The following is a 130256-nucleotide window of genomic DNA, read 5'->3' on the forward strand; positions in this document are numbered from 1 at the left end:
GTCGACCTATCTGTCTTTGGCTTTAACCAAAGGAGGATAAGATGAACAGCTTTATTAGTGTTATATTTACGGACCAGTTCCACAAGGAAACAAAGGTGAAAAGGTCCCTAATAACTTCACTCTGTTCTTACATTAATGGTTGACAGTTTGTTTATTCTCTGAGTGAATTGTGTATTGGTCTTTTTCTGTATAGTATAGTAAGATAAAAACGGAGGCGTTTCATTTCGCAATTTAAGGAACACAAATAGTGTATATCGTGTCGTGTGCACATGCAGGTAAGAGACAATTGACGCATGAAACGGATTTTTGTCCCAGGTTTTCAAAGTATGGACCAAAAAGTCTGTAGGTTTTCAAAGTATGGACCAAAAAGTCTGTAGGCTCATATTTAAAGTAAAAACCCCGAAAAAGTATTTTATTATTACTGTCATTTTGAAAATGGAGTCCGATTGATCTTTGTATATTATTAATGCTAATTGTTGGCTGCTTTTCCAAAAGTAAAAAAAAATGCCTAAAACTAATGTGTTTATTGGGCTTCATTAAAGGAAATAAATTGAATGAATGACAACAACGACAGCTATTCACATATATACGATTATCCCATTAAGTAATAATGAATACCTAAATAAGTCAAATAAATACACAAGAGTAACCCGTGGCTTATACTTCAAGGTCTACAACGAGAATAAAAGATCCAGCAGTGTGAATATGTGCAGCTCGCCTTTCTTAAAAGTCTTTATGGCATATACAACAGGGTCCAAAGTCCATGAAAGTTTTGCTGATAAGGGGAGCCAATAAAAGCAGCAGTGCAGCAGTGTAAACACATGTCTACCTCGGCCCAGAGAGGGCCTTATTCAGTGGATTTACATAAGGCTCCCATCAGCCGGCCCACTCATTACCACGTTTTATATCCCCCTGCACTCAGAAAGCATCATGACAAAGTAGCTCCATCCTCCCCTTCAACAGGGAAGTGAAGCAGCTTCTCTGAGCAGGTGTCAGCAGCCGCAAACTCCCCACACCACTGGAGCAGAGAGGAAGACAGGAACTTTACTTTTGCTTTTTTAATTTTTTATTATATCCTTCTGTTTCCTCCCTTTTCCCCTCTGCTGCAACGCGCAAACAGCAGACTTATGTTGAGTTTTTAATGTTCTCAAACATGGTATCCAAGCTGACATCTCTGCAGCAGGAGCTCCTCAGCGCCTTGCTGGACTCTGGAGTTACCAAAGATGTTCTGATCCAGGCCCTGGATGATATGGACCCCAGTCCGCCTGGCTTTGGAGTAAAACTGGAGAACCTGCCCATGTCCCCCGCTCCGCCTCAGAGTGGCAAGATGAACGGGGTGGACGTCGATTCGAAGCCCGTCTTCCACACGCTCACCAACGGCCACAACAAGGGCAAGATGTCCGGGGACGAGGGCTCCGAGGACGGGGACGACTACGACACCCCGCCGATACTGAAGGAGCTCCAGTCGCTCAACACGGAGGAGGCCGCCGAACAGAGGGCGGAGGTGGATCGCATGTTGGCGTAAGTTCCCTGTTTGTCTGACGCGTAGGAACTAGTTTAAATCTATTTGAATCGCAGTGATAAAGTGGAAATAAGCACTACTCACATCAAATGCTCTATTTCTTGCGTTTTTAAGGTTAGACAATTAAGCACAAAACGTAACCTATCTTTACAAAATGCATTTCCCTTCTTTGTTTACAATTTAAAAAAAATAACCTGCCGCGGCTCTGTTTTCACAATCTGGTTAGTAATTATCCACACGGATTACAATTTCTTTACCTTTGGAAAATATCAGCTGAATTTAGATCTATTTATTATTAACTATATTAGCTACTCCTACTCCACAAAAAATATCGCAATCGGCGACATGAAGAGAAAGTGAATCGAAAACAACAACTTCTGGCTGAGAATTTAGATAGGCAATATTAATAAATATGATAATACATTCTAAATAATACTAATACAATCAATTTAAGTATATAGTTATTACTTAAAATTAAATTTAAAAAAAATATATTTTTTCAGTAAACACATCGTGCAAAAAGAAACCCCGTCTTAATTGGGCCTCATGCTTCTAATCCCTTTAATCCACTCAGACCACTTGATTCACTGTAAAACTAATATTTGAGATCCTAACACGGACCGGAAAAATATCAAAACTAAACCACGTGTAGTTAAGTTATTATTAATTTTATTCTATAAATCATCAACTGAAAGATACACAGTGGCGTGTGATTAGAGTGAATGGCGATCTGGTTATTCATTGTCAAAAGTTATAAACTAACATCTCCCACTTAACCCACAGACTTAAATGTAGGCCTCCACATTCTCCAAAACAAACATATATGCTACAATTACCGATGTCAGCGTGTCAGGCCTGCTAATCTCGGATCCGTCTTACATCCGAGGATATTGTTGCTATACACTGCTGCAAACATTTTAATTAATAATTAATAATTCGAAGGGCTAATTCTTCAGGTAAGAGCACGTTTTAATGTTACGTATATTCATGCAATGCTCATGAATTCAAGAAAATGTCATTTCTTTGAAACTAAAAAGATTTTTGAGATTAATAGCTCTAATATTACAGCCAAGTAATAATGTTTGATTATCAATTAAAGAATATCTGAATTTAGTATGACAAATGCATTTCTGTTTTATTTAAATATAGGCTATAGGCACATACATTATGCTATATATATTATGGAGACTGATGCCAAGTATTATAATTGTTACAAATACTATTAAAAGATTGGACAAATATATTGTTCTCAACTATTTTAAGTTTTAAGTTTTGTCAAGCTGTTTTAAGATTTGTTTCACAGTTGTGGGGTTCTTTTTAATCTAATTCTATTGTTCATGACTTATTATTATTTAAATTCACACAAACCTAGACCATCTGTTTCCATGCTGAAATCATCCGTTTAGTTAACAAATACTAGGTCAAAATTTCTCAACCTGGCAAAAACCACTTGAACCTTTGAAAATATGTACAGCCTATTGAATGGGTTGCAATGACTTCCCCTTTAAACTTGAGGCCCAAAACAAAACAGTGAAGCTAAAGGAAAGGAACAAGTTCATGTGTGTTTCACCAGAGTATTTCCATATTTGTATATTTTGTATAACTAATTTTAATATCAACAAATCTAACCAAATCTTTCCACTTGCATGAATACTAATAATAATTTAATCATGTGTTTACATTAATTTAATAGCATGAAATAAACTTAGTTTCAGCCGTGTGTAAAGGTGGTTTTGCTCTCTACCACTTCCCTCTGAAAGCTGCAATTAGTTCGGTGGTGAAATGAGTGTTTTCTGCTCCTGTGTTTTATCTGAACCCAGAGAGGATCCATGGCGTGCTGCCCGCATGATCAAAGGTTACATGCAGCAGCACAACATCCCCCAACGGGAGGTTGTGGACGTCACAGGGCTGAACCAGTCTCACCTCTCCCAGCACCTCAACAAAGGCACGCCCATGAAAACACAGAAGCGAGCGGCCCTCTACACCTGGTATGTCAGGAAACAGCGGGAAATTCTCCAACGTAAGTTAATATTTGAGTTTCTCACAGCTTTGCCCCGGCCTGTAATGTGTACTTGGCAACAGCATGGCACTTTATTTGGGCTTAACATCTGCAGGAAAATCAATTTTGGGTTGGACATTTCCTCATCATGCTGGGTGACATATGCAGCACCTTCAGCCATATAGGTGCTAGCTAGATCCTAAGTTTGTCCTAATGCATCCAAAGAAGGACATATTATTTATGGACAGAAAACACCACTATTATGTACATAACTGACCTCTCCTTTTACAAATATGTATTTTCCTTTTGAATTGTGTTTTATTGAATGTTCCTCTTCTTGTTTTGCAGAGTTCAACCAGGCAGTGCAAGGCTCTATGGGCAACATGACAGACAAAGGCAATCAGGATCCAGTGTTTTTTTTCCCAGAATTTAACCCGTCTGGTCAGGGCATGGGTCAGCCAGGTGAAGAGATCGGCAGCGAACCCTCCTGCAAGAAAATGAGACGTAACCGTTTCAAATGGGGGCCTGCATCCCAGCAGATCCTGTACCAGGCCTATGAACGCCAGAAGAACCCCAGCAAGGAGGAGAGGGAAGCTTTGGTAGAAGAGTGCAACAGGTAGATAAAGATGACACCTTGCTCGACCTTCTTTGAAAAATGTCACTCAAACAAAACCAACACCAATTTTTCACCCTGTTCATCTGTTTCCTGCAGAGCCGAATGTCTTCAAAGAGGCGTCTCCCCCTCCAAAGCTCAGGGCCTCGGCTCTAATCTGGTCACTGAAGTGCGAGTATATAACTGGTTTGCCAACCGGCGTAAAGAGGAAGCCTTCAGACAGAAGTTGGCCATGGACGCCATTACCATACCGCCCCACAGCATGAACCCTCTGCTGTCCCACAGCTCGCCACATCATCCCCATACCAGCATTTCACCTCCAAGTAAGATCCCAAGTGGCAACACTTTTCATGAGGTTCAGCATCACAGAGAGCAGACAGGATGTGTCATGATGACAGATTTTTCTTCAAACGAGTACTCCATCCATTTAAGGTTGGACTCCTATAACACCGTCAGACAGAAAAATCTCAAAATCTATACAGCAACACGAGGTATCGCTTTTTTTTTTTATTGCACACATTCTTTACCTTTGTCAAAACCTGGCAGATTCATCGCTGATGTAGAAAAGTGTCACGTGACCACACGCTGCATTGCATTTACGGTGTTTACGTCAACGTTTTGGCTAATAAGGCCATGATTTAGTTTTCTTCGGCGTGAAACTACTAAGCACAGTTGATGTGATCAGAGAGGCAGAGAAAGAGGGGACAAGTGATCAATGAGCGTGAGTGAGTGAGCTGAGCAAATGCCATTGTTATTCTGATCTTTGAAAACACACTGAGAACAATCCACATTGTACCTGCAATCTCCACTCCAAAGTCAGCATGGAGAAGCATGACACAAAGGGCAGCAACCCTGTGACAGGCCAGGGTCAGGCCAGGGTCAGGGAGGGGGGACAGACACATCCAGGTTACCTCGACATAACGCCGTCATTTCCACATTTCCTCCTCCCATGCGGGTTGCTAATGACTCCACTCAGAGAGTCTCCAAAACAAGGAAAGGCTGTGTGTTATTGCTGTGACCATTTCACCCTGACCTGATGTTTGCATTCGCAGTAATTCGTATTGACTGAGTCTACCTGGTGTATACAACATAAAAACAAAGCTGATAGGCCTCGCAGGGCATTATCCTCCGTGCCATCACTCACCCTCCATAAAACTGTGATTTGAGAGTCTCACTCAGAGCCTATTGTGTTCCTCTCGTGTTCGAACACGAGTACGCTTTGAAGGGAAAACAAACTGTTTGTCCTGGCTTGCTCTTTTACCTTTGGTGATTGTCTGTTTGCTAGAGTTTTTTTAGGGGTTTTGTTGTTGCTCAGAACACCTGACCAGGCATTGACCTCAGGTTGCCAAGCCAGAGGGTCAGCGATAAGGTTGCAGGGAAGGGTCGGAGCATGGTGGAAAACAGTTTGCTCTCCACACAAGAAAAAGCCCTCAGCTGGCTGCTTACAAGATGTCCTGCTGGCATCCTGCCGACAGCATCAGCTGTTTTTCAGTGTCAGCCTCTGGTCTGACAATAATATCCCAGCAGGACGTCTCATTGCGTTGCTAGGGCACGGCCTGTATTATGCATGCTTAATGGACAATTAAAATCCTTTGCTACTACATCTCCCAGGCCTTTGATAAGGGGCTCCTCTGACTTCTACTCTCTATACTCTGCCTCAGCAGGAGGTCCCATTGTCTGTGGTGTATTAGAAGACTGCAGTGACTGTAACCTAGGTTCATTTATCTCTGCTGGGCCTTGAGGAGGACTGATTTTAAAGCCTCCCCCCTCATCTTTATGGGCATTGGCATAGTTGCTGAGGCTAGGCAGACTTGGAGCAGCAGGAGCTGTCCACTGGGGTATAGGCCCTTTTCTGGCCAGACAGGACTGATGACCCCTTCTTCGCCTACAGAGAAACATAGCCCCCCCCCCCTTCTAAACTGTCGCCACACCTTCAGTCATACGAGAGGGGTCATCGCTGGGTCGGATCAAAGAAACTGCTCTTACTTTGGGAGTTTTTATTGATTCTGTTTCAGTTCATTGATCCGTCGGTCCCAACTGGATAGACAGTCAAACAGTGTGACATGCAGTTTTGGTTGTGACCTTTTTTACTTTCAAAAATGAAACTGATCTCAGGCAGTACATCGTTTGTCAGAAGGCGTAGGTGTATATTTACAGATTGGTCATCCGCTAATACTGTTTAATTCCTCTCATTTATGGCATTTTACTTTGAAGCATTGCCTTCTAACAAGCTAGTTAACGTCATAACTATGCAGACTAAATCATAATATACAACTGTATATTTTATAATAATAGATTTCCACATGAATTTAATAATTTATTTGATCAGAATTATGCATTTAACATAATAAAATAATCTAAAGAAAAGGTTGTTTGCAGTAGTGGAAAGTAACTAAGTACATTTATTCTCATACTTATTCCATTGTATGTTAACTTTTACTCCTTTACATTTTAAAGGTTAATAATGTACTTTCAACATCACTGAATTTATTTAACAGCTGAGACAAGATTTTATCTAAACAAACCAGAATAATCTCACAAAATACCGCTCATTGTTAAGGATTAAATGTTTTCTTATAAAAATATCATCACGCTTTTTTGATTGACAAGTACCTTTACCGTTAATACTTTAAGTACATTTTGCCAATAGTTATGTATTTTTACTTGCATAGGATTCTGAATGCAGGAGTTTAACTTCATTTTTAGATGAGTACTTCTTGCAGCACTGATCATTTGGCAGCTGAAGTCACCATAAAGTGGAATCTTTGCTGAGCTGTATCATTCTGCCCGTTACAAAACTCGCAGACTCAGAAGTTCCCGATCAGACACAGCGGTGGGGGGGATTATCCGTGGGTTGTGTTGCTTTCCGTCACCTCAGGCAAGCTCGAAACAAGACACACTCACACAGAGAATAAGGGCCTAGCTCTGCACTTTCCACTGCTCTGTGACTCCCAGAGAGCCACAAAGAAAAGACTGGATACGTCCTGCAGAGACCCAGGAGGTCTGTCATATGCAGCGGCACGACAATGAGCACTGCCTGGGGTTGGGGAGGCAGGCTTTGATATAACATGGGTCACACAGGGAGCTAGAGCCTTTAAAACCTGCTGAAGATCCTTGCTGCCACTCCCCCTCTGAAGTTCTCGCCCTCCCCCTGCTCTCGAAAAAGACGCCTTAGTTTTTCATGGATTGCCCGTCTTACCAGAGCAAATCTTTAGTTTTTCAGAAACTCTAAGTAATAATATCTTAAAGTCTGTCTCTAAAAGAAACCTAGAGTTCCTTTGTTCCGATCATGGAAGTCGTCCTTACTTACTCCGAGGCTCTGTGCAGCTGGATTACTGCCGAATCCAAAGAAACTAAACTGGCCTGAATAGCATCCTTTTCTGTGTCTGACACTTTAGGAGGTCGTCCAGCACCAAGATAACTGCCTTTTTATGAGTCCTCCTCTATTGTGTGGCAATGGGGGTCATGAGTCCAATGGAGTGCTTTATTGTTCTGTGGCAGTGTTTACAAGGCACGTGGAGAGTTGTGGGGTTGCTAGTAGGTTGCAGTAGACAATATGCAGTCTGTGGTCTGAACAAAATGGAGGACAGGTACTTTAGTAGATGAAATATGGCACTGGGGCTTCAAACATTGCGGTATTGGTATTTTAAGTGTCTGTAGTCAAAGGAATAGTTCAACCGTATGGGAAATATACCTGGTAGAGAGATGACTGTCAGCATGTATGCGCAAAAATGTCAAAGTATTGCTTTAAATGTGCGGAATCTTATGCAAGATTATTACAATAACTTCTGTGAGATATTATGCATTGCTATTCGGGAATCTATACGCATCCAACAACACAAAGAGAGATATTTGTGTTCCCTAAGCAAACTGTCAGATCTGCAAACACATCCTGCAGCAACAAGAAAACAGTGCCCCCCTCATTGGTCACATTTAGTGCCAGTGCCTCTCCCTCCCTTTTATCTCAAAATGGCTGTATATCAATGCATCCTTACATGTCTGACCGAGGTTGACAGGGCGTTCAACCTGTCACACCTGGGTCAGGGACGAAGGGCTCGGGGAAGAAGTGAGATCTGAGGGCAAACACAGTCTGTCTCTGCACTGTCACAAAGAGAGGGACGCTCTCTGTGTCTGCGTGAGGCTGAGACCACAGGATAAGAATGTGTTTGACATTGCTTGTAATTGTGTAATGTTTACTCTGTTGGTATCAGAGGGGGCCTACATCGGCAAACAGGCATTTGATTGTCGGTTGTGGTTGGGTGAGGCATTCCTTTGGGCCTCCAGTGAGGGACAACAAGAAGTCTAGACACAGGATTAAGGGATGGCACGAGAAGAAGAATTTCATTTAATTGAAACCGCACTGTAATTAGAATTTGTATTTTTTTGTTTAATTTGCCACTTTATCCATCTTTACGACATATAAGAGGGAAATGTAATTTTTTCGAATAGTTTCTATTTGTTTTCTTTAAAAATACAAACAAGAAAACTTATAAAATACTAAACCAAAGAAAACCATACAAAATACACATTTGAGATCATTTTATTTAGGCTGAAAAAAGTACTGAGATTATAGAAAGTTATGTTGCAGAACTTTTTTTTGCTTTCATCTTCCCCTCACAATTCTCTTTTGACCTTTTGGAGGGACTGCGACCCCTGGGTTGGGAATCACTGAACTAAACTAACAAACATATATATGTATATAAAGTAGTTGAAACACCTCGAGCAGCTACAACAGTAAAATACTGCTTGCACGTTGATGCATCAGTATTACCAACCTGACAATGTAATATATAATAATATAACATGCACAGAGGCCATTCATCTGCAGAATGAGTACTTTCAATTCTACTTTCACACATTTTGTGGAAAACACTTAAAATACCTTATTTATTCAATTGTTTGCAGGACCTACATTATCGAATTGGTACTTTTTGCTTAAGTAAAGGATCTGAGTACTTCTGGTGAAACTTCACACTGACGCAATTAAGAACACCATTGGTAGCATTTGTGTGCTGATCAGAGGGTCTGATGGCTGTTCTGTTGTGAGCGAGTGAACGCGGTGAATGGCCTTGGCTGAGCGACACAGATAGCAGCGGACGGGTCACTGTGTTTGTTTGCTCTGGCCTCCCCTGTCTGCGTCACAGAGTCGCTAGATTGGACAGCAGAGCTTCTCTACACTTCTGTCTCTCTGCCCTACATAACTGTTATAGTTGTAGGACACAGCAGCTGTCATAACTGTCGGACGCAACAAGTGAAACTCATTTTCTGTCTCTGTGTCTATCTCAGTGCGTTACAGCCAAGGCCCCGGTGAGGTCACCTCCTCCACAACCATCAGCCACCACAGTAACAACGCGATGGTGACCAGCCAGTCGGTGCTCCAGCAGGTGTCTCCGGGAGGATTGGACCACAGCCACAGTCTGCTGTCACCTGACGGCAAGATGGTGAGTGAACACACCTGGGCCCTCATGGCCTCAGATTAGATAAGGCCCAGGCCTACGTTTAGCATAAACGTACAAAGTAGGTTCCTGAACCTCCTCTCCCATGGAGCCACGGGCAAGAGCCAACAATTGGCACATTGTGCTGCTCTGTTTGAAAGGTGGAGCCGGGGTGGCAGGCCATGGCTGGACTAGCACACAGCCTTCATCAGACCACAGTGTACAGGCATCAGCCAATAAACCTGACAAAGAAACATTATGTTCTTATTGATTAAATGCCTCGCAAAGAGAAGCCACAGGTGGAGCCCTGCTTGTTCTTCTAGAGAAATGACGCCAACAGAAATGATGCTTTTTTTTTTGTTTGTGTCTACTTTAGAGTTTCTCCCTTCTGCCCTAGTCCAATATTTGATTAGTGACAAGGAGACCTGTGCATTGACCCACAGCGTTTCAGTCGTGGTGCAACAACACTTTTTATATAAGATGTGTGATTTACCGTAAAAATACAATGTTTTTCTTCGGACCAAAATTGGATTTCCGTGCAACCCGAAATTCCACCGTTTGAACTACTCATCTTGTTCAGGGTCACATAAAATATAATGTCATGTAACTGAAGTTGAATAACTTCCCTGTCACATCAGAATACTTCTGTCTTTTGGACGACATTAGGTGAAATGACCACAGCAGGTCAGAGCTGACAGTTTTTTATCTGCAGATGTGTGTTTGGCCGATCTGTCGTTTTTTGGGCAGCTGGCAGTAGTCAAATAGTCGCAGCCCCACCGAGTGGGAGGATCCAGATAGCCAGTACTGTAATGCATATATTTTGTTTTTCGCAAATGTTCACGTAATCATTCACATGATTCAACACACAGGATACAGCACTGTCAATGTGCTACACAAACTCATGCACAGTCTTCTGCTGACATTTTTTGTATGATTCTTTTTCTTCTTGACCTTTTGTTTCTTATCAGTATTTGCTTGTGTGCTGTGTGTGAGTGGAGTTACACAAGTACAGTGTTATACAAAAGATTCTGCACTAAGTCAACATTTTTGTCTGTTGTTTGTTTAGCCGCCAGCATCTGTTTCACTTTGAAAATACATTTATGTGAATTTAAATAGCAGACACTCAGAACTTTAAGTGGGGTAATTCGTTATAAAACATTATACAGCAATACATCAGAACTCTAATTGTATTGATTTCCTTCATCTTTCCCTAGATTTCAGGTTCAGGTGGAGGACTTCCTCCAGTCAGCACACTGACCAACATCCACAGTTCCCATCACAGCCACCAGCAGACACAGAACCTCATCATGCCCCTATCTGGAGTCATGGCCATAGCACAGAGTAAGTCCTACATCAAGAAGTGAACGTCTTTGAATTGATTTCATCATGGCATGATGTGACGGAGGTTCCTCTGTGTCCCACTAGGTTTAAACACATCGCAATCTCAGACGGTGCCAGTGATCAACAGCGTGGCGGGCAGCCTAGCGGCGCTGCAGCCGGTGCAGTTTTCCCAGCAGCTCCACAGCCCGCACCAGCAGAGCCTGATGCAGCATTCCCCCAGTCACATGAGTCAGCAGCCGTTCATGGCTACTGTCACACACTCGCACAGTCAGTAACACTCATTTATACTCCCACCCTCTTTGGTTGCAAGACTCTTTTGTATATCAGTTATATCACTGGTGTAAAACCTTTGTGTGGCTTTAGAAGCTACTGTCTACTCTACCTGTGAGCAGTTTAACAACTTTTTAAAAATTGGTTTCATTTCAATAACTCTCGAGGCCTAAAGACGTTTTTCATTCTCTCCTATCCTTGTTGGGGACCCCTAAAGGGGTGTGTAAAATAAAGCCCAAAAGAATAAATACATTATTACTTATTATTTATTTATGATTAGATCATACTTAATATGTTCCTTTGGTATCTGCAGTTGCTTTAAACCTGATATCAACCTTGAAACACTATACTTTTTAAAAACAAAATCCATGTGCAAGTGTGTATATCTTAGTATTTGTCTGACTTTCCTTCACAGTGTATCCTCACAAGCAAGAGCCACCACAATATTCCCACCCGTCACGTTTCCCCTCGGCCATGGTCGTCACAGACGGCAACAGCCTCAGCACCCTCAGCTCCATGTCATCGAACAAGACGGTCAGTTGAGCTCACAGGCCGCAGTTAGATGCATGCGCTCACCTCTGCCTGCCTGCTACCTTGGGGTTTAGATTGAAGAAGTGAAAATCTGCCATCGGTGCCGCGTATCTGCATGAGAATCAGTCGTAATTTGTGAAACGTTTTTTGCAGTTTTTGTTATAATTCTTACATTTTGCAACATATATAATTATTCTTTCATAAGATCTTTTTAAAAGTACTGCAACACTTGATTAGCTCACACATCACCTATTGATGCACGTGAATCACCCTCACCCGGTTCTGAGTGAGAGAAACAACACAATCGAAAAGCACACACAGAAGTGTGTGTGTGTGTGTGTGTGTGCTATGATTGTGTATTGACCATTTTTAATTCCTGTCACATTAGGACGTTCCTGTAAACAAGATGGTGCAACTCGGGGGTCTCTCCTGGGTAAATACAATCTAATCAGTTCAATCAGTTACTTTCATGAGTAAAATGACCAACATAGCAAGCAGATTGAATACTTTAAGTACTGCTTGTGTTACTGTTGGAGCTGTTGCTGATGATCAAATGCCTTCAAACTAAAAGACGAGGTAGATATATGGAACGTATACTCCTCAGAATTCCTATTTCCTCTTATACAGACGTCTAATCAATCACCTGCTCCCTCAGCCGGAACACCTCTTGATTAATGCTGCCTCCTTTCACTTTCATCTCCCTGCCGAGGGTTACCTCTGTGATCAGGAAATGAACCCCGCTGTTAATCAAAGTTCTCAAGCCTGGTGTGCTGCTACTTTCCTCCATGCTACAGTGAGGCTGGAGATGAGATGGGGGTGGTGGGGTAATTACACCTCTTCCTCTTTCGTACTTCTCCCTGCTCTCAGTGATCGCTCTAGCCTGAAATGTTGTCCATGGTGCTTTCACACGCTCAATTTCCCACGCTGAGGCAGAGCACTCGTACCGCCGCGCTACTGACCGACAGATGGGATGATGGGATGATAGCTCAGAGCAGGGCGCGGTGTGTCCTCAGTGGAGGAAGGAAGGAAGTAAAACAACACTCTCTGAGGCTTTGAAATATAGGTGCATTTTGGTCAGGGTGTTGCTCTTTCTACGGGGACAATCAAGATATTTATGGATAGACTTTTACAAAACAATTGAGGTATGTGCTGTGATAAAAGCTGTACCCAAAGGTGGAAGAAGTATTTAAATGATTTACCTCTGTAAAGAAATACACACAGTATGAGTTTTCCGGGCTGAATATTCACGCATTAGGTTTTCTACGTTTTAAATCACTTTATACGTTTGACCTTAGTCAGGATAACATACCCAAGGAATACTTAAATTATTCAAATATTGTAGAATTACACAGATGGAGTGGTTTCAGATATTTGATTGATTGTTAATTAAACAAATCTGCTGTAAGTTAATTAAAGATTGACATGACAAGATGATAAAGGAGACAGAAGGCACGACTGGTTTAACAATTAGCGATCTTCTTTAATGTGATTATTATAATTAAATTGTAAAAAACATTAGAAAAGCAGTGTAAATGCTTGTGGTGACTTCATCAAATGTCTTGTTTTGTCTGGCCAGCATTCCAAAACCCAATGCTATTACATTTATTCTAAACTGCTACCAAGAAAAGCAGTACATTTTCACATTTTGTTATTTATTTTACTTATTTTCTGCTGATCAACCCATTGATAATTACACTAATTGTCTAATACACCTTATTTCATAAGAACTTGATTTTATAAGCATCTCTCCTGTGTTTCATTTTGTCAAATTTGAATATGCCAAGTAACTGCTAAATACATCTGTAAAATGAAATGCAGTGGAGTAAAAGGTAAATCTCAAATACCTCGGAATTGTGCTTAAGTGCAGTTTTTGAGTGAATGTACTGGTGGTTACTTTCCACCACTGGCAGCATCAAACTGGCATTTCACAAACACAATTATTTAGAGAGCAATGAGCCAGTAGGCTCTCCCAGGTATTTTCTTATCAGGACTTTACTTGGACGGGGCAGCCTTCTTCTCGTGACACAACTAGCATGCTCAGGCTTTATAACAATCATTGTTTACCGAGAACCCTCCATTATAACTGCGTCTGTTTCAACCTCACATCTGCTCGGAGCCCGGCTTCTAATGACTCAAGTCTTACCCTACGGGTCACCTTTATCAGGTGAAGCTGTTTGCTGGACGCAGGGTCACACCAGGGTCACCTGCCTCCACCCCTGGAGAGGCAGGTGGAAAAATAAATTCCACAAACAATCCAAAAAAAGAGAGCGTTGCAATGGAAACAAGGCTTTTGAGAGTTGGGAGAAAGAGAGATGAGGAATGTATTTGGTCAGGTGTGGCACATGAAGGTGCAGGGGTGATGTGTTTACCAGTGGTGGAAGAAGTATTTGAATTGTTTACTTAAGTAAAAGTACCACACTATAAAAACACTCCATTGCAAGTAAAAGTCCTGCATTCAGAACTTTACTGAAGCATTCTACTGACTGTACATAAAGTATGAAAAGGAAATACATATCATGTCCGTGTAATATTATTGAATAAATGGTACTTTAACATTCTAGTGTATTCATGGTGGAGCTAACTGCATAATAGTTTAACCTATAATAATGCATCATATTTTCTAAAATGATGATGTGTTTTGTAGAATTTTGATCTGAAAAGCAACAATAGCTGTAAAATAGAAGTTGTGGTTCAAAAAGTGTAATACTTCCCTCTGACAATGTTGTGGCATGCAAGTATAAAGTAGAATAACATGGGAAAAACTCAAGTATAAGTACCTCAAAGATGTACAAAGTTACTTTCCACCACTGGTATTAACGTAGGTTTAATTTCTTTTAGGAAGCCTTGATGCACTCTACATTGGCTACGTGTGTTACTGGACAGATTTTATTTATTGTTTTATGTAACGCAGGTCTACTTTGTCTCACATTTCTCTCCTTCTCCTTTCAGTGTCCTCTTCAAGCTTGGTGAGAGCGTCCACCTGACTTCCTCGGTGCTCAGCAACGGGAGCACATTTTTCCAGCCTCTCACCGTGGTAACCATGACAACTCTTAATAACCGGCAACGCCGCGCTGGATGATGAGTCAGTCAACAAAACTAGAGGAGTGCCGAAGACGGTGGACCAAGCGGTGAAAATGAGAAATGGGGACAGAGGGGGGGAAAAAACAAAACTCGCTGCACCTGAAAGTGAGGAGACTGGATTCCCCTCTGTCGCACACACATGATCAACAAAGATGATTTTAACACAATCTTTGAAAACAGTATTCAGTTTTTTATGCCACCTGTCATCCTCTTTTCTGACATTACCATGGAACAAAAACCAAGCACCCCAATATGGCTCACAAACTGTGGCGGTACAGACTTGAATGAAGGCCCTGGGACAACCGACATTACTCTGTGATTTAAGGTGGAAATGTGAAGACACCAAAACTATAACAGAGACAGTGATTAGCCTCTGTGAAGGCTGACAGACTCACAGCAAGTTCCTGGATGCCAACACAAATTGTCTTGCACGTGAGCAGAACTGTGTGACAATCACAAGAACCCCGTACAGATCTCGAGCGTGCATTCTTACTCGGCCTTAACGGAGTCTTCCATATTATTCTTTCACACGCAGCTTTACTGTGCTAGCATTAGTGCCGGTGATTAAGGCGAGGGATTCATCAGGAGTTGTTCAATGTGTATACTGTGATTGAAATGACTTTGACAATCTTGAAAGGACTATGCAATGTGTCGAAAAGGTGTATGCAATTCTTTGTATAACAGGATTCTGCACAGAACTCCACACACTTGAGACTGGAAATCAATATGCACTATCAGTGAAGCCACCAACAATTAGCCCATAGCATACAGTATGCACTGTATGCTGGAGTTGCTGTTGATGAAGCTGCCTGTAAAATAACAGAAAAGCAGATGGAGGAATGTGTGACAATTATGCCAAAGAATAAGCGTCAGCCAGCAATGTCTACGGAGGGAGGACTGACTCACTCGCTAACTGTTGCCCTTCCCCTCCGTGTTGTTTGCACACACAGGTTCAGGTGAATTTCAGGAATGGGACTCACCCGCCTCCTCTTCCTCCTCCTCCTCCCACTTCCTGCCTCAATGTGAAGAGAAACCAAATTGGACAAATATTGTTAATAACTCCTTCCTTATACACCAGGACCCCCTGGGGTTAGAATGGAAATATTGACAAGTATTCTGAAACAAAACAGTCAAATTAGTCTGGTATTTTGTGAAGGAGAGAGACATGACACAGGGCAGTGTTGTGGCAGCAGCTGCTCTAATCATACAGGAATCCACAGAGACTGGGAAACGTTGGGGAGAGGAGCAGCTGCTGTGGGTACAGACGCCCACGCTAACTGTACCGAAGCGTGTTTGGACGTAAGCAAACTTCCTTCGCCGCGAACGGGCCATTTGTGTTTGTTCGCCTCGAAGCAGCGAAGGCAACGCACAAAGTGTGCAGACGTGAAGCTGTAAGCGAGCGAGCAAACCAACTCGTAGTGTGTGTGTCTGCTTGTGTTTGTGATTAGCTCAGAAGATCTCAGATCTCACCAGAAACTCCTCTGACATGTCCCTCCAGTTTGTACATTTTAGAGGCAGATTCACAGACCGGGATCCATTGACTTTGTATGCGAAGTTCTGTCGCAACACACAGCCTCAGTTCAGCTAACTTAGCTGGACAATGAGGAGAAAGGTTGAGATGGGGACCGCATTTGGCATCGAGAATCCCTATTACTGCGTATCACATGGTTCAATATTAGGTCATTACATGTGTTATTATTATGTTGGTTGGTTGTTTTGTGACTGTTATTATAGGCACATCTACGGCCATCTGATCAGAGGGCACTCACACTTTTGTGACAAGATATGATTTTTTTTTTCTCCTCCTAATGTATTATTTTTGTATAAACATTTAAATCAATCATAAATCATTATTTATACTTTCTGAGAAAATGTTGTTATTTCAAGTAAAAGTTTTTCTTTTCAAAAAGAATAAAACTTGGTTTTGGTTATTTTGTGTCTACGTTTTAAAAAGAAACGTTCCTTGCTGTAATATTACTATTATTATACTTAGTCTAACTTTTTAATATACTGTTGGGATGTTTTACAATACATTTATAGGAATTTACCATATTTGTTTTTATCATATTAAACACATTTGGAATTGTATCTTACAATACATTTCCAACACAAACATTTTGATCTGAGAGTAACTTGTGGCCCAGCTAATAGCTGGGCCACAAGTACAAGTAGTGGAGCAAAAAGTACTATAATATTTCCCCCTGAAATGTAATGGAATAGAAGTTTAAAGTAACATAAAATGGAAGTAAGTGCAATGCTTGAGTTACTTTCCACCTCTTCAAAATGTTTATAACTTCTAAAGATGTTGTGGTGTTGCTGCATGATAAGACAGCCTCTTTGAAGTTCATAGATCTAAAGTGCACATTACATTTCAAGCAATAAGTTCAATGAACCCGACATGTTAATAGCACAATTCATTTCAGCCTTTATCTGGTTCTGACAGAGCCCACTGTAAAATATATATAATAGCTGTCATTACACACACCTTCATTTTTGAAAATACAACTTCGAGAAATTCTTAGAATAAGAATTATTTCTGTAATATCTGCACATGAAGTGTGCTATAAGCCAGTCATTTTAAAACTCTTAAGCCTTTTCTGCTTACAAAGAAAATATATTATAGCCCCTTTAAAGACTTCCACTTTGAAATGAAAGTTTGCGTCATGTTAAAAAAGTTACCACTTCAAAACCTATAGCGACTAATATCACTCGGGAACCCCTTAACTCTGCTTCTGTGTGCCTGTGTTGACCTGCAGCCTCCATCGTGGAGCCCTGCTGTTTGAAGCCTTGTAATCCACTGATGTTGCTCTATTTGGTTTTCAATGAGGCCTTTGATTTTCAGACCCAGGAGGCCTCTAAAGATCTGACTATGTCTCTTTTACTCTTTTCTCTAAAAGAAACTGAAATACTGAAAGGCTCATTAGCATCTGTTAGAGTTTGAAATACAACACTGAACTCTCTAAACGTGCCATTTAGTTCAGCCGTGAATTAAAGTGTGAATACAAGCTTGATTCATTGACACGCTCTCGGACAACTGTTAGAAATGTGCTCCGGACTATACTGGCTTCAAACACATTTTATATTTGCTGACCCAGCAGCGATTAGCTTGTTGTTTTGTTTTGCTTCCCGTGAGTCTTGTTATTTGAGGGATGAGCTTATGCTTATTAATCCAGAAACAATGTAGGACATTTTTTTAATGGATTGTATTACCGCAGCTTACTTTCTTTGAAATATATTCAACGATTTATTTGATCATCTCAGCCATCTGATATTCTGATAATGCACATGGTCAACTTAATTTTTATGTCCATCTCAATACAGATCGATTCCAGTGTTTTTTTTTCCATGTATTATACATGCTGAATGTTAAAGTAATTAAAACACACGGTTATAGTTAATTAAAATAATAAAAATAATGCTATTTGGTATCAACCAATCGGACAATTCCTTTCTGGAGAAAGAAAAGGTTGTCAGTGTGTTCTGTACTCTTTATTTCTCGTCTTTCAGCAATAATGTGGCTTATAAAGAGGAAAAAACAAACACATTACACATTGCTAATGCAAGTGCGGTATCATAATTACAATTGTTTAATAATCATTATAGCTTTGGTAAGTTTGGGAATATTTTTTGAGAACTAAACTGAATGTAAAAATGTCTTGTCAAATTTAACAGGGTTAAGTAAATATGACCTTAAAACATTTTATACAAAAGTCTTATTTTTATCAGCATGCCCAATTTTGAGGAGCAAAACAAAATATCCAAATTAATTTGTCCATACGCAGGGCTGCTGTCATCTTCCAGGAAGCTTCAGCTAGTCTTTAGGACATTCATATTTAGGACATATTTTACAAGATAGTCAACTCCTCCTCAGCTTTCTAACGCAGCGCTGCATCTGTCTGATCAAAGCCCAAAACCTCCAGGGAACAGAGGATCATTGACTCTCCCTTCGTCTCTTATAAGCCGACTGGCATGACTCCCAGGCAGCAGAGCGTAAAACAGGGAAGGTCATGACTGATGCTACCTCAACTTTGGCCAGACGAAGTTCATCTGGGGAAATGTTGTCAGTCAGAATATGATATCCACTGAACTTTATCCCTTCACCTGTAATTCAAACTAGTTCATCAACTTTTAATGTAATATGAAGTTATTATCTCTGAACCTGCTCTTCACACATTTGCTCTTGGGACAAGTTCAAGTTTCATAATCAGCATTAACACTACGAGACACAGACTGTACAACTTACTGCAATAAAAACATAAATACTGCAACTGCTATCAGCAATACCAAGTATACATGCCACTAAAATTGATTCCATCGCTATTATCGGGCAAGTTTTAATACTTTGGTATGGTGAAATGGAAAGTAGCGCAGGTGATTCCTAAACAGAAAGGTGACATACAAAACAATCAGCCTATAAGCTTTCCCAGAGTGCTGCAGGGATGAGTCCTCAAACCTGGAAAGGAGTCAGCATTTACTTCTGGTTTCCTTACATTTAAGTTTAAGAGATTTTAACATTTCATTCTACAACATAAAATACCTAATTTAACACCCCTTTGCACGATTGCATTCACGCTTCAAAAACGTTGTTCATTTTGTGGAGAGAATCATGCTGAACAAAACATATCGAAAGGTGTCATTCACGCTTTTTTCCACAGGCCTCATTTTCTGGCTTTTTGTCAAGGGAACAAGTGTCATACTAACTTCCAGGTTGGCCTACGGAAATCCGTAATCCCTGATGATGATGATGATGATGATGCTGATGATGCTGATGATGATGATGATGATGATGATGGAGGTGGACCAACAGATCTGTGCCGTCGAGGACTCGAGAGGTCAACACGAGGAGCGAGATGACACCCGGGTAACAGAGGAGAGGGGCAAAGAGACAGAAAGTGGAAGCTGCAGGGTGAATGTGGCCGTGTGTTTAGCAGAGCCAAAAGAAAGGATACTACATCAACTCCAGCTGGGGTCCGAGGGGTTAATGGATAAGACTACCCAGCAGGGGTCAAGGGTCAGGAGGCCACTCTCTGCCAGGGCTAATTGGTCACTGCGACCAGAGTTAACGGCAGCCTTTCTATGGAGAAATACATACACATGTATGGAGCTGCTCCGACAGAGGCCTTCCATCAAAAGGCCTCATCAAGGAGGCCTCTGTTGTGCTCTGCACAGTCATGGAGATCAGTCAGGCCGCCCTAGTAACCATCAGTACCCTTCACCGTACATCGCCACCAGCACCACCTACAGTGACAGCTAGGCTGGACACGTGAACAGATTGGTGGCTATTGATCTCAAGTTGTTTTTTATTGAGTTAAATTCAGAACTGTCAAAAAAAAAATGTTGATCATCTGCACACATCTCAATATTCCGGCTTCAGAATGGGACTCCCTTTCCACCCAAATCACGTGGCAAACCCAGTCTAGGATAATTCAATGGCCAGAGGAGGAACACCAGTTCTCCCCTTCGACTCTAAAGTTTTTGGCTTCTATATAAGTGAGGTGACACATGATTCAGTGCCATGCTTTTGTTTAATATTCATATATGTCCTTAATATTGTCTTAAAATAAAAACTATGAATACTATTTGAGTGTATATTCTACAGGTAAAAAACAACAAAAGGGGGTACTGAAAATTTAGCAACGGTTACTCAATTAATTTACAACAATGAATTACTAATAGCTGTCAGACGCATGACCTCAAACTGTGATAGATCTTACATAGACCTTAAAAGCCTGTCATGTGCTTGATGCCAGATGTATTTACCCTTTAATGAGCTTGTACAATATTTAAATGTTTAGACGGAATTCACTATCCAAGCACTGGAGAAATGAGGCTTGTCTATGTGGGATTTTACCTGAAAGAAATCATCTATAATAAAACAGCATTAAACTAAATATCAAGACCACATGAGTTGTTTCAGATGAGACTCTGTAGAGCAGAAGTGCAAGTCTGTTTTCACCAGAATGAGTCTACATTTACTCTATTTGCATCTGAGGCTGACAATCTGCAGTTTAGATGAATCCTGATGGATTGATGTTGTCATGCTGATGCTGTCACAGGCTTGATGCTGGACAGGTTAATGATTTATGGGGAATAGTGTGATGCCCAGAATGGGACCCGGGTTAATGTTCACCTTTCTCGCCAGACCTCCTCTCTGGGGGGCTTCCCATAGCCAGTCCACATTCAACACTGGAGGGGGACGTGACTGACTGACTGACTGAGTCGGCCGGCCTCCAGCTAAACCCGGCACACACAGCAGGGAGTGACACCATGATCTGCTCTCAGAGAAGTGGAGGGGACAGGAAACTGACGAGGCCTAATCGTCTTTTTAATGAGTTTTAATAGAAGCAATAAAGAAAAAAAAATAATAAATCCAAGCAGCTGTGATGATCTCACATAAACAAAGCAAAGCACACAGGTGATAATTAAAGTCGCCCTCTCATCAAAAGGTGATGAATGTAGTTTGATACTCGAAGGCTGGTTTCACATGTGTCTGCTCTGCCTCCGCTCTCTGCTGGACCAACCGCAGCTGGGTGATGGACAATACGTCACAAACCGTGCGCTGCTGGTGATTTGTCTCGGAAATGTCGCCAACGACACCCAGTTTGTAATATTGCAAACGCACAGGCTTTCATGAGTGGGTCATAGGCTCAATCGGCAATGTATCGACTCATTTGGCGATAGATGGTGACTTGACAGACATTTATTCAAGTGAAAATCTTTGAGATTATTACATTAAAAAACAATAAATGTTTTGATACTACTGATTAATTATATTTTCTTTGAATTTTCATCCATGAACATTTTGATCTTAGTGCTGTTTCAAAGCTTTAATATGACTTTTATAAGTTAAGTTTTAATTTGTTTCAAAGATAATTATACTAATGTCCAGAATTAGCCTCCAACCCCTTATATGTATGTTTTAGTATAAACTCAGGGCCATTTAAAAAGAAACAGCAAAAAAAAAAGCTATTTACTAGAGACATGCTGAGAACATACTCAATATAGGCACCACGTGTCGACACCAGACACAGTTCTTTATCAAATGATTCAAGATTCACAAAACAATTACCAAGGACACAACCTCGGTGTCCTTAATTATAGCTGCAGCTCGGTCCTGTGAGACTCTGTGATGATGCGTGAAAAATGGAAAATAAATCAAAATCAAATAAAGGACACTCTCCACACTGTCTTCGTCATGTGTGTAAAGTACTGTAAAAACTAAATGTTTCTCCCCAATTTCACCATCTTCATATGTGAAACTAAAACTGCTATTTTTCTATTTGTTATGTGCCACTATGCAGCCTAAATGGCCACATTAGTCCCTCTGTCATGTATATGGGCTCATTGCTGTTGAATAAAACAGAGGTATAGGAAAGCGTGAGGGCAGACCAGGTGATGGATAGCAGCCAGGCTTGTCATCGGCTCTCTGGCACTGCTCTCATTAGGCTGTAAATCTTTCACAACAGCTCCCGCTATAAGACAATACCAGAGAAGCGTTTCCTTGTTGCTCCACCTTGTCATTGGTGTAACAATGAAATTGCCAAGTGAATGACTTTGTCAGGATGCACAATGGCCTCAATGCTTCAAGCAGCCGGTAAACATGTTGGACAAGACATCAGGGATAGACACAATAAGAGGTGCAATACAGAACACAATAAGAATATCAATATACGTAGTATACTTATGACACATTTCAAATACATTAACTTAGAGAATAAATGAACACTTACAGAAAAACAGGTGATGATTTCTGCCTGTTTTAGAAGTGAAGACAGATTAAATGTTGGTTACCACTTAAAAATGATGTCATTTAAATGTAAAATTTAAATGACATCAACTGCTGTTGTCTTTGCCATTCATCATCAATTTAACATGACTTTGGCTCACAACTATACCAAAATAAAACATATACTACCAGGCGAACTGTTGTACAATCTAAATGTACAGACATATTGTCTGTACTGTGTGTAGGTAAACTCCTGGGGAGGTCTGCCACCACATATTTTAAACCCTAACCAAAGCGGATGGCATTGCTTAAAAAAAAATGTAATGTGTATGACTGGATTTTGGGTTTAAATATTTGAATAACATAAGCATCATTATTTTAAATCATGTGCTGCCACAGTCAAAAATAGATATATGACTTCTTAGTGGTATGGAAAATGTTTTCGCTTATACATTTGAAATATGTGGATTTACAGTGCGGGTGTGCTGCAGGAAAATTGTCAGATACCCTTTAATAGTTTTCTGACTGCATCTACATGCAGAACCTAATTGCTACAAACAAATTTCCCCCTGGGGATGAATAAAGTATCTATCTATCTATCTATCTATCTATCTATCTATCTATCTATCTATCTATCTATCTATCTATCTATCTATCTATCTATCTATCTATCTATCTATCTATCTATCTGTGGCTTTACATGAACAAAGCAGAAAACAAGCTTAACACTGACATCTCAGAACTTATTCTACCCAGATTCTACCCTGACATAACATTTCAAACAGTAAATCATTCCTATATGTATGTTGATTCTGCAGGGATAACATTGTAAATGACTAAAGTGGATCTTCAGGAAAAGAATTTGATAATAATAATAATAAGTAATACAGAATGCCGGAGAGCTTTCCTATATATATTGTAATTGTCACCGTGACACATGAATTTTGTTGTTTTATTTTTTACATAAATAAAGACATTTCCATTCTGAATTTGTGCAAAGAAAGTGCTAGAATGAGAAAAGGAATTAAGCTGTTTTGTGCTAATAAATGACCCCCCCCCCCCCCCCTCCCCTGCTAAAAAATACAACTTCTGGCCATGAATAATTTCACAGGCACTATGGAAGCCTATTTCCTCCAGAGAAAAGAAAATAATATCATCTGGTGCCGCTTAAGTCGTTCAATTGAATGCACTTGGCCTAAAATGAATAAAGTATTCCTTCATTGTAGATTGATTCCAGTGTCATCCACCTCATGAAAGATGACCAGCTTAGAGAGTACCGGCCATCCTCTGGGGACCGACTGGCTGTTTTTGGGTCCTGTAGAGTAGACGGAAGGAAAAATAACCCAGCAGTCGCAAGTCAAAGCTCTTTGAGCAACTTAGAGGAAAGCTCTCAAGAAACAAAGATGATCATGTGTCTCAGAGAAAGCATCAAACCCCTCCAAAGAATGCTCAGGAGAATCAGAGAACAATTGAGATGGGATGGATGAATTTCAGAGAAGGCTGGGGGAACCAGAAAAGAGAGTTTCCCGAAGGGCAGTATACAACAGAACTTTGAAAAGGCTGCTCTGTTGTTTTTTCCAGGTGGAATAAATGCAGAGGGGAGCCTCACTGATTTTCACATTGATTTAATAGAAAGTAGTATAACTCTGGGAACTGTATGGAAATACAAAGTTACCTCTCTTATGTTTCTATTCAACAACCAAGAAGAAAGACATTGACAGTGACATCAAAAGTGATGCCACTGCACAAGAAGGTGAAAAGACACATGACAGACTATCGCCACTCTCCACTTCTGCAACAGATGCTGTTGAGATAAATACTTCAGATATTATTCATGTTGGAAGCAGTACAGTATTTGCAAATGCAAGCAGTGAGAGCGTTTCCCTTCTTTACACCACAGTTGACCCACTGGATGCATCTAGTTTGCTAGAACTTGACACATTACATCATGTGGATGCTTTGAGGATAGTTGCATTGTAACTTTCCACACAGAAAGCTTCTCTGGGATGGAGTACTCTGGTCTTGATGACACCTTGCCTCTCTCTCAGGAACCATCTTTTGGATCAGCCTTGCCTCCTTCCATGGATGTGTTGCAGGAACAGGCCAATCAGAGAAAAAGAGTGAAAAAAGTATTGCTCTTCATCGTGGACAGATTCTTAAAGAACTTATTCAAGTGTTTTCTGAGGAAAGTATCATGGAGAATGACGTTTACTTTCAATTTATTCTTCCTGATGGAAAGCTTGAAAAGCCTGTGGATAATGGTGTTTTGTGGGATATACTGTCAGAATTCTGGAAAGACTTTTATGAGCAGTGCATTATGGGAAATGGCTTTAAAGTGCCAAAATTATGTCATGATTTCGGTTAAGAAGAATGGGAAAGCGTAGTATTGACTTTTGGCTGGCAAAAAGAGAAGTACCTTCCTGTAAAACGTGCAGCTGTACTTCTGGAGAAGGCTGTTTTGGGCTTTGTGGAGAGTGATCTTCTGGACTGCTTTTTCAAGTATGTCTCAGAGTGCACCAATAGTCCCAATACAATGAGTTTATGCAGGTGAAACACGCTGCTGTATGTAAACATGCCACTAAACCTGAAGGATTTCGAGTGACCTAATGGAATTAGATTGGTTACACATCGGTGTGTAGAAGGGTACAAACTCTTGAACCCGGTGTGCTGTATTTTATCACCTGAAGACGGTTGAGGGTCTTTTACATGCTCAGAACTGAGGGAGGAAGCATTCAAATATACATAATTTCTCTTTGCATACAATTTAATCACATTTAAATCGTTGGCACCTTTTAAAGGTTAACCTTTGGATTTTGTAACATTTGTGTACCTCTGATGCCACCTTCAGGCTAAACTTCACAATGCTATTTTCGTTGCCTTGTGTTGGCCAATAATAGCAATGTTTCTTTTTCTATTTTTCATCAAGTGCTCCGTATTCCATAGTATTCCAATATGTTTTATTAAATATGGCCTTTACTACCAGCATGGCTATAGTTTTTATTACATTTAATGTACGTCTTTCTAACTCAAAGCAATGCTTAATTCAATTTATTTTATTTCAGACTCATGGTTTGCATAGCCCAGTAGCAGAATATGCCTTTGAAATTAATATAAATCTGTGTTGATATGTGGTATGTGCATGTGTTGTGCTCTCCCTCTCTCCTCTCTCTGAAGCCTTTACAACTTGTCCAACATATGTGGGGACTTCCTATATCATAATTATGACTTTCTATCTCATAATGTTGACTTACCATGGGAATATTTTTATTATCACAGCTACATTTTCATCTTATTTTCTTCTTTTACTGTCGAGAGTGGGCTTCCATATAGATCAGCATGAAGCAGGAAGTGAGCTGTGCCCGAGAGACCGAACTCAGGGCCCCTCTGCCCCCTGTAGGCACCGTCACCGCTGACGTCATCTCCTATCGGTGACTGCTGTTATCAAGATGGCGCTGCGGCCAGGATCAGGGGGAGGCGGCAGGTAATTTGGCATTTTAATATCAACTGTGTTGCTACAATGTGAACTCGCCACCTCGGTGCGCCCCTTAGCAACGTATTGCTCGCACAGAAGGGCCGCAGAGACCGAGTTAAAATGGTTGCTGTTGTCGGGGCGATGATGATGAGATGGCTGGTTGTCAGGTGTCAAGCTAACGTTAGCTAACTGTTAGCTGGTTTCTGCTGCCTGTCCAAGCTCAGAGGGGACCAAAACAAAGCCACCGTGCTCGTTTATTAAACACATTTCACGCGGTATGTCTCGTGTAACCGTTCGTGTACACGCAGCTCACAGTTCTCGGTGTCATATCCCGATACTTAACGTTACCGAAAAACAAGTCCATAGTACTCTTTTGTAACTTTAGCATTGTCAGGAGAATAGCTTGCACCTGCACAGACAGGCCTGTGCACGGCCGACTCGGTCACAATCTGGCCTCATCAACTGTTTTACCACTGCATGCTCTTCCATGGGGTTAGTCTATTCAGGACCATGTCGGTACGTGGAGTATTTAAGAAAGTGAACCAGGAGGGAAGTGAAGATCGAGCATAAAAAAGCCTTGCATGTTAAATTCAAAGATGTCTCTCCTCTCACACACACACACACACACACACACGCTGCACGTCCTCTTCCGCAGTCCCACTGCTCTGCTGTCGTTTGATTAAGACTGAATCGAATGTCTCTCATCTCTACCCAGTTCATAGCTAGTTGTAGCCGATGTTTAGGAGATGTACAGGTGTCTTATTAGAGCAGTGTGATGATGATGGTGGTATGCAGGCGAGATGAGAAGACCAGCCTTATGATTCTTTCAACGTTGAGCTCCAGCAGTTTGAATAATAAATAGGCTCTGGCTTCAGGCATCTCGGTGAGTCAGGTGATAATGATATGACAGGTGAAACTAAAGCCTGCATGACCGTAAGAGTGCAGGCAGTAGGAAAGAGCAGGTGTAATGTGAAGACCTGAAGGTAATTCTAGTTCCCTTTCATGTGCTGACCACACTGCTGATGTCTGGTGGACAGTTACTGACTTACTATAGAGAGCAGGAGAACATGTCTTTATGTATTTAGTCACACAGGAATGTGCCAGTAATTGCTCTTAATAGCTGCTGTGGATAAGGCATCACCTTTAGGCACTTGTAGAGGACAATCCACAAAAGTGTGGTCAATTGACGTACATTTTTAGTTTGTCTACTGTCATGTTAGCGGGTTTGTGTGTAGTAGGCCGTCGTGACACTGTCTTATGGCAATATTTCATTTTTTTTTTTTTTTGAACTCACTTTTTTTTATTTAGTTTTCAACAACAAACAATATGTATTTTAATACAGTCGTTCCTGTCAATTTTTCAGTTGTATGTCTTGGTTCACATGATATTCAGGTACAGTGTACAAGACATAAAGAACAACAAACATCAAAGGTGATCATTCCAAGAATGAAAAGAAGAGGAGAAATGAGGATAATGAAAAGATTGCATAAAATAGAAATTAAATACAAATGATACAAATGAAATAAAATAATTAATTTGAATAATGATTGTCCACTCCTGAGTGTATGTGCTATATATGCTTTTCATAGAGGATTGTGTATGATGTGTGTGTGCCCAGAGACAGTTAACAAGAGCAGTTCAAACAGAGGGCCGAGCAACATTCAGTAATAACAATCATTGTAGTAACAATGCTGCGACAGGACCCCATCGTTTGGTAAAGATAGGCTTCTGGAGCCTTAATGAATATGTGATTCGCTCCATTTGATAGATGTCCCATACTTTTTGGATCCATAAGTCGTATGTTGGGGGATCCGGTTTTAACCATCTGATGGTTATACCCTTCAATGCTGCTGTGAGTAATATGTTTAGGAGGTATTTTTTGGCCCTCCCATCCAGGCCTTCAGGTATCGCTCCCAATAGTACTACTGTAGGGTCTTGTTGGATGTCCTGTTGGAAGATTTCTTTGAGGGCATCAAAGACTTCTCTCCAGTATGTATTTAATTTAGGGCATAGCCAGAATATATGTGTATGATTGGCAGCGCTTCCACAGTTCCGCCAACACAAGTTGGAATGTGTTGGGCCCATCTTAGCTAATATTTCATTTTTAAAGGCGTTTTGTAATATGTGATGAAGGACCTTGACCTGTATGTTAATTTATAAATATGAATGTATATTGTACTGGAGATAGTGGATTGTATACATATTGCACACCAATAAGGCCTTAACTTTATTTGACAGATTACTTTTTACTTCATATTTCTTGCCTGAGGCATCTGTTCTCTGCAGAATGTTTCAAATCTGTTTCCATGGGAAATATAATGAATCTCTAAATTTAAGGAATTAAGTTTTGGATTGTGTGAGTGCAGCATGTTTGACTGCCAGACATGATAATACAGCAATAATAAATAAAAGGTGCCTGAGTGGAGAGCCAGGAGGTGGAGCAATAGTGCAGCTTTATACATAATCTTGTGGCTGATAAATAAAATACCCAACTTATTGAAGGATCTTATGCCACTTTCTGTGTCCCTGACTTGATTAACAGGAACCAGATCAGATATTTAAAAACCAAATCTTGAGTATTCAGTGCACAATGATTAAAAGGAGAGAAAAAGCACTCCTTTCTTTTAGGTTGATGGAACCAGATAATGAATGTCAAATCATGGTATTGATTAATTCAACTATTTATTTCCGTTTTGATGAAGGGTTAATTTACTGTCACTTAGGTGTTCATCTCACTTCTAAGTCAGTTTTTCCCTTTGTCATACCCACTGTATATTCCACTGTGAGAGAAGCTTCAGAATAAGCTTGAACTATCTTAATTTTAGCTTCCTCAGTAATGGTGACATTGACTGAAACTACTGGCCCTGCCTTCTGTTTCCTAGCTTTCAAAACAGTTTGATGATAGCTCTCAGATGATTACAGGCCTTTTACAAGGCGCTGGTGTCCACAGCTGCTATCACTGCTTATCTCCTTCTACGTTAATCTGCCCAGCCATGACCTGTTATTTGCTACAGGATGGTGGGCAGCAGTGCTTTAGTGTGCCTATAAATGCTTTTAAGCTGCAAATCTTACAGGGAGCAGATGTGATTCTGAAACCTTCCAAGTTGAGCATCATCAGGCATGTTGATATATATGCAGACAAACATTCATACACATAGTCATACAATCAAATAACATCAAAATATATATTTTTTGGCCACATTGTGAAGGCACATTTTAAAGTTGACTTCTTGGCATGCAGTTTCATGTTCACACACAGAGCAGACATGAAACATCACTTTGAATAGTGTTTGTATCCATCTGATCAATGTAAGTTCAAAATTCACTTTTCTTCAATCTTTTTTTTCTTCTCTCCACTGAATCCTGAGGAAATATTTGGCTCAGCTGCTAAATGATTTCACTTTGTTCACCAGCTACTTTAACTGTCTGTCTGCTCTTGGGTAATGGGCCCTATTTGTTGCGTTTTCATCACTACAATAATTAATTTAATCCATTGTTGATTTATCTAGCTTGATTGATCAAAGACATTTTTCAGATTTTATTATTTTATTGTTTAAGGGATTTAGTAGCAAAAATGCAAAATGTGTGTATTTGCTGCTCTTCTCTGTTTCTCTTACTTAGTATCTTTGGATTTTGGTATTGTTGGTCAGAGAAAACAAGTGATGCAAATGCATAAACGGACCATTTTTCACACTTTGTGGCAGTTTGTAGACTAAATCCATTAATTGAAAAAAAAAAAAAATAGTTGTTAGTTATAGCCTAAGTGTACAATTTTTAATACTTCACTTGTATAGTTTACAAAAGTAATTTTTTTTCCTCAGCTCTAAATTATTCCTTATTTGCCACTGGGAGTTGGTAATTGCTTTGGAAAATGCTTGTACTGTCTGATGAGTTCCCGGCCTCTCTCTTGTTAGCACTGTTTGTTGCTCCTAAAGTTATCAGTATGATAATGTCACCCATTGGATTAGTGATGCTCAAACTTGGCTGAGAGTCAGTCTGGGACACGGAGGCCTTGCTGGCTCTTTTTGTATTTGTTTGTCTCTGCATCATCAGCTTCAGCCTGAAGAACTGGGTTGTAATTTGACAAATAGCCGAAGGCCTGTGTGGGTTGGCTCTGGTGAGTCGGGACTTGGCCGACTTGTAGAAACTTCCTCCTGATTGTTTCTTAAAGGCCAGATTCTCAGCTCAGACCCAGCGAGTCCAAGTCGCCTGTGGAAATTAATCTATAATTCTGCCTTTTGGGCATTACTGTTAACATTTCAAAGGATCAGTGTGTGAACATGTACCCTGGTCTTTGTGCATGAACTAGTTTGTAGAACAAAGGCTCTTTGCTGATCAATGAATTTGCTTTAGTCTTTTACCTCCTATTATTGTGTTATATAAGTTACTTTATACGTATGATTTTTTTAAATATATATATATTTCTACATTGCATTGTTCAAAGCTGCAGGCGAAGTGATGAATGTTTCGAGGTCACCTAAAAGTGTTATCTGTAATAATAATAATGCATTTAATTTATATAGTGCTTTTCGTGATACTCAAAGACACTATACTTAACCCTCAGTTTGAATCTCATAACCTGCAACTCTGTTAATTTTCTCACTGTAGTTTCATGTATCCTGTTGGAGGGGGCCTGGGACCGCCACAAGGTGAGTCGGTCTGCAGTCAATATTACCAGTCTATTGTTTCAAGCAGACTTTTTCAAAATGTGTTTCTCCAGTTTCATTATCAAAAGCTGATAATCAAATGGGAAGCTTTTTCTCTCAGAATTTGTATCTATTTTTAAGGTGACCCGTTGATCATCTTGCACACTATACTTAGATAAAAAAATACAACTTGTGAAATCGGTTTCTTCACTTTGTTTGTATTGCGATATATCTTTATATTGCATTAGACTTCCCATTATGCTGCGTTCACACCAAAAGCGTTGTGAATTTTTAAACTTTTTTTCAACTATTCGCAACGCTTTTGGTGTGAACGCAGCATTAGGTTTTCCTGTTAACAATTGGTCTTTGCCCCTTAAAATCACCATAAGACGGCAGAATTAAGTAGCAGCAAGGATTCAGCCCATTGGAAAGCCATCATACCTTTGTTACCTGTGTCCAGAGTAGTGCATTATGGGACACACATATCATTTAGCTGTGTGTGCATTATCATATTTAAGCTCTTGACTTTGCCATAACACTCCTAATGAACCATCCACACACTACTGGGGACAAGCATCTCTCGGGGACATGCTGCCATTAGCAATGTCCTTTTAGACTAAGTACATTGTGTGTAGCCACCTAAACAAGCCACCTATTCAGCCCAGTTGAGTTGTAAAATAGTGAATCATCACCACTGTGAGCTGGCTGCCAGCTCACACATCATCTGTAAAAACAAACACAGACATTTCTATTTTCTCTTTTTTTCTTTTTTTTTTTTTGCTTTCTCCTCTGCTGTGAGCTGTCACTGTAGTCACAAGAACAATGTATTTGTTTTTCCAGCTGTCTCAGAAATTGATTTGAAATACTGAATCATGTCCAGTCTCTAGAGGCTTTTTTTCTTTTTCCAGTTCAGGATTTTATTAAGTTGTTTTTTGTATACTTTAAAGTTGGCATAGTCATGCTTTTTAAATAGTAATTAAAGATCATATTCTTTGCCATATGTACAGTATATTATAATAGTGTTTGTTTGTGTTTCTGCAGGCATGGTACCCATGCAGCAGCATCAGCAGCAGCAGCAGCAGCAGCAGCAGCAGCAGCATCAGCAGCAGCATCAGCAGCATCAGCAGCAGCAGCAGCAGCATCATCAGCAGCAGCAGGGCTTCCCTATGGTTCCGGTCATGCAACCGAACATGCAGAACATGATAGGAATTAACTTTGGGGGACAGATGCCCGCAGGAGCTATGCCTATTCAGGTGAGCTTCTTCTTGATTCTGTGTTTGTCTATTTGTTTGTTGTCTAAGGTGAAATGTTCCTTCTAATGTTTCCTTAGAGATTTGTGGTCTGCATCTGTAGTGTTTGTAACAAACTTGCTAATGTTTGCTTCCATTTACGAATGCATACTGTAAGTAACCCTGCTGTGTTGATTTAACTGATTTCATTCTCATGGAAGACTGGATTTAAGAGATTATCTTATTCTGAATTGCAATGCTTTCCCTCGGTGGGAGTATTTAATATCATGTGCTAATGGGATGTCTGAGCTGCAGTCTGTGTTATTTGTTGTATCTCACAGGGTGGGATGGCTATTGGTATGCAGACCCCTGGGATGCAATTCTTGGGTCAGCCCCAGTATATGGGTATGAGACCTGCTGGGCCCCAATACACTGCGGACATGCAAAAACAAATGGCTGAGGAGCACCAGTAAGACATCTTTACAATAATATCATGGTTCTTGTTTGTTTGCGTGTAAGCATGAATGCTCACATCTGTATATCCAAGTCACTAGATTGTTAAATAGATGAAGCATGAAAGGCTGGACTCACTGTTTTGTTCCCCCACCCCTGAGGCTTAACTGGCATCCTTTTAAATATTTTAATATGGACTTCTTTCACAAGATGATGTGGAATCATTGGAGGAGTGTTGTACTGGTGCTAATGTGCATCCTTGGGATGTAGTTTGATCGTATCCTATTCAAAGAGACTGTGGAGAACTTTTGACTGGTTATGAAAGTCCCTAACCCTTAATGCTGATGCCTCTATATGGCATTTCAAAATAAACCTTAAACGGGAAGTCTATTTATATATCCCACTGGGTCAGATTCTGTGCGACATGAGATGAAGTGATGCAAGTTCACCAGAAACAATTTAAGCAGCCCGCCGTGGACAGACACAGACCCACAGGAGAGCTCTGCGTCTGGTAGCAGCTGCTCCTTCTCCGGTCATGAGCAGAGCTTCACCTCCTTGCTCCGCTGGTCCCCGCTGGGAGCCAACCTGAGACCATGCTGCTGGAGGCCCAGACACTTAGCCGATGCTGGGCCCACTGGAGGGAAGGGAGGAATGGGAGATCCAGAACTAGGACTGAGCGGTGCAGGCTGCCAGACCCTGCTGCAGTAAAATAAGGGGTTTTCTAAAAGGACTCCGGTGCTCAGAAACACAACCACTTTCATCCACAGGGACCAGCAGTTCAACATGGAGTGGAAGTTATTTGTAGTAGCTTTAAAGTAAGATGCTGAACATAGTAAAAATTAAATGTGCTGATGTTAGGATTTAGCTCAAGGCTCTGCAGTGCCCAACTACTGCCTTGAAGAGCCGCTCACATTGCTGTTGACGCTTAAACTTGTGAAATGGTTTCCACAAACTAAAACTTTACTGACATCACAGAAAATTCTCCAACTTTGCCACAAACGTCCTCTTGGACTCAAAAATTCAGAGGCTATTTATGACAATTGTAACACAAAAGTTCAACTTGGATAAGACGATAAAGTAATAACATTTTGGACAGACATGGGTGTAAACTACAACTTGACTGATATGGGGAAGCATACGACCATGAGGCAGTAATTCAATCTACTTTTAAAATATGCTGATGATGTGGCCCACCTCACAGATGAGCGCTACCTGTCCACATATGACACCATGGCTTCAGATCGGCTCTGTTTTTGAGCAAGTGTCTTTTACCAACCCATTCAAGGATATTATTCTGTTGACTCTCCATATAATGTCTCCTCTTCATGGCTTTTAGAAAATGCCTGGAGCAGCAGCAGAAGATGCTGGAAGAGGACAGGAAAAGAAGACAATTTGAGGAGCAGAAACAGAAGCTGAGGCTGCTCAGCAGTGTCAAACCCAAGGTGAGTGTCTCTCTACATCCTGTTCATCCTGCTATTTTTATGTTGACTGCTGATCTTTGTAACCTTCTGGGCTCTTGATCCTCTTTTACGGTGTACTCAGACAGCTGAGAAGAGCCGCGATGATGCTTTGGAGGCAATCAAAGGCAACCTAGATGGCTTTAGCAGAGACGCTAAGATGTACCCAAATCCATCATCACAGACCAAGAAGCCAGGTATCTTCACCCCAATGATATTATCTGTAATCTCTGAGATTTTCTTCCTGTTTCTCTCCATCAGCAGATCTGCTCTCAGTTGGAATGCCTCCGTCTTTAGAATAATAGCTGGATTAGAGGCCGCTCAGCATGATGACTGCTCAGCTGGCAGCCAGACGAGCCAAAACACGACAAAAAAAAGCTGATTCTTGATCACATTTCTTTTATCACATTATTTTTTCAGTCCAGTCAGTGTACAGCTGTGATTCTATTGTCGATTTCCTTTTATTCCTGCGCAAAATTGTAGTTATGCATTGAACAAACATCCTACGGTAATATTACAGCCAACGTTCTCAACCCGAAAAGCATTTTATTGAATTATATTAATTAAAGGCTGTATGTCAAGATTTTGGTTGAATTTGCAGATCTACAATCTCTGGTCTCGTACAAAACACTCTTTATCTCACTCTCGGAATGTGCAGCCCTTAATTCATTCTCCATTGCAGTGTGTGTGTCATGTGTTGTGCCATCATCATTATTTCTTCATTTTTGCAGACTCATCGCCACCACATCCTTCTGTCCCCACTCGCTCCCTCCCCCCAGCTTTGTCCGAAGACATTGATGAGTTTAGTGACTTTCATGGGCATGTAGACGCCCCCGCCTCCTTCCCTCCACCCTCCTCCACTTCTTCCGCATCTGGCCTCTCCTCTCAGGCCCTCGGTCAGCCTTCATCCACTTCCCCCGTGACAGGTTTCTCCCCGGACGATGACGAGTTTAGTGACTTTGTTCAGGGTCCTCTGAATGCGTTCCCTCCGTCCAACTTCCACCTCTCCTCTCAGGCCCAAGTTCAATCCTCATCCCCTTCCCTGAAGGCTGGACTGTCCTCTTCCTCTTCCCTCCCTCAGTCCCTTCCTGCCTCTGTGTCCATTTCCACTGTCACCCAACACTCTGCTGTCAACAACAGCTCTACATTTCAAGGTAACTTGTCTTTTTGCTTAGTTGACACCTCCCTGCCCATCCTCATGGTATATACGCAACCATATACATTTTGAATGAAACCTTTTTAATTTTATTGCTGATGCTGAATATTTTCAATGGCACATCTGGGTTTTGCATTGGCCTTGGCCTGTGTTACTGTGTGAGAGCATGCAGCTAGCACAGCAGATGGCCTGGCCTTATGAACTAAACCTACACAGCTACCAGACACTACAAACTAGGCAAACAAGGATGCAGCATCAATAAGAAACTGACCTTGCTTTGTCATTAGAAAGTGAGAATGTTTCACAGTAGGTTTTAACCACATAAATGAATCCATCATTGATGCTGAATCTGTTTGTGGTTCGATAGAAGACTGTCACACTCGTGTGTCATCTGCCGTCTAATCTCTCGAATGAGCAGCTGCTCTGTGACAGCTCTCAGTCTCTAGACTATGAATGACAGGACGCAGCGATCACCTCACGTCCAGAGAAATCCAACAGCAACCCTCCATCGAGTGTCATCCCCCAGTCCTCTGAGACATTTCTGACCTTGTTTAGCATCTAGAATCAACAGTTTAGATGTCCTCAGGCTCACATCGCTTAACTCTGACAAATAAGACTGTTTCAATACATGTTTAGGCTAATGTAGAATCAATTGCAGGTTGGATAAGATATTTGACATGGTTAATTAGTTCAGAAAAAAAAACTTTACACGATTGATGCACTGTATTAAATCATTAGTTGAATACAACTTCAACTGCTTTGTATAGCCAGTGTGTGTGTTATCAAGAAACCTGTTCCTCATTCACCCCTCTAGGCCCTTCCCTGGATGAGAAGCTATTCTCCTCATGCGATTTTACTGCTGATAAGACGGCACAGTTTAGCTTTAAATCCAAGTCGATTTTGGCTGACATGGGTCCTGGAACCCAAGTTTCAACCCAGTTTCACTCCAGCACTAAAGCGAGGAACTGGGCTGCGGCCCCTGAGGACTTTGGTTCGATCTTCATCGCAGAAAAGCTACCAGAGGTCTCGGTGTCGCCACCCAGCGTCCCCCCATTAGCTGTTTACTCATCTCCTCAAACCAGTAGTGACAGTGGTGAGAGACGTGCCTGTTTATTAGTCCTCTTAGCTTATTCTTCTCTCCCTTGCTTTTCTGCACACAATCATGGCAGTCTTTTTCATTCTTTCCTGGTAAAATATTTCCACTCTTTGTAACAAACAAAAAATAATTCTTTACCTTTGGGTCATAATTGGTTTATAGGAGATTCTGGCTGGTCATCATACTAGTGTAGCCTATCTGCTCTGAACTATAATTCTGCTGATGATTTCCTTCGCCTCTTGGATCAAATGTAGTGGCGGTGTCTTTGGAGGTATCCTCCCTGTTGTCTTTACAACTGCTCTCAAGCCAAGTCGCTGCTCTTATATCTGCCTGCTTCATACCTCTGTCACCTCAGACCAAATCTTGTTAGAGGGGCTTCTCATGTTGGCGCTCTCTGCTCACATTGTGGAAATGGACTGTCTGTTGTGGTCCTGAGGTGACTCGATTAGCTGCTGTTTGTTCCCTGGCTATGTGACACCTTCTCGGAGAACCACCTCTAGCGCATGCTGACTGCTATGGCTTAACAGGGATGCGCATGGATTGGCAGGCGCCACTGATGCCCAAACATAATCCGAGGCTGATTGTGCATCCCACTTTCCTTTCTGCTTTCATTGATTTGTCTGTGTCCGGGTCATCAATGGGTATACAGAGGCTAGTCTTAGAGACCTGGGAGATTTCTAATATGATTTGTTTAATTGCCCACTGATTACTATTATTCTTATCAGTAAATGGACGCCTTTTCGACTCAATAAGATGTCTTGTATGGGACTGAACATTCACCATAGTAAAATCAAAAATAAATATTTTTTTTCAATTTAGGTCAATGTCAGCAGTTAAATTAGATTTTTAGCTATTTTTTTTTTTACAAGATAGTTTCCTCTGTCTGCCCATCTTGAAGCAATGTCTGATGGGACAAGATTCAGTGCAGGAGAGCATTACATTATGCAGTCTTCCAGACATCAGATGTATTTATTTTTCTATAACAACTAACTGTGCGTGTGTCTGCTTGTGACAGCAGGTGTTGGCGTGTACCCACAACAAGAGCACATTCAGCCCATGCTGCCAACCTGGCTTTACAATGACAGCCTCATCCCAGGTGAACATTTACACATGAATATGTCTAGTATAATGTTTCAGACATTCATATTGGATGCTGTGTTTTGTATCGAGGATTGAAACTCTACATCTCCGTTATGATTGAGAATTTAAGTAGTTTACTTTCCATTTCTCACATGCATGAATATTGTCCTTTCTGTTTGTCTTTCCTCAGAAATGTTCAAAAAGGTTCTTGAATTCACCATGACTCCGGCAGGGATAGACACAGCCAATCTCTACCCTATTCTAATGTCATCAGGACTTCCCAGGGAAGCACTGGGGCAAATCTGGGCATCAGCCAACCGCACAACACCTGGCATGCTGACCAAAGAGGAGCTCTACACTGTACTTGCACTAATTGGTGTGGCGCAGGTAAACACTGGAGTCATCGCAAATTATCCCCTTAGAACGACTTCACTAATCCTCAGGCGTGGCTCCCACAGAGCATCGACATCAAGTCCACACTGTAATTAGACGAGCTTCACTAGAAATGGGTAGAAAGAGGCAGCGCTGTGAATCAGCCCCAGGGCTTGTGGGGCATTTGAAGCCAAAGATATGTTTCCAGCAGTCCTCATCAGCTGTGTTTGGCAGGAGGCTTCTTATCATATATACATTATGGCATCAAATGAAATAGGCTCACACTAGCCACCGTGCCATAATACCACATGATTTTAATTGATCAACCTATTTTTAATTTGACAAGCTGTCTTTATGTGAGCAGGTGCGAGTGTGGAGGGGTTTATTGTCTTAGTAGCATTCAATAACGGGCAACATGTTACGTTATTTCTTCCAGTGCCACAGTATGTTTTCTGTAAGAAGACTTGACCAATTGTTGATGTTTATTGTTTGATGCTTTTTCCAATTTGTACGGATGGTCTTCTTGGGAATAGCTAGATCAATCTTTTGCGTGTTTAGGGGAAAGTTAAACTGAGGATAAAACACCAACTATGCACATTGAGGGAAAGAGAGAAATTCCTACATCTAAGATTGTGTTGCCTTAAACCAAAAGTGCTGTAGTGGTGGACAGAGCCATAAAGAGTGCCCTGTTTGTGCATTTGTATTGTGTGTGTGTGTGTGTGTTTTCTATGGGTAATTTTATTCTGGATTAGATTTAGATTTGTGCTCTCTTTAATTTTGAGTGTATTTTTGCAGATCTGTGTTCTTTGCTAGATAGGAAGTATGGCTGATTTAATCCACTTCATGGTGTAGTCTGAAAGTCGTAAGAAGTTGTTTATGAGATTGCGTAACTTCCTGCAGGATGTTTTGTAGAGTAAATATTATTTCATGGTTTTGTCAGATGGCACAAGCAAAGAAATGAAAATGGTGAAATGTGAATTTTTGCGATATAGTCCTTTGAATATTGACAGTGGCCATGGGTGTATTTTACTGCGTTTTTATCCATTGAATCCAAAACTCTCCAAAGCCAAATTGTTGGAGAAAATCCGAGTGTATTTGTTTTGTTACTTAAATTGAAACATCTCAGTGTGAGTCTTAAGTTGTTAGTGGACTATTTCTTTTCTTTAGATTGAAGAAGGAACTATCGTTTCCAACTGGAATAACTTGAAAATGACTTATGTCGGTATTGAATAATGATGTGTGGAGAGGTAACGAGAGGTAAGAGTCAGGTCCTTCTCAGGTTTTGATACAACTATTGCATTGTCTCTGAGGGGGCAATTGACCTTTTTTATTTTTGAGACAATTTTCAGGAAAAGTGGGTTCAGGTCTGCCATTTAAGGAATTAAAAAGAGAATTCACCTGGTCCTTGTGCTTTAGAGTTTGGCATTTGTGTGGAAAGTGATAATGTCGTTATTATTGGTGCCATATATGTTTGCAACTATAAACTGTTTAATGTTGTCGTAGCTGAAAAGTGGCTTTTGTCCACCTCCAATTTGATGAGGTGATCCATGACTTTTTTATTCTTTGTCTGTGTACATACCAAATACATCACCTTTTTAATAAAAGATAGGGGCGGCATTAAAAGGTGAACAACTAAAATCTATTAGTTTCTCCTTCAGGTATGTTAAGCTTAACATGAGTGTTTGGAACTGTGAATATGTGACGGGGAGAAAGAAAGTGTTGGGATATGTGGCAGGTGTAAATACAATATTACTCTATTTTGTTCCTTTTACATTAATTTCCTTTGCTTTTAAAGAGTTATTTATATTCATAGTATTCCAGTGATTAGTCGGGAGCTTAAATTGAGTCTGTGAACACGATGAAAGATGGTTTTGTTTCCAGTATCTCAGAGTTTTGTGCAGAGACTATTAAGGCCTCTGGGTCATTAGATGTGGTGTTTTCCAGTATGTCTGAGAAAACGACATTGTCGTGCATATTTTATACCTCCAGTAGGGCTTCTCAAATGTGCTTATATTTTGGTCCGAACATCCATTTATTTCATGAGGGTTTCCACAGTAGCTTAAAATCTGTTTTCTCTGTTTCAGAGTGGCCTCCCAGCAATGAATGTGGAAATTCTCAGTCAGTTTCCCTCTCCACCAGTGCCCAACCTGCCCGCCCTGGCTATGGTCATGGCCCCCGTCATGCACCAGCACCAGCAGCCCATGATGAGCAAGCCCCCGGTCTCTATGGCCATGCCCACATCAGCACCACCAGTTATGGGCATGACTACCGCAACGCAGGCTCAAGCACCCACAAACACCAACTTCATAGCCAGTTTCCCTCCTGCACAGGTAACAAGCCCATGCCTTTTTAGTGCTGCATTATCCATTAGTTGATTATAATTCACATCTTACTCACTAACATGTTGTTGGCTCAGGGGCCCAAAGCTGATGACGATGACTTCCAGGATTTCCAGGAGGCACCAAAGGCAGGAGCAGGAGACCAGTCCTTCACTGAGTTCCAGGGGGATTCAAGTGGAAGTTTCCCAACCACCCATGCATCGCAGCACCAAAAAAGGTAAGGGCTGGGTACAGTGGACATGCAAAATGCAATTTTACTTAATTAGCAATGTCTCGATCAAAGTTGTAGTTGGTGATTTTCACCATCTGACATGATCCTGATGCTGAGTTTACATTGCAAGAAATACATTTATTCAGTGTTATTTCTTACATCTCTTTCCACTCTCACTTGTTCTACTTTTCTTAAGAAAAGATGTCAATGATTGTAGTGATGAGGGTCTAATATTTAGCCCTCGTTGGTTATTTATAGCTGAGACATTCTGCATAATATTTGTGTCTTCAATCGTTTATCCTGGAAACCACACAGTCAGGCACTGTGTCTTAATATCTTGTAATAACCTCCCGAGAATAGCAATGAGTTTGGGTCTTTTATTAATTCATGTCAATAGACAGTATATTGGCTCATTTCTTTATATTACGTTCCAAGCTCATTTTGATAGACGTCTTTCTACAGCGAGGAAGCTGAAAAGCAATTATCTGTTAAAAGAGATAGCAGAAGATCTAGCATAGGCGTTATATAATTTATCCTCTTTCTCCCCTGAAAACATGCACTCCTGACTCCTGTTTCAGCGATGTAAGAAGAATTCTCTCCATTCTGATATTGATGTCTAATTAAGGAGGAGCTGAAACGCTCACATTGGTTTGCCAGTCTGAACTGGCAGGCATAACTCACTGTCAGATGTGTTGCAGAGAAAGGCTATGAGGAAACTCATAGTTGCTGGAAAGTGAGCGTAATGATTTCCTGTTATGCTTGATTTTATTATATGTCATCCAATCAGCTACACTTTCAATGGAAAGAAAGATGTGTATACTTGTACAGCTTTGTTTTTTGTATGTCACAGAGGCATCAGAACATAAAACAAATGGTCATCATATAAATATGTTTATTTTCATTATGGAAGGGACAATGCACATTAATTAACATGAGGACTTGAGTCCATCATTCAAATGTCCCAGCTCAACCGATACAGGCAATTTTCATCTGCAGTCTCTGGCATGTTGACATTTAAAAAACACATGCAAGAGCACATGCGCACCAACAAAAACTCATACAGTGAGCATATAGACACAGACAATTAGTAAAACAATGACATAACATAAATACAAATATACTGAAACTATTTGCTTAAAGGAATAGTTTGACACATTTGGGGAAATACGCTTATTTACTTTCTGGTGGTAAAAATGTCAAACTGTTCCTTTTTAACTTGGTTTGAGACTAGGTAAAAACTTCATAAAAACAATAAAAGCACAATTGCGAATACTGGACCAGAGTGTTTTTTTTATTGAGCTGAATGTCATTAGGCAGCAACAAAACGTTTGCCTCAGTTAGAGGAGCATTGAAAAAAAAAAAAACAGCACAGATGTTTAATTAGTAAAAAAATGATTTCGTAAAATCAAAACAGCTTAATGGAAAACCTTGACATACTGCAGTGATAATTGGACAAAACTAAATAATAACAAAAATAATACTAAAAACCACTCAATGTAGACGAATACTCATGACCCACCTTTGTAGCACTATTTATGTGGGATTTAGTCTTTTTCAGTGTTTGCATGAATAAAGCACCATTATACATAAAATTGCCCTCAGTGTCCATCATCGCCAGCATAATGGTTTGTTCTACATCGAATAAGAACACTTGAAAACACATTAACCACACTTTACTGCCTGTTTAATCAGTTTATGGGGATTCTATCAAACCTCACTCGTCCTGATGTCTGACTATAACTATTGTGTCTCGTGCAGCGCGTCTGCCATGCTGACTCCAGTGTCTGGTTCTTCGTCCGCCTCCGCCACGTCCTCTGATAAGTACGCTGTTTTCAAGCAGCTGTCTGTGGAGCAGCCTGCAGAGCCGACACCCGCTGCCTCAGGTACCTTCTATAGCTCACACGGAGTGGACGGTATGTTACGAATCATCGTCTGCTCTCCATGAAACGCTCCAGTCAGGTGACTCTGGGAAGAAAAGATAAAGTAGATTAGGAAGGGAAGAAATATAATCTTCAGATGTGATACCAATTGAGCGACACAGATAACCTCTCATATGGGTTTCCACACATTTTACCATGACACAGCTGAGGAATAGCGCAGACACTATTTCTCAGATTACACTGCATTATCCTTTTTTATCCACCTTCATATAGCATTTTATTACTTCTGAAATAATATTGATCCCCAGAAGTTTCCTATTGCAATTTCAGTCTTGGACAATATTTCCAATTAAGGCACCTTCAGTTTATGGACATTTTTTTACATTTATAATCTCAGTGGTCCTTAAACAAACCTTAGAGTACCGGTTGCCATAGCAAACTGCATTAAGGCTACACCTGCCTACCTGTTAAATGTGTTGTATTTTCTTTTCATATTTCACCCATTCTTCTATATTTGTTCTAATCCAGATATTGGGGACAAATACAGTGTATTCAGACAGCTTGAGCAACCTGCTGACAAGAAACCAGTCGGTAAGAAACTCAGCCACACTTTCTTACACATTCAAGTCTCTAAAACACACACTTTAGTAAATCAAAGTAAAAGATTTCTGGTTATTCCTGAGAATAGATCCTTTGGCCTCTTTGCCAAATAACAAAGAGGATATGGTCTAATATGGTTCCTTGTGTGAAATTCCCCCCTAATTAAACATTGTATCATGACTTGGGTAAATTTGTTAGGGCGCTAAAATTACATTTTTTTACACTATCTTGATGTGTTGATGCCAGTGTGTTTCCCATCCCCGTTTTATTAGAACAGTTTCCGATGGGGACAGCTCTTACAACTCCAGTAAGTCATGCTTTGCGGTGACCTTTCCTTGGCTTTGTCAGGCTCCATCTCCTTAATGAGCCCATTAGTTATCTCTTTTCCACCCTGCACCAGCAGTGTGAACAGATTTTCTGTTTCCATCCATGCATATATTATACAGCAGTGGATTAACAACCCCTGAAACTCAAGAATGCATATAACACACACACACACACACCAGAGGCTCGTTCAAAAAGATGTAGTTAATACATTTTGCTGTTCAGGATATTTGTCTACCAAACCAGTACGAATGGTGGTTTCCTAAATTGTAAAGTCAAATCTCTTATCCGAACCATTTTGACATTTGTCTCAAAAGTTGCAACTTTAATGAGGGATGCACCGATTGGAAACCAATTTATTGTTGTAAGTGATTTATGCTCGAATTGTAGTTCCTTCTTAATTTTGAAGATTTTTTTTTTACCAAGTTGCTGCTGTACCGTATGTGTTATTTTAGTTATAAATAAAAATTCAGTAAATTTACATCTATGTATTTATTTGTTCAATTTGGTTTTTCAAAGTTAGGAAAGCCTGATGTTGCCTTACACATGAAAGAATGATCACAGTCACTTCCAAAGAGGCATACAGCTTATTATCCCATAGTTTGGGTAATTAATTAAACAATTCTGATTGAGTGCATGGTATTCATTAAGTAAGAGGTAATTCCAGCGCAGGGGACAGTCCATTCATTCCTGATAATGTACATCGTCAAGGGGAGTATACGGCTTATACTATCGTCATTTGGCAAAGAGAGAATACAAATTTGGACCATTCATTTATATATTCATGCATTTTGTAACGCATGTAAGATCTGTGGCGACTGTAAAACACAAGCTGCTAGAAGACAGTTCCACTGCCCCTCTGAATTTACTGACACATAAGTGAGCTTCACTCGCATCCCAGTCGCTATTCAACTTCTACAGGCTGCGTCCGACAGTACACATGGCCTTTCATCTGTAAACATATTAGACTAGAGGACTTAATGACATGGCTGGATCGCTTGTCTTGTTGTTCAACATACTGTCACTATGGTTACTGTTGGTCAACCGTATGCAATGTTATTGATTTTTTAATCTTGCTCACATAACATTAGCTTTTTGGCTCGTAGCTGACCCAAAGGGTTCTATGAGCAGAGTGGACTAGAAACCTCTCCCGTTGCCAAGTGGTATCTAGGGTCTGTTTTATTTACTGGAGCAATGAACAATGTTTCCATTACTTGAGAACCTTATGTGATGGTAATGACGTTCCAGGTATTAGCTATCCCTCCAGGGAAATTTAATAAATGTCTTGTGAAAATACATAATAATGCTCTTTTTTTTTCCATTGTGTCCATTATCAGGAATGAATCGATCTCCACCGTGTGTCGGGCGGTTCTAGCCTCCGTCGTCCATTAATTCCTACTCATGGACACCCTGTCGGGCATTATTCCTTACTAAATAAATAACTGGTATTGGATCAGTACTCGGGCAACAATAATATAAGTTATTTCGGTGCCTCCCTATATTTAATTTGCACTTACAAATGTTTAAATAGCACTGGCAGCAAGTTGACCTCTATTATTTCACTGGGATAAAGTAGAGGTATTATCAAACATAAGGAGACAATATAACTTGTTAAGATGGACATTAATTTTGCAGAATCTCCTCCATGTTCTGTTCCAGGTTGAACAGCTCATTGCATGGTAGTGCCGATGTCGCTAGCTTTTTTGTGCAGTGATGTGTGCTGTTGATTGAACACTCTGCAGCCCACTGTTCATCAGAAGACTGGAAGTTCACCATAAACATTCACAAAGCGACAGAGCCACAACTAATAACTACCCGCTTCCTTTCTTGTAGGATTATAATATAACAGAATCATAGCGGCTGCAGCTGTGTGTTTTCAAATATTTCTCTCTGACATGATAAATATTTTTTAATGATCCCCAATTGTTTTCTTTGATTCGCAGGGGAAGGATTTGCAGATTTCAAGTCTGTCAGCGCTGATGATGGCTTCACAGACTTTAAAACCGCAGACAGCGTCTCTCCATTAGACCCTTCAGACCAGGCCAAGATCTTTCAACCTTCCTTCCCCTCTGCTTTCCCAACCTCTCAGTCTCTACAACATCTACCGCAGCAACAGCCAGCAGTGTCTCTTTCTCAGCCCAGAAATCCTCTCAACATGGCCGACCTGGACCTTTTCTCTTCTACAGCTCCCTCTGTTCCTGCCCCCACTGAGACAAAACCCAGCACATTCCCCTCAGTGTCTGTGCCCGCCTCTCTAGTGCTCTTACCAGGTGGAGCCAAACCTCCAGGGGGAGGTGTAGATGATTTTGGGGATTTTACCCTCTTTGGCTCATCCTCTGAGGCTTCAACAGCGGGAGGAGCTGTGGCAGCGCCTCAGGACGACTTTGCAGATTTCATGGCGTTTGGCAGTTCTGGTGGGGAGCCGAAAGGTGAGGGCAGCAGCGTGGGTGTCCAAGGGGAGACCTCCACTCAGCAGCGACCTCAGCAGAGCTCAGACAAGTATGATGTATTCAAACAGCTGTCTCTGGAAGGAGGCCTGGCCTTCGATGATACTAAGGAGAGTGGCGGTGGCTCCTTCTCTTCTCTAAAGAGTGACACAGATGACTTTGCAGACTTTCAGTCCTCAAAGTTCTGCACAGCGCTCGGGGCTGCGGAAAAGACTCTGGTGGACAAGGTGGCCGCTTTCAAACAGGCCAAAGAGGACTCCGCCTCTGTCAAGTCCCTCGACCTCCCGTCTATTGGGGGGAGCAGCGTAGGAAAGGACGACTCTGAAGACGCACTCTCAGTGCAGCTGGACATGAAGCTCTCGGACATGGGCGGAGACCTGAAACATGTGATGTCGGACAGCTCTCTGGATTTGCCCGGTCTCTCGGCCCACCAGCCCCCCGCTACAGGTGAGGAACTAGTGAGATTGCTCTGGTGAGGCCCCATCCAGTTACACACAGTATTAATTCCAAGGCCAGTAGTGGCCTCTTCTCCTCAGTGCCCACTTGTGACCACCAAACAGAGGTCAAAGGGCAAGTAATGATGTCCTAATTGAATTTAATATGCTCAAATATGACAGACATAACACTACATGAATAACATATCAGATTAGCTGCATCGTATCTTTCATTCTACATTTCATCATTCATTTAATCTTATTTATTTATGTATGTTAATCCTTAGATTTGAATCCCCTTTCTTTTTATTTCCATATTCCTTTCTCCTCCCTCCATGCATATATTAGTATTGTAATGACAGAAAGATCCTGTCCCAAATGTCTTATTTATTTACAAATGGTGGATGCCTAATTTGTATGTGTTAGCAGTCGGAGTTCAGAGACGTCCCCAGCTTGCATCTGTGTGACTCGGATAAGCTCCCTATTTGTTGTGTCCACGCTGCAGCAGCAAACGTGCTTCCCGGTGTACGTTTTGTTTCCGCAGGCCGAACTTTACAAGTGTGTTGTTGACGTTTCGTGCAATGTGGTGAACTGAATACAGTCGAGTACAGGAGATTGTTACGGTGACAATCGTCTTGTTTAGTGTCATCACAGCTTTCACACAATTGGCTGCAGTTCACCAAAGGCGTTATCTCTAAGCCATCAATCTACTTTTTTTTACGGTTTGGTTTGTGCCTAAAATAATCTGTCTTTGCTGAAAATAGATTCATTTTGATTTCATACAATGTTTCCTTAAATGTGCAAGATCGGAGATTTGGAGCATTTTGATTGCCTTCCAATGGCTCTCAACATATAAACAGCGAGCCCACGTTGCTCATAGCTTATAGAACTAATTACTAACAGCGCAAACTACGGCAAAAGTGCTGAGTGAGCTAACAGTGTTTACCTGAGGGGGAACCGGAGGGTAGGTCACGGTGCAGTTGGTCGGGACGCTGTTGTTCGGGACGCTGTTGTTCGGGACGCTGTTGTTCGGGACGCTGTTGTTCGGGACGCTGTTGGTCGGGATGGACGGCGTAAACGGCGTATGATAGCAGTGCCGATTAGTAGCCATTAGTGGGACACACTCGCATGCACTAACATGTATTAAAAGCACATACAGCTGTCCTGGTATGTCAACAAAACACAGAAGCTTGGGAAACAACACACACAGAGGGAGAGCGACTTCATGCTCTGCTCAGGTAGATATTACTGCACTATATCTTTACACAGCAAATCGTTGTTTGAAGCTATATTAATGTTTAGAATATTAAATACTGCTCCTTTTTTAAATAAACAGAAAACAAGCTATTTTTATAAATAACAATTTTTTTTGTCCAGAGTTATTTGAGTGAGTGCATGTTTTTTGCAGCTTTATGTACATCAGCTATTGTATTACCATGCAGTATTATTTGGATCAAATGGCCCTCTAATTATGAGATGTTTCCATAATAGCGCGTTGGCTTTTTCTCCCCCTCCTTCACATCCATGAAAGTGGAGTCACGGTTTACATAAGTACTGCAGTGCCCGTTCATAGTGCGTACCTTTTGTAAGTGCTGCGTGCAGCATCTTCGATAAATCGCTCTTTCAACTTCACACTCGACACTGCGCTCCCTTGGTTCTTCAGCAATACACCCAACAGGGGGAAGTTGATTGGATGGAGGGTTCTTTAGAATCTCATACCGACAGAGTTGACTCAGTCTGCAGACCCCTGAAGCCACGCTCTCTCTGCTGCACAGAGCGCTGTTGCTTGTTTATTCAAAGTTGATTAACATACGGTAAATTCAATCCAGACTGCACCAACTTTGACATTGCACGTTCTTTGGTGTTCTTCATAGTACACCAAACAAGTGTGAAGAAGATTGAAAAGTTCCAGGGTTATGCGTAGGACGCACACACATGCGTACATACGTACCTATAGTTTGATTAAAAGGAAATCGACCCGGTTTTGGTTGTAATCCGGTAATGTTCATATCAGTGTCCCTCTCTTGCCCTCTCCAGTGCTCATCATTTATTCATCGAGCATATCGCCTTCCATGCCATGGCTCATGTTTCACAGAAACATTACATTGTTAATGTAACCATTGTCGAGTAAAAGCCTTGCAACTCAAAACATTTGTGTTATTAACCTTTTTATAGAACCCTTTTCGGGGGGTTGAGAGAGAGTCGACAAAGTATTCACCTGATAATATTGACACTTTTATTTTACTGACGCATTCTACTTTTTTTTCAGTTGATCATCACTTAAATCATCCCTTTTGTATCTCATATCATTTCACCCAAGGAATTGACGATTCCTCTTCCCAATCAGAAATATAAACATCCCAATTGCCTTATTTGAGTTTCTGTACAGTGGTCAAACTAAAACTGGCCCCTCTATAGTGACCGAGTTAGATGATGTTTTCAAACAAAGGGGCCAAGGAGCTGCAGTGAGGCTACTCCGGAATAACAATGCCCAGTTTGAATCAGCACATTCCTATTAAGCTTTCACACGACTGTAACAGCTGCTCCATCGTTCCCAAGCTTTCATCCTTATTTATCCATATTATTTATATGTTCTGTTTTCGGAGAGCTTTGGGACTAATCTGTTTAAAGTGTAGCAGGCGGAGCAGTTTGAGCACCTCACTATGATTTGTACTGGGTTTCTGGACATGTACGGAATCTTAAAGAGACAGTATTTCTCTTGTGAGGTTCCTTTATAGGAATCAAATTGTATTTGTTTATTTATTTTTTACCGTTATCTGTGATTAATTATTATGTGTGGCGCTCTGGTCTGGCTCTCTGAGAACATGATGCCGTTAGTATTACCCTTCCTGCCTTGCTTTTTGCTGCAGTATGCCTACCTTTTCAATTTGTGAAATTGACAAGAACATAATACAATATCATTTTATGCATAACAGTATTGCAAGTTGTTTTTATTAAAGGAGACTGATGTATACAGATTTAATAGTGTATTTTTATTACAGGACTATGAGCTCTTATTATGAGAGACTCCTTGATCTTGGTGTGATTTGCAAACTATGTAAATCAAATGTAGCCTCCAGTATTTAGTAAGATAAACATAATTTAGGTCAATATTCCAAACTAAACATTGTTTTCTCAAGTAATGATGTGCTATTATTTAGAGGATCATAAGAGTTTGTGCACATTAGCCTGCTTTGACAAAATCACTGTAGCAAGATAAAAAGGATACTGTCTCTTTAAATCTGTTTCTGCATCTGTGATTGGATGTAATTAAAACCCTTTCTGGGATGTCAGGTCTAAGAATGACCCTCTTTGTTTTCTGTAACCCTTTGAGTGCTTGAACAAGATCACTTCACCTTTTCACATGGACATTAGGAGGTTAATGCAGACATTGTGATGACCTCCCCTTAATTTCTGGGAGTAAAATCTTATTTCATATTTGTAAATGTATCAATGGCAGCCTCTTAAATTGTGGCTTTTAAGTCCTTACTGCTCCTAAAATGCAGTTTGTTCACAGCCTTTCCAAACAAACCAATTTGTCCCCTCAAGTCCTCAAAGGGTTAATGCTTCCTGCCTAGACCTTGTTTTTTGAATTATCTTTCCATCTTTGCTTTGCAAATGTTCTGTACTCGTTTCTTTTTCAAAACACCTGTTGCTAATCTATCCTAATAGTAGAACAGTTTGTCATCTCCCCAGAATTACTGAATTTAGTCTGTGAATGTGCCTTCTCATTCTGGTTCCTGCTTCTATATCCTCAGATTATCTTTGTTTTACCTTCTCTGTTTTGTTTTCTACCTTTTTCTCCTGACTCTGCATGCCCTTGTATTCTAAATGACTGAAATCTAATATTTTACAAGTGTTAGTTTGACAAACCTCTTGTAATGATAGACCTCTTTCACAGTACTTTGTGACCTCTCTCTCTTTCTCTCAACTCATGTTGTCGTAATAAATATTACTGTTGGTATTGCTGAAATGCGTACCGTCTTATTTTCTCCTTCCCTTTCTTGGCGAGCCACAAAGTGATCTGATGACACGAGGCTTACAGCACTAGGTCCTTGTCAATTTCACAAATTGCTTTCTGTATCTGAAGGGGTTCTGTCATGCAAAACAGGAAGTGTTCAAGGTCAATATGTGCGTGTGTGTTTATTTGTTTCAGAAAAACAGAGAGAGACGTGAATCCTCAAGTGTTGTGACAAATATGTGCAAGGTGTGTCAGTTAGTATTGGTGATAAAGAAAGATCGCAACACGGTGTTAGAAACATAGCAGATGTAATGGCAGGAAAGGTCTTTTTTTGATGCTGTTCACGCCTTGTCACTACATTCGTCAGGTTGCATTTTGTGCAGCATAAAGAAATCAACTGATGAATGTTAGGAGAGCTCTTTGAGAATGAGATCAGCCAGTGGAGAGAGAATTGTCCGCTACAAATAGGGTAGTGTTAGTATTCATTGTGTTTTAGTAAAATGAAAGTAAACTAACGTAAACCTAATTCAGCTCAGACATTAAAAAAAATGTTGTCCACCATTCGGGAGGTAATTTATTCAACAGAACTTAAAACAATTTGGATTTGTTTGTTAAAACAACAACAATTAGTCAGGCGTAAGTATTATTATGAAGAGGTCGGCATTGTAAACATGCTGAATTACGGTGTATGTGGTTGCCCGTGTATTGCAGAATTAGTGTTCACTTCTTTTTAAGGGCAATATATTTGTTTCCTTTCACAATGCATCTAATTGTTGACACTGACTATGCAGCACAGGTGATGCTACACAACATGCCAGAGGGTCAGTTTTCCCATATAACAAAACAACGTGTAGTGGTGGTGATAGTTTAGGTTTTATCTGCACGTTTGAGATTTGCCTCCATCCCAGAACAATGGAGGTGAATGGCCATACATGTGTGGTGCTTGCAGGATTGAAAGAAATGACATTTCAAAGATTCCATAGAAATAAAACAATTGTTATGGATAATTCACTGTTGGTTGAAAGTTGCTCAAATGAAAACAGTGAGGTGTGGGTTTCCAGGATACCCCGGGATGTTGGTTTTAAGAAAGAGATGGTTCTGTTGTGTTTAGTGTAGTTGTCAATATTGTGAGCAACACTAAAAAAACAAGTATTTGGGTGAAGGCAGAAATGTCAATGATATATCACCTGGCTAAATTAAGCAAAAACTGTCTTGGGGCTCGACACCACTTGAGGTAAGGGAGGAAATATAACACTTGATCTCAGTCTCTCCTCCAGGCTCATTAATCTACCTCCGATCATGACAGCATCTATGCTATTCCTAGGAACCACCGGTATGTCTGTGTTGTCTTTACAGAAGGAGACGACATGAAATTTGACCCCTTCGGGACGTCGGACCTCAGCACCCTGTCCAGCTACGACTGGTCAGACCGTGAGGAATGTCTACCCGGTGAGGTCAGGAAGCCGCACGGCTTTGAGGTAGCTTCCCTTCCATCTCTAGTGTCAGCACAGAGGAAGGAGCTGACCTTTGGCAGCACAGAAAACATCACAAGCAGCTTCGCAGCAAAGATCACAACCTCCTTTCCCACCGAGGACAGCGTATCCACAGATGACAAGTTTGAAGCATTCGCTGATTTTGGCCCCGGCGACCAGGGTGGTGTCGATGACGAGGACGACTTTGGGGACTTTGCAAGCACCGTTTCAGAAAAGTCTGACTCGCCAGCCGCCACTGCTGAGGGCGCCTCGGAGGTAAACCAAAGTGAGGCCTCTGATGAGTTTGGAGCCTTCCAGGGGGACAAGCCTAAGTTTGGCAAGTCCGACTTCCTCAAAGCCAGCGCTCAGACCAATGTCAAGTCCAGTGAGGAGATGATCAAGGACGAACTGGCGACTTTTGACTTGTCTGTTCAAGGTGAGCCACGATCATCATGTTGAACCTACTGTGTGATAGAAATAGAAGTAACAGTGTCTTCATCATTCATTTACGTTATGGATCTTCACTGGGAACATTTGTTCGAGAATATTAGATTAATTAATTGAAAACAGTCATCACTTGCAGCCTTAAATCAGAAAAGCATACATTTATGAATATACATCACAATTTACTAGAACCCAAGATGATTCAGTTTACAATGATATTATACAGAGATAAGTAAATGTTGTCAATTAATTTTAGGTGGATCTACTATAGTTAACTAAATATGTGTAGTTCTATACAGTGATGTTAATATCAACATTTTGACCAAACATTACATGTTTTTAATTAAGACTGACTGTTGGCCAAATCTAAACCCTTGGCCCTAAAATGGCGCAACAACACTCTTCTCGGGCATCTTCTCCCACCCCACCGCCACATGTTCAGCCCCTCAGATCTGCAATACAGCTGTCAGACATTAGATGGCAGTGTTGAGATGACGGCTCTGCTCTGGAAGCAGTGACTGGTGAGGCGGATTAGCAGAGGCCAACAAATCCATGAGCACAAATTAACCTTATTCACTGAACGGCTGTTCATTTTTTAGCCGCTGTTTGCGGTTGTCATGTTCCAGGAATAATTTAGCAGCTTTTTCTGCACTGAGATAAAAGCCCATTTGCCCCATAGATGTATCTCCCTTTGCCTCATTTAATGTGTGTGAGAAAGAGACCTTTTCTTTCTTCTCTGCACCCAGTGGGACAGTAATCTGATCTTGGGGGAGCTTCTGGGTTGTGGGGAGGATGACGCATGTCTCTTTGGGTGGTGGAGAGGTTTGAGGGGAGATAGATTACCTGTGTCTGAATGCACACACACACACACACGCACACTAACTGCCAGCCCCAATGGAATAGACGATGTTTGTTGTGGTACCCTGCCAGGATTTGCTTGTGAGTCCCTATAAATAATTCATACCTGCATATTTGTGCCTCTGTTTTGTATGTAATTATTGCCACAAATTAAGTATTTACTTATGCTGTCCTTGTCCAGGAGGATTTGGCAGCAACAGAATGGAAGTATAATGATTGCAAACTAATATACCTCAAAATGAGTCATCACCATAGGTTACTGTACTGATAGAAAAACCCCCAAAATGAGTTTGTGCTTCTCGCTTTGTCTCAGGTTCCCACAAACGCAGTCACAGTTTGGGCGACAAGGAGATTGGGCGTTCTCCCCCGTCTCCGGCTCCAGAGCAGCCCTTCAGAGACCGATCCAACACCCTGAGCGAGAAGCCCGCCCTGCCCGTCATCAGGGACAAGTACAAGGACTTGACTGGGGAGGTGGAGGTGAGGAGGGCCCAGCGTTAACTGTTATTAAGCACCAGGTTTCAGCACAATACTCAGGACTGTGAAAGGCTACAGAATACAGACATGTTCCTCTGTGCTCTGTGTTCATTTGAGATAATGTTGTGCTCTGTTGCTACAGGAGAGCGAGCGGTACGCATACGAGTGGCAAAGGTGTCTGGAAAGTGCTTTAGAGGTTTGTATTTGTTTGTGTCCTACATCTTTTCATTGTGAGAATGACTATACAAATTGAAGGAATAATTAAGATAACCACAAGTTGCTGAAATGTTTTTCTTATCGTGGATGTTTTGGGACAAATCATTTCCTTTCCCACTGCAAACTCACCTTTTTTATGATTTTGAATTTAAACCAATTTGAAAATAGACACAAAATGTCCTGGGGGAAAGACAACTCAAACATTTTCAATTGAATGGGGAAAGAAACTTCAGGGAGAGCAACAGAGGCGGGATCTCCTGGAACTGGAAGCTGGTTCCACAGGAGAGGGGCTTGATTTTACTTTTGGAGACTCAAAACTTTAAAATCAGACTCTCAAAAAGGCATACCATTCTTGGCAGATGATATAATTGTGATGTAAATGTATTTATGTATAAAGTATCATAATGCTGGCTTCTGTCTTCCCACATTAAGGTCATCACCAAAGCCAACAACATCCTAAACAGCATCAGCAGCTCTTCTGTCTGCACCGAGGTCATCCAGTCTGCTCAGGGCATGGAGTACCTGCTGGGTGAGGATTCACAAGTCTCTCTCTCACACTCACTCACACTCTACAAGCAAGCCGAGAGGGGATATATAGTGTGAACAAGAGGCGGTTAAAGAACCTTATTTGTGGCCTTGCACCCTCTGAAGGACAGAGAGGACAAGATTAAAACGAGCTCTGGTGTGATGGCTTATCTCTGCCCGGTCTGTTCCCTCATTGTGCTTCTCTGCTTTTTAATGAGTTGCGAGTGGCAAACATCACAGCGAGGGACTAAACACAGTGTGCCTCCCTGAAAATGAAACAAAAACGGGAAACAAAACGGGTTTTAGTGATGTGTGCGCTTGTGTATTTTCTCTGACAGGCGTGGTGGAAGTGTATCGTGTCACCAGGCGCGTGGAGCTGGGCATCAAGGCGACAGCCGTGTGCTCCGAGAAGCTGCAGCAGCTGCTGAAGGACGTCAGCCGCGTGTGGAACAACCTCATGGGCTTCATGTCGCTCGCCAAGCTTGCTGTAAGATGCGCAAACAATAGAAATAGTCCAGAGCACAGGACCGTTACACAGCAAAGCAACCCAAACATGCACACAGGTGCTGAAGATGCTTTTCTATTATCACCCAGACATGTTTAAAGTGCCGGTGCAAAACAAAACCGGATAACACATAGAGCACTGTATGGTAGCGTATCCAATATTGTTCCATGAGCTGAAAAAAAATCAATGATGTGGTTTCAATGCTGCCTCTTAGGAGGTCGGTGTTGAGATGACAAGGACGGGATAGATTTATTTATTTTTACAGCTGCCGCCTGCAAAGCAGGAACATGGAGGAGGAGGGCTGTCCTCATTCAGAGCCAGCAGAGTTGCAGTGTTGTTTTTCACACTGCAGAAGATAAAACATAGTATCTCGAGGAAGGAGAAAAAAAAATGGAACTAATGCGGAGAAATAGTTTCATGAAAGAAGGAAGACATGTATGCTGGTTTTGTTCGTTTTTACTCCACATAGCTGAGTCTTTAGAGAAAGGTGATGATGCTCACAGATTTGTAATTGTTATTAAACTGTTATTATAAGAATAGAAATTACTAGATTTTTCACTGCGGCAGGAAGTAAAATGAGTTTGTGTTCTTTTTGTTTGTGTGTAGCCTGATGAAAGCTCCCTCGATTTCTCCTCCTCTATTTTGAGGCACGGCATTAAGAATGCCAAGGAGTTGGCCTGCGGGGTGTGTCTCCTCAACGTCGACACACGCAGCAAGGTTTGTGCACACGCACACACAACACACACACACAGCCACAGAATAACCGTTAGTGAATATATTTTTACATATTGACAACTGACATTTCTTTGACTTTGAAACGTTTTACAGAACAAAGAAGAAAGCACTATTGGACGTCTGTTTAAACGAGTATGAGACATTCAACTGTCAACACAATTTCATTCCACTCTTGCCCACTGGGGGCCTTGGGGGGCCTATTCTCCTTTTACCGACGAGCCCGGCGGGGGGCCAGAGTGACGGAATTCACTTCTCTCCTACAAGCAAACGGTTGTCTGCATAGACACACACTGTAACTGATTTAGATTTCAGCCACAATCACTTATTTATGCCTAAATCAATTGCCTGTCAAGCTTTCTGTTTCTCACATATGGAGTTCGTAATGACGCTTTGACTTCAGAGCCCCTCATTTCAAACCAACGACGTTGATGAGGGTAGCTATTTTTAATGGCTCCTAAGACTGAAACTAAATTTGAAAGTCTCAGGCAAAGACTACCTCCCACCAGCTGATGATTAATGTAAAAATGGTCTTTTTATTTTTCAGTGCAGAGATTTAGTTCTTGGGAGTTAGTTCTACTATTAGCTTAGCTTGTTTGTACAGTGTACGTTTAACATTATACTCCGACTAACCAGTGTGTAATGCTGTCTCAGGTAGCTAGAGTTTCTTGAGGGTAAACTTCTCTAAATATAATAAATAGCATGTAAGCGCTAATATTAGCCTATTCACTGATAGCGATGATATGCTATCGTTTTAATTCAACCTGAAGTTCCACAAATTAATGTAGTCTCTTATTTAAAAGATCCTTAACTTTTGAATTACCACCAGGTTATAAGTAGGGAGAAGAACACACTGTTTAATACATTCTTTACACTTTTGCGTTTTGGAAAAAAAGACACCGCCCTTCAAATTCTTTTAATGCACGGTGTCTCTTACTAGAGACCCATGTGCATAGTTTCAACATGTGAAGAAATCTAACGCTTGACAGGCCTGACATCCTGACAGTTGCTAAGTGTGATTGGACGATCGGTACTGAAGCAAAACGTATCTCAGAATAATAATGTGCACTCTTCAAATAAGTGAGAGAGGAGAGTTGTCACTTTGGCACCTCAGGGCTGGTCCTTGCACTCTGGGATTGGTTCTTCAAGGTCACGAAGGTCGTCACTTTGTCTTGGAAGGGTTTCATTTTCTACTCTGTCGCCTCTAACACGAGGCAACTGCTCATCTCGCCACCTGCAGCTCTCAACCGTTGGTGTTCAGTCATTATTAACTCTGAATGGGCCGCTGTGTGTAAATCGTCTGTACGTCTACCTCCTTGCCCACGGTGGCTTTGCCTTTCATCGACGTGGGCCGGTAATGGTATTCTTGGACCATGCGGTTCAGAGGGCAGGATGGATGGCCCAGGCAAGATATGGCTGACTAAGAGGCATCTAGGATGCGAGCAGATGTGGCTTACACATTAGTCATAAGCAGGGAGTACAACTGACAATTAGACCTGCACACACAAACACACACTCTCACCGCTCACTCTGATGTGCGTAGAATGAGGTCTGAAATTAATGCAATTTGATTATGTCTCTGTACCACTAGCATGAGATTAATAACCCATCTTTTAATTGTATTTTAGTTTTTGGCAGAGCCACACTGGTACGAACAAATAAAAGCCTAGTGAAGAATAGCATCTCCTCAGAGTATAATTAAGTACAAGAACAGCTTTGGCTGCAGCAGACGGCACTGATTGATGCATTGTCCTTTCGAGAAGAGGTACTGATTTGTTTTTCGAACAAGGTACTGAAGGGAGGGGATGTTGATGTGGCGTCAAGGAAATGTGACCGCTGAAGAGCTCGATGGCTCCTGCTTAATTCATGCTGTGAATTGTAATCTTTCAAAAGCTTCTGTAAAATATGTATCCCATTGGTTGATACAATTATTTTGTTCAGTAAGGGTTTCATTCTCACGTTGTTGTTGTGTTACTTTTGTGGAAGCAGCCGTTTTCAGTTGCCTCCCTTACTTCTGCGGGTCAGGTGGCGGGATGGGGCTTCATCTCACCTCAGTTTGCCACTCAAAGGCGGCAGCAGTTATGTTTCATCATAATTGATACTTCTCAGCTAATGATGCTCCAGCGCATCTCTAAATGATGCATGTTAATTTTAGCAATTACAGGGAGAAGCACTGGAAAGGATTTTAAGTTGAACAATTTAGCATATCTGGCTATTTATATTAATGCCGGTTTCTGCAGAGCCTCGAGGATTTGGATTGATTATTCTGTGTAGCTTTTACTTGAGGAGGCTTGACAGCAGAAGTCTGGAGCCACGCTTTGTCAGCTTTTTCTGCAAATGTTCCCATCCTCAAAATTTGAATCAGTTTTTTGGTGGCCCATCTGTCACAGCTTGCTGTATTGTGCCTTGGGTTAGCAAGGCTCCTACACAGTTAAATACATTCCTTAGGTAATACCCAGCCTGAAAAGAGCAGTGTGGAGGTTATTCAGTCAGTAACTGGTTATGACCAAGGGGGGAAGAAAATCTCCATTCTGGATGTGGCGGTAACGATAGCTAATTGAACCAGCTAGAATTACTTTTTAGTTTATGATTTACCAAACTGCATAATTTCTTTCATTGTAATCTGAAGAAATGCAAATTTTATTATGGACACAAGTTACAGTAAAAGTGGAATTCATATCTGGAAATATAGAAACAGCAACCAAACGAGGGATATGCAGCAGGTTCAGAAACACAAGGATTTAAAATTGATTTATAGTTAAGAAGCTCAATTTGTTGCTGATAACGGCAGCAGAAAAATGGCATTTGATGAGCATATAACATAAAACCAAACTGAAATGTTGTACATACTGTACATCAGTGTCGTACGCAGCTTTACAAGTGAAGTGCCATCGCAGTACTTATGAGAGACTGATCTGCTGGTATGAGCTCAACAGAGTAATGTATCAATATTGTAGATCAAATCTCTTGCATTTTGAGATTGAACATGTGTAGGAGCCCTGTGGGATAATAACTTGGATTCTTTAATGTTTTCACTCTCAAATAAACTGGAAAAGGGAGCTCTTTTCTGGTAAAACCGTTGATCTGAATGTTTGCTTGCTCTCTGTGCACACTTTGCTCCGTCTGGACTTTGCATGAACACGCTGACTGCTCTTGTGCTTACAGGCATTGATTAAAGACACTGACAGGAAGTTATGGGTAATTATGCCTCACTTATTTTTTAACTATTATAGAAGTATGGAAAGCCAGATTGTAGATTCAGGGTAGTTTTTAATATTATATAACCTGGTCGTGGCTCAGTCTGAATCCCCTATTTTTACATGCACCTACAAAGGTCAGCTTAAATGGAAGAGTTGTAGTTGTATCTGACCAGCTTGAAAGCATGAAGACTCTCATTTATGTTACAAGTGGCTGCCTGTCTAAAGGCACATCTGCCGAGTTAAGAAATACTGAATCGGCCCACTGTCGCTACCGTAATTAAGAAGAGGGGAAAGGCTCTGCAGTGAAAGGAGGAGGCATCACAGTGTATCTTTGTGTGACCACCCTTTCTTTTACAACATTGTCCAGCTTTGGCAGCCGCAAGTGCAGGTTTGTGGAAACCAGTAGGCCAGGGCACAAAAGAGCTCGGAAAGGAAATTGCACTGCTTTTGAAATGTGAGTGTAAGAGGCCCAAAAAGAAAAACTGAGGAAATGTGTCATTTAGTTTGCCTTCATCTGGCCGGGCATATGTGCTGCAGACGGCATTCAGGCAGGTGGAGATGTGTTTGACTCGCATAGTGTGCCGTGGTGGTGTATTTGTATGCAGTTGTTGCTTTCTGCATGCGTCTCCCCTCCTCCTGTGTGGGAGGCTTTGATTCAATGCACACGACTCATTCCTCTCTCACGGCTTCAGCTCCCAGTATTTCATCACGGATGCAAACTGTTAAACAGCGCATCACACACATTAGTGTCCCCTGAATGCACACGCACACAGTGCCCCAATGGGGATCGGGCTTTTCATTGTCTTAATAGCTACCTTGCATTTAGATCAATTTTAAATAAATGAATTAATATCTGCTGGTACGACGCACGGGCAAAGATGGAGACGGCATCGAGTCCTGCAACCTTGCCCTCCATGAAACAACGGCACATAAGCATGTGGTTTAAACTTCCTACATCGCACTAGACATTTAAAAAGAATAGAATATGACCATACATGGAATATTTTCAGACATTTTGGACAAAACGTTGGTTAAAGGCAATGATATGCAGCTTCTTGGGTCAACTATGAGGCCAAGTTTGCAAGTGTTGAGTGAAGACAGCTCAGCTATTTGACGCCGAGTCAAAACCTCAAACCGCTGTCATCCTGGTTCTACTGAAAAGCCAGATTAGGTTGTTTAATGTCTGTATATCTAATCTATCTCACTGCTTAAAACTGAATCTTGATTGTGTAAGGAGATTCCTTGCACCGTACTTTTGCAAGGTCTTGGGTGTCTTTGTGTCTCTCTTGATGCCACATTTCATTTATCCCACCACAATGACGGAACTACTTAAACCTTTAAAAAAGCCTAAAAAAACCACCCGGGGAGCAACTTGGGGTTCAGGGTCTCGCTCAAGGACACTTGGACAAGTGAACCGTAGGAGCCGGGGATCAAACCAGTCTTGGGATTAGACGTCGATCCGCTCGACCACCTGAGCCACAGCTTCCCCAAAATAACAAAGAGACCGTCTTAATGTCTCAATGAGAGCTTCAGGTGTCACTGGATGTTGTGTCCTCATTATTCAGAAAACATTGTTGAGTCTGTTATTCATTGTTTATCGGTACTGGATATCTTTTGTGTGACTATAACTAGTTCTCGCATCCAGTTTTATGAATAAACTCTTTCTTATAGCTGTTATTGCATATCTATCTATTGAAATGCAACGTGACTGAAATGTACAGCAAGCGCACAGAATGGTGTTAGTGGTTCTCTCAGTTCAGTCGTAGGCACAACAAGTAGCAATAACTCAACGTAGAGGCATAATAAAGTGTCTGTGTGCGCAGATGGCTTCATTGTCCCTGTGACTGAGGTGTGTAACATCTACCTTCTCACTTTGACAGGCGTTCAACTCAGAGATGGACAACTTCAAACTGCTGTACGGGGGCCACCAGTACCACGCCAGCTGTGCCAATTTCTGGACTAACTGTGTGGAGCCCAAACCTCCCGGCCTCATACTGCCTGACCTGCTCTGAGCTCGCGGCTTGCGGCTCGCGGCTGCCATGGCAACGGAGCAAAGGCTAATCAACATCAGAGGGGTAGAGCAACGACGCGCAATGCACAGGCTGCCACCGTGGACTGAGAAGGATGTTTAGTCACTGGATTCCTCTGTATTTATTTATGTATTGTATCTATTGTCATAACTCGGCTGTCAATCAGATCTGGTGGTTTGTTAAAAGCTTTTGTTTAAATATTTACCATTGCCGTTGTTTTTGTTGCCCTTTCTTTTTTCCACGTAAATGATGTTAACACAGGTCAGATGTACAAGTCATATTTAAACCCATTGGTTTGCAACGTGTTTAACGTATGGTTTACACTGATTTTCAACTACAGAAAAAAGACAATTCATTCATAATCACTCATCAATCAATCATATTTATATTATTGGGTCTGCAGTTTAGAATCTGGAGTTTTTAATGTCACTTGTTTCTGTTTGAGAGGATCTGTATTGGTGACTTCTTTTCTTCCCACTGAACCAGAGCTGTTGAATTATAAACCTATTATTGTACTTGAATTACATTTGTGGGTCAGGTCTTTTCGATAAAACTCTGTCTGTTTTGTTTTTAATAAGAAGTCTTTAACATTCAATCCGATGCTGGTGTTATACGTTTTGATGAATTGTGTTGAATTGACCGCTTTGAATGTTTTTGCACAGTTGATGAGATTTCAGCACCTCCAGGGATATTTAAAATGTATGTTTTAAGGGGAAAACAGTTGTGATTTGGGGTCCTGAAGGGAATCATGTTAACGGTATTGTTTTTGTGTCTTCTTGTTGTGTGCAACTGGAAAAAGTTGATGGATTCTGAACTAAAATTACAGGAGCACTTTTTGTATATTAGTGTCATGCTGTAGCATTGTAATTACTAACTAACGTGAATGTGATGTAAATAAATATGCAAACTATTTATTTAAAGTGTCATAGGTTATTATATTTCTCAGATTTTAAAGGCTGTCTTTAAGCAATACACTCATACGTACATTAAGTTTGTCACTAATGAAATGTTTGCTAACGGCTGTGATTCAATCATCTCAGAAACATTAAAACAGCGTCCATGAGGCTGCAATGAGAGTGGATATCTGGATATTAAGAGGGTGATGGTGTTTTTCTTTAATGTGTGTGTGTGATGATAATGTCTCCAAAATAATAGATCAAAGGTTTGTCTGCGCTAACGTAAACTGCACACGTTCATTTGTTCTTGCTCCTCCTCAAATCTAGTCAATAGAAGTTCATTATTAAATTTGGTAACAATTAAGGCCCTTTAAAGAAAGTCTTGAATGACCATATGAGGAATTACACTTTATATTTTGTGACATTATTTTGTGAAGTTGTATGACTTGATGACTATTTGCTTACGATAATTCAATTCAGTTTATTTTGTATAGCCCAATATCACAAATTGTATGATTACTGTGAATGCTTTTTATTGCAAATAGTACATTTCACATTTCTTATGACTAGAATGGCTTTTTAATGACAGTACTATATTTTGACTTTTTATGGCATACTTTTTTATGACAGGCTACTACACTATGACATCTCTTGACTTTTTTTAAAACACTTAAAGACAAAACATCCAATAAATTCTTTGCACATTTTATGATCTGTTATACCATGACATATTATTCTTTGACATTTTGTGTGACAAGCTATACTGTGACATTGTTATGGATCTTTCTTCTTTGCACTTTTATGACACCTCATTTATTACGTCCCCTTTTAAATCAAAAATAATTTTATCCCAGGTTGACAGTTTCCTTTACAAGGGATATTTGTAAATTAGATACTTCCGAACAATTCAACATGTATCTTTTAATGCATATCTATAAGAATAATTCACAACAAATCAAAATAACCAACAGATTTATTTGTTCAAGGTCACCCAGATACACAAATTCAGTCCACACATACATTTAATACTGTGTTTGATCATTTAAGATTATTTTTATGAGATACAAAGCTATGGCATTTTTAGGACATACAATGATATTGTCTTCCTTTTTATGACCCACTGTAATGTTTCTTTTCAACGACATACCACGCTATAATATTTTTCATGACAGTTTCATGATATCGTATATATATATATTGTGATTTTTTTTTAAATAAAAAATCTTGTTCATGCTTCTGCACAGGCGATAATCAAACTTGTATTTCAGACTCAAGGTCCAGACAGATGTTGCGAGAGGCTTTATGTTGTCGGGTTGTCCGTTGACATTTTGAGTCAGTTGTAAATAGTTTTAGAAGTAGCTCAGGCTGCAAACTACAGCTTATACAATCTGCTCCTGTCGGCAGTCACTGAGACTTATTCTGCTTTCATCACCAGCAGGACTGAGTACTGCAATGCTCTACTTTCTCGTCTGCCTAATACTGTAAATAAGCAATACATTGTACCGAATGCAGCAGCATGTGTTCTAGAAGGCCCAGAAGGAGAGCACACATCTCGTCTGTCTTAAAGTCCCTTCATTGGTTGCCTGCCAACTTTAGAATATATGTTGTAATCCTTTTATTAGCGTTAAAATCACTAAATGAACAAGCAGTCTTTTCGTTGTTCCCTAGGGGAACGTAATCTTTGGGATACAGGGTTGGACCAAGACCTTTCGAAGAGGCGACTTTCAGTCCTCTGGAATATTGTGCCAGTCGAGCTGAAGGCATCTCAATCTGTAAATACTACCCTCGGCTTCTGTGTTATGTTCATTTTGTTTTATTGTATTGTTAAGCACCTTGTAATACAATTTAGCACGAGGCGCTCCATGAATAAAAAAACTAGATAGGTGTTTCCCCCTATTTCCAGTCTTTGTGCTCAGCTAAGCTTCCCAGCTTCTGGCTGTAGCTTCACGTACAGACGTGACCGCATTGATCCCCTCATCTAACCCCAGTCGAAAAGAAAATTACATTTTCCAAAATGTCAAACTTTTCTCTTCACACACTTGAGAATCAGCATTGTTCTACTTGTGTTATAAGAAGTATTTGTGTTGGTTTTCCAAATATTTTATTATTTTATTTGAGGTGTGAGTGTATTACAGGATGGAAATAACTTGTTTTATTCACATGGCATGTTATCTTATTTTACCTGCTTTCCTGAGAAGTTTCCTTTGTCAAACGCATGAATGTGATCTCTTTTCTTTGTTTTTGTGAGTACACGAGCTGCAGCATTCTGGATCAACTGGAGGGATTTAAGAGACTTATTAGAGCAGCCTGATAATAAGGAGTTGTAGTAATCTAGTCTGGAAGTAACAAACATCTTTTTGAGACAAGATGTGCCTGATTTTTGAAATGTTACGTAGATGAAAAAATGCAGTCCTTGAGATTTGCTTAACGTGGGAGTTAAAGGACAAGTCCCGGTCAAAGATAACGCCGAGATTCTTTACAGTGCTGTTGGATGCCAGGGAAATGCCATCTACAGAAACCACATCACCAGATAATTGATTTCTGAGGTATTCATTATTTATTATCATTACAAATGCTACAAAATAATCAAAACCTGCTACGTGTAGAAGTATTTCTCTGAATACCTTGTGACTTCCCTACCTTGTCTGTGGCACTCATCCAAACCCATTTGATCCCACATATCTATTTACCGTATGTGTTTTTAAATCTTACTCAAACAGGAGCAAGTGGTGCAGTTGAGTTATTTACAGCAGCAGTACAGAGTATGTGAGATTTATTCAAAATAAAAACTTAATACCACGATTCCCTTTTATTGACACTTAGCATTCGATGGATTCAAATACAGTGGATGGTAGTGTAAAGCTAGATTTCACAACATGAACATAGGTGGAGTGGTTTATTGATGTGTTTTAATAGTTTTGGACAACAATGAAGGTCGACAATCTACAGAGGAATAACATATATTGTAGGATACTCACTTGTGGGATCATCTTAATGTTGGTCTGGATCTTTTCATGGGATTTGCTGACAATAAGAAAATTACACTTTAATACTAGTTCTCTCTCATAGAAACCTGGTCCACCAGTAAGTAGTATATTTCACCATTAATGGACCTGATATTTAGTTTTAGTCATCTCCATTATCCGTGCCTCGGGGCCCACTCCATCAATCATTTCATCCATTTGAGGCTTGAAAGGCGATGGACGGATGAGTCATTGTTACACCGCAGAGACGACACACTCATTCACCTGCTCACTGAGGGAGAATCACTTGTTTCCCTACAGACAAAATTGTATCAGGCAACGTCTCCCATTGCGTTCCAGATGTTCCTCATTCTGAGGCTTTTGTTACTCTCTCTCTCTTTATGCTCTTTCAGTTATGGATTTTTTATCTTACCGCTTCAATTCAATATATTTTTACGATCTAGACAGGACGAACTGTACTCTGGGACATTTATTGAGAACTGTTGGCCGCCAAATATTCAGCATTCTTTATTTAGCTATTGTTTGCAAATAAGAAATACTTACATCCAACAGCATAGGTTACAATGTGGCTAAATCAGGTCAAATTATAACTGAAACGAGAGCAGCAAGCCTGAAATTGAAGCAGCAAGGTTAATAACTGGCCTTGTTCAAATGGAAATGCAGGTTTTTTACCTATTGATATGTGAGTAGTGCTGTAGCTCATGGTGATTATAGTGAATTATTAAAGGCTGTATAATTTCAAGCCCAGAGAAGCCACGATTCTGTAATTCATTGCAGCTACAGTAGATGTTCATATTTGCTTTGAGTGGTTGAAATAAAACCTGCACCATTTGCCATTTCACAGTCCTTTCCACACTTCAGAATAATATCACAGGGGGGAGAAATACTACGTCCCTTCTTTATATTTAAAATAATTAATACAATATTTTTGCAACATTTGACAAATATTGAGCGGTTCCATTCTCTCAAATGTGAGGATAGCAATCTATGAATGTTCTGCTTCATTGCATTATGTTCATGTTGGTTAGACAAGCGATTTAAACGCTGGCCCTTCGGTTTATTTCTGAAATTGTAGAAACTAAACATTAATTGACAACAAAGTATTACATGTTGTGTATAGTAACACACAGCGGTTTGTTGCAGCTTACCTGTGTCTGATGCATCTTGTTGAGTGGTCGTCTTCAATGTCATCTCCAAAAGCGTCATCATCATTGTTGGTTCTGCGTGGCCTGCACCGCTGGAGGCTCAGGGTGATGCAAATGGCTCTGATGCTGAAGGATGTTTACTTTTAGAGCTGGACTGTGGCCTGGAAACGCCATGCGTGTACTCGTGCCCCCTCACGTGGGGGCCAGGAGGAGAAGATGATTTGTTTTTGCCGTGAGAAAATAGTATGCAGTGTAATTTGGGCTCATCCCTTGTGCATGTGGTTGGCCCGTCATCAGATGTCTCTCTGGGTAATGGCATTAATTGTGGAGACCACCCCAGAAAGTGTGGGCACAAGACAAATGGTCATCAATAATCTGCCTGCTGCTCTGTGGCCACAGAAAAATTAAATGAATGACAGAAGGTTTCTTTGACGTCTGAACATGTCTCTTGTGGGAGAAAAAAAACACCCAAGCATAACTAAGATCAAGAGGTGTTTGGAGAGGAAGCGCTGCAATCTGTTCGGGGGAAAACATCTCAGAACTGTTGTTGTAATCAGAAAAAAACAAGTTGGTTGTTATTCCAGTAAATGCTCAAAATATTGTGCGTCAGAGGTGTATTTCTTCTTTTACATTGAATCACATTTGAACAAAAACAGTGACATGAGATCTTTTTACTTCTTATTATTTTAATATGACTGTCTTGGTGCATGAAATAATTAGAAGTCATACTACACAACATCTTCCTCCTACTAACAATTATTGACCCCTGACCTTTCATTATTTTATATATTATTGTGATATCACATTTAATACCACTTCTGTGGGTTGAAGACGTTAACTGTGAATCCAACATCACTGAGCGTTGTTCCGTAGTACCACAGTACCACGTAGGAGCACAGTACCACAGATGGACAACAGTACCGCGTAGGACCACGTAGGACAACAGTACCGCGTAGGACAACAGTACCACGTAGTACCACAGTACCACGTAGGACAACAGTACCGCGTAGGACAACAGTACCACGTAGTACCACAGTACCACGTAGGAGCACAGTACCACAGATGGACAACAGTACCGCGTAGGACCACGTAGGACAACAGTACCGCGTAGGACAACAGTACCGCGTAGGACAACAGTACCGCGTAGGACCACAGTACCACGTAGGACTACAGTACCACGTAGTACTACAGTACCACGTAGTACTACAGTACCACGTAGGACCACAGTACCACGTAGGACCACAGTACCACAGTACCACGTAGGACAACTGTACCGCGTAGGACAACAGTACCACGTAGGACCACAGTACCACGTAGTACCACAGTACCACGTAGGACCACAGTACCACATAGGACAACAGTACCACGTAGGACCACAGTACCACGTAGGACCACAGTACCACAGTACCACGTAGGACAACTGTACCGCGTAGGACAACAGTACCACGTAGGACCACAGTACCACGTAGTACCACAGTACCACGTAGGACCACAGTACCACATAGGACAACAGTACCACGTAGGACCACAGTACCACGTAGGACCATAGTACCACAGTACCACGTAGGACAACAGTACCACGTAGGACCACAGTACCACGTAGAACAACAGTACCACGTAGGACCACAGTACCACATAGGACAACAGTACCACGTAGGACCACAGTACCACGTAGGACCACAGTACCACAGTACCACGTAGGACAACTGTACCGCGTAGGACAACAGTACCACGTAGGACCACAGTATCACGTAGTACCACAGTACCACGTAGGACCACAGTACCACATAGGACAACAGTACCACGTAGGACCACAGTACCACGTAGGACCATAGTACCACAGTACCACGTAGGACAACAGTACCACGTAGGACCACGTAGGACCACAGTACCACGTAGAACAACAGTACCACGTAGGACCACGTAGGACAACAGTACCACGTAGGACCACAGTACCACAGTACCACGTAGGACCACAGTACCACGTAGGACAACAGTACCACATAGGACCACGTAGGACCACAGTACCACGTAGGACAACAGTACCACGTAGGACCACAGTACCACGTAGGACAACAGTACCACGTAGGACAACAGTACCACGTAGGACCACAGTACCACAGTACCACGTAGGACAACAGTACCACGTAGGACAACAGTACCACGTAGGACCACAGTACCACAGTACCACGTAGGACAACAGTACCACGTAGGACCACAGTACCACGTAGGACCACAGTACCACGTAGGACCAGAGTACCACGTAGGACAACAGTACCACGTAGGACAACAGTACCACGTAGGACAACAGTACCACAGTACCACGTAGGACCACAGTACCACGTAGGACCACAGTACCACCACAGTACCACAGTACCACCTAGGACAACAGTACCACGTAGGACAACAGTACCACAGTACCACGTAGGACCACAGTACCACGTAGGACCACAGTACCACCACAGTACCACAGTACCACCTAGGACAACAGTACCACGTAGGACCACGTAGGACCACAGTACCACGTAGGACCACAGTACCACGTAGGACAACAGTACCACGTAGGACCACAGTACCACGTAGGACCACGTAGGACCACAGTACCACGTAGGACAACAGTACCACGTAGGACCACAGTACCACAGTACCACGTAGGACCACAGTACCACGTAGGACCACGTAGGACCACAGTACCACGTAGGACCACAGTACCACAGTACCACGTAGGACAACAGTACCACGTAGGACCACGTAGGACCACAGTACCACGTAGGACCACAGTACCACGTAGGACCACAGTACCACAGTACCACGTAGGACCACAGTACCACGTAGGACCACGTAGGACCACAGTACCACAGTACCACAGTACCACGTAGGACAACAGTACCACGTAGGACCACGTAGGACCACGTAGGACCACAGTACCACGTAGGACCACAGTACCACAGTACCACAGTACCACGTAGGACCACAGAGCTGTGATGGTAGACTGCAGCGGTGTCAAGACGGTAATTCTCAATACGAAGCTAACGCGATACATTCACTGCACGCAATAACGATGGCATCACAGTTGGTTTGATTCTGCGACACATGATGTGTCATCACAGGACCGAGTCATCGCATACATCTAGTGCTGAAACAATGAGTTGAGGTTAGTCAATAGAAGGAAAATAAGTTGATTATTGTGAAAAATGTTGAAAATAATGCATCTCTAGTTTCCAATTTCAAAATGTGAAAATATGATTTCTTTCTTTGTCTCACCTCTACAACAACTCCATAAGCGTGGGGACAGGATGTGCAGAACCAACAGCAACAGCTGAAGTCGGATCTTCAGCCTGTGTGACAACGCTCTTTTAGGCTGATTTACAAAGAGAAATTAAATTGATTTGATGTACTGCTATGACTTTGTTGCAACCAGTGGACAAAAGGCAAAAAAAAGTAGGATACAAAATACACTTCCAAGCATCTATCCTAGAGCTACCAATTCCTTTGTGGCGGCAGATATTTATTTTTTAATGCAGCATCAAATGGCACTACAATAACATAGTGTGGTCACAGGATGAAACATTCCACCCTGTGGTACAAAAGAGCTTTCCCTAAATCTGTTAGCTTACTTCCTCTAGCTTTTCAACTTAAAGAAGGTAGATATAACAACATCTTTAAATGTTGAGTTAAAGTGTGCCACTTGTTCCCCACTACATTACAATAAAATAATGTTTCTGCATATATGTTTTTTTCTGTACACTTTTATCTTATATGCTACCATAAATTATGAGCTTGCTGCTTCCCTTCACACTAAAGATTACTGCAGAACTGGCACAATACCACCACATGACATCATCACGTCAGGAAAAGGACTTCATTCACATCACTGCCAGAGATGCCAAAAACCTTCACCAAAATGCTCTTCCTCCAATGGAACTGGAATATAGAGCCCAAAACAAGATCAAAGTGTGGAAGTTGGTGCCGTTTATCTCCATTTATCTCATTGTAGTCCCGAAGGCTCCTGGGTTGAAGTCGCTTTGCTCCCTCCTGCACACAGACTACATAGAGCGGGTTGGACAAAAAGCATCAACCACCAGTGTTTGGTCTCCCTTTGTTCAAAAGCACCAGTATTCATTACATAAGCCTCACACAGATGTACACTCACATGCGTCTCACTTCGCCTGTCCTGAACATGCATTAAGCTGCAGTCAAGGAGAGCAACGGTGCTCATCTTCACTTCCTCCTTGATCTTCTGTGGTTCTTAAAGGCCCCAGTACGGAGCCAGGCTCCTGTGGTCCCTCTCATAAACATCAGGTATGACCCCGTAGGGCGTCTGTACCATCTTAACAGAGTTTCGACCAAACAGCTTCCTCTCGTACTCGATGAGCTGGCGCCAGAAGCCACCGTTGGGCCTGATGATGGGGCGGCGGGCTTTGACCCAGGCGTGGGCCTCGGCCAGAGACACGCGGTGATACTTCATGAGGTATGCCAGACACAGAGAGGCCGAGCGGCTCACCCCCGCCACACAGTGCACCAGCACCGCGCCTCGCTTTCGTCCCACGCTGTGGATCTTGTCAGCCACGCTGTCGAAGTACAAGGAGAGTGGGGAGTGGGGCATATCCGCCAGAGGGACCTTTACGTACTCCATGTGAGGCCAGTTAAAGTTGGGAAGCTCGATGGTGGCGTTGACCACACAGGTGATGCCCTTAGACAGCAGCAGGCTGCGGTTGGATGCTACGTTCCCTCTGCTGAGGAAGAGGTTGGGGGTGATCTGCGCAATGCCCCCCAGCAGGCTGCTGTTCTCGGAAAGCAGCCTCGGCACCATAGTGGGCACCATGGAGCCACGATGGTGGTGGTGGTGGTGGAAGAAACTTTGGCTGTGGGAACCCATCGAGGAATCGAGTAGGCTTCAAGAAGGATGCCAATTTATTTATTATTTTTAATTATTTTTTAAAGCAAAACCTTCAGCAGCTCAGACTCATAGTCGTGCAGCCAGGCAAACAGCTCCTGTAACACACAAACAGATTTCCCTTTCAGTCTAAATTCAACATTTTTCTACTTTTCTACTTTCTACAAACATACAATCACCTCACAAAGACGAGTAACGTCATTGCTGTTTGCAAAGACAGTTGTTTCCAGTAAATGTTATTATGCAGTCTTTAAACAAAACAACAAAACTCAGACAATAGAACACCAATTGAAAAACATGCCGCTGTGACCGACTGATCCACAGTCTTCACTTTACAAAAGGTTTTCGTGACTCCATGGATGGATGAATAATATTTCCATCTCGGCCAGAGAGATCTCTGCTGTACGATTCACTCCATTCAGGTTGAATGCAGCACTGAGACCGCCTCCCTCTGCCATGTGAGCGCAGACCCCCTGGAGCTGTGCACACACCTCATCTCATGTTCATCCATCCACAGCCCTCACATACAGATTACATCTCCCGCCTCTTTGGCTATCGTGGTGTTGATGTCACTCTGGCACAAAATGGAAACTAGTCATATATAATATTATCCCACCAAAGTGTTCTGTTAAAATACGTAATTTAAGTAACACACTTGGTTGATCTAACTGCATTTCCCTTTTTGCAAAAAATACATCTCATATGAACCGTAACGTGCCATTTCTGTCTGCGCTGTATATGATGCGTGAACACTTTAGTTATCAGCAGGGAGCTCACAGCTCCGGGCGCTACTTCCCACACTGGTGCACTTGTCGTGCGTCATCCACACCTCGTGCACCAGTCTGGCCGGCCGCTCTTTTTCTTTCAGTTTCTGCTCCAGTCTGGTTAACAAGACACACGGGTCAACTGCTTCAAAATGGAACTCAACCTGCGGAATAAAACCGACCACCTGATCCCCTGCAAAGGGACTGCCAACACGGATTGGGATTCTTCTCATTCATAGATTGTAATCAAACACACATGAACGACATGCATCTGCACGACTGACAATACAATGAAATGTAGCTGGTAGTTTTGTTATCTTAAGACATTTGCAAAAATCTAATTAATTGCTGAATCATTTTGCCTCCCTGTGCCTCTATAAATAACATTTCCAGATCCATTTTCTTTTTTTGGGTTCACAAGTAGATAAAGCTCTGTTTAAATGGATCACAAGTCAGACAGGTTGGGAACCAACTTTAAATGTAACATAGCAAAAGGCCAGTATAAAGAAGGTATCCAGAACAAGTACAAATACCTATTTTGTACATGTTAATCCCCATCTTCAGAAGGGTTTGAGCTCCAGTCGTCACCTTTCTCTACACCCTCTCCTCCTATCGATCACAGCTCTGCCACCTCGGCACGGTCTGCTTCTCTTTCCAAAAATCAACGAGAGGGAAAAGGATCAAAAGGCTAACACAACACAGTCTTCCCTACTCGCTCAGGCACTGTTTCTCCCTATTGCCAATTACCCTGCACTATTACTCTGAAATGGTTGCCATGATCCACCTTCCTACACACCATCGCCACTGCTGATGAGACGACAAACACAGCGTTCCAGACTCCGGGAAACAAGTGTGACCATCAAATCAAACCAGGAAGTGGTCAGAGAAAAGTTCTAAACCGGTGCTATGGTAGTTTGTCTGTAGTTTGTACATTGTTGGAGCAGAGCAAACCTGTGTAAGCCTTTGTCTTACTGAACTCAAACAATTGGTTGATTGATGCTTGACAGAAGTAATCAGCAACTACATTGTTAAATAATGAAGTCATTTTTTAAGCAGAACTACAGAACATTATGTATATTATTATATATACTATATATATATTTAGAGAGGATGTGCTGCTTTTATGTCTCATGTGTCAGTAAACTGAGTAAATAGGTTTAAACTGTTGGTCAGAGTGTTTGAGGACATTTTAATTTATTGACCAACCAAATGACACATTGATTCATCTAGAACATTTTCTTTAGGTTAATTGCTTATGTGTTAGTTACAGCCTAAACTTTACATTAACTCCCTATTTTAAAACGTTGATGATTTTTTTGTTGCAGCGGGATGCACAGTTATTTATGGAGATAGATAACATGTATCATCAGCTAACATATAGGTACAAACTCTGTTGCTACGGCAACCTACTGACCACAGTATAAGACAGTCAACAGAGAGATGGAGAAGATAAGGGAACAGAATAATCCCGTGCCCTCTCCATGGTGCTAATGAAACACAGCGCCGGGCTTTGCTGAGATTTGCTCCATTCACACGAAGATTTATACGACGAGCAGGGCAGAGAGCGGAGGAGGGAGAATTATACAGAGAAAACAATCTGCTGTAAAGTTGGAGGTAGTGGGAATACTGCAGCTCGCTGTCAATCAAGTGCACTGTGATGATTGGTTCTCCAAAAGAAGAATAAAAACACTGAGGAAGGTCAGTGGCATTCAAAGAACAGCAGAGACGGGAGCATCGTTTCACAAATCGACCCCATCACGTCTTCTTCATCTGTTGACGTTACAAAAACAACCTGGCTATTAATCATTCACGGTGGATCTGTCTACAGGTAGTTCCACCTCAAAAATCTTCTTTCGCACATCTCCGTCTATCTGTACAGGGGGTCCGGTTCCACCTGCACCAACACAAATTGGAAACATGAACAAACTACAAGAAAACTAGAGCAGCAAAACCTGACGGCTACCTCCCTCTAATAACTCAACCACGACCGGATTCGGGGCTGAACCTCGCATCACATTTTTGACTGATGCTCCTCAGACCACAGAATAAAAACAGTGAAACAGCAGAAAAAAAGGTGCACGAGCAGACACGCAGCCCTCATCAGTAGCTCTCAACCAAAGGCAATCCATCTATTGGGTCTGAAAGTGACTCTGCTGCCAACAGTCTGGATAAGTATCAGGAGAATATGAGCAGCAATGACACAGCTTCTCAAAATCTATCTGAACTCAACTGGCCGCAACTTAACAACAAAAGGTTCAAAAGAGAGCATGTCAATAGGAGTTTAGGGGAAGATTCCTCGTGAGGACGGGGTTGGGCTTCGGCACCTTCCTGAAGCCAGCAATAACTCAGCAAACTCAGACAGCCTGAGACAGGCCAGATGTCGTGTTGTGTGAGATGCCGAGTGTGCAAATGCACTACAAATACAACACGGTGGCTGAAAGGCTGTTGCTTTCCGATATATATTACACAATGAAGCCTATTGTTCGTAGCCATATACATCTAGCTTAAAAAGACGTATTTGGAGGAACAATTGCATCCATCACTCCAGCAGATGGATGAGACTCTAGTTTACGTTTACACAATGACAACCAGTTCAGACCCAATGAGACACACTTATTATATGATTGGTGCTACAAGCAATGATTAGCAAACAGAGCTGAAACGATTAGTAGGTTTGATTGTAAAATTTATCTGCAACCATTTTGAAAACCAATAGTTTTAATAATTTCTAATAAAAAATACCACATACAGTACATGTTCTAGTTGTGCTGGTGAATGATCAATATGATTTATCATCTTTCATTAGATCTGTATCATGATGAAATCATATACTGCAATATCATGATATAGAATTACATTGTCTAAATTAATAACAAGCACATACTAAATCCCAAATATGTTGCACTAAAGTGCATCATTCTGATTAATTAAATTACTCAGTATTTCTCATTTGTCTTTGTATTACATTTACACGAGTGTATATCATTGTTGATAACTTATTATTACATTACATTTTATTTAGCTGACGCTTTGAGCTTTAGCTTCCTAAATATGAAATTTGCTGCTTTTTTCTGATTTGAAATTGAATATCATTGAGTTTTAACTTTTGGTTGGATAAGGGAGCAATTTCAAGATGACACCTTGAGCTCTGAGAAATTCGAATGACCCTTTTAGAGAGAAATTAACAACAAATTGAAGATGACAATGAGCAGATGATTCTATTCGCCCAGGCCATTGCACAGGTTTAATAGTACACTCTGTTGTACCAATCAAATGTTAAACACCTTTTTATCAATTTATATTATTTATTATCATTTTCTACATTGTAGATTTTAAAAGTATTCACAAAGCAAAATATGGTTTACACTCCAGATTCTTCAAAGAAGCCACATTGTGCCTCGATGACAGCTCTGTCGATTCTTGGCATGATCTTACCAGCAGCTTCACGAGACGGGCACTTGGAGCTCGAGCATATGAGCGCGAGCGTAAAGTTGACATCAAGACTTCCTCCTCAGGGAAATAAAGGCTATTGTTGTTTCAGAGACTTTACATATTCACACTGCCTCTTCGTGAAAGGAAGTGTGAACATGCGGAGCGTTAAGTGAACGATTGCACGAGTTGTATTAATTAGGATCAGACATGTGAAACGGACTGCTCCTCTGCGCACGGGCGGCTCGTCCCCGTGCGCAGAGGACAGATTATTGTATTGTGTTTTTATTATTACTTTAAGTGTAGAATATAAAAACTGTGAAATGTTAGTGCCCTTGTTTGAACATGACGAAACTAAGCGACATGTGGCACACAGAAGAAGTGTGGCACGTTTCTTCAGTTTCACCCATCTTACATCACACTACCTCGGGATAAATGCCTCTAAAACATATGATGAAATATGTTAATGTTTTGTTTGAGTTTAAATTAAATAAACAACATCATCTTATTCTAGGTCATGATGACAAATGGCAACGATAAACTGCCTCCATCAGATGTGAAACTCAACTTACCAGATGGAGGTTATTAATTAAAGCGCCTTCAACCACTGCAGCAATCCGGCGAGCTGGTCTCATGGTCCGGACATCGATCTCCAGTCAGTCCGCTCTCACAGACGACCAGCAGGAGCGCGAGAGGCCAGGGAGCAGGAGACCGACCGCGACAGTCAACAGCATCATGTAAAAGTCAACAGAAATACGAGCCAACATCCGCCTGCTTCAACGCTGACAGTAGCGGCGTGCACCGGGCAGCCTCAGTATGAGGAGTGATCCGTGCCACGCAGAGGAGGAGGAGGAGGAGGAGGAGGAGGAGGAGGAGGAGGAGGAGGAGCCACCACTGTATACAGCCTCGGGGGCGGCGCCCCGTTTATTCTTACTACGGATGTACTACTTACCTACTTATTATCTCTGCACTCTCCTTTCCTTTCTTATGTTTATTTTTGATAACCTGTTCCTGTACTTAATACTGTAAATACTGCATACACTTTACCACTATGTACAGTGACTTTTGTAGTGTTTTTTTCAAATATATTTTTCGTTCTTCATATTTCTATTATTATTATAGTGTGTTTGTTTTGTACCTCTGTTGACTCGGAGAACCCTGCAAAAATAATTCCGATGTGTCTGGACTGCTGGTCTAGGCACAGATGGCAAAAAAAAAAACTTGAACCTTGAACCTTGAAAGTTGGTCAATGTAGAATAAACGTTGTATAGAATTCAGATGAAAACACCCAGACTACGCTTGGTTTATACGCTACTCGCCTTTGTTTCAGAGGGAAATATTGTAGTTTTGACTTCACTTCATTCATCTGAGCTTTAGTGGGCCCACAAACGCTCACCTTATAAAATATGATACCGTTGTATAATAAACTTTGTGAGAGTGAATGGTTGTATGTCCCTACATGTGCCCTCGATGGACTGGCGGCCTGTCCAGGGTGTCCCCTGCCTTCGCCCTATGTCAGCTGGGATAGGCTCCAGCGCCCCCGCGACCCTAATGAGGATAAGCGGTATTGAAAATGGATGGATGGATGGATGGAATAAACTTTCCAACAGTAAATTATGTGATTACAATCTGCTCCATCTCTAGCAGCTGTAACATTACAATGCTGCTTACACATTAAAGATATAGGAATAATATGATTTATCTAATAATATAACTGTGAAATATTCTGCCCAAGTACTTATATTGCAATACTCTACATACATTTAGCCATCCATCCATCCATTATCACCCGCTTATCCGGGGTCGGGTCGCGGTGGCAGCAGGTTCAGCAGGCCGACCCAGGCTTCCCTCTCACCCGCAACACTTTCCAGCTCATTCTGGGGGATCCCGAGGCGTTCCAAGGCCAGCCGGGAGATATAATCCCTCCAGCGTGTCCTCGGTCTTCCCCGGGCCCGGAAAACCTCTAATGGGAGGCGTCCAGGAGGCATCCTGACTAGATGCCCGAACCACCTCAGCTGACTCCTTTCGACACGAAGGAGCAGCGACTCGACTCCGAGCTCCCCCCTGATGTCCGAGCTCCTTACCCTATCTCTAAGGCTGAGCCCGGCCACCCTACGGAGGAAGCTCATTTCGGCCGCTTGTATCCGAGATCTCGTTCTTTCGGTCACGACCCAGAGTTCGTGACCATAGGTGAGGGTTGGAACTTGGACCGAACAGTAAATGGAGAGCTTTGCCTTCCGGCTCAGCTCCCTCTTCACCAAGACGGACCGGTACGGCGCCTGTTTTACTGCTGCAGCCGCACCGATCTGCCTGTCGATCTCCCGCTCCACCTTACCCTCACTCGTGAACAAGACCCCGAGATACATGAACTCCTTCGCTTGGGGTAGGCAGTTTGCCCCCACCTGGAGGGAGCAATCCGCCGGTTTCCGGCAGAGCACCATGGCCTCAGATTTGGAGGTGCTAACTCTCATCCCTGCCGCTTCGCACTCGGCTGCAAAACGCCCCAGTGAATGCTGGACATACATTTAGCTTTTAATACATTTGTACTTTTAGTGAAATGTTAAATGCATGAAGATGTTAAATTGTATTTTTACAGAGCTACTTTTACTTAAAGTGAAGGGTACTTCTTCCACCACTGTGAAGCATCTTTATAAGGCTAAACAATGCTTACAACATATATCAGCATCATAACATGCTAAAGCTGATGGGCCAGTGACCACTAAAGGTAGGGTCACAATGTTATTTATACACTGATGGCAATAAAACAAAAAAAAGAAGAACCCATACTATTTTTCTGTTTACCAGGTCTATTATTGATTTTAATTGTGTGGTCCTCTGACAAGCTCATTTAGTTTGTTAATGCATTGCATTTTTTGACCAGATGTGTACTGACATCTGTGCATACTGCATACGACCTGATCTGGATTAAATTAGCTTTTAGTGTGATGCATCTTTGGATTCCTGTTTTAATGTATCAACCCACATTCAAGCCAAAACCATAGCTGGAAACTAAAGCAGGGGACAGGAAATACTGCAGCTAGAGTGCTAAACATCTACTGCAGTCGTCCACAAAGCTGTAAATTAAACTGCTTTATCAAACGTTCACCTTCGTCGCTGTCCTTCACTCACTGCAGCCAAACAGCATCTTTTCATTCTTTGCCACTTGGATTATTATACATGAATGAGAAGTAAAATCTCCCCCCCCCCCCCACACCCCCCACACACACACACATTCTTTATCTCTCTTTTTCTCTGGCATCAATTACTCCTCATACAGAGTCGGTGAAGGGATCAGCACCAGAGCACAATGCTGAAAGCCATACTACGAAACAAACACACCTCATGTCTGGTTCAAGAACACCCGAAAACCCACCCACCTAAACAACCAACCAAACTGAGTATTTCAGGAATTCCCAAATAACAAATCCAAACCCACAACTTTTGCAATATCATGTAAATAGACCTCCAAATTCTGAGGACATGATCTTGGTGTCCTTAATGATACAGCCCTGCTCATCAGTTAGATTATTCTTTGAAATAAATCACATTATTCATTTACTTTCTGACGGATGAATTAGCTATGATTGACCAATATGTTGACCGTTACCTGAACAGAGGAACGTTTTAATTCGTGACCATCTGAAATGGGATCACACCAACACGGGCAGGGGCGTAAAGTGGGTGGGCCAAGGGCCCCTTCCCCTCTTCTTACCACGGCATTCATACCCTTCATACTTCTGCCGCCCTTGCTCAAGCCTCACCCATCTTCGAACTAATTTTGATCTCAATACACACGTGAGTTTCTTGACTGCATCTGGCACCGTGGTGACGCTCTCATGTTGACAAACTCTGTCCACAGACAGACCTATACAGAAATATAAACACCCGGCACGGCACTCAAACTGTATGTATGCAGTTCAACAACCTGCGGTTAAAACACCAACCCTCCCTGACAATCGTGTTATTTGCTACAAAGATCTATAGGTTTTATTCCTAAACCAAACTGCGAGTTGGAGATGCAATAAACACCAATTTAAATGTTGCCCTGACATGGTGGGCTAAAGGTGCTGCCTGTTATATAGGTCTGTTATTTCTCATCTCCGTATGCTCTGCCCTGGAGGAAACGGCTTGATATCCCTGCAGACCTCGAGACTCATGGACGTTTCCACCATCTTAATGACCACAATTGGAGACCTTCAAGATTGCAGCTGGGCTGTCTGTGCAGCCCTTTGTGTAGATATCCGTGTACAAAATCAGTCATGCCTTTCAAAGTCAATCCTATTTCAAAGGGCTCCTGGGGGAGATATTACACTATCCATAAACTCATGGCCCCTGCCTCACAGTCACTCCTAATTACATTGCAAATTCAATCAACTGGAAACAAACAGACGCAGTACCAGGCAGCGCAAACTGGTGCAAAGGTGACTGTCTGCACAACAAGGGGAAACACGTGACACTGATTTGCATTTAAGAAGCGCCAAAAATAAACATCTTTAAGAAGTGGCAACCTTGAATTTGAACAGTGAAATGTGCGCAAAAGATCGATAAGATGGATAGAGGGATATGTGTGGGAAAGGTAGAGCTGCAGGCTGGAGACACAACGACTGGGGTTCAGAGTGAAATGTCAGATGAGATAGAGGCATTCTGTTTAATATGGCTGCCATGGAGGCTGAAAATGTACAATGACACCATCACCGTAATAACAAGCACCTGAAGCCCCGTTCTGACAGATCTGTCTGCTCTGAGTGAAGCGGGTAGTGATATTGATTAACCCTGACCGCCTGTTTCACGGAATAACTGATAGCCTCGACAGTGCAGACGCTGATTTAACTGTAAAATCCCTTGCACATCTCCCATACACACGGACATAATAACCTGTTCTGTTCAGTTTGGGTAATTTATTGGCAAATCCCATTCAGGCTGCTTATGAAAAACCTTTGAGGGAGAATGTGGAAGATGACGGTAAGCACGAGAGCAGAAAGACACAAGTGGTATCTGGAAATATTGGCACCCGGTAAGAGTCGAGATGAGCAGTGTCGTCTGCTAATTAGTTGATGGATGATTATCCCTGAGAAAGTAAACAAAGACACACTGTGAATCTCCAACGTGATCCCAGCTGGCTTATTACACCAGAGACCTTTATTTCAGTCTGTGCAGGTGTGTGAGACTGATGGTTGGTCAGATGAGGCGAATGGAAAGTGTTCCTCCGGTCAGCAGTGGTGGAGCTGCTAAACCAAGAGAGAGGAGGGGTCGCGAGATGGGGTTCTACATAAAGTCTGCTGCTGATCCCACAGGTTGGCTCCAGCTGTGACGGTGGTAAATAGACATGGGATCTAAGTGTTTGTTGTGGCAACACGTGTGAGAGCAGCGAGGTGGCTGAGTGCAGCGTCGAGCCTCCCCTGTCGCTCTGATCAGTGATGCTCTCATCAGTGATGCTCTCATCAGTGATGCTCTGACATCAAACAAACACATTTGCTGCTGTGCAAAAGCAACGAGACCTGACACACCTCTCTCACACTCACCCACACACGTTACCAGCCAGCCATACATCCACAGAGAGAATAGAGGAGGCATATTTTCCCTATATTATGTCTTATTGAGTGCTGAATGGCTCGCCTTTATATGCTCCCTTTCTTGCATGTTACTGAGATAGTGAGAAAAAGCACATACACAGATGGGTGGGGGGGACGAGGGGAGGCTCTGATTAGTCACGACTCCTCTGCCCAGCAAATGAGCATGAGCAACAGGGCGAATGTCTGAATCCTCCCTCCCTCCTCTCCCGCATGGCAGACCTGGTTGCCACGGTAACCTCTTGTGTTGATGGGTTCACCGCTACCTCGCAATAAAGGCAAATTAAGAAGGGCGAGTGGCTCGTATCGTGTTTGTCTCTTTAAAAGAGGGTTACAATAACACAGAGCAAAGATGTGGGAGACATCTTTTACACTTTTCCCTGAATAGCAGCAACAGTAAAAAATAAATAAATAACACCAGCAGAGAAGCTTTTCTAAAGGAGATGTCTTCCATTTCCAAAAACAGGGTGGTATATTTTTGCTGTTCTTATAAGCTTGGCTGTCTACCTTAACACTGTAACCATGCAAACAAAGATACTTAACATATCTTAATGGAGATCCGTCATTTTCTCTTTGTTTGCTATCCTTCTTCGTGTTCTGTAAGTTAAAAAAATAAATATTGAAATGAAGGAAATTATTCAACCCTGATAAATGTATGTGATCCTTGTAAAGTTTTCTTGTAAAGACATAAGTCAGTTTTCCCTGCCTCTGCAAATACAAAATCATGACAAGCGAACGAAAAGCAACAAAAGTCCAAAGTGACATCTTTTGCCTTCACAAAGAAACGTTGTTTTCAACCAATAGCAGAACCGTGTTTGAGGCAAGAGGGCTTCCTCTCCTTAAATCACCAAGTATTATTGTTTGTAGGAACATAAACACCCACAAGACAATAACATGAGGACAAACCCAAAATAAACAAAATATTTCCTCCACATCATCATCACAAAAACATGCGTTTGAGTCTTTCTCTCTCCGTATGTGATGTTTGTAGGACCACCGTCGACACACAAGTGGTCTCTGAAAAGAAGTCAGCATCAGTTTACCTTTGCAGGGAGTCTGAGACCAGCAGAGAGCAGGAGGCACAGAGAGAAGACGGTGTCTGAGAAGGAATCCATGTGTGAGTGTTGAGAAATGTTGCATCTGTGCACACACGCAGAGCGTTGACACGAACATCTGCTCCATCTGCTGCCACTACGGCACAGCCTCTACGGGGCCAGAGAGAGGGCCGCGCTACACCATGTGCTGGGTGAAACAGTGAGGAGGCTGCTCAGCTTGAGAGACATATTCTGGATGGTGAATAAATATGCAACAAGGCATAAAATGTTCGTCGGCAAAAAGTATTTACTCTTGATGATGGCTAGATCGAAGTGGAAAGGCAACAATAAAGAGCTGTAGAGAAAATAAGATATTTTTTGTTTGCAAGGGTTAGAACTCAAGCAACACTTGTGGTATCAAGAAAAAACATAACTGTGGACTGGAGCTGTGCTTAATCACAAATGTGATTGTTATATATGGTCTTGTTGCATTTGACCAAACTCATTCATAGCCATATGCCATATGAGGTCACTATTACATGTTGTATTCACTGTGAATGTGCTTTTGGACGGCTGCTGTGCATGTATGGATTTGGTTGGATGGCTGTATCTTTTTTTCTGACAATATTTTATTTTATGATGACCCACAATCCAAAATGTTTCAGTCTCACTTTACATTTTTTTCTGAATTGTAGACGTGTTGCTAGAGTTTGACCCTTTAAAATGGTTTTCTCCTTTCATTGCACTTTGCAAGAAAAGTGACGTTGGGACAGAAACGCCCACTCTTCTATAAATGTGCAGCGACAAGCAATGATCAAGCAAGATGCAGCTATCGTATTATATATTCATTTTCTCTCGAAAAACTACATGGTCAGTTATTGTAAGTGACATGGACGAGTTCTCAGTGACATTTCTACATCTGCTTTCAACACAAACCAAACTCCAACCGCCACTATTTGTAGCCATAAGAACGCACGCTTTAAACAGAAAACAAAAAGGGAGAGAGGATGGATCAAAGCCTCAGCTGTTGAGGCTGGTTGGAGCGGAGTCTTGGGTAGAGACGTTAATTGTGGCATAAGGAAACCTGTATCCTGTGAAATGAGTAATTTATTTAACTCTGCTACTTTTTGTTTTGTTGTGGCGCAGAGATTTAATAAGATACACAGAGGCAAAAAAACAGTCTGAATTTATTATCCTCTTAAATCCAGATCCTATCCCTGCATGCCAGTATTTCGGTTTGGACACTCCTCGGCGTTCCGTTGTGATTAAAGGTTGAATCTACCGTTATAAATCAGGCTATGACGTTGATGCTGCGGCTGCTCAGATCAGCCCAACGGTGTCAGAGTCGTCACAGCTGTCACACATCACACCGTGCACAGGTGGAAAACGAGAGGATCGAGTCACTGATGCCACTAACTGTCTGTCACTGTGGAGCATCATTAAAAAATGATGACTAAGCCATCAGCTCAGCAATGATCAGGCTGAATTATATGGCTCCACAATGAGATCTATAATATACATAATCTGGAAACCTGTAGTGGCCATTTATAGACAGGAACACATGATACACTAACTTAAACTACTTGTTATTGAATTTAAACCGTTAATAGAGCTACAGAGAATCATTTTACATCTTGTGAGTTCATCAAAATGATCCATACCATTGCCTCTCCTGCTTGTATCAGCCACAATGAAAAAAAAAAAAAACTAAGTTTGCTTTAAAAGCATTTGATTTCCCAATAATGTTCCAAGAGGTTTCTATAGTTATTAGTTTGATTAGTTAATGAGCAGTTGTTGATTTCCAGAGAAATGTTCTTGATGCTGCTCAAGTAAAAGTAAATGTATTATCAAAAACTTTATCCACCATACATGTTGAATTGAAGAACTGCAATTGCATTGATCTGATTATAATTGTAATTCATAAATAAGAAAGTACCAGTTGAACAGTCTCTGCTTTCCCTATAATTAGTGCACAATTACAGCGTTCTTTACACAAAACCTCATATGGATTTTTAGTTAATCTCAAGTAAATTATGGGAAACGGTGGGACCTGTAAGATAAAGTTTTACCAGACATGTTTGTCAAAGTACAGCCAATCCAGTGCAAGTAAAAATATCAGCGTATGCATCTTTTTATTTTTTCATTAAACATTTTATGACAGGAGAAATAAATACATCCTCATTTAGCATGAGCCCCTGTTCTTCTAACAGAGAATTATATGAGATTTGCCATTTTAATACATTTTAGACAAAACAGACCGTACAAATGTTACAAAATTTCAAAAGGAGCAGCAACGATCTGAACCTCTAACACAACACAAGCTTACAATGTTACAAGATTAGAAAAGCATGAACCACTAACCACAATCCATTCTCCTGTGGTCATTTCCTAGGCCTTAGTGATGTAGCCCTCCTTGATTAAGAAATCATAGATTTTACGCGTCTTGTTGACGTCGATCTTGATGAGCGCTCGGGCCTGTGCCAGCCGAAGCCCACCCTGCCGTCTGCACTCATTCAGCAAGGCCTGCTTGTATTCCAGATAGGCCCCCGGCACCAGCCGCACAACCTGGCATAACTACAGGCACAAAACAAATACAAGGGAGTAAGAGACATTGCAAAACATATACAATGTTATATTTAAAGAAAATGCTCCAACAGTGTCTGAAACTCTGGTAGAATAGAGGGAGCTTGAGACCAGAATCTTTCAGAATCAGACCATCTGTATGTAGAAGCAGGCCAGGTGTGTGGAAGTGTCGATGCCGGTCCGTCCACCTCGTTGGTCCAGACAAGAAATCTAAATAACTATTGTCGTAATCACATTCTGTATTCATATTCATGATCCCCAGGGGAGGAATAATTGTGACTTCTGGTGATCCTGACTTTTCATTTCACACCACGAGTAGGGCAACATTTGAATTAGTCCAATACTTCGGTTTATGACCCCCAAAAAACTGCTAATGTCAGCACGCTCACACACTTAATTACGATGGTGCACATCATACCTGCAACACATCATCATGTTAGCATTGTGAGCATGTCAGTATACTGATGCAACATTTAGCTTCACAGAGCTGGTAACATGGCTGAGGACAGGCGAAACGAACTATAACCCTTGTTACATAATACACCTGTTAACATGTCTCCCATTATTATTTGCCTGATCCTCCCTTAAATGCATCTGGGATAAGACTCTTGCCTCGCGTACAAATTGTAGCTATTCTGTACAAGTATAATCCATTTTGCTGTTAGAAGTATTTGGGCGACGCATTTGAGACAACCTGCTTCACTTGAAGCATACTGAAGTCTTTCTGTATGGCCCTTTATGCACAGATAAGGGAAAGGCCTACCTCTTTCTCCCGCTCGTTGAGTTTCTCTGTCCCCGGCAACCCGGTCAGATTAAGAGGAGGGGCGCTCCGCCGACCTGTTGCTGTGGAGCAGAAATTCATCAACAGTCAAACAGACATACGCAGCAGCCCCGTGTCGGTCTGCAATACAAATAACAGCAGACTGACTACATGCAGTTCATTCCTCTGCTTGGAGGCGAGAGGGGAACAAATATTTACGATGAGTAAATTGTGTAAATATGGCCGCATGGGAGTGTGCTTCCCATTTGTGCTCTAGAGGTAAGTAAAGGACGCTTATGTAAAAGGGAAAAACAGCAACATAAATATGCACGTGGGGCACAATGTTTTCGAGTGTATTCATGGAGGAGCATCTGCATTAATGCGAACGAGAGGAGGGAGTACAGACGGAAAGGTGGAGAGAAGCTGCGTACCTGACACTGTGATTGTTGTGACAGCTGGAGTGATGCCAGCATCTCTGTAATCAGAAAGTCAAGCGTTAGCATCTCTTATTCACACACACCCACACAGATTTCTTCACCATTCTCTACACTCACTTGGATCATCAGCCAAAACACATGAATGATCGCATATAAGATTATTATTATTTTTAAGGTGGAATAATTAGAGGAACTTGTTTACCACCCAAAGAGCAACGGTCATTAAAAAGACTAAAAATACCGAAGTGACTGAGGTTTAAGTTGGATGCACAGCATCTTAAGCATCTGCTCTATTCGTCTCACAACGGCTGTGTGCGAGTGTGATGAAGGAGGTCGGCGTCTCCAAGGAGTGCGGCTTCAGCAGCCCTTCTACTACCCGCTGGATAACGAGCAGAACGTCTCACATTGCAGCCTGTTTGCTGAGCCACTGCTGGCAGGCTCTGCCATCCTGGATGTACTGCAGCACGTCACACAACATGGTCCGCTTCCGCCGCTCCTCCTCCCGCATTCGCTTCGCCCGCTCATACACCTTGGCACCTGGGAGTCGGTTACACAGAGAGGTCAGTGTGGGGACTAACACTCCAAGTGATAATGGCCAGTTTCCAGGTGAGACAACTCTTTAATGATTTAGTAAGGGTTAATTTACTGAAGTCATTCATTTTGTAAAAAAGAATATTCAAGTCTTTAAATAATGTCGTCAGCAATTCTCTGATATTATACCAAAGTGTAGTTGATATAGCAGCGCAATACAATATTCAGTTCCTCGGTGCATCAACACACGAGCCAAACATTAAAATTCCCCAAAATTATTTAAAGACCTGATTCAGCTCAAATCTGAATATAAATCAATTTCCCCTGCTGACGGATGAAACTTTTAAAATGAACTTTTGTTGAACAGAGGAATGAAAAGATCAAACTAAACTCACTGCAGAAAGACTTGATCCCTGCCTTTCTGTACTCCTGCAGCCTGCGAATCTCTCTCCTCAGCTCAAACTCCACTGCAAGGAAAGACAGAGAAAGGCCGATCGGAACATACTCGTAGGACGGCTACATGAACTCTGTCTCTGACAAGCACAGCTTCAGTCTCAACACTTCGTACAACATCACGAAGAAGCATTTCTGCTTCACTCGGTTTCATGATGAGTTCATGCAAAGTCCAAACCATCAATATGCATACGTGTACAGTGTGCTCCTGGAGCAGCCGGTTAGCTGAGCTCAGCACAAACACTGGAGACATTGGGGTATCTAAACGGTGAACCTCGATTTGTGAGAAATGGTTGCGGTAAGGCATTGACCCCAAGAGCCCAAAGTTAGAATACATCATTGGGGAGTGAGTTACAAAGTGTTAGCAGATGTAGGGTTACACAGCTTAATGGTCACTACTTCCTCAGACAGACAGTTAGAGATTATTTAATAGACGATATCCGATGTGGAGGAAATATTTTCTGCATACGTCCCAAAATGGCAAACCTTTACTTTTAAGAAAAAACAGAATCAACTAGTTAAGAAACATAATTCTTTAACAAATGTGTTTTGGAGAATCTACAACAATTGAAGCATTCTGGTTATAGTGGAACAACATCTTACACTTTATGTAGATTTTCCCTTTATTTTGTCACATTACATGTCACCCATGTATGTAAAGATCTACTGGGAATCTATGAAGAAATATGGGCACTTTAGAAAGGACTGGTTAAATGACTTTCAGAGCCTATCCATGTGTATTCAGCCAGATACTAACGTGCATGACTTTCAATGAATTTGTCGTGTTCAATTGGTCCAACCACTCTGGCAAATCGTCTCATGACATCATACAGCTCCTGCACCTCCTTTGGGTAACATCGCTCCAGCACTGAGAAAGAGAAAGGGAGGAAAGAAGTGAGTGGAAAGAAGATACAACCAAATAGGAAATATGAAAGAAACCCCCCCTAGATACTTTTACACATCAGTGGTTGATGCAATTTATTTGTGCATTTGAGGAAGTTCAGTAATTTCACACAAACTGCACCGTCTACACAACACTGGATTTAGATGCATGTAAATAATATATAACTAGTATCCATTATCAAAGTCATTCTGTGTCAGAACTCCATGATGATCTTGTAAAGCTGCCGTGTGGAGATTGACGGAACAGATTCTATGGATCTGTACATTTCATTTTCCTCCTGGTACACACTATGCACACATAACACATCACACAGACTCTACTACTCTGTAAACTCGGCGATAAACATTGTTGTTAAGCCAACTGCTGTTGACTGTCTGCTCACTTTAGCTGTCAGCGCATCGGACTGCAGAGCTGGGTTATGACGCACCAGGCTCACTCTTTTTTTAACAGAACAAAAACCCTGCAATCCTCTTTTTAACAAGTCTTCTGCCATGCTGTAATTAAGTAGAGTGGTGTTTTGAGCTAAATGTCAACATGCTGATGCCCAGCAGCCAAGCAAGCTCAAACCCTGCTTATTAGTATATGAACAGATAATCTGTATGCCTATTTGTTTCTATTGAACACCGTTAATTCTAACCGTAAATTCCTAATTGTATTATTACATTTATTTATTTTGCTATACTGAAACCTGCACCAAAGCAAATTCCATGTCAACACATAGATACAATGTTTCTAAAAATGTGATTTCTTCTCGAACAACTATTGAACATTGATACTAAATGGAAACTTGAAATAAAACACTACTTTTTGATTCTTACCTTGATGTCTAATCATCAAGTTATCCAACATCTAAAATGGGCCCAGAAATTCAAGCTCCATGGCTAATTGCTGGCATTTTAGTCTACGTGTTGGTCAGAGCCATGGGTTCTAAATTCAGTTTTGTTTGAGATTTCTTTTCTCTAATTTGACTAATTCAGAGCCTGATTTAAGAGCACAACAAGAACATGTATTAAACCCGCAAATCAAGTTGCATTAAAAAAGCCACCTGTAACAAACCATTTAACTCCACACTCAGTGTCAGAGCCAAAGAGGAAAGCTGCTGTGTGGGTGTGAAAGGTGCTCAATCTGCCTCCAGCACTTACTGAGACATGATACTGTGAGCCTACCGGGCTCCAATACTGCCTACATTATTGCATGTGACACACACATGAACACACGTACACACCTTGCCGACACACACTCTGACAGTCTCCATGACAACCAGTCTGCAGCGAGTTCCTTTTTGTCTTGAAAGACTGGGGAGATAAGGGAATGGAAACAAGGGAGGGAGGCTAACTGGATGCTGGAGGGCGCATAAATAAAACACGAGGGGAGAACTCTTCAACTCCCTAAAACCAGATCATTTCACAGAGCAACACGTGGAGATGAAACGACGGGCTGTGCGGTCGGACGTAGTTAAAAAGAAACAAATATAGGCCCTCGCCTTCTGTCTGACTTCTGATGCAAAAACCTAAGAGGCAAAGAATTACATTACTGAGCCCGCAGCTTAAATCCAACCTTTGACAAGTGGATCCACAAAAGAGGACCCATGCATTTCATTCATTATGGCAGCAGTGCTCACCACACAGGGATCTATTCTCAGCGAAGCAATCATGCCGAGGCACACTGGCAAACCGACCATGTGCAACCTCGATCATAAATACAAGCTCCGTCAGTTGTCACACTTAAGCTCCGCGAGGGGCCACCGAGGTTAACGGTGGTTATTATGCTGCAGTTGTTTGCATGCATCCATAGAAACCAGCAGGGATTTGGCTGCTAGATGTCAGATGTCTCCCTGAATTGGTAAGAATATCGCCGAGCCAGCGAGAGCTTCACAAGAGGACTTACTCTGGAATTTCCGCAGGTTGATCAGTCCGTGGTCTCGGATAACCCTGCAGGAAATCAAGATGTAGATTTATTATTCTGCTAAATTAATATTTTGATTGCCGTGTCTCTGTGGCATTAAGCCTGGCATTTAACCATATGCAATAATCTTGGCTGGTACAGTCTACAAAGTCATCATGACATTGACAACCAGATAAATACACCTGTCTTGTACACAGCAGCTCGGTGAAACGTGTTCAATCAGAGGAAAGAGGAAGGAACAAGGAAACACACGCCAGTCCACCGTGCATGGTGAGCACAAACCCATTAAGGTGATTTAGAGATGCATCCATTACAGCGACGATTGCTTACGGATGTAAAATAATGACAGCCAAAAGGCTGAAGGAAGAGATTCTCTAGAAAGAGTACCAGCTTACCTTCAAATGCAAATTCTATATTTTAAAGATGTTGTATGATTGTTTTTTAGGACATGTTTGTGGTGCTGTTGAGCTGTAAAATGTTTTCATGGGCAGGTGTTTCTATTATTGATATAAATGTTGTGAACATTTCAGTTGACAATCCAACCAGTATTTTTTTTTTTTTTTTTCCGAAAAAACTAATGGTTTCGAGTTTTGAAGACAAATGCACATGAGAGCAAAGGTGTCATAAAGTCACTCCAGGTGTTTTTAGAGTCTTAGTCAGACATCACTGTTTCTCTGAAATCAAAATGTGCAACATGCATATTCTGTGGCGTTTTAAACATTTGACAAACTTTAATGCAGTGAGGATGCCGTCTTTACTGCCAAACGCAGGACAGTTTGACATGCACAGCATTCACCGGAAAACTGGCAAATCTTCCCCATTTCCAAAGATATTCAAGGTTTGAATAGAAGTAAACCTTAAGAGGAGGGTAGAGTGTGGTGAGTCGTTTGACACTACATGCATTACATCAACTCTTTTGCCATTCTGTGCTATGCTTTCGCCATCATAATGAACACCACATGAGACCTTTCTGCTTGCACCTGAATGACTCCCTGCAGCTTGTAATGAGAACCGTTTAAAAAAAAAAGGCGTAAACATGTAATTAGAATCACTTGGTTAAAGAATTCTCCGAGGACTCGTTTCTTTAAAGTGCATATGACTAAATAATAATACAGTTAATAAATTCCATCTAAATTAGCATTTGAATTTATTAATATTAAGAAGGTACAGATAACGGTTCAAAATGGTCTGCCTTGTAAATTTTAATTTAGTATGAAATGCATTCATTCAACCTGAAAGCATACAAATAATCTATCTGGAATGAGGTTTCCAAAGGTCAACGTAGAAGCTTAAAGTGCCATCTACTGACAGACAGGGGTCATTACATAATGCAAAATACATCAATACTGATTATTCATAATTTAATGGAGACACAAATGACCTACTTTTTCCTTCGCTGTCTCTCTCTTAGTCTTGAATGATAAATATCAACCACTGAAAGCTTGAGTGCTGAAATAGAACAATACACAAGTAAAAATTCATTTTCAATTTCCAAAATGAAAAAGAATGATCAAAATCTCTATTTAGAGACTACACACCACGCAGGATGTCTGAATCATCTTCCACAAAGTCGATGTCTTTCAAGTCCCATTCTGCGTAGTTGTCAAACTCCTAGCAGGACAGTGAAAAATCATTTTCATAATCTGGTGGTTTGAACTTCACAGTCAATGAATCAATGATCCCAGGTGTGCTCTTATTCAAAAACAACGTATGAGCAAAAGCAAACAATAAGAGCATGAGTCACTGTTTCAATATCATTTAATAATGAACCGTCTCGTGGCCATTTCTGTTCTTTATTCAAGTACAATACTCATGTATCTCCTCACCTCCATGAAATCTGCTCTGGCGGGCATGTATCCAGCCATATCTCGAGACAGCACTGAGTCAAATGTCGGCCGCGGAGGATCATCAGTGGCTGTAAAATCAGAGTGATACAGTACATGCACAATAACATTTGAGCATTTCCTTTGAGTTGTGTATGAAAACAAGAAATCAGCCTCCTGCAAACTCCCTACAAGACTTTGAATACGTGTAGCAGTCGTAAGAAATATCTGAAAAGTGAAGAGTTCCTCTCTGCTGCGTGAACATGACAGTGAAATGTTTGTCTCAAACGATGTGACAGATGGAGACCGTGAGACCTCGAGAAACTGAGACATCTCTCAGTTATCTCTTTTCAGTGACTACATGTCATGGCTGCTCCGAAGGCCCATAATTAATGCCACTATCATTTTCAAAACGTTATCCAAATATAGTTTAATATTAAGGCATACAGGGCTAATGGCTGGGAGGTGGTAACACATCACTAAACTGACTAATATTAAATGCCTGTTGCTAAACTTATTCTTGCTGCAACATCAGTGAAAACAACAACAAAGAAAGCAGATAATGTGGATACTGACGTTTGAACGGAATAGCGCCCTCTGCAAAGCGCGAGTCTTTTGTTTTCCGGAGGCTGAGCAAGGTGGAGGAGAATAGCGGGTTATGGATGAAATTTTTCATATAGTGGCTCTCACATTCCTCCTTGGTTTTAGTGCGCATCTGATATGCCACATCCTGCCTGCAGGAGACAAATAGCACAAATAAAATGTGTTAGTGTGCAACAATAGCTCAACGAAAGGTATATGACTAAATCCACCAGGTTGTAAATATTATATAAATATCACAGTACAGTATGGTGGAAATATATTTTAGTCATCCGCAGTTTCAAAGAATGGAATCAAGCCCAATAAATCCTCTTCATAAAAGCCTATCACGCTCTACAGACTTTTTGTACATAAACAGCGTTTGATCAAAGACCAATTTCATGATGAAGTCTCAAAGCATCATCGTGTTAGTTTTTCAATCAAAATCAGCTAACGAAGATTTAGAAAATTCACATTTTGGCCTAAAAGCCAAACATTATATATTCCATGTCAGCAAACAGCTGTAGTTGAAAATGTCTCTGCTTTGGGACAAATAATGGATTATCTTATTGTATCAAGCCACATGATGTCAATATGCAAGTGGTTGTTTTTACAAGGTGACATATTTTACATTACATCAAACAGGTCATAATATGATACCAGTCTTAAAGGTCAGTCACAATTTGATTGTAAGCAAATTTAGAATTGGGGGAAAATATGAGGGAGGAATGTAATTATCAGACAAACATAGACTGTTAGGTAAAGATACCTTCCAGCCTCAACAAGCCTTTATCTTGGCATCAACACTTTGATGACTGACCAACAAACTGACTTACAAGCCTCAAGTGACGAAGCACTCACCAGTTTCCAAAGCCACAGTCCATGACTGCTTCCAGCAGGGCCATCTCTTCCTGTGCCGTCCACCCAGACTCGAGCACAGGGAAGTCCGATGTCTGTATAGGGAGGAAAGAGTGAGAATAAATAGTGAGTGTGTGGCGAGTGTTTGAATGTGCGAAATATACTTTTATTTTACTTACCATGATTTCATATTTGTGATCACTCTCGTGCTTCTTGTATTCAAATCCTTTGGTGAAACACTGAAATAAAATTTAAAAAAGAAGTAAATAAATGTAATTTCATTCTGTGAATAAACAAGAGCAATAACAACATTTGCGTACATTTGGCACATGCTCACCTGGAGGCAGAGTAAAAAAGGTGAGGGTCCACATTCTGCACACTTAATATACGGCTCAGTTAGAAGAGAGGAGCAGCCTCTGCATGGTGGTTTATCAAAAGGATCATCTGAAACAAACATGATTAGTCTTTAATCACCACCGACTGTAGTGGTCAAACTAAACCTCATCACCTCTAAACTAGACGAGGATGTTGGTGCAGTGGTCAAACTAACTAAACCTCATCACCTATAAACGAGAGGAGGCTGTTGGTGCAGTGGTCAAACTAACTAAACCTCATCACCTCTAAACTAGACGAGGATGTTGGTGCAGTGGTCAAACTAACTAAACCTCATCACCTATAAACGAGAGGAGGCTGTTGGTGCAGTGGTCAAACTAACTAAACCTCATCACCTCTAAACTAGACGAGGATGTTGGTGCAGTGGTCAAACTAACTAAACCTCATCACCTCTAAACTAGACGAGGATGTTGGTGCAGTGGTCAAACTAACTAAACCTCATCACCTATAAACGAGAGGAGGCTGTTGGTGCAGTGGTCAAACTAACTAAACCTCATCACCTCTAAACTAGACGAGGATGTTGGTGCAGTGGTCAAACTAACTAAACCTCATCACCTCTAAACTAGACGAGGAGGCTATTGGTGCAGTGGTCAAACTAACTAAACCTCATCACCTCTAAACTAGACGAGGCTGTTGGTGCAGTGGTCAAACTAACTAAACCTCATCACCTATAAACTAGACGAGGCTGTTGGTGCAGTGGTCAAACTAACTAAACCTCATCACCTCTAAACTAGACGAGGCTGTTGGTGCAGTGGTCAAACTAACTAAACCTCATCACCTATAAACTAGACGAGGCTGTTGGTGCAGTGGTCAAACTAACTAAACCTCATCACCTATAAACGAGAGGAGGCTGTTGGTGCAGTGGTCAAACTAACTAAACCTCGTCACCTCTAAACTAGACGAGGATGTTGGTGCAGTGGTCAAACTAACTAAACCTCATCACCTCTAAACTAGACGAGGCTGTTGGTGCAGTGGTCAAACTAACTAAACCTCATCACCTATAAACGAGAGGAGGCTGTTGGTGCAGTGGTCAAACTAACTAAACCTCGTCACCTCTAAACTAGACGAGGATGTTGGTGCAGTGGTCAAACTAACTAAACCTCATCACCTCTAAACTAGACGAGGCTGTTGGTGCAGTGGTCAAACTAACTAAACCTCATCACCTATAAACTAGACGAGGCTGTTGGTGCAGTGGTCAAACTAACTAAACCTCATCACCTCTAAACTAGACGAGGCTGTTGGTGCAGTGGTCAAACTAACTAAACCTCATCACCTATAAACTAGACGAGGCTGTTGGTGCAGTGGTCAAACTAACTAAACCTCATCACCTCTAAACTAGACGAGGATGTTGGTGCAGTGGTCAAACTAACTAAACCTCATCACCTATAAACGAGAGGAGGCTGCTGGCCACACAAGCTAAAGCTCAATCTTCGGCTGTACACAAACCGCACCGTTAGCCTTCATGCTAGCTGTGCTGACGCTACTTATGAAGCTAAACAAGTTCGGTTTAATTATCTCTGCTTCACAGCTATCGGATCTGGAAGTTACCCGACAGTAAATCACACGATATAATCGTATATCCAAAGACCGACAATAGTACCGAAATGTCAACACAGCTAGCTATATGTGCTAATGCTAGCGAAGCGTTGCTAGCCGCAGTGGAGCCGATGCACGTCTCCTCAAATAGCTTGAGAGGAGCGACCAGCTGCAGCAGTAACACTCAGCTATAGTAACACTATCCATACTTACTTCCAAAAGATGCCAGGCGGTCCATAAGACAACAGTTTTAACTAAACTAACACCACAATGAATCTTCTCTCTTCTTCTTCTTCTTTCAGTTTAAAGGTAGCTGATGTCCTCAGTTTTACATCACCGCCACCTTCTGGAAGATGTGAAGTGTGCAGTTCAGATTACGATGGCCTATATTCCTTATTTAGTCATTACCTCGCTTTTCTATTTCTTCCCCTATTTCTCCTCACATTACCTACTCTATTTGAATGTAAATGGTTTGCCCTTATCTCCTGATCCTAGTACAGTGGCCACAATCTATTTTGCCCTTATTTCTCATAATAAGTCAAGTTTCTTTCTTTTCAAAATGTCATCTTCATAATTCAGTATAGTATAGGATTTATCACGTTAGTTCCTATTTTTACCTCTCTCTCAGGCTACATCCACAGTACTACGTTTCCGCTTTGAAAGGTATATATTTTGCTATGTTTATGCCTACTATGCGCACTATTCTGTAGTTTTAGAGTTTGTCAATTCAATGTTCTCTGTTTTCTTTCTTTCCCATCATTCAGAATAAAGCTGTTTGTTAGCCTCGGTTGCAGTGTGACACTGGTTTATTAAAGTAGGATTCAATCAAATTACTGAAGGAACTTATATTCTAATTGGTAACGCTGTGTGCTTTTTAAATGCTTCTGTTATGTGTTTTAGTATATTTAGAAAAAGTAACAAAAAACAAAAATGAATGAAAATTGTAATTGAATTCTGTGAAGTTTATGTCCATCTTAATTTAACATATAAAGGGACGTTGCCTTTCTCCATTCTACCACAAGGTGTTGATCTTGCACTGTTTATGTTAAGAATACAAATACATGCATTGAAAGTCTCTCTTTGTCTCTTTTTGAGCACAAACAACCACCAGGGCCTTGTACAGGCCAATGTATGTTAAATTGAATATTGGACAAACTGATTTTTCCCCCTCCGGAAATAAAATGCAATAATATATTGGATATTTCCCTGTGCCTTCATGTGTCCAGCTTTGGCCCCTGAATCAAATCAAATACAACTCCTGATCCTCAAGGACAACCCTGGTGACTGCATATCAGGGGACCTGGCAAAACAATAATATCAAAGCCCTGATACATAAAACTTCAACTCTGATGGCCTCAAAACCATTGAAATTAAGTAAGAAATTATGTTTTTATTTGTGTGATTTGAATGAAATGACCTTTCAATGCAGTAGGGATGTGACATTTGCAACTAGTTGATATAACAAAGTAATGGCAATGTTAAATGTGGCCTATCATTATACACCCAACGGTGCAACTTATTAAACTTAGGGGGAGATTTTATTATAAGTGATGCCAAAAAATGTGAAACGTACTCTTTATTTTTTGCAAATAATCTCAGTAAGAGCTGAAAAAAAGGGGGCAGACTGTGGCTACTAAACCACAGATGCTCTCCTTTTGTCGTTTTACCCTGAGCCATCTATGTGAGGAAGATCTTCAGTGACAAGTTCAGTTGCAGCATACCCTGCGTCCCGTCTCCTGAGCCTCTAGGGCTCAGACCTCTGTGGACAGTCTCAGTCATCATGCCCTGAGCAACACAGATCCATGAGTAACGACAACCCCCCCCACACACACACACACAGACTGTGCACAATAAATAGACCGTTGTACTTTCCCTCTGGGTGGAACTTCCATCTAACTGCCAGAACGCAGTTTGTTTAACAATCCTGTGAGAGCATTATGATTTATTTATCTTGAAAAGAGGAACTTCTCTTTTTTCATGTGACAGCAACTGCACATGAAGATGTTACGAACACCCCAAACATTATTCCCCATTTGTGATATCCCAAAATATTGGGGGTCAACATGTGGCTATAACACTCACAATAATTTTTTGCCCCCTGGGTGCAGGGATTTGCTCTCATTCAGTCACAAGAGCATTAGTGAAGTCCAACACTGATTTTGGGCGATAAGGCCTGGCTCTGCTTTCAATCATCCAGTTCATTCTGAAGGTGTTGGATAGGTGTTGAGCCAGTAAAGTTCTTCCACAGAAAGCTCCTTAAAGAAAACCATTTCCTGGCTTTGTCATGTTGAAACAAAAATGGGTCTTCACCAAACTGCTCCCACAAAGTTGGAAGCATGCTGTTTTCTAAAATATCATTGTATTCTGCAGCATTAAGAATTCCCTGAATTGGAACTAAGGGGTCCAGACCAAAAGTGTGTACACAGTGGGTTAATATACCGTAATTCCTGCTAAGGTGTTCTGGTGCGCCAGTAGTCTAAAATGCATATGACATTATGTGACGGAGGGGTGTGGGGGAGTGGTTCAGGGAACAGGTGCCGGGAATTGGCCTCAGCTGCGGGGAATAAAGGCCTGAGTGGCTCTGCCCTATATGTGGGGCATACAGTTGGAGGCACGAGAGGGGGGAGAGCAGAGGGACAGTCTGCAACTAAATAAAGGATATTGCAAAATATACCCTAAGTGTGCTCATTCCTTGGTGCTGGGGGGGCGGGGGGGAAACATGGATATGACAGCCAGGAGCTTGTTACAGTGACCTTTATTCAATTATATTCATTTCAATATATTTTGTATAGCCTAAAATCACAAATTACAAATTTGGGCTTTACAATCTGAACACATGCGACATCCCTGTCCCAGGACCTCACATCGGATCAGGAAAAAATCCCCCAAAAATGTTTCAAAAATCCTTTCACAGGAAAAAAAAGGGAAGAAACCTTCAGGAGAGCAACAGAGGAGGATCCCTCTCCCCGGATGGACAGAAGAAATAGATGTCATGTGTACAGATGAACAGAGTTACAGAGTTACATAAACACATTCAATAAATATGACAGAAATTATGAATAATGAGTAGTAGGCATGGACCACGATCCAGAGCTCCACAATCCATGAAACAGAAGGAGGAAGAGACGAGGGGGGTAGTGACGGCATCAGCAGGGCCATGGCAGGAGGCAGGGCCACGGAGGCAGGAGACCAGAGGCCGGACCATTATGCAGGAGGCATCGCAAAGGAGGCGGGGCCAATGAGGCATGAGGCTAGACCCTTGAGGCAGAGGCAGGGCCAATGAGGAAGGAGGCCAGGGGCAGGATGCAGGAAGCAGGGGCAAGGAGTCAGGGGGCAGGGCCAAGACTGTCTCCAGACACAGCCAGGTCCAATGGACCCTATGAGGCGAGAAGGCACAAAGACTCCGGGGAAGAAGTAGAGTTAGTAATGTGCAATGAAGAGACGTACATTCGTCCATATATCCCTGATTCAAATCCGAGGACCCGTTAAAAATGCCTAATATAATCTGGAAATAATTGCTAGGAAGCAGATGTTTGCTGCAGACCACTTTGTATCAGGACAGTACTGTAGCCTCTATATAAATTTAATAAAACACAATTCTCATTGCCGGACAATTTGAAATGCCAGGGTCAGCATATGTGGGAGCATACTGTTTAAAACCAAATCTTGGCAGTGAATACAGGCAGGCTCCATTATCAACATGGAGACTAACAAAGAAAATAATGTCAGCCTCAAAGATTGACATGTGTGCTCACCGTACGACAGCCCCTGCTGCAGCATCACTGCCTGTGGGCAGACAACCTGCTGTCTCTCTATACACATGCCACCCCCCGCCTACCCATAGTACCTCTCTCTCCTATGTCGTCACTGCCAGAGTAAAAACCCTGAAAGGCCATGCAGGCAAACCCCCAGCCTGCAGGCCTCCCACTGCTAATGTGGATCAAAGACTGAGAGCCCTGGGGTTTCTCTGCTATAGACGTGTGCCAGATTATACACCGACCAAGCAAACTCACACCCCCACCCCATTACATCCTTAAAAACTCCCCCAGTCTCTGCCCACTCCTTTGGCTCTTACCAAAGCACTTCCCAGCTGCTGTGATTTGAATATGAGGGCCCCTCTAAAGAAAAGAGGGCATCTGGCACACGCCTTAGAGGCGAAGAAAAAGTGTTAAACTGCTCCTGTCATGGAAATGTTCTGAAACAAGATTAAGCCTCATTAAAAAAGCGAAGAGGTAAAATAGACCTTAAATAAGCTCAGACAAAAGGCAACATGGGGAGACACCTGGATAATGTCGATATCCTCACAATCGAGTGGTTGCTTGGAGTGGTCGTACACATTGAGAGCTTTGCTTTGTAAATTGGATCCGTGAGTAAAGTTCAGCACAGAACATTTTATTTATTTTGTTATAAATTAAGAACATGTTTTTGGTCATCATTTGAGTTATTAGACTACCTGCCCCCATCTCGGCACTACCTCTCATTAACATATAGTTGCTGTGTTCACAGGAAAATGTCCAACTACTGAATAGAAATACTCTATTGAGAAAATCCAGTCTGTTTGGTCAGTACATGTTCAGATAAGACTAGATAAGATTTTATTAGGTCTACTAATTACGGCATGCAGTGTGGTGCTATGTTAGATTGTATGTCTATAATTTTTAATATGAGTTATTCTATATAATTTCCTAATATGTCCCTCCTACACAGCTGCAGAGAGGATATTTGATAGCCCTTGCATTTTGACAATTAGGTGTGGAGTTTACATACGATGCAGCAACCCTCCATTTATAAAGGGGCTCTTACCTCCCACTTGGTGCTTAATGATAGTGCCTAAAAAAAAAGCAGACATGTAATTAAACCCAAATTAACATGATAGAACACAAGATGGCTTTTGAGTTGCATTATGGGAATTGTAGGATCCAGAAGTTTTGGAGCTTAACCCGAACTAGGGACTAAAAGTCATAGTAATTGGACCATTTATTCTTTCTCTAAAGACTAAATCACATCAGTATTTCTTAAATATGTGGTATGTATCAGTTCAGGAAAGGAAATTTAACCCATGACTTTTCTTGAACTTTGGTAAGCCTTGTTTTCTCCATCTCTCATGTGACACAAATGCCATGACGGTCCATGTTATTACCACTCTTAAGGTGTTACAATGAGTTGTGATTCTGCTGTTAATCATAAACTAGTCTTTGCTGTGTGAGAAGATTATTATGATACCAAACCCAACGTGAGTCACACCGAAGAAGTTAACATACTATCCTAGTCCTACATGATGACTCAGGGCAGAACTATGTGTCTTTAAACAGAAAGCTCATGGGTTGAGGAAACTCTAGATAAGTATCACATTGTTGGCGTGAGGTGCAGCTCTTTATTTTCCTCTTGTACACGTTTGCTTTCATCCAGGTTTTGTAATAAGTGGAGAGTTTTCATTTGGTTTCAAATGGCTCTTGAAATGCACAACTTGACACTGCTGATTTTTACGTGAGCACAAGCCGTGAGGTGTTAAAGAAATTAAGATGACTCTGCATTAAGTGTTATATAAATGTCAATAACAATCCACAATGACTCCATATCTGCAAAGTACTCAAGCAATGTTAGATGTGAATAAATGAATGAAAACCGATGCCTCCCACACCAATGTGTCATCAGTTTATTTTTGCTGAACGAGAGATTCCCACTACATACAATCCTCTCCCCACGGCCAAGGTAACACCGAGGAATCAGCACAGCGAGAGTTCAGGGAGGTCATCAAGAGGGTGTGGAATGCAAGTGTTTCCCACGCGGCGTACCTCGACACACAAGCCCTGAGAAAACACGTGTCAGGCATCAGCACAGCAAACTGGAAATCTACAAAGTGTACTTGGAAGTTTCATCCAAAGGGCGACAGTGTTTGAGGAGCCGTCAGGATAATTCAAACACTCACATCTTTTACTTAAATCCATTTCATAATAAAATACATCATTGCAAGTAAAAAAAAAGTCCTGCTTTCAAAATCTCACTCCAGAGGCAGTTACCAGATCAAAAGTGCAACATTCCCCTTAAATGTTGAGTAAAAGTACCACCACAGCAGGAAGAATATAGATGTGACCAGAGTGGGAAATGTCGAGACCCCACTGAGGCCGAGCTGTGGATGGAAAAAGAGTTCCCCATGTAAACCGCACCGTGTTCCTATGTACCTCTTATGGCAGAGCAGCTCTACCACAACACTGTCAGAACACATCAGCTGCTGGAGCCTTGATGGTTTCCACACTCGGGCTCTCCCAGTGGCGCCCTACAGAGACACCACAGGCCTGTTGCTTTAGTCCCGTTCAGCCTGCCTGGGCCTCAGCACATTGCAGAGGACTCCCTAACACAATATGCCCCTTGGCTTAATCTGGGGCAAGAATGGCGATGTGCACTATGCATTATCTATGGTGGGGTTTCAGAGAATGGACAGAAATAACAGGGTGGCTTCACACAGGACAATGTAAAAAAAATTAGGACTATGCACGTTAACGCGTTATAAATACGTTAACTTAACAACAATCCATTAACGCCAACAATTACTTTTTCATGCATTAACGGCATTATTTGGTTTGTATTGGGAAGGGCTTAATGCTGCTGAACACATTGACCGAGAACATTGAGAAAGGTACTTTTTAAATGGACTCATTTTAAATCTCTACCAGACGGCGTAGTTGATAAAAGCAAAGTTATTTGTAACCACTCAAACTGGAGTTATCTCATCAGTGAAGTACCACGAGCATGAAGTACTACGAGCATGAAGTACCACGAGCATGAAGTACCACGAGCATGAAGTACCACGAGCATGAAATACCATGAGCATGAAGTACCACGAGCATGAAATACTACTACGAGCATGAAATACTACTACGAGCATGAAGTACCACGAGCATGAAGTACTACTACGAGCATGAAGTACCACGAGCATGAAGTACTACGAGCATGAAGTACCACGAGCATGAAGTACCACGAGCATTAAATACCATGAGCATGAAGTACCACGAGCATGAAATACTACTACGAGCATGAAGTACCACGAGCATTAAATACCATGAGCATGAAGTACCACGAGCATGAAATACTACTACGAGCATGAAGTACCACGAGCATGAAGTACCACGAGCATGAAGTACTACTACGAGCATCAAGTACCACGAGCATGAAGTACCACGAGCATAAAATACCACCAGCATGAAGTACTACTACGAGCATGAAGTACCACCAGCATGAAGTACTACTACGAGCATGAAGTACTACTACGAGCATGAAGTACCACCAGCATGAAGTACTTCATACGAGCATGAAGTACTACTACGAGCATGAAGTACCACAAGCATGAAGTACTACGAGCACGAAGTACTACTACGAGCATGAAGTACCACGAGCATGAAGTACCACGAGCATAAAATACCACCAGCATGAAGTACTACTACGAGCATGAAGTACTACTACGAGCATGAAGTACCACCAGCATGAAGTACTACTACGAGCATGAAGTACTACTACGAGCATGAAGTACCACCAGCATGAAGTACTTTATACGAGCATGAAGTACTACTACGAGCATGAAGTACCACAAGCATGAAGTACTACGAGCATGAAGTACTACTACGAGCATGAAGTACCACGAGCATGAAGTACCACGAGCATGAAGTACCACAAGCATGTAGTACCACGAGCATGAAGTACTACTACGAGCATGAAGTACCACGAGCATGAAGTACTACTACGAGCATGAAGTACTACCACGAGCATGAAGTACCACGAGCATGAAGTACTACGAGCATGAAGTACCACAAGCATGAAGTACCACGAGCATAAAATACCACCAGCATGAAGTACTACTACGAGCATGAAGTACCACCAGCATGAAGTACTACTACGAGCATGAAGTACTACTACGAGCATGAAGTACCACCAGCATGAAGTACTTCATACGAGCATGAAGTACTACTACGAGCATGAAGTACCACAAGCATGAAGTACCACGAGCATGAAATACCATGAGCATGAAGTACCACGAGCATTAAATACCATGAGCATGAAGTACCACGAGCATGAAATACTACTACGAGCATGAAGTACCACGAGCATTAAATACCATGAGCATGAAGTACCACGAGCATGAAATACTACTACGAGCATGAAGTACCACGAGCATGAAGTACCACGAGCATGAAGTACTACTACGAGCATCAAGTACCACGAGCATGAAGTACCACGAGCATAAAATACCACCAGCATGAAGTACTACTACGAGCATGAAGTACCACCAGCATGAAGTACTACTACGAGCATGAAGTACTACTACGAGCATGAAGTACCACCAGCATGAAGTACTTCATACGAGCATGAAGTACTACTACGAGCATGAAGTACCACAAGCATGAAGTACTACGAGCACGAAGTACTACTACGAGCATGAAGTACCACGAGCATGAAGTACCACGAGCATGAAGTACCACCAGCATGAAGTACTTCATACGAGCATGAAGTACTACTACGAGCATGAAGTACCACCAGCATGAAGTACTACTACGAGCATGAAGTACTACTACGAGCATGAAGTACCACCAGCATGAAGTACTTTATACGAGCATGAAGTACTACTACGAGCATGAAGTACCACAAGCATGAAGTACTACGAGCATGAAGTACTACTACGAGCATGAAGTACCACGAGCATGAAGTACCACGAGCATGAAGTACCACAAGCATGTAGTACCACGAGCATGAAGTACTACTACGAGCATGAAGTACCACGAGCATGAAGTACTACTACGAGCATGAAGTACTACCACGAGCATGAAGTACCACGAGCATGAAGTACTACGAGCATGAAGTACCACAAGCATGAAGTACCACGAGCATAAAATACCACCAGCATGAAGTACTACTACGAGCATGAAGTACCACCAGCATGAAGTACTACTACGAGCATGAAGTACTACTACGAGCATGAAGTACCACCAGCATGAAGTACTTCATACGAGCATGAAGTACTACTACGAGCATGAAGTACCACAAGCATGAAGTACTACGAGCATGAAGTACTACTACGAGCATGAAGTACCACGAGCATGAAGTACCACGAGCATAAAATACCACCAGCATGAAGTACTACTACGAGCATGAAGTACTACTACGAGCATGAAGTACCACCAGCATGAAGTACTACTACGAGCATGAAGTACTACTACGAGCATGAAGTACCACCAGCATGAAGTACTTCATACGAGCATGAAGTACTACTACGAGCATGAAGTACCACAAGCATGAAGTACTACGAGCATGAAGTACTACTACGAGCATGAAGTACCACGAGCATGAAGTACCACGAGCATGAAGTACCACAAGCATGTAGTACCACGAGCATGAAGTACTACTACGAGCATGAAGTACCACAAGCATGAAGTACTACGAGCATGAAGTACTACTACGAGCATGAAGTACCACGAGCATGAAGTACCACGAGCATAAAATACCACCAGCATGAAGTACTACTACGAGCATGAAGTACTACTACGAGCATGAAGTACCACCAGCATGAAGTACTACTACGAGCATTAAGTACTACTACGAGCATGAAGTACCACCAGCATGAAGTACTTCATACGAGCATGAAGTACTACTACGAGCATGACGTACCACAAGCATGAAGTACTACGAGCATGAAGTACTACTACGAGCATGAAGTACCACGAGCATGAAGTACCACGAGCATGAAGTACCACAAGCATGTAGTACCACGAGCATGAAGTACTACTACGAGCATGAAGTACTACTACGAGCATGAAGTACTACGAGCATGAAGTACTACCACGAGCATGAAGTACCACGAGCATGAAGTACTACGAGCATGAAGTACCACGAGCATGAAGTACTACGAGCATTAAGTACCACTACTTTGGATGCGACGTGCGGGAGAACTGTGGATAATCCAACGCAGGAACAATGAACACATGAACAATGAACAATGAACACATGAACACATGAACACAGGAACAATGAACACATGAACAATGAACACGTGAACAATGAACACATGAACAATGAACACATGAACACATGAACACAGGAACAATGAACACATGAACACATGAACACATGAACAATGAACACATGAACACATGAACACAGGAACAATGAACACATGAACACATGAACACATGAACAATGAACACATGCCTCTGCCAAGTGGAGAGCAGCGGACTGCAGGCCGCTTCCTGTAGAGGAAGATGTCGGTCTGAGGAGCGTCCTGAGAATCACAACGAAAGACGGAGCGTACGAGCCTCAAGACGCACCGTCGATGTGTATGAAACGGAGCGGACTACAAAGATGGCGGCGTTACAACGGGCACCAACTGTTGCTCTCACTGGAGACGACTGGACATCGCTGGGTAACACAGTTATCTCTGAGTCACAGTTCATGATATTGATGAACTGGGAGCTGCATTCACATGCTTTGACTGTCATGGCAACAGAAGACAGACATGCTTCAGAAACGTGGACGGAACATTGTAATCATGTTGGAGAGCAGTAGACCGTTTATAATCAAGTCAGAACACTTAGCGGTGAAAGAAATATGATTGCAGGCGTTTGACAAAGTTCTGCACAATGCAGAAAAGTTCTGGGCCACTTAAACTCACTGTTGGTAACTGTTCACTCTATATTTATCTTTCTTTGACTGAGATTCTCTAAAAAGAAATCCACAGGCTGTACAGACTAAAGGTCCCTGCACAGTACATTCCAGCTGTGTACTTTCTTTAGTGCTAGACCACTTAACATCACTCTACAGGGACCATAACTACTGAACAGAGACTGTAATGATGTTCTCTGATAAAAGACTAATGTTTCTTCTGGTACCTGTTCAGAAAAAAAGAAAACAGATTTAAATACTGTATGTTAACTTGCTTTTGCTCCGAGAGTTCCTGTTATATTGTTCTGATAACATTACTTTAAAATAAAAGCGTGTATTTTTTAATTCATTATTGAATTTTGCGCATAATGCGATTAATCGCTGTTAATCACAGAAAAACCATGCGAGCTGCATCTATCTTCATCTACATTTAGCCCAGCACTAAAAAAAATATATTTTTATAAAAGGCTGATCTGTTGTAGCTGGAGCATAAATGGCCTTGAGCTCTAGAGCTTCTGTGAGAAGAAGAATATCCTCAGAGCGTGTCCGGATGACCTCATGGGATACTAAAGAGAGCATCAAGTTAATCTATAATGTCTTCTTTCAACAGTGTGGCTAAAAATGTGTCACGTCATCACGATATTCTCCTCTCACAGTGGTATGCAGCATGTCAGTAGAGAGAAAATATTCTTGGTTTTCACCTGCTCTTTTAGAAGTGAATGTGTGCTGAAGTGAGCAATGAATGTCCACCATGGTCAGAGCAGGAATGCAATGACAACAGCATGAGAGAGACAGAAAGATATAGACACAAGCATGTTGGTGAGACATCAGCAGTCTTGCCACACAACCACCAGTTCTGGGTTCCGGTCTGTCTGCTTTCCACGACAGCAGAAACACATCTATATACTCTGCCTGGGTGTCCACTTTGGGTTTTCTGTGGGACAAGATCACTGGAGGGGGTTAGCCAGCTGTTGGGTGGGGTTTTTACATTTGTTTTGCCTATTTAACAGTTCCCGAGAGTACGGAATGTGCTATTGACAGTCTGATTGTGATCAATGGACCCAGTGTAACGAGAACAAACAGCAGAGGGACACAAATGACATGCTGTTGCCAACTCGCAGAGACGGGCAAATGGGGTACATTTACAAGTACTTCACCGTGGGCCAGTTTGAGGGAAGGTGTGTTAGATCAGCCAAGACCCAGGAAGTGAGTTGAATCCAAAAGGTATGTTTTTGGAAATAAACTAAATAGGATTTCTGTGCTAATTATTTAAAGAAAACACAACAAATGCTCTGTTATTTTGTGTGCTTTTTTAGGGCTTTGAATCATGGTGTTCTTTTTCTGGTATTGATTTAGTCTACGGTGAAAGAATAGTAAAAAGGCCTGTTTCAAGTTCTCAGCGATCTTCAAGTTGTTTTAATATGAAAAACAAAAACAGATCTGGAAACACAGAATGCCTGGGATTTGGCCTTAACATCCTGTTTCCCACTTTTAATTGGCTCTAAAGTTGGATTTTTTATTCCACACTGTGTATTTTCTCCGAGTGTTGCAAACTCTAGATTGAAACTATGTGATGTTACAGAGTGAACATTCAAAGCCAATGCTTTTTTATGACTAAACTATTTCAAATAATGGAAATATTCCAGATGTCTTGTGCATCATTTTATACACATTTCTTCAAAATACAATATACTGTATGTTGGTATCTTTGAATAGTTTGAGAAATGTGTCTTTCGGCAGCCGTTTCAGCAAAGAAATCTCTAAAAACCCACTGTACTCTACCCACTCAGCACCAATCAGGAAATACTAACACAGTTACCGACAAGCCAGTGAACACATTGAGCATTTAGAGACAGATATTTCCTTTAGGAGTTGATGGAGACCAAAAACAGAGCCAAAAGAGAATGAAGTATGGACTTCCATCAGGTGGAAACATAAACTTGACTACAAATGAATAACAATGTTGCTCTGTGTCTTATCTTGCAGCATAAAAATACTAACACAAGCAAACGCAGTGACGCTAACAGGCAGATTTAGCTTTAGGTATATATAAGTCTTAATATCTTAATGGATCAAAGGCTTGGGGATGTTCGCGAAACATCCTGAAACAATGGCAGACAAATAAGAAAATGTATTTACAGCCCAACTATTTATCACATCAGCCGATATAATGCAGTATCACAACACAATGTGTTTGGGAGAGACTCCACAGTTTCACAACTGCTTGAAAAATGCTTGAATGAATACAGAGCCATTGTTTGCATGCTTGGGAACTGGGCTCCCGCGGGACAAGACATGACTGAAAACAGGGACTGGGATCAGGCCCTGGGCATTAGGGTTTCAACTGGCATGTGGTTCTCATTGCCGCAGCAGAGTGAGTGATTGTTGTGTACTGGTGCTTTAACTGGCCTCAGACTTAACCCGATCAAAACCACATGTTCCAGTGTGATTGTGTCCATGGGTTTATAAAGATGGAGCACACACAGCCATAAAGAGCCATTGGCTGATGTAATGGAGGACGACGTATTTTCACTGAATAAGGGGTTTGGGAGCTGATTTATAGTACAGGACTGTTGTTGGAATTAATCTAGAGGAGAAGGGCTTTGTTTTTCTGAAAGCTCGACTTGAGTTGACAGTCCAACAGCAATGTAGGAAGAATGGAAGCTATTATAAGTAAATTACAGTCCAAGCCATGAGGAAAGATCCCTGTTTAGAGGTGTTAAAAGATGCTTTAAGGAGCTACTTTGCTTTTAAGAAAGATTACTTCTTCATTTCCTAATTGTTTTAAAAAATGCAGAAAATTAAGGTTTATAAGGTTACATATTTCTAAAGGGATTATTCTTTCTCTTCCTGTGGTTGTCAGGTGATTGACAAGAAGCTCCGCGTAACATAATATGCATTGACATGGAGACACTTGGGTGCACAGAAACTGACACAATTAGATTAAGCCTTCATGTCTACTGTGATGGATTGTATACTGTAAACCAGGCAAAACAAATCCTGATACATCCAGGATTTACTGACCGTGTACTCACACAAACAGGAATTATTAAAAGAAAAGGAACAACTGAGATCAGATTCCCAACCGTCTTTGTCAACCTGATACCCCCCTATCCACATCAGATGAACTCAAGTAACCCCTCGTCGATTCCACATGTTTTAGTGTCTTCATTTGATATTGAATATCTCAAAGTAGATATTGTTGTTGTAATTGTTCTCCACAGTTGACAATATACATCTAGGTCAGTTTGGTCAGTTTTGCTTTTGTACCACCACCTGGAGTGGCAGCAGAGTGGCAGACAAGCTAATCATCTAAAATCCCTAACCTTTACCTTATTATATTAATATGTATTATTTCTAGCTGTTAGCTGCTTGGTCGCTTGCGAATTAAATTGTATGCACTTTCATTGCAGCTGACTCAATGTGTGTATGTATATATTTTAATCAGATCGATATTTCTAGCTTTTCAAATTGGTTGAGCTACCCCTCAACCTCTTCACATACCCCCTGGCAACTGCAGGAGTACCCTGTGACGTGCCCCTGGTTGGTAATCACTGACCTAGAACTTTATTTTTGTCTTTTGAAAGAGTTTTCAGTAATTACTACATACAGCAAAGACGTTAGAGTGGTAAAATGTTTTGGGTAATGATGGTGGAGTAGTAAAATAGTGCCCGGCAGAAGCGGTGTCACTGGTGTAGATGCTTTGCCCTGAAGCCTTCGGCAGAGAGCCAGCTGCAGCCTCACACTGTGTCACTGTGCCTAATCTCCAGCAGCAGGATGCTGATTACAGGGAGACTGTACAGGCATGCACTGTGTCAGAGACAGCATGGCTGTGCATCTACCTCCACACCACTGCAGATATGCTCAAAGTCACTGGAATGGGATAGTGGACAGACTCGTGCTGCAGTATTGTTCAATATATGCTGCTTTCATGATGGCAACTGGTCATGTGAGCAAAATTATATTTGACCACTGAAGCTGCCATATGTGATACCAACACATTATTTGTTCATATAATCAGCCAAATAATTGTTGCTTTAAATCAGCGTCAGCAGATCTATCTCTAGAAGTTAAGGCACTGGGATTCGAAAGGTCCAAAGTGTCTTTGGCGTCAGTGTGTCAGTTGTGAGTTGGGCTCCTGCCTCTGAACCTCTGCAGCTGTATCAGAAAAGTAACGCAAACTTTTGTGTCAGCTGTATCAGTTTCAGGGGAATGTAACACCAGAGGCAGAGTAAGTAAAAAAAAGATGACCTATGAACTGGCTAAGGGTAAAGAAGCCCTACCACGGAGGAGCGCTGCTCATCAGCTACACCGACAGAAAGCTCAAACACAGGTGTCTGGCTGCAGGCTGGAGAAACAGACTTGATTTTGCAGCATGTGTTAACTAATTTGCAATGCAAAAGTATAAATACATAAATACAATGCACGTCAAGGGATGAAGAAATGTGTACAAATACAATGCATGCATTTGACAGTAAAAAGGATGAAAGCTCCGCTGTAATCGAGGACCTCCAGTCACCTCCAGGCTTTCTGTTTGTCTCATCAGCAGGTTTGGCTCAGTTGTTGCTCCTCTGAAACAGAAGCTCACGAAGCTGCATTTTAATAACCCCGGCAGTAAAAAAAGACAGCATCAGCCCTCTATTCAGATTTCTGCTCTCTTTTCAGTCTCACAGAAGGCACATTCAATTGCACCATGAATGAATCACAAACAATCAACTCTGTGAAATTGAGTGGAAGCTGTCTGCTACATGGATTACATCATTTGGTGTTTAATTTAATGATGCAAGTGTTGTTTGTTTAACCAGAAAACAAAAGCAGAGGTGGATGAGGAAGTTGGAGGGGAGTAGCTGATTACAATTGGATCATAATTAAACATTACATTTCATCCCAGATGATTACAAAAGGTGCTGGCGAGTTTCATGTTCTTTAAGATTTCAATGGAATATAATTTAATAGTTTGTATTCAATACAACTTCAATACTGAGGAGATGGGAACATGCATTTCTGAAAATGAATGAAAATGTCATGGTTATATAAGAGGTTGATTGTCTCCTTTAAAATAAGATTATTAAGATAAACGTCTCCCATTTAAAATATGCTTTCTTTGCCAGGAACACATTTAATGTGTGGTTTTATTTAGATATATTTTGACATAAAAACTGATGTTGGATGAATATTCCAAGATCTTAACCCCTCTTATTATTACGTTCTTCAGTAATGGACTACAGAATAGTTTTTAAGTAATGTCATACAACAATGCCTACAGTGGACACAGACAGTTTGACTTTAGTCTGACAAACAATTAAATTCAGTCGAGACTGTTTTAATTCTTAAGCGAGAATGTGTAGAAACTGTCAGTCACACAATAAGCAAGTTGCATTAATTTGAGGACGACTGCAGCAGATGCAGCAGGATGAGAAAAATGTGTCAGCACCTGCAGTAGCGGGGGGTCACAACCCTGAGACCACCAGGAACTGCAAACAGTAGTAGAAGTACTTCAGTATCCTTCTCTTCTGTCACTTCTTCATATTGTATGATCTCAATTACTTCATTCCAAAGAAGGCCACGACAAGACCAAAAACAGGAGGCTAATACAGCTCTTTAAAACAATACAAATCAAATCATTATTCAACAAATGATCAAAAAAGACACACTTAAAGTCTAATATATATAAAAATTCATGAAAGTATACCCTGTAACCATCAGACTCAACCACATTAATTATTGTTCCCGCATCGCAACAACTCCACATCTTTCTAACAACTCGACCATGTGCTGAAGCGATTGAGGAACTCTTGAACGTTTCCTGTCTCCACTGGAACAAAACCTGAAATCCATCACTCACTTCCTGTTTGCTCTCCAGCTCAGTTTACATGCTTCCTGTATGAGCCAAAGAAACTTGCCTCACAACACTCACAATGCACAGAATCTCTCAATGGTCTCCTTATCTGCTCGTCACACAGTGACACAAATGTGGGCTCGCGATCCACACAATAACGTGTCTTGTGAATCATTTACAAAAGAAAACATAAATGTATAACTTAAAGCACTTCTACTCACCAATACTGCTCTACAAATTCATGTCATGATGAGCGAGTCCACAAGTTTCTGGCCCCCTCATTCCTTAAGATTTAGTTTGATTTATTGACCATCTGCCAACTCCAGTTGAGGGAAGGTCTGAGTTGATTAAAATGTGCCACTTGTGGGGACACTAATCAATACTGGTAAAAAAAGTTACTAACTACATCTTCTACATTTTTGGGAAAACTAAATAAATAGTTTAGCTGTCTATTTACAGATAATTCTCCTAAAGAGATACTATAATGGATCATCAATAAAAGTAATCCAGTAAAAGTCGGTGCTCTTTGTGAAACGTTATTGAATTTAAAGATTTTCTTTCGGTGTACTAACATTATTATAGAACGGAAATAACCAATTTAACCATCATTTATTATTGCTTGATGCTATGTATTTATGTAAAATGACAAAATAGCATTACTTTACATTACATTACATGTCATTTAGCTGACACTTTTATCCAAAGCGACTTACAATCATGTTACATTGACACAGCTACAGGGAACAATTACTACAATTACAATTACAACATTACTAAATGATGATCCAACCTACGCCCATGTGTACTATTTTCTGCTATACTTTACATTGGATGGATTGTTTGTGCTTGTCCTTCTTCCCCCACCTTCTGAGTTTAAACTCCTGTATCTAATGACACTGACGTACTACCACTGCGTTGACAGAGCGCTTCCTGTTTGGGCTGCAGGGTTGTCACTTGTTTACTTCTCCTCTCCAACCCCTCAGCGACAGTTTACTATCATTGGGACCCCCGTGTTTTTGGGCCATCAGGAAAGGACCGGGACCACCGGCGGCACCTCCACCAGAGCAAAGTCAGTCTGGAAAACTCAAATTGCAAGAACAAAGAGAGAAAGAAAGTGTGCCAAAAGTTAGTGTGTGTTGTATAAAAAGTGCTGATCTTGTGTGTTAATCGGGAGGAAGAAGTGCTGAGTCTGCTCATAATGCATAATGTTTCAAATCAGCCTTAGGATGCACAACAGCGGGTTATAAATACTAAAGTCGGTGAGATGACGCAACTAAAATACCATGTGTAACTTTAAGGTTTTGTACAGACATACACAGTTCTGCCTCTACTGTTGTGGATATCAAGGTAACACTCCCTCTGGGCTTTGATGGCACACTGTTTAATTCATGAAGAGGCCACGGCTCCCGCTGATGCTTTAACGCAGAAGTTTAATGTATTAGAGGAAGAAAAAGCTCTACTATATGACTACATGCCGAAATGTGTCCACCGTAAATATTTAACACTCGAGGTCAGTGACATAAGTGCAAAAGCATTTTAAGAAGAAAAAACAGGCAGCTGCTAACATGAAGGCAGTGGGTGAAAGCTTGTCTTTGATACTTGTGCACACTTTCAGCTGTCATCCACGACCGGTGCTGTTATTCAGCGAAAGCCGCCGCACTTAGCCTTAGTGCATATGAAGTGGTGCTTCACACAGAGAGGTAATCGTGCAGCTTCAGGTCCTCATAAACCTCATAGAGAGATTACCAAAACACACTTTTAGGAGGGGACATGGTCAGACTGGGAATCACTGGATTACTTATGAGTTAACTATCATGGCATTTGGTAAATGTTTATTCTGAAAGTGGCTTTAATTGATTGTATCAAATGTGAAAACAACGTGACAATGGGAAAAGGGTCACCCATAAAGATATAGATGATAGATGAACCTGCAGAGAATTATCACCACATCAGCAGCTCCTCTCAGTTTTAGGGAGGTTTATTGAACATGTGTGTTTCAGCAAGAAGTTCTTCAACTACATTACTCTGTTTTTTTTTTTAACTTCCTGTGTACACAGGAAGTGGGAATGGGAATAAGTTTAAGGTAGTAGACTTAGATGTAAAGTAGTTAGTGCAAACATAACTTTGTGTCAAAGATAGTTTTCTTAATCCATTATCTGTGGCGATGTCACGCTTCACATCTAAAATGTAGACGCGTGTTCCCAGCTTTGACAAATACCATTTATCAGGCCGATCAGGGCCGCATGACGTGACTTTCTGCATTGGGACAAACAGTGTTGCGCTGATTAAACATATAACAGATAGCAGAGTTTTGATGTGCTGACACACAACTGCAGCTCCACATTTTAACCAGGATTATCAAGTGGATTTCAAAATTGCAGGTGGGGATTACAGCATTACCTCCTCAATCCCAACCCCGTCAAAATTGTATCCGTAGATTACAGGCAGACATGGCCCATGTGAGTCTTTCAGTGAAATGTATTTGTCAGCAGAGGTCAGCGCTACTGAACTGCCCCTAAGTAAATCTTATTCACATTTGACACACAATGTAAATCTCTTCAGAAAGAATCAATAATGTCCCAACTGGAGCATATGAACACGTGAGATGTTCCCCGTTTGGGCGGGGGCTTAAAAAACATATGGCCGTTTCCCCTGATGAAAGACTTGTTCATTATGTTGTTAAACCAGCAGCACACCGGCAGCAGGGAGAAACCCTTCCCTACAAGAATAGCCATCCAGCTGGGGTCAAAGGTCAGGGCCCTCCCTGTTGGTCAGAGGAGAGGAGTGTTAGCAGAGAACTGTGTCCATCTGCAAACTGAAATCAAACCTCCAGTTTAGGTTTCGTCACTGGTTTCTAGTGTTTAAACATAGCTGCTTGATCGCAGTGCAAGTCCCCATTTAAAAATGTTTCCACTATATCTCTGGTGGCTATTTTTGCCTGCAAAGAGGCAATTCAAGCATTAAGTCACCTCTTCTACCTATCATCTATCTGTATATCATCTGTCATCACAAAGCTCATAACGACAGTTCATGACCTTCAGACCTCAACTCCTTCATCCTCAGCTGACTAAGATTTATACCCACTAAGGCTATACTTCAATGTTATCGGCCTAATTTTTTACCCGCTTCTGATAAATACTTGTTTGATCAGTGAGTTGCTGAGCCAAAAACTAGTTTTGAAATATAATGGAACCGTTTACTTAGAAGACAAGTCTAAACTTTGGGTGAAGTTTGGACTATTTTAACTTATCATTTTACTAAAAACTATTACCATTTAATTTCCCTATTTAATAGTTTGTGTAGTGGCAATACGTTCAGTGGCCACTTTCTTTGATACAACTTCACAATATAACGCGAAAAAGATATGAATAAAACACATTTAATCGCAAAACTAAAGGCTGATAATAAAAAAGCATGAACTTAAAATAATAGAGGTGGATTTAGTAATAAATATAATTTTTAAAAAATCATACAAATGTAAAAAAAAAAACTTGTGGAAAACGGCTGTTTGGTTTTATCTGCTGAGGTTTTGATGTATCTGCCTCCACCCAGTTTGGGGTGATCATTGAATTAAAGAAAGGGCATTAAAAAAATTCACAAGAAAACATCTCTCTCTCTGAGATGTGAATGACCTCATCGTCATGTGCACTTTCCAGTCTAAAGATAACCATCTCTGAGTCACTCACTACCATATTTCAAGGCTGCCCCGCCTGCCAAGTATTATCTGTGGTCTCCTTCACATGTACATCATCTGTACACAGTGTGACACTGTTACAGATGTATATGACTTGAAAAGACAGCGCTAATATTAACAGAGCAGAGCATAGCTGCATCTAAATAAACGTGATGGAAATGGGAGACACTCTGGCTGATGTTTTCCTCAGGGCCGTGGCAGCGTTACATAGTGTACAGCACATAACACATCGTTATCTATTTCAGTCGGTTTAACTGAGTCTATGCTGTTATTATATATGCAGTGTGGAGACGTGGAGGAGAGGGGTTATAGACAGGAAAGAGACAAGGATATCATTCTCATCCTTTAGGTGCGACAGAATGTCAAAAACCTCTCTTCAGCGTTGATCAACTGACTTCCATATTTACCGCTGATTATTAAAGCTATATATCCTGGATTGTAACCAGGCCGTAAACTGCTCTTTCGACCCATTGCTTTTCCTGTTCACTGTTCTCTTTAAAGCAAATAACATCAGCCCAGGTCATGTTGTGTATTTATGGTAAATTATCAGGATGCATTTTGCTTACATAGTTTGACACTCTCTTTCAAAGCCCTATAGCTTAGACTTAATGAGTAGTGAAGGCGAGCAAACTAAATTCAGTATAATTGCGACAGAATTCAAAGGTAATATTTAAAATATTTTACTTTTAAAAATCAATTCACCCAGATTAACATGGAAGGGTATTATACTTGTATCAAGACATACAGATTGTTCACTTTTAGTTGTCCTGGTTTTAAATGAAAAGTTCTGAGAAAAAATATATATTATATACATTCTGTCTCGTTTGATGAAATAATCAATATAACTCTGATTCCTGTACGGTAAACATGGAGCTAAAGCAGCCGGTTGGCTTAGCTTAATACAAAAAAATGAGGCAATGTAATTTGTAATTTGTAAAATGTTAAGTATTTGAAAGCAGTTTGTGCTTTTTGAACCCAAGCAGCCAAAGAGTTTGGTGTGTTAAATGACTAGAAATTAGATGCCAGACATTACACTGTTGTCTCCTGACACACTCTCAAGCTTCCCCCCTTCTCAATGGAAGTTTTACAGATTTTTTATTTACATTTGCAGTCAGTGGGTGAGCACCTTTTGTTTATAAATAGCTCCATTGGTTTATCACTTGTGGCTCATGATGCAGCTGAAAGTCCCTGAGCTGGTTGACTGTTGAACATGGTTTAATGTGTTACTCTTCCCCTGGCTGTACAAGTGTGCGTCTATACAAGAGGAATGTGTGAATCATGCTGAGCAGCTTTGACAATGACACAAAGGACGCTGGAGTCACTATACGATGTATTAAAAAAGCAGGAATGTTGACTGCCGGCCAAACTGGAAGATGTGTGCAATGTACACACAAGCTCAATTAAGTCTCACAGGATTTCTGAAGTGTCCTTGAGCAAAACACACACAGTCTTGGACCACGGCTGAGGGTTTCACAAAATGATAGCATGGTACCATGAGCGGTTTTGGTTCCGGCAACAAACAGTAACTCAGTATCAAAGGACGCATTTCGTAAGTAGATGGTGAACATAACAGATAATTTAAACGCTAAAGAGACAGATATAGCCCTCAGGAGTTGGTAGAGACCAAAAACAGAGCTAATATAGTGAGTGAATATTAGACATACATTTGTCAATTGGCCAGATTTATGACTCCAAATAAATGTTAATTTTATTTATTTATTATCGAATGCATTTTCAGTGTGCTTGGATTAGCTGTATTTAATAAATAACTGAACTATATTACAAAAGTAGAGCCATGGTTTACTTTTCATGAAATTACTCTTCTTCTCAAAAATAAGTGCCAAATTCCAACAACATTCCTCAGACTGCTTTACAACAGTGACCTCAGCTGCAGTAAATGGGCACCATCCTGCAACAACAAGTCTTAAATGTACATTGTGTTTATAGAGAAAACAAGGCAGGACCAGCCACTGCTTAGTCAGGGTGTGGTGGACGTCGCCCCGGTAAAGTGCCACATATAGTTAATCCGCTCCATGTGTTTGAAATCCGACACACTGACTGAGAGTGGAGGCACGACAGAACGGATGGCCTTGTCAGTGATGGAGGGCTCCCTGGTGACCCATCAATATAGAAACAGCATTGCCTAATGATCATATTCTTCATCTTCCATCACCCCAAGACGCTGGTCTGCTCCAGCATGCAGGATATAGACGGGGGCCATAAAGCAAGCAGTCCTGCCACCAACAGATCACAAGATATTTTCACCAGTTTCCTAATAGGAGTGATTGGATTTTAAACAAACAAACCTTTTCTCCCCAACGTTAGAACAGTTATGGTTACTTCACATTACATGTTTTTATATCTTTGTTCTTTTTTTTACGGCTTTTCTCACCGGTTTGAAGTGGGAGTGTCTCAACGTGGGAGTTTTGCAACATTTGAATTTAGTTACTTCAAACAAACCACATCTACACAGTCCTGACAACACAGATTACCAGAGTTTTTGAGTGTTATAGTCTCAATAACTAAAGATGTTATCTTGAACTTAGATTAATAAATATCGAGCTGACTCTTGCTCAGTAAGGCATGAATATTTAATGTTGAGGAGACCAAGTTTTCAGGAGCTATACAGTTTAAATAAACTTGATTGTTGTGTGCTTTCAGAAAAGGATAGAACGATTCTAAAGTTAGGTGATGAGACCACGTGTGTACTGTATGGTGAACACTGACTGAACATTTGCAAGTCAGTATGTTTAGATGTAAACTTAAGTATGATATAAATAGTTTGTTTTACAGTATCTTATTTCCCTCAAAAAATAAATAACCAACCAATCCTGATCTCTCTGTTGCACGCCTTTTCCCCAGATGTAATTCCCCAGCTGTATTTGGCATGTATTACTTTCATTCAGCTGAGAAAATGAGCAATAATCGCAAGAAGTATCAGCCAGGCAATCAAGACAATAGCTCTGGATCCCGCAATCCCAGAAAAATGTACCACAGATCCCTCTCTCAGCATCTCCCGTCCCACATGGCTGATTCTTAATCAGAAACAGGCAGACTGGATCAGGTCCCACTTGAGGAAGACTGGATTATAAAAGCTGTGAACAACTAACATGCATGAGGGTCTGCCCTGCCTCAATGAGAAGGGAATGGTGTCTGCTTATGTTCATTTCTCAGGATTAATTTAAGACGCTTTTAAGGGCACTTCAGTGGGAGGGATTTTCAAAGTCGAGTGACTCTTTTTCCTGCTTTGTCGAGTCACGCGAAAACCTTGCATCACTGAAACAACTGTACATCCAGTACTTCAGATCTTCTGTAGGATACATAATGAGTTAATTGTGAGCAGCAAACTCTCTGGTGCCACCACACAACAACAACTTTGGGACAAACAGTAACGAGCGCGTGTTTGTGTGCGTGTGTTTCTGTGTGTGTGTGTGTGTTTCTGTGTGTGCGTGTGTTTCTGTGTGTGCGTGTGTTTCTGTGTGTGTGTGTTTCTGTGTGTGTGTGTTTCTGTGTGTGCGTGTATTTCTGTCTGTGTGTGTTTCTGTATGTGTGTGTTTCTGTGTGTGTGTGTTTCTGTGTGTGTGTGTTTCTGTGTGTGCGTGTGTTTCTGTGTGTGCGTGTATTTCTGTGTGTGTGTGTTTCTGTGTGTGTGTGTTTCTGTGTGTGTGTGTGTGTTTCTGTGGTGTTGGCTCAGCGCTGGGCTGGCGCCATGTTTGGCCCCATGACTACGGCTCCAGATGTGAACGACTGCTCAACACACCCCAAGGAGGAGGAGTATGAGGAAGAGTCCACAGCAGGGTTGAGAGGGAGGAGGGACCGCTGCAGGGAAACTGAAACGTGACCCCGTCGTCCTCAGCGCTTCCTGCACCGCCCTGTGTGACAATAACTCATCCTGAGGAGTCGGAGCGTTCAAGGGAATGTACAAAAAATACAAGTGTTATTTCATCATTTTCTTTCTTTCTTGATTGAAACACTCAGCTTGACTGAGGATGTTCACACTTTTGAGTATAACCCGCTAGATTATCCACAACCTCTGTGAGGCAATCATCTGACTCTGTTAAACTTTGAAACTCATTTCTCAATACAGTGGCCGATCAATGTGACCCACATCCATTCTGTTACCCCCACCAGTCTCGAGATGCAATATTGGGGATATTCCTGTCCACATTTAGCAAGTACCCATATAAAATAATGAGTTATCGTGGGGTCTAATTACATTACATGACATGTCATTTAGCTGACGCTTTTATCCAAAGCGACTTACAATAAGTGCATTAAACCATGAGTCAAAACTCGGAACAACAAGAATCAAGCAAGTACAATTTCAATCTACAAAGTGCTATCAGTAAGAGCCATGTAAGTGCTACTAAAGTGTTAAACTACAAAGTGCCATCAGTAAGAGACATTTAAGTGCTACTATTCAAGGTATAGTCGTTTTTAGTTTGCGACGGAAGGTGTAGAGACTTTCTGCTTTCCTGATGTCAATGGGGAGCTCATTCCACCAATGAGGAGCCAGGACAGCAAACAGTCGTGATTTTGTTGAGTGTTTTATTCGTAGTGACGGAGCTACAAGCAGAAGTGAACGAGGTGGGGTGTACGGTTTGACCATGTCCTGGATGTAAGGTTAGACCATGTCCTGGATGTAATGTTTGACTATGTCCTGGATGTAAGGTTTTACCATGTCCTGGGTGTAGACCGGACCCGATCTGTTCGCAGCACGGTACGCAAGTACCAATGTTTTGAAGCGGATGCGGGCGGCCACCGGTAACCAGTGAAGGTCGCGGAGGAGTGGAGTAGTGTGGGTAAATTTCAGGAGGTTGAAGACCAGTCGATCAGCTGCATTCTGGATGAGCTGTAACGGTCGAATGGCATTAGCAGGTAGACCTGCCAGGAGGGAGTTACAGTAATTGCCTCAGATATCTCTGAAACTATGTCATATGAATTCATGTAGTTATGAAACGCTTTTTTCAATTAGTCTCTCGTGATCAGATTTAAGATTGTGTACACCACTTTATATCTTAATGGAATATTAACAACCAACACAATTGATATATATATTTTCTTTTTCAAAGAATAAAAACTAAATGGTGATGTGAAAGACAGAGCATGTACAAGTGAACTGACTACTGTTTAATGCAGATATGCCCTTAATTAGAAGAACAATATGCTTCTCCATCAGACTACCCATCCTTGAAACAAAAGAAATACAATACCGTACCTTTTTTTCTGGCCCCTCTTCTCTGCCTTACATTTTTCATACCAAAACCAATGAAACCTTCTCTTCTGATGGATACAGTGATGAGAGTGACAAAGCAAAGTGGAACTGATCCCTGTTGTCTGCTTCACCCTCCACCAGAGGACGCCTGCCAGTCCCAGTCCAGTTCCGCTGTAAATGAACCATAGTGGACAAATTCCTTTTATCGCATTAACTCTCCCCTCTTGTTAGGGGGCAAATATTGTGGATTTACATATGCAATTAGCGGTGCCGAAGGGGCAAATTTACACCTAACAATAGTTGTCATGGTCCAAAAGAGTAATGCAATTAGAGCCAATTGTTTAAGCACGCCCGCCTAAATCAATTACTCACGTGATGCTGACAATCAGTGTCTGGCTGTTGGAGATGCATGACTAATGAATGACATCAGGACATGCTGCCACCTCGCATTATGGCAGGCCTGACCACAGACAGTCGTCAAAATAACACCAGATTCCTTTTAAGTAACACATGGAGAAATCCTTTCTCGTCAGCATAAAATATACCAGTAATAAATGATGAGTAACACAAAAATATTTTTTTCATTTTTTTTCATCTTTCGCACCAAGTTCAGAAAGTTTATGTTGCACAAATTCAAACAGCCTGAAATCATAGAGGGATGGTATTTTAATAAAAGCAGGGAGGATCTGTTTGTATGAACTGCTCAGATTTAATAAAGTATGTAAATAATTATAATAATATTATATGCCTGAAATTAGTCTGACATATTCAGATTTGATGATAGTATTTATACTTCATTCAATGGGTGCTTATCTCAAGGTTTCTTTTTCGCTGTATGCCACATGAACTGCAGACTTAGATTTTGTTGGGTACCGTTTATTTTGCTACTAGAGACTGGGGGTGCTGGTTCAACTGGAAAAACAACATTATTCTATTTTGACAGTTTTTATCACTTCATTTCTGCCTGACACTAAGAATATCAATACAGAAGAACAGCCATCCTATCACGTTTGGGGCACTTGGGCTTTGTTAAGTAATCGTTATACAGCATAATGGCCTCTTAAATGTTATATTATGTACATATATATTATATTGTATTATTTCTACTGGTTCATGATCAGCTAAGCAACAGTGTTCTAACTATTTTACTGTTGTAAGGGAAGTATTGCTTTACTTCAAAAAATCTGAATGGTTCTTCCACCAATGATATTGGATTGTCAGTCACTTTATTCAGGAAACAAACAAACCCGTCAAACAGCAAATGACCACATCTGTGAGCCCTTCTTTAATTGTCACCGTTGTAAACCTGATGAGCAACCTTGCTGCCAATAAATGTCAGGTTTGTATGAGGACAGCTTGGCACGGCAACAAAACATCAATTGTTTCCAATTGGCGGAATTTCCTTCCCTCGGCCGTGGCGGCGGCCAATCAGAGGCTGGCTTGGTGGAATGGAGCATGTTCACACTGGCAACCGCTCCACTCTACCTCTGCTCACTGACACTCCTCAATGGATGCATTATGCACTCCCCACACTGTCCTCTCCGTCAGATGGTTAAAATAACACCCACCGGACAGGTGAAGCTGAGCGTTCCTGCAGCTCGGGGTGAAGTTAATCCTGACCGAGCAGAGGAGGGGGACTGCGTGTGTGTTCCACATACTACATCCTGCTTTCTGGAAAACCATTTTCCAAATGAACCAGAGCTAATATTCCACTTTAGGAGGTGAGGTTATCACAGGGGTTGAGGGTGGCGTCTCCAAATGAGCGAGACATGAGACAATCCGCAGGCTGTGCAAGGCGGTGTCCTCCGCCTATAACAGCAGCTTGTGGGGGGAAGGCAGTGATATTTGAGCCTCGCACAGATGTGGGAATAAAGCTAGTGTGGGTGGTGCTGTGTGTTTCAATACAGCTGGGTTTAAAGACAAACCACACTTATTTGAGTAACCCTTCCCTGACCGCGTTACAGCAAACACACAAAGATACTAAACATGCGGACCCCCACTGGAGAGCCGAATGTGTTTACTCCACGACTTTTTTGAAATGACAGTGTTGCCATTGGGGGCTCAGAGAGACTGGGAAGACATGTTTAGAGGATAATCTTGGCCGGACCATCTGCTCAAGATGTTCTCTCTTTCCTCAGGATTTCTGATTTCCTTTTTTCACCATTAAAGGATGAAAGATTTTTACTTTCTTTTCAGTCTTGAAATTCAACTGAAGAGTCCCATAGATTTGATTTGATTCCTTGAACTGGATAATTGAGAGACACGTAGCAGAAAGGGCAAAGGCTTGTGCTGCATCCAAAGCCAGTGGTGAACGATATAATCTATACTTATACTATTACTGATCACTTCCAGTTGCCTCTGCCCATCTGGATGCTTCAGCAATCCCATTGCCCTCCCAGTATAATCGCTGTTGACACAGGAAATTTAATCTAGATATCTTGGTGATGATGAAAGTGGTTGTAATAGGATTAAACTGGGCTTGACAGGAGTGTGACATCGCTACTGCAGGGCTTTACTCCATGAGTATAACACTGAATTATACTGTTGGTAGTATGCAACCTGCTGCATATTTACCATGTGCCAGGAGGGAAGAAAAGAGTCTATTCATATAAGTTAAAAAAAGGAAAGACGTGTATATTTTCCCAAATTAAAAATAAAAAGCAGTTCTTATGAAATAACTACCAGAGTATCTGCAGGTTTAAAATACTTAACTACAAATCATGTCTACTTTTGCCATTTTTAAATGCAGGCTTTATTGGTTTAGATTGTTCACAGTATTTTACACACACACAAGTTTCCACTAACCTCCATAGAGCTTAAAGATAACTAGTGTTCCTTAAATTTGCTCATTTTCAAAATCCATTTCAGTGATATCAAGTTTTCATCAGTTTCTGATACTATTACATTATTGTTGCGTGATAATGCAGTTCAATAACTGCTTCATTTGAGAAGATTGCCACACATTACTTCACAATAACATTGTATTTGGTATTTAATTATTGATGCAATTTTATGGTTTCCAATATTACAGTGTGACAATTTATTGTCTTTATATACTTTATTGTTACAATTTATGTTTGTATATAGTATGCAATACCTTTTTTTATACTTTAATTTTGTGTATAGTAAACACACACACGCCCAGGCAGAACACAGGACACAGATGCAGGGTTTTCCAGGTATAGTAGTCTTTATTGATAAGACTGACTCTCCAAGGCAGATAAATAAATATAAGCTATCAAACTTATCTAGAACACTATTCTTCCAATAAATAAATAAATAAGAAGAAGCATGGCTATAAAAGATCACTCCACTCTTGGAGGAAAACAAAAAGACTTTTAACTTTATCCAACCAAAAGGGAAGGACTCTTTTGACACACGGACACAAGGGCAGAGAAAAACACTGGCCCAGGACATGGGAAGACGGCGACTTTAAGTACACATGAGGGAAGTGGAGAAACAGGTGGACACAATCAGGAATCAGGGAAGAAAAACAGACTGGTGACACATGAGCAAGGGTAAGTGACCTGAAACGAGAGGAGAGTTACTATTTCAAAATAAAACAGGAAATGACAAGACAAAAATAAAACAAACCCAACAACTTCACCCCAGTGCGATAGATCATACATTCTTCTACAAAGCTGTTCTTGTATTCTGCTTCAGATCAACAAGGTTGAAACAATGCACATGTGATGTACTATAATGGATTACAAACAAAAATCTAAATGAATCTAAACGAGTTGCATGCCTTGAACAAAAGGTAAAAGTTGTGAACATTTCTAAGACACAGTAGCACGGTTTGTAAAAAGATTAGTTGTTTTAGAGAAGGCAAACATGACATTTATACTTGTATGATTATTTAAGTGTGTGTTTAAATGGTAAATATAAATAAATGGGCAAAACTGTGGGTATATTTATTTATAATACTGTCATTTTTGGAAATTAACCAATCTAAAATAAAAATGCTATGGATTTTTCATTCACTTTTCTTTATTGTCATTACTGGAATAAAAATAAATGAGTGTACAACTAATATACTGCTTTGCTAGCATATCATCAACATTAAGCGACTCAAGTTCAGCCAGACTCAACCGCAGGCACATTATGTGTTATTGGCATTCCTGTCCATACGCTAATTTTCCTAATCAAACTAATACCTCATCTGTGGGGTAAGAGGTTTAGGATGAATGAATGTGTAAGACAACAGCTTCATCTTATGTTCAAAAAATTATCTTATATCTCACTTTTAATGAGCCGATACCCGCTAGTTGTCTTGCACAAGTTTGAACTCCAGAAATAGGCAATAAGAATAGACCAAAAATATATAAAATGAATGTCTATTTTAGTCTTTTGCTCTGCTCATGTATCTGCCATGTGGCCTTTTACCATACTGCCAGATTATAGGTTGCATGGTTGGGGTAACAGAAAGCCATTACTTAAGGGATAAAGACTAGAGTTAAGATTATCTGCAGTACTAAAAATATGTGTTTCCACAAGCAAAGCACAACACTGTGTTTAGTAAGTAGTGAGAGGATTCTGAGGTGACAAAGATTAAATCCAATAATTTAATTCATTTTAGTTAAGTTTCTTCGGAAATGGTACTTTATCTGTGAAGCATTGGGTTGGAAATGTGATTGTATCTTTTTTTTCTTTTGTAGCAGGGGTATTCAAATACAATTCAACGATGTTTATTTAGAGAAGATTTTTCTCATGCTAATGTCTGGAACATCTCAATAATGTCTAATTTCCCCACAATGTTCACCCCAAAAAAACACAATATTATACTGATATAATAAAATGCGTAAATCTCACTTGAGTCGGGAAGCTTATTGGAATACACATTCTTGATTGGCTGAGTAGCATCACGTGATGTGATTTAACACGTACAGGGTAGAAAAGATGCACCGGTTAAAATAGAAGCACTCCGTCAATATTCTCAATTTTCCATTGGCTTTAGGTCCAAGTCCGGATACAACATAGTCTGGGTCCGGATCCGGGCCGCGGTTCCCCCATAAGTGAGCCCTGTTTTATTATACCTTCGGTACTTTCGGGACTATCAAATAATCGGGACTATTAGCTTAAATAATGGAGATTACATCATTAAAACATCTGTTATTGAAAAAGAAACTTTAAAAAAGCTTAGAGTTTGTCACGATACAGATAACAGTATGAGAAATGCCTCCAATACAGGCTTCCATGCTGTATTGGCAAGTATGCCTGTCAATGCATCGATACCATATCACTTTATCATTTCATTTATCAATTAATTTCCGTTACACAGGAACAACTACACGTGTCCCTCGCTACCCGATTGGTGATGCACATTTGCAAACTAGTACTGCACACATGAGGTTTAACACTCTCATACCCCCTTTTCCCTTGATAATGCTATTGTGAGCAACACATATCTGAAGAAATCTGCAGAAGAAAAGTTAGTTAACATTAGCTGTCAGCTGTTGGTGCTGCTTGGCTACATAAAGGAGCTAACAAAGGGCTTATGATGCCTTTAGGTCCACCTATTAGGCAAGGGTAAATCATTACGTTTGATGTGAGAATGCTTAAAACTTAAAACTTAAAACCACATAATGAGTATTGATATTGACCTAGTTTAGGTTGAGTTATAAGCAGAGGGGGTGTCCTTCTCACTTTGGATGTGACTGAATTGAAGATCTGCCTCGGTAGCAGGGGAATTTAGAAAATAAAGTAGAGGATAGCAAGCCAAAGGACACACAGCACAGTCAGCACACAGCACAGTCAGAGTGACATTCTTTAACAGAGGTTTTGATGTGGATGACCAGGAAGCCTCTAGAGGTTCACACGCTGCTGGAATGATTTGTCATCGTGAATGTCGACTCATGTAAGCAGCGGTCACTGAAGGCCCTTTCAGGTTCGCCGGCTCAAACTTCAAACATCCTGCGTACCCACGGCACACATGGATATGAAAATGTTTATTAAAATGCCAAAGCTTGACTTTTAATCTGAGATGGTCACAGAGAAAATAGCTTTGAAAAAAAGAAATTCACATGCTGCATGGATGTAATCTTATGTAATGCATGACACTGAATACAAAAACAATCTTAATTCCACACAGTCACAGTGCTGTACTCTATCTAGATTTAAGGTACATAATTGTGTATGCAGACACAAAGATTATAATTATTTTGAATCGCATACACATATCAGGAAGCAACAGATTTCCAGAAACCACAACTTAAAAGCACACTTTTCTTACCCGCAGTATACAAACAGAGGTTGACAGAGTCAAAATACTCTGGAAGTTTGCATATGAGCTGTCGGAGAATCCTCGCAGAGGTGTCAAATACTGCCTGTTTTTGTCTTTTAAAAACTTGCTTAAAATATTAAGTTGAGTCTGAAATGCTTTTTGTTTCTTATTGATCAATTGAGAAGAAATGAACATTACCTGGGGTTGGTGTTTCCAGTCGAGAACAGTGATGAAACCAAAAATAATACAAATATGAGGTCAAGCAGAAAAAAATTAAACGCATGCTTAAACCATGACGACATATAACTGTGCACACCAGTAGCATAGGCAGAAAAGCAACATTTGGACAGGCCATGGTATTTTGTTTTGTTTAAGTCTATATTTTCCAGGATCATCCTGCTCTCCTATATCTACAAACATGATACCATAAAACAACAACACACTTGAATATTTCTTTTATGTATCATTGATAATTCCAGAACATCAGCACAGGTTCTAACATGCACATGGCTGGCATAACTGTTGTATACGATTTACAACAAAGGACAGGAAAAAAACAACCAGAGCATCAAGCAGTTAACAATCTTACGTGTACAAGCAGAAACGGATTATCTTAACCGCTCTGGATGAAAAAAAATACGACTTTATCCTCATAATCATTATTAATAGTGAATGGAGGAAGTAATGAGATTGTTCACTTCAGTAAAAGTGATTATTTTCTCCATTAATCAATTTATTGTAACAATTCAGAAGAGAGAAATTATTTCACAATTACCCACACTATGTTCATCTAACCAATAATAACGACCTTAAAATTATTAAAAGTTAATTAAAATTATGAAATTAAATTAAAAATAAATACATTTGTGAAGTTTTTGCATAAAAAAGGACTTCAGTGATTATCAACATAACTGCAAATTAATTTACTGTTAATCGGCTAATTGATTGGTTGACTCAATGGCATGACAAGGACAGTAAGTAATTTGTTGGTACTTACGTAAATGTGTTTCGTTTCATTATGCCACTGTTAATAACCACAGTATTTATTGTTATTCAATGGCCACAATGAGCATGAAAGTAGAGATTTATTTTACCATGGATGGTTTGAGGGGGAGATAATGGCAGTTTACATCAAGGTGTCGGCAGGGTGTAGTAGCTTTTTTTATTTCACCAAACGTCTGAATATTTATGAACCCCTACTCCTACAAAGCAAACCAGAGCTGACCATGGATGACCAGACAACAGCAGAGCACACTAACTCAAAGGACAAAGGTCAGCTCCGGCTCACACTGGTATTACAGACTTTTAATTGGTCAGAAAATGTTAGTGACATCTTCAAAAAAGAAATCATATTCATAACCAGTTAAAAAGCAAATTGGCATAGTAACATAGCTGTTACTAAAAAGTAACAGTAAGTGTGTCTCGAAAATAACAAAACACGATTGAATATTATATGTTTTTTACCTTTTCTCATCCTGTTTAGTAGAATCAACCACACGGTATTTGTGGCACATTTATCATGATCAATCAGAGATTTCATCGATGTGTATGAGCGAGCGTATGGCCTGTGGGTGCCTCAAGGTTCTCGCCCCTCAGGGTTAGGGTGTTATTCCAGTAATCCAGGCAAGGGATTGATCCAAGCATCGCAGCATCATGATGCTGGCAGGTAGCCACGGTGAGTCTGACTGACCTTTGGCCCCAGTTCATTGCCTCTGGTCTTACTTGACTGATTTTCAAAAGCTCACTGGATGGATTTACATCAGAGGGAATGCTTAAATCAATATCCAGCAGAGGCTGTCTTTTTCTTTCCAAATAATAAATCATCCAGCTGTATTTTATGATTCTGTCCAGTCCAGTTGTTGAGTCAGAGAAGCCAACCGGTCAGTGAGGTCAGCGTGATCAAACAACCTTATCATATAAGGTTGTGCACTACAACTCTTTGTCATCCAGTCTGTGATCCAAGACAAAGAGAAATCACGCCGTTGTCTTTAATATATGTGTCATCTCCAAGCTATTTTTTATGAATCTAAACATGAAGCCTCTCATAGAAAATATCATCTACAGCTGCAGTAAAGTGCATCAAGCAGGCCTCTCATTTATTTGATGACTCATTTGTCGTTAGGTCTTTCTTATTTGTATTTACTCAGCTGATGTCACAATATTCAAAAAAATATGTTACATTCATTGCAGCTGTTCCAGTTTGTTGCAGGTAAGTTGATTTATACCAATGACTCACCGCTAATGCCTTTTGCTTTGGATGGGATGGGTGGAGCTGCCTGTGAGTAGTAGAAGATTAGATTTTGAATGATACGAAACTGAATATACAAGAAGGTCCAGCAGCGTAACTGTATCTATGGTATCAATAACACACTGACCGGGAACCTATAGCTCAACAAAAATGCACTGAAGTCAGGCAATGAGGTTTTTTTTAAATTATGTGTTTACTATTATAATCACACGGAACCTTTTACTTCATTTTTTACTTTTTTAGGTAACAGTTTTGATATTGTGATGATAATAATGATTGTATTGTGTATCTAAAACATATATCTTAAATTCCTAAATATTTCATATATACTAGGTATTCTAAAAATGTTAAGTTGTATTTATCCATAGGTCCCTCCTAAACAAAAATGTGTCAGCTCCTAATTCATACGTACCTAGTAAATGTTTCAAAAGGACCCTAAATATAAAAAGTATTTACAATGTACTTTAAGGGCTGTAATCTCAAGAATGTTACCCACGTTGATTTGTTTAGGTCAAACTAATGTTTCCAAGGTCAATAACGAAGCTTCATGCTCAACCAGAGCTTGTTGTCAGATGATTTGCCCGACTCGTGAGTTTTTCTCATGTAGATTCACCACCTCACTCACATACAGTACGTTCCTGCACTGAGAGGCAGAGCTGTTTAACTTCATAAACCACAGCTCCTCTTTGATGTGTTATTTTTCATGGGCGAGGAAAGCCTCATGGGTTGGGCCTTTCTCCGCCTTTACCACCATCTCCTCCTTCTCCACCTCCTTCTTTAACCCAGCTGCCATCTGACTAGCAGCATATGTTGACCAAGGAGCTCCCGGAGCAGGAGCGAAGCTAGTGTGTGCGCCGCGTATTTGAGAACGAGACTGCACCTGCAAATCATTTACCAAGCGAGCGGAGGATCATTTGAAAGAGAGCGAAGCCAAAGGGCAGTGCTGTACACTGAGCTGCACGTGACTCTGCTCTGCATGGGAAACATGGAGCTTGCTAACATGCAATTAGCTGTTACTATTTCCATTCTGCATTGCCCTGAAGCAGCACAGGGCTGTTGGTTGTACACCCTGTGCCAAGAAACTTTGAGGCTGTTTTTTGAGTCTTATACTCTTCAACTATGAACTTTCTGTATTGGTCTGAGGAGAGACTGAGGGGACTGTCCTGTCCAGAGGACCCCTCCCTGAAATGAATGATCCCTCTCACAGAAGGGGAATTAAAAACAGCGATCCTGAATGAAAAAAAAGCTCATGTTTTTTCAAGGATCTTGGCAATATCCTCTAAAAGGAAGACTTTACACATGCAAAGAAAAGTCCTGCAGTATTTCTAAAACAGATGTTTTTTTCAAGCAGAATAAGTAGTAGACTGAGAGAGTTTATATTTTACGTTTTAGGAAGACTTTGGCAAGTTATTGTGCACTAAGTGGAAAACAGTACTGTCCTCCCGAGGGACCTCTCAGTGACTTCAACGTTAAAAGCTTGTTTTCCTCTTCCCTAAATCCTGCTGCACCGAACATTATCCAAACTGCAAGCTTATGCAAACTCTTGGCACCGCTTCAAAGCAGGTCTGGGGTCTGCCTCACTTCCTCTGCCCCCTTTCCTCTGCTCCTTCTCTTCACTCCATCCCGAGCGGCATTGGAGCAAAGACTACTAAAGAAGCAGAACAGAAACTGGTTGCAACTCTAACCTAGATCCCTGAGTGGGTGATGGAATGGAAATAAAACCGATCGGCACATGTGGATTCATCAGATAGTATGTACCGTCCAGAACAGAAGGAGTGCCTGTTTTTGGACAAAATACTGAGGCCAACCAACAAAATCCTATACATGCAAATACTTTTCAATATATAATGAGTGGAGAAGGCGGGACAAGAGGAGTTAGAGGAGATTACGTATTTTAGAATCATTAAGAATGAATGTTGATAATACATTTCATCAATAATTCAAATGGTGTTTTATGACCATGGTCATGTTTTAAATGCGTTCAGTACTTTCTTGTTGGTCAGTATGCTAATTCAGGAAAACGATATAAAGCCAAAACCAGGTATGTTGAGGAAGATATAGTATGCCCCAATACATGTTGATTGCAGTATGCCAAAAAATACCAGGATGTCCTACTGCATCAAGTTGCATTTTGCAGCATGCAAGTCAGTATGCTGTTCCCACTATGACCCACTATAATTCTCTCTCCTTTATAACAGTGTGCTCAATCTGCTGGTCTGAGGGTAAATAGACCTTTACAACACAGAAAGAGGTAAAAAGATTTATTGAACAGAATATGTTCAATAGAACACTTAATAATGCTACCTGGCAATTAGTCCAGTCCTCACAATATTATGTAATTAGCTTTGGCTACACAATGTAAACATAGGCCTGTAGGCATTGGCTGCAAATGTAAATTATAGATCAAGTCTACATTATCAGCTGCATTAGACCCATTTAAACTGCCCCAAATATAAAACACTCAATGGTAATTGTTTACTGAGAGATGTGCATCCATATTGTCTATCATGCCCAGCTAATTAACATTTTATATTAAATACATAATTGATAGTCCATGTCAGTGCATTCATTTTAAATTTGCATCGGTCCAGAGTTTTAACTAAATTGTATCTAAGTGACTTCTTAGGACAGAGAAATGTTCCTGAGGGAATAATAGAGACCCTGGAGCATGAGAAGGTATTTAACTAAGTATTTGTCTCAAACAACTTTACTTCTCATAGACACTTTTTATTGTTTGTAAATTATTGAACACAATATTATCAAAAATAATAATAATCT

The 130256-nt window shown here is 41.2% G+C and overlaps 4 protein-coding genes across 13 annotated transcripts; 2 read left to right on the plus strand and 2 right to left on the minus strand.

Annotated features, from left to right (window-relative positions):
• Nucleotides 1–930: 930 nt before the first annotated feature.
• hnf1ba (HNF1 homeobox Ba) lies at nt 931–16722 on the plus strand. Its single transcript, XM_034548585.1, has 10 exons — nt 931–1521; nt 3343–3542; nt 3870–4137; nt 4234–4457; nt 9421–9575; nt 10784–10910; nt 10995–11177; nt 11596–11714; nt 12100–12144; nt 14661–16722. Exons 1-10 carry the CDS (start codon nt 1142–1144, stop codon nt 14679–14681), a joined length of 1722 nt encoding a protein of 573 aa, XP_034404476.1. The 5' UTR covers nt 931–1141; the 3' UTR covers nt 14682–16722.
• Nucleotides 16723–25913: 9191 nt separating this feature from the next.
• On the plus strand, nt 25914–61226 carry synrg (synergin, gamma). Of its 10 annotated transcripts, none has more exons than XM_034549218.1 (24): nt 25920–25999; nt 30599–30639; nt 31678–31889; nt 32207–32334; nt 33655–33760; nt 33861–33972; nt 34507–34929; nt 35746–36024; nt 37043–37123; nt 37298–37494; nt 39564–39809; nt 39896–40035; nt 41788–41912; nt 42438–42500; nt 44777–45727; nt 51032–51583; nt 52763–52926; nt 53066–53119; nt 53572–53668; nt 54003–54151; nt 54776–54886; nt 54998–55036; nt 58067–58099; nt 59982–61226. In XM_034549218.1, exons 1-24 carry the CDS (start codon nt 25965–25967, stop codon nt 60111–60113), a joined length of 4470 nt encoding a protein of 1489 aa, XP_034405109.1. In that variant the 5' UTR covers nt 25920–25964; the 3' UTR covers nt 60114–61226. The 10 variants fall into 10 exon arrangements, with proteins under 10 accessions (XP_034405118.1, XP_034405109.1, XP_034405110.1 ...); XM_034549219.1 differs by having other exon boundaries at nt 37046–37123; nt 59982–60113; XM_034549222.1 differs by lacking the exon at nt 35746–36024.
• A 6933-nt stretch (nt 61227–68159) lies between these two features.
• Nucleotides 68160–75051, minus strand: dusp14 (dual specificity phosphatase 14). Its single transcript, XM_034548614.1, has 2 exons — nt 74819–75051; nt 68160–70151 (listed from the first exon to the last, which is right to left on the minus strand). Exon 2 carries the CDS (start codon nt 70033–70035, stop codon nt 69406–69408), a length of 630 nt encoding a protein of 209 aa, XP_034404505.1. The 5' UTR covers nt 70036–70151; nt 74819–75051; the 3' UTR covers nt 68160–69405.
• A 7906-nt stretch (nt 75052–82957) lies between these two features.
• Nucleotides 82958–93945, minus strand: tada2a (transcriptional adaptor 2A). Its single transcript, XM_034549170.1, has 15 exons — nt 93826–93945; nt 92021–92127; nt 91863–91922; nt 91687–91778; nt 90823–90980; nt 90250–90338; nt 89962–90034; nt 89809–89872; nt 88406–88449; nt 86372–86482; nt 85557–85628; nt 85035–85167; nt 84625–84668; nt 84197–84276; nt 82958–83424 (listed from the first exon to the last, which is right to left on the minus strand). Exons 1-15 carry the CDS (start codon nt 93848–93850, stop codon nt 83239–83241), a joined length of 1338 nt encoding a protein of 445 aa, XP_034405061.1. The 5' UTR covers nt 93851–93945; the 3' UTR covers nt 82958–83238.
• Nucleotides 93946–130256: the final 36311 nt, after the last annotated feature.

Source organism: Cyclopterus lumpus, chromosome 13 (assembly GCF_009769545.1).
Source record: "Cyclopterus lumpus isolate fCycLum1 chromosome 13, fCycLum1.pri, whole genome shotgun sequence".
Classification (NCBI taxonomy): Eukaryota; Metazoa; Chordata; class Actinopteri; order Perciformes; family Cyclopteridae; genus Cyclopterus; species Cyclopterus lumpus.

What these genes read in the sequence shown, in the direction of transcription:
- synrg (XM_034549218.1), top strand. Translation starts at nt 25,965, where the DNA reads ATGGCGCTGCGGCCAGGATCAGGGGGAGGCGGCAG. An exon ending in TCAAACCAGTAGTGACAGTG is followed by an intron (nt 36,025 to 37,042) that starts GTGAGAGACGTG and finishes TGCTTGTGACAG; the next exon opens with CAGGTGTTGGCGTGTACCCA. An exon ending in TTTTGACTTGTCTGTTCAAG is followed by an intron (nt 51,584 to 52,762) that starts GTGAGCCACGAT and finishes GCTTTGTCTCAG; the next exon opens with GTTCCCACAAACGCAGTCAC.
- dusp14 (XM_034548614.1), bottom strand. Translation starts at nt 70,035, where the DNA reads ATGGGTTCCCACAGCCAAAGTTTCTTCCACCACCACCACCACCATCGT.
- hnf1ba (XM_034548585.1), top strand. Translation starts at nt 1,142, where the DNA reads ATGTTCTCAAACATGGTATCCAAGCTGACATCTCTGCAGCAGGAGCTC. An exon ending in AGTCATGGCCATAGCACAGA is followed by an intron (nt 10,911 to 10,994) that starts GTAAGTCCTACA and finishes GTGTCCCACTAG; the next exon opens with GTTTAAACACATCGCAATCT. An exon ending in CCATGTCATCGAACAAGACG is followed by an intron (nt 11,715 to 12,099) that starts GTCAGTTGAGCT and finishes CTGTCACATTAG; the next exon opens with GACGTTCCTGTAAACAAGAT.
- tada2a (XM_034549170.1), bottom strand. Translation starts at nt 93,850, where the DNA reads ATGGACCGCCTGGCATCTTTTGGAA. An exon ending in GGGCGCTATTCCGTTCAAAC is followed by an intron (nt 90,339 to 90,822) that starts GTCAGTATCCAC and finishes CTGATTTTACAG; the next exon opens with CCACTGATGATCCTCCGCGG. An exon ending in CAACCTGCGGAAATTCCAGA is followed by an intron (nt 86,483 to 88,405) that starts GTAAGTCCTCTT and finishes TCTCTTTCTCAG; the next exon opens with TGCTGGAGCGATGTTACCCA.